Source organism: the organism of the source record quoted next, unplaced genomic scaffold (assembly GCF_019419815.1).
Source record: "Pyrus x bretschneideri cultivar Hongxiangsu unplaced genomic scaffold, Pyrus_bretschneideri_v1 Contig9, whole genome shotgun sequence".
NCBI lineage: Eukaryota > Viridiplantae > Streptophyta > Magnoliopsida > Rosales > Rosaceae > Pyrus > Pyrus x bretschneideri.
In genome coordinates this window covers 4,380,351-4,506,330 of record NW_025999831.1, presented here as the reverse complement: position 1 = coordinate 4,506,330, position 125,980 = coordinate 4,380,351, and the positions used below count along the sequence as shown (strand labels likewise).

At 35.9% G+C, this 125,980-nt stretch overlaps 4 protein-coding genes, 1 long non-coding RNA gene and 2 pseudogenes across 8 annotated transcripts; 3 read left to right on the top strand and 4 right to left on the bottom strand.

Moving 5' to 3' along the window:
- The first annotated feature begins 5,175 nt into the window (after positions 1-5,175).
- Positions 5,176-5,588, top strand: LOC125473552. The gene is made up of 2 exons (XR_007255402.1): positions 5,176-5,292; positions 5,467-5,588. It is a non-coding gene; the product is annotated as an uncharacterized LOC125473552 (long non-coding RNA).
- Positions 5,589-26,354: 20,766 nt separating this feature from the next.
- Positions 26,355-30,223, top strand: LOC125473551. Its single transcript, XM_048576520.1, has 3 exons — positions 26,355-26,669; positions 26,738-27,014; positions 28,406-30,223. The coding sequence occupies exon 3, from the start codon at positions 28,469-28,471 to the stop codon at positions 30,203-30,205; it is 1,737 nt and encodes a 578-aa protein (XP_048432477.1). The 5' UTR covers positions 26,355-26,669; positions 26,738-27,014; positions 28,406-28,468; the 3' UTR covers positions 30,206-30,223.
- A 2,154-nt stretch (positions 30,224-32,377) lies between these two features.
- Positions 32,378-34,292, bottom strand: LOC103940739. 3 transcript variants are annotated; one of them, XR_007255401.1, is made up of 3 exons: positions 34,182-34,292; positions 33,924-34,089; positions 32,378-33,176 (listed from the first exon to the last, which is right to left on the bottom strand). XR_007255401.1 is itself a non-coding variant. In XM_009350907.2 (2 exons), exon 2 carries the CDS (start codon positions 33,069-33,071, stop codon positions 32,658-32,660), a length of 414 nt encoding a protein of 137 aa, XP_009349182.1. In that variant the 5' UTR covers positions 33,072-33,183; positions 33,924-34,241; the 3' UTR covers positions 32,378-32,657. The 3 variants fall into 3 exon arrangements, 2 of the variants coding, with proteins under 2 accessions (XP_009349182.1, XP_009349181.1); XM_009350907.2 differs by having other exon boundaries at positions 32,378-33,183; positions 33,924-34,241; XM_009350906.2 differs by having other exon boundaries at positions 33,924-34,240.
- A 1,886-nt stretch (positions 34,293-36,178) lies between these two features.
- Positions 36,179-39,270, bottom strand: LOC103940743 (transcription termination factor MTEF18, mitochondrial-like). Of its 2 annotated transcripts, XR_007255382.1 has the most exons (3): positions 39,127-39,270; positions 37,040-39,006; positions 36,179-36,611 (listed from the first exon to the last, which is right to left on the bottom strand). XR_007255382.1 is itself a non-coding variant. In XM_009350912.3 (1 exon), exon 1 carries the CDS (start codon positions 39,019-39,021, stop codon positions 37,219-37,221), a length of 1,803 nt encoding a protein of 600 aa, XP_009349187.2. In that variant the 5' UTR covers positions 39,022-39,262; the 3' UTR covers positions 36,179-37,218. The 2 variants fall into 2 exon arrangements, 1 of the variants encoding a protein (XP_009349187.2); XM_009350912.3 differs by having other exon boundaries at positions 36,179-39,262.
- Positions 39,271-41,054: 1,784 nt separating this feature from the next.
- On the bottom strand, positions 41,055-43,285 carry LOC103964855 (annotated as a pseudogene).
- Positions 43,286-62,449: 19,164 nt separating this feature from the next.
- On the bottom strand, positions 62,450-65,115 carry LOC103964856 (annotated as a pseudogene).
- Positions 65,116-97,912: 32,797 nt separating this feature from the next.
- LOC103964873 lies at positions 97,913-99,079 on the top strand. Its single transcript, XM_009377862.3, has one exon. The coding sequence runs from the start codon at positions 98,119-98,121 to the stop codon at positions 98,773-98,775; it is 657 nt and encodes a 218-aa protein (XP_009376137.2). The 5' UTR covers positions 97,913-98,118; the 3' UTR covers positions 98,776-99,079.
- The last annotated feature ends 26,901 nt before the right edge of the window (positions 99,080-125,980 follow it).

The following is a 125,980-nucleotide window of genomic DNA, read 5'->3' as shown; positions in this document are numbered from 1 at the left end:
TCGTTTAATCCAATTTACAATTTCAGGGCAATCCCAAACTATCCAGGAATCATATTTAACTTCTATTTCAATGTGTTAGCTTACCCATATCATGCTTAATCTTCCTATTTTAGCCAAAGACTACAAACCATTCAATAAAATTAAAGTATATACCATTTCTTCTTCTTGCCCTGCCCTCTAAACTCCTCCAAAGTTGTTCATCAACCTACCACTTAGCCACTAAGCTCTTAAATCAATGTCACCACCACAACTCCTCAACAAGAACACCAGGAATTCAAGTTAAACATATAAATCTCAAACTTGTTTGAAAATGAAACTTGAAATTCGGAAGATCCACTTACATATCCTGATGAGAGGAATATTTTTCTCTCTTGGGTCGAGACCCATATCCGGCGAGGTTGGCCGAAATCGGCGAAAAGCCCACGAAAACCATCGAAACTTCTAGGCTTCAATATATGAGCACGCTTGGTTCCAGCACATGGTTTTGATATCAAATTGAAGAGGGCTTCGCTATGAATACATAGCCTTCGACCTTGCATGATTTCGTTGCCGAATGAGAAAGTTATCATTTTTAGAGTGAAGAAGAATGAAGGGGTAGAATAACACAGCAGCTCCCTTGCTGCATCTGCCTGCCGGGGAATGGAAAAAAAAAGAGAACCCTTGGCTTCTAGAATACTTCCTCCTGAAATTACTATTTTACCCTCTAACTTTAAAAATTCGTAATTTACTCGTCTTAACTTCAAATCATATTCCGTTTACGCTCACGCGTTCGTATTAAAACGTACTATTCGAATATGTAAATAAATCTGGAAAATCATGAAATGATCAAATACGTTCGTGAGGAAATCCGTTTAATACAATAGGGCAATTTTATCATTTTCCACTTAACGAAAAATTATACGACATAAATAATAATGAAATCCGGAAGCGGGATTTCACATTTTCCCTATTCGAATTTCATAACCATAAATCTATTTATTCTCGATTTACTTCATATATTCATATATTTTAAATTTTCAGGATATTACAATGGGCCTTGAGTCTCTAGGCTCAGGCTCTAATAATTAAAATCAATAATTAATTATTTTTAATTTATTAAATTAATTTCAGATTTAATTAATCTTTTTGTTCTCAAAATACTCATTCTTTCGAATGAAGTCTGAGAACATTGAAAAACACTAAGAAAAATATGAAGTCGTACATCCCCATTGAATGAATAATCACCTCCCAAACTTATACCTTTTGTGAACAGGTTTATGCAAATATAAATGCATGCATGCGCATCTTATTCTATCATCGAAAATCATTCTTTCATCCATACAAGCATATTGAGAGAACCACCAAAAAATTCGCTAGAAACTAAGTTTTTCGATGATGGAATCGTAGTTTAGATTGTTGAATCTTGATGAAGCTGAGACGCTTACAAAACTATAAGCACATAGTAGGGGGAAATTTCTGTTTTAAGAACATTGCTGTATGTAAACCTCAATCTTCAGCTTATCTGCTTAATATTATTTTTGTTTATTCATTCTTTGGTAATTTACTGAGTTGCATTTATTATTTACTAGCATACGCCTACACACTTTGCGTTAACATTTTTTATTTTTATTTTTTAAAGTGGAAAAGAGAGAGGGAGAAAGAGAACGTGGGAGTAGGAAGAAAGAGTTCTATTAATATGTAGTTTAGATTAGCGTATTGGAATTTACATTATTGCCTATCTTTTTTTTTGTAACAGAAGACTAAATAATCTTTTCACATTTTTTAGATGACAAAGAGATTTTTATTAATAGTTAGTTTAGATTAGCGTATTAGAATTCACTTCTATATATAATTATCATTGATTGTTGATTATTATCCAACACCAGTTTTGTAAAATCTGCTATACAAGCAAATGAGCAATAATGATAGATGCCGCGCTGTTTATTCTTGTCGGTGTGGTATGTTGCTGACACTATGCACCTTCGACGAAATAACCGACACCTTTGATGATGACAATGACGACGATCTTATACTTGGTCAAGAGCAGCGGAACATGGAAGATTACCAAACAGAACCGGCAGTGCAGCAGATCAAGCATTTTAGTCATGATCAACATTTCTTCATCCTCAGTGATGCAGCAGTTAGAGATCTTGATGGTACAATTACTTGTGACGGTTGCATGCGACCCATCACCATGACACGGGATAACGGAGATCAAAGAAAAACCACAAGTGAACACTCAACGATGGACAACTCACCACTCTAAGTAATTCATCAAAGAGATAAGAGTTTATGGATAGAAAGAAAAACACTCTTCACTAAACCAAGTTTAAAAGTAAATTTTAATTTCTGAATAATTGTGTTTCCATACACGAGTAATGGTTTTAAATAGCTAGGCATGGAACAACCTTCTATCTTCCATGAAGAGGTTACTAAGCATAAACTTAATGTAGGACTAATCATGAACTTTAATGAAAATATGAACCATCTTTAAATTAAATATGATGAATGCACCATGATAATTAGACGAGTCCAAATTCGGTGTCACACCATGAGCACTGGTGCCATTTATAGTTGTTGCGCCGAACAAAAACAATACGTACCGTTTCAATCTCCACCAAATCTGTGCTCATTTACCTCTAACAATGCTCCCCCCGCTTCACCGACACCACCTCACACTCCTCTCGGCGGCTTCTTCATTTGACAGTGTTTAAGTGTCATATGTGCCGGAGCTTGAGCCAAGGCTTCTCTAACTATTGTAACAAATGTGATTTACCTTGACCTCCAATTCATTTTGGTTTCGAATACGCATGATGCATAGGCATCATTGTAAAATAACTAAGGCCTAAACCCGCATTTTGCATTTAGAAGGCCTGATCTCTCTCTCTCTCTCTCTCTCTCTCTCTCTCTCTCTCTCTCGCACCTCATCTCCCTCAGTGATTTTTTTTTTTTTTTGGAAAAGATGTTTTGTTCAAGCACCAATAGAGAGTAAAACGAAAGGGTAAAAAGTTGTCTCAAACTCAAACATGATTATCAAGAACAAAAGTTGCGTCTTAAAAAGACACGCTGCCAGGATAAGCCATCATGGAGTAAAACAAAACGAACTACATACAAAATTCATCAACCTAACGACATATACAATGCAATCCAAAACGAGACAAATAGACAGACATTGTACTTCTTACAGCTTGGCACAAATACAATACTCATCCTCGTAAGCTCACCTATTATAGTGATAACAACGAGCTAGGTGAATATTATTGTGAAATCTGCGTACGAAAACGTCTTCAGATTCATTGGCTGTACTCCTACTCAGATTGTGATTTCCATTGTCATGCTCATTGCGTTCTAGGGAGATATTCCCAAGTGAATTTAGGGGGTACTTACAAGCATCCTACTCACTCAAAACACCTTGTCACGCTTGTTGAGAAGAGAGCATAATCCCTTTTGAAAAGAGAAATAACTCTCTTGTCAAAACTGCCGTAAACCTTTATACACATGAAGCTCATGTTCACGCCCTCGGCTTCAACGTAATGCAGAGCTCATGTATGTACTTCCATGTATTCAGTTACCTCCCACCATCAGGCACAAATACGACAAGATCCTCTGAAGTTAATGTGCAATAGTGTTTTAAGAACAAGCTAGGTGAATATTAAGGTGAAATGTTGCTATCAGCTATATACCGTTTGGAATGAAACTTTTCAGTCTTCTGGTTGCATAAATATCGATATCTTGTATACACAATCTTGGCACCTTTCCCTGAAGTTTTCATAAACTTCATATTTACTATTTGATTGAGGACTTGGCTATGATACTTGCGTTTACATAATATGTTCACCATCTAACAGTCATATATGACCAGTGAGTATACGAACACTGTAGGAAGAAGAGGGATACAAAATCTTGATTGAAACTTTTAGTGTAGTGGAGAAGGGAGAGGCTTTTAACTCGAAAAAAACTTTCTGATTTCTTCACACACAAAACTGATAACAGTACATGGCTTTTATAGCTCAATACATCATAATTTATTTAGCTAATTAAGAACAACTTTGTCGCTGTAACTCTAGAGAAATCATGATAGACTCCAAGTAATTTCAATCATCACAACTCTGGGAACTTCTATATATTATTAATCCTTACTCGTGACTGTAACTTAGTAACTGAAATTTGATTTACTTCTCCAACAAACACTATCGAAAAGCTTTGGGATCACGGGAATTCTCCTTCTCATCATGCTTCAAGGCAAATGACATCACACGATTACAGAGATTTAATATTGTAAAGTAAAATTAAAATCGCAATCTTTAACTCACATAGGTTTCCTATGCTAAGTATCCTCAATTATCAATCGCAAGAAGCGGGATACAGATATCTGTTTACATGTTCATAAGAAGTAATCAGTGTTTGATGTCGTAGCCACTATAATCTTATAGATCTATGTGATGATAATATCAACAGAACACAGGCATGCAAAGCAATACGGTCATTTTCTAAAATTGCTTTACTAAGTATATGTAATTCAAATTCTGTGTTATCAAAGGTGGGAGCTCGTAGCTCACCACCTCCAGATCCAGCCATTTTGGTCTGAATCGGTTCGAATCCAAGAGATTTCTTGTTGGTTTCTCTCAAACTTTTCACAGAGACCATGCATGTTAGATGATGATGAAAGTAATTCAGTTTCTGGAATCTCAAAGACAACAAGTCATGCTCTCAGGGTGTATTGTATTCACTAACTCACATTAGACAAAAACAGCCGTTAGGCTAGTAAGAGAGAGAAAGAGCGTATGAGCTCATCCAGTCATCCCAACCGTTTAAAACAATGCCCTATGAGACACTGTCACTTGCTCACATCTGAGCCCAAAAACCAAGTATCAAATCTCAACCTTTGATCTTTAACAAAGTGAAAAAATACATAGCAACTAAGCAACATGAAACTTAAATAAATCAGTTTAGACTAGACTTGGCATTTTCAACCCGATCCGTTAATTCGATCTGACCCGATCCGACCTGACCCATTAAAATTAGTATTCGGGTGAGTAATAAACAGGTCGGCTGGTTAACGGATCAACCCATTAATCACTCGTTAAAGAACGGGTCATTTTGGGTGAACCCGTTTCACCCGTTGACCACCCGTTTCACCGTTATTGAGGACTTTTGTGTAATTTCAATAGTCCTAATAGAAAACCCTCAGTCCCTCACGACTCTCTCTCGCTCATGCCATTGCTCTTTGAAAGATTGGTGTGCTCCTTGGCTCCGGTTATCTCCCTCATCTTCTTCCCTAAAAAATTTTACTGAAATCCACCACTCTCTCTGGTAAGCTCCGATTCCCTTCCACCTCTTCTTTCATTTTTTACTTTTGTTGTGCAAATTATGCTTTCTCTGTGTGATTGGATTGGAGATTTTGGGTTTCTAGGGGTTTTTTTTGCTGCTCTCTCAAATCTCAATTTTCGTACTTTATTTCTTGATGATCATTAAATTGCATCTCAGGTTGCTTTTCAAGAAGACCATAAAGTTGGGGGATTCTAAAATCTCTTGCCCTTCTGGCAGCTGCGATTGCCCTCCTCTTTTGTCCCTCCTCAAGATTGCTCCTGGTAATCCTCTCTCTCTCTCTCTCTCTCTCTAAAATATGGGTTTTTTTTTTTTTTTTTTTTTTTTGGTTTTGGATCCAATTTCTTATGTTTTTGTTTCTGAGTTCTTCTCAAAGTATGGATTTTTATTGATTGGAATGAAATTAATCCTTACCATGACATCAATTGGGGTTTTGATATTTGTTTTTGCTAATTTTGGATTTGGAGCTGCTCATGTATTGGATTATATGTGAGAAATGGAACCCAATTCAGATTTAGATTTACATTTGAAATAAATAATATGTTTATAAAGGGGAAGAATGTTGTAAAATTTTTGTACCTCAAGTATTTTGAAATAAATAATATGTTTATAAAGGGGAAGGTTTTATTATTTCTCCTTTGATTTTTGTAGTGTCCTCCATTTGCTTTTGAAAAAAAAAAAAAAAAAAAAAGACTAACAGGTAAAACGGGTGACCCGTTAGCTTAATAGGTTGGGTTTGAATGACCCTTTAAATTAACGAATCTGGTTAAATCCAACCCAAATCCAATAAACCCGATTCGTTTATAGGTCTAGTTTAGACCATAAACATTCAACAGAATCGACTGAACAAGTCGTCCACCTCGATCAGTGGCTTGCTTGGCCATTACCAGGTTATGGATCAGTGGTTCCATTCAATGCTACGCCGTGTCGCTATAATATCCTTGACATCTTTCTTGATCTTTTTCAACTCTCTTCGGATTTTGTTAATGGTGGGTAGCTCCACAGGAGAGTTGAAACCGTGTTTTTTCGATAGCATCTGGCACTCAGTCAAATAATTGTGTTGAGGTAGTAAAGCTCCCTAATGGATGAATCTACAGACGAAGATGACTTGAAAACTTGTTCAAGCAGTCTCTATTTTCAGAAATTGGTTGTGCCTGGGAATCCTGTAGATACTATTCAAAATATATTGAGCCATGGGAATTTAAGAACAGTGTGTGAAACTCATTTGCTTATTCAATAGTGTACCAAGTTCAAATGTCTAATGAGTAATGAGTCTGCCTTCTTGTTGTTGATTGAGTCATGAACACTATGTTGGAGCAATATTAGAAAATATGAAAATATTACAAGAATTTTAATGATAATAATCATAATGAAAATCACAACACAAATTGTATACAAAATTTAATATAAACAATAGAGAAAGTAAGAAATATTGACAAACTTGGAGATCAAGGCTTGCATAAATGAAATGTCCTAAAAACATAATTTCGCCCCTACTTTTCTTTTTGTATTTCGGTAGGCTTCTGTCTCTTAGGATTTAACAAGCTATAATCCGAAGTTGAAGCACTTCAATCTTCTGACTATGGCAACTTTATATATTTCGTATTCTCTAGATACGACTCAAAATTTGTCAAACGAAGAATGAGAGAAACAGAGTGGGAAACCCTATTTCTCAAGAGTAAGAATTTACTCTAATTTTCTACTTCTTTTTATTATTTATTAGACAGGTGAGATGCTTGAGTTTATATAGAATTCGAGCCATCCCTTTTGAAATATTGTGACTATTGCTTAAAGTTCCAACGAACATATGTCATGTGCAACTCATGAATTTGAATTCAACTGTAACACTGGACTCTTATTTTTCATTCATAAAAAAAATTAAATATTATAAATTAATAGTATAATATATAATTTCCACAATCCCCACATGAATGGAAAATTAGAAGAATTTGAGAGTACAGACGGACAAGAGATGCATCGAAAGAGGTGTCTTTTGGACTTGAACCTACCCTAGTGAATACTTATCGGATTTACTTAGTGAGGCAGTGGATGTGGAAGATCATGAACTGTCCTAATATATTACGGTTCATATGGTTGTGTTCATTTTGGTCTTAAAAAAATCTCGGATTCATGAGAGCTTTAGTGAATTTAGCCATCTCATTCTCGTAGAACCAACCCCACTTTAACTCTTACATAGGTGACCACTAATTAAGAATACTCTGCAATTTTCCTCTTATTTATAAGATATCACTGTCATTAAATATAAATACACACCCTAAAACTTCTGTTGACAACACACTTCTTCCTTTGTAAGAATGAGGTATATAGTGTGTAACTTCTTTGAATTATGCCCATCCAGTTTGCCTATTGAACTTAGACCATGGGATCTTCAATCAACTAAGTTACGTTTCCGCCCGGCTAATTTTTTACTTATGTTGACTTTAGCCTCATTCATTTCGATGATCAACTTACTCTGTAGTCTAACCTTTAATAATTGGATCCACTACTAGGTTGACTATCTTTAATGGTGTGCACAATTCATCTTATGAAATTTTATTTCATATGAGAGTAGTTGTTTTCTAATGTTAAGTCCTTGAAACTAGGTCTGACAATTCTTGACACGACCCGATAACCCGACACGACACGACACGAAATTAGCAGGTGTTCGGGTAGACATGATAACGAATCGGGTCGTTATCGGGTTACCCAATAAGCACCTGTTAAGATAACGGGTTGGTTTGGGTATACAAGTGGGTAACACGATACACAATAAGCAAAATATTAATTTAATAATTTTACAACCCTAAAAAAAATACTATAATAGTTATATATATTAATTTAACAATTTTATACCCCTAAAAAACTATAATAATTATATATATTAAATTAAATATTAAAAATTGGTGAACATTGGATTGGCTTAAATATACATGTCATTCAATTTCTTAAGTGACACATCTCGACCAAAATCAAGTCGTGTTGGCTGTCACGTGAGGGTGACGTAGCCATGTGCGCAGTGTGGAAATGATATTGAGAAAAAGAAATGTGAGTAACTAAGAACCAAGCTAGCTAATTTACACTAAACAAATATAAGTGCACATTTCGATATTTAAGTATGATACACCATAATCAGAGCATAGGTAGCCTAAGTGCAGTCATGCAAGACAAGTACTAATTATACAATACCAGAGGTGGTCCTACATTAGTGATAATTTGTCAGAACCGCCGTCAATTCCTCGTAAGCCACCAACAAGCACTCCTACCTAAAACCTAGAGGGGCGCAAAACAGAAAATGTGAGTGGGCAAAAACAAAGCTTTTCAAAACCATTTCAATTATCAAAGGTAGTAACCCTTCATCGTAAAACCTGTATAATTTCCTAGAAATTAGAATACATATCTATATCACAGCTATGCTCAGAATAGCAAAATTCACAGGTATACAATGCCAAAAATCTCAGTATAACAAATTAGGTAAACTAGGTGAAGTAAGTCAATGACAAGTAACATATCAGCCGGAGTCACCTAATATGACCTGTATGGCTGAGTCTATAGCTCATCCATCCAGCCGGAGTCACCTAATGTGACCTGTACGGCTCAACCAATAGCTCAACAAGTATGCTTACACACAAGTTGGAACCACCTAAAGTGGTCTATATGACAAGACTGGGTGTAAATAAATATGCTCAAGTGCTACGATCACATGAAGACTGTGCGAATGATCACAGGTCACCTACGAGTCAAAACCACTTATAGTGGTATGTACGACAGGACTGTGCACCTAACTTGGATCCAAGGTGAGCGTGTGGTGCGAGAGGTGAACATCACGTGAATGACTGTGCCCTGACCACGGGTGGAAGCACTAACACCGGGGTGCATGTTATGAGCTATAGATACATCTCAGCATAATCATGCAACTCACATCCATAATCTATAAACTCACCTGGAACTTACCTAAACGTCCGCAGCGTCAAACATAAATATGTGCAACTACTAAATGCATATTCTAAATATAAAACATTTGGCATGGCATTTTAAAATACAAGTCCATTTAAACACGTTTTCTGGGAAAATACCAAACATAAATATATACACTAAAAACCAAAAGCCCACTCATTGATATGTGGAAGGATCGTAGCCCCTAAGTCTCACTTGACTATGCTCGTCCTCTGGAAAAGTCTCACCTATATGCGAAACAACTATTTTAATGTTATTTTTAAGCACATATACAAAACCAGGTAATAACTTCTCATACGTTGCTCAATGGGGGTGTTTAAATATACCAACATGACCTGCTTAACCCCACGAACATCCCCATATTTTAGAAAAAAAATTTCGATGTCTCACGTGCCAGCCAAGGCACGGCCACAAGTAGGCATATGCCTGGCACGCTGGACGGAATCCCTAACGGCATTAGGGAATATTCCGTTAAATAATGGAATATACCATTAAATATACCTAACGCTGTTAGCATATTCCATCAACTTTGACAGAATATTCTCCTCCTTCTTCCTTGTTTCGCCAGAGTCCGACGCCGGCCACCGCTACTATCGCCGGATTCTGGGACAATTTCAAACCTTAATATCTCATCCATTTATCAACCAAAATTCATGAAATTTGTACCAAAATGAAGCTTAGGACCAAAGGAACACATCTTTACCACTTTTAGGACCTAAAACCAACGAAATCTTATCAGAAAAATTTGTGAAAATCGGCCAAACCCTGCAACTCGATAAACCCAAGTGTTCCTACGTCAAAACTATTCTAAAATTGATCCAAAGTGCTAGAAAAGCAAGAATAAAACCTTCTTAAGTCTCAAAACTACCTGAAACCTTCGCAATCACGTCGAAGAAATTTTCACCCTTCACCGAAGATCGGAGAACTCAAGTTTTACAAGTCTTCATATCCAATCAAAACTATATCTCGACTTCTGAGCTTGTAAGGAGCATGAAAACGACTTCCACAACTTCGATCCGTCAGTGATGAAGTTGGTTGAGAGGTTGTTCATACAATTGTGTGGAAATGGAAGAAAAATCTGAGAGGGGAAGAGAGAAAAAAAAGGTCAACGGGTGTGTGTGTGTGTGGTCCAGGTTGGCAACCAAACAAAACAAACAAAAATCTTAACTTCCAATTGGGTCCAAATATTTAGGAAGGAAAAGATTGGTCCCAAACCCTAAGCTCATTCACACAACACACTCAACGTTCAAAGGCATAAAAGTCATTTCCACGCTATCGAGGACAAAATATATTATAATTCGGGACGGGTTGTCACAGCCTACCCCCCTTAAGAAAATTTCATCCCCGAAATTTCGTACTATAACATGACAATCCACTAATAATCATAAAACAAGTATGGATACAAATCTCTTATACGGCCTTCTGTCTCCCAGGTAGCTTCCTCCACCGAGTGATTTCTCCACAAAACTTTCACTAAGTGCACGGTTTTATTCCTCAAAACCTTGTCTTTCCAATCCAAAATCATCACTGGCTCCTCGTCATAAGTCAAGTCTAGATTAATTTTCAGTGGTTGAGGAGGCATCACATGTGATGCATCTAAGACATAATGACGAAGCATGGAAACATGAAAAACATCGTGTACTTTAGATAACTCTGGAGGCAACCCAAGCCTGTAAACAACTTCACTGACTCGCTCGGTGATCTGATACGGTTTGATGTACCTAGGACATAGCTTACCTTTTTCCTCGAATCGTACTACACCCTTCCATGGTGATAACTTCAAAAATACCCAATCACCAACTTTATACACCCAGTCAATGGCATGCTTATCTGCTAGACTCTTTTGTCGATCCTGGGTCGTATTCTGAGTAGTCTCTTCTACAATCTCAGGGCCCACCAATACTCTTTCACTAACCTCCGACCAGCATAATGGCGTACGACAAGACTTACCATAAAGTGCATCAAAATGTGATATACCAATGCTCGAATGGTAGTTGTTATTGTAGGCAAACTCCATCAAATATAACCGCTGATGCCAGACGTCACCAAACTGTAATATAGAAGATCTTACCATATCCTCCAACATATGAATAGTCTTCTCAGATTGCTTGTCTGTCTGAGGATGATATGCCGTACTGTAAAGTAACCTGAAACCTAAAGCCTCTTGAAATGCCACCCAGAACTTAGAAGTGAACCTAGGATCCCAATCCGAAATGATACTAACTGAAACCCTATGGTATTTAACAATCTTCGATACAAACAATTCAACTAATCGACTTAAAGAATATTTCTCCTTCACTGGAATAAAATGCGTTGATTTAGTAAGCTAATCCATAATCACCCAAATACCACCATAACCATTTCGTGTACGAGGAAGTTTATACACGAAATTCATGGTAATATTTTCCCATTTCCATTGTGGAACGGGAAGTGGCTACATCAATCTAAATGGCTTTTTCCTCTCAGCTTTGACCTGCTGGCAAATTGCACACTTACTCACATATTCAGCAATTTGTCTTTTCATACCAGGCCAGTAATAAAATGGTTGAATGGTATGATACATTTTAGTACCTCCAGGATGCATTGCATATGCCAATATATGCGCTTCATCAAGAATTTCTTTCTTTAATTCAGCATTATTCGACACGTACATTCGTCTCTCTTGCATAAGTATACCATCAGACTCTCGAACTCTAAGATCTTTCTTTTTCCCCTGTGAAATAGCCTAAATTAACTCCTGGGTTTCTTCATCATTCATCTGAACCTTGAGCACACAATCAATTAAAATTGGTCTAACCTGGAAACTAGCAAGCAAAGCTTCCTCCCGATCTTCCACCCCTAACTTTACTTCAGTGGATCTCAAATTTGCAAGAAGAGGGATACGACAAGCGTATAAAGCATTAATTCGGCCTTGTGACTTCCTATTAAGTGCGTTTGCCACCACATTTGCACTACTAGGGTGATACTCAATCGTGCAATCATAATCACTGAGCAACTCTATCTACCTTCGTTGTCGAAGATTAAGATCCCTCTGGGTGAACATATATTGAAGACTTTTATGATACGTAAAAATCTTACATTTTTCTCCATAAAGATAATGTCTCCAAATCTTCAAGGCAAAAATAATGGCTGCTAATTCAAGATCATGAGTAGGATAATTCATCTCATGAGGCTTCAACTATTGTGAAGCATAAACAATCACCTTATCATGCTGCATCAACACACAACCCAGACCATTCAAGGAATCATTACTGTAGATCTCGAAATTACCACTATCATCTAGGAGCACAAAACAGGTGCATGAGTGAGACAATACTTCAACTGTTGGAAACTTTGCCCACAATTATCGTCCCACTCAAATTTAACATCTTTTCTTGTCAACCTTGTTAGTGGTAATGCAATAACTGAAAAATCTTTAACAAACCGTTGATAATAACCTGCTAGACCAAGGAAACTCCGTACCTCTGTGACGGTTCGTGGCTATCCCTAATTCTCAATGGCTGCTACCTTTTGAGGGTCCACCTGAATACCTTGGGCGGATATAACATGTCCCAAAAATACCACTTGATTTAACCAAAATTGGCATTTGCTAAACTTAGCATACAATTGATGTTCCCTCAATTTCTTCAACACCAAAGTAAGATGTCGAACATGCTCTACTTTAGACTTACAGTACACCAGAATATTATCAATAAAGACAATGATAAACCTGCCTAAATATGGTTGGAATACTCGATTCATCAAATCCATAAAAGTTGCAGGTTCATTAGTTAATCCGAATGGCATTACAAGAAACTCATAATGACCATATCGAGTCCTAAAAGCTGTTTTAGGAACATCCTCACTTTTAATCTTCAATTGATAGTAACTAGACCTCAAATCAATCTTCAAAAATACACAGGCGCCCCAAAGCTAATGAAATAAATCATCTATACCTGGCAATGGATAACGGTTTTTAATTGTTACCTTATTCAACTGCCAATAATCAACACATAACCTCAAAGTCCCATCTTTCTTTCGCACAAATAAAACTGGAGCTCCCTACGGTGAAATACTAGTCTAAATAAAACCCTTATCAACTAATTCCTGCAACTAAATTTTTAATTCCCTCAATTTAGCAGGAGTCATTCAATAAGGAGTTAAAGATATATGATCTATACCTAGAAGTAAATCAATAGTGAACTCCACATCTTGATTTGGTGGCAATCCAGGTAAATCATCAGGGAATACATCAGGAAAATGCTTGACTACTTGTACATCCTCTACACTGTTAGGAACATTATCATTCAGCACCACATGAGCCAAATATCCCTAACAACCTTACGTTAACAACCTTTTAGCCCTTATGGTAGAAATAACACCATACCTCACCCTACCACGATCGCCCACAAATGTAACCTTAGGTAACCCAGGATGATGAAACGTGACTGTCTTCCCATAACAATCTATATTGGCACGATTGTAATGTAACCAATATGTGCCCAAAATAACATCAAAATCAACAATATCTAACGGGATAAGGTCAGCCGGCATAACAACATGCTATACTAACACGAGACATCCTGGATATACACAACTAACAAAACATTTTTCCCCTTTAGGCATTGCAAACTCTAAATTATACCCAAGAAGTGTAGGATGAGGTTGCGTCATCTGAGCAAATGTATGAGAAATAATAGAATACCTAGCACCACAATCAATTAATACTCTAGCAAAATGACCAAGAATATTCAACGTACCTATGATCAAATCAGGATTATTCTGAGCATGCTACAATGTAATGTGGTGAATACGTAGCACCACATCCTTACCATTTTTAGGACCTAAAACCAACGGAATCTCGTCGGAAAAATTCGTGAAAACCGGCCAAACCCTGCAACTCGATAAACCCAAGTGTTCCTACGTCAAAACTATTCTAAAATTGATCCAAAGTGCTAGAAAAGCAAGAATAGAACCTTCTTAAGTCTCAAAACTACCTAAAACCTTCGCGATCACGTCGGACAAATTTTCACCCTTCACCGGAGATCGGATAACTCAAGTTCTACAAGTCCTCAAGTCCAATCAAAACTACAGCTCGACTTCTAAGCTTGCGAGGAGCATGAAAACAACTTCCACAACTTCGTTCGATCCATGAGTGATGAAGTTGGTTGAGAGGTTGTTCGTACAGTTGTACGGAAATGGAAGAAAAATCCGAGAGGGGGAAAAAGAGAAAAAGGGTCAATAGGTGTGTGTGTGTGTGTATGTGTGTGTGGTCCAGGTTGGCAACCAAACAAAACAAACAAAAATCTTAACTTCCAATTGGGTCCAAATATTTAGGAAGGAAAACAATTGGTCCCAAACCCTAAGCTCATTCACACAACACACTCAACGTTTAAGAGCATAAAAGTCATTTCCATGCTATCGAGGACAAAATATATTATAATTTGGGATGGGTTGTCACATTAAATATTTTTCTTAATGGGTCATAACGGGTGTGACACGACACGACCCGTTAAGATAACAAGTGTTACACGAAAATGACACGAACAAGACAGACACGACCCGTTTGCCACGCCTTCTTGAAACATATGTTAAGACTTACACAATAATTTGCTAACACTAGGAAGTAGACTTCCCCCACATTTAAGGTATTTATAAGATGGTTTCTAACCTTGACATACCTTAAACAATTACTCATTATGAGAGATGACTTCTTGGTTATCTCATTCAAATAATAATTACTTTTCCATTCTTCTTAAGTAAAACTCATATATCAAAAGATAAATAAGCTATCCCCACATTTTTTCCATAAATGTGGTTGGTTTTAATGTTATCGTTAAGTTGATCATATTATATACTTTAGGAAGTAGGAAACAATAGAGATAGACTTTATCTATCATCTTAGGCCTTCCTGCCTCACTAGCCATTATGGAAAAAAAAAAAAAAAAAAAAAAAAAAAAACTTCTTGGCTTTCATCCTTTACTTACTATGACTAACATGCATGACCCAATGGCCATGTCCATTCATATGCTTATTTAATCAGCACCATCGTGTCTAATTCAACTGTGTATGCCTACTCAATAAGCATCAATTACAATGTCTCGATCCTCATTCCTTTCTATGAAAGACCCCACAATTTTAGTGTATAATTTATCTTAAGGGAATTGGTTTTGGTTTTATCCATGACTAACATGAACAAATAATGCAAGACTTTCACCATGACTAATACAGGTACATGCAAGACAATTCTGAATTTCATACTACTACCTGGCTTCTTTTACTGGTATTTCTAGTCTCAAGATGTAGTCTGCATATTTTATATTAGTGCCACAAGTTCTGGATTGCAAATGTTCCTTCTAATGCCCTGCAACAGCTTTTGGCAAAAGGAGCATAGACATTTAACATTTTGTGCTTTAATTTTAGCGACCGTCATCACCTTATTGTGATAGCTATTAACAAATATACTCGATTACTACAATCATGATATGTCCTGAAAATGTTCAAACACATTCTCATTACCAACTATATATTTGTTAGTGTCTTCACAGTCTGCACATGCTTTGAGACATGACCAAACTCAAAACGATCTTTATGCAGTTATTCAGACCGAATACACCACCACCATAGTATCTTTCCCAATTAAATGGTGCGCATCAGTTAATCTGATAACTAATTGCAATTTTACATCAAAAAGGTGTGTGAAAGAAAAAAATGGCATCTAAGTCGCAGATTCAATGACTATTGCAAATACTAAATGAGATCCAAGTGTAATACACTGTTATCTTAAAAATTGCAAGAGATTCTAGAAAATACATACATCCTAAAAAATCACATAGACACGCACGCGCACACACACATATGTTGTAATATTGTGAACACGAATATTCTGTGTCGAATGAAACAAGAACACATGTACAAAGTAGATTTGTATTGATTTGAATTTATAGATTACAATCTCTATTTACAACTTTTCTTTCGATTCAGTCTTCAAATTTGATGTAGATGGTTGATTGTTGATCTAAGAGTCGTGATGACTTGATCTTGGACGAACGATTGAACGATTGCTTCAAGTTTTGAGCTTAAAAACAATGTGTGGATGGTCTTCACCTCAAGATGTGGCAAAGATGATGTTGAGGGGGGACTTTGTTGATTCAAGGGTCTTGTCGACTTGATCTTGAAATGAATGTCGTTACAAGTTTTGAGCTTGCAACAAAGTCTTGAAGGAATCGACACGAGTGCTTGTTGATTCTTCAAGGGAGTGCTTCGGCTTTGGTCGAAATAAAGCTTCAGTTTTGGTTGAATGTTCTTTGAAGAGAGCTTTGGCATCGTATTAGTCTTTAAGGATTTGGCAGAGGTTGGCCCTTCAATGCATAAATTGTCGACCTTGAATGTAGAAATTGTCTACACTTATGCTTGTTTGAAGACCTTGTATTTATAGACTTCTCAAAGCTTGCATGTGGATGGATTTTGCTTGATTTGTGTCTTGATTGTCCATGGGAGAATTTAGGTATGCTTTGTGTCTTAATTTCAGCCACTTTCCTTTGCTTGGCTGAATTATAGGGCTTTGTTGCCTATTTTGTGAGCAATCTTCAATTCTTGCTTGTTTCATGAAGATACTTTAGTTTTCCTTCCGGTTTTGAGTGTAATTTGGTCTCCTTGCCGATTTTAAGGAGAGATTCCCCCCCTTTTGCCGAAATTTCAGGAAGTTTTATTCTTTATTTGCTTGATTTGTGCCACATGTCATTGATGACTTGTCCATTTGTGATGAGTCATACACCACGTCGAACTTTATGATGCATCATATGTATGCAACAAAATTTACATGACTACAAATTCCCCCACTTTAAGGCGCGTTGTAGACATGTGCTTGCAATAGGTAGGAAACGTGTTTTGAAGTCCTGCAATGTGAATGTTCTAACTCAAGGGTCGTTAAGACTTAATCTTGAATTAGTTTGCTTCTTCAAGGGTCGTGGGGGCGTATTTCTTGAATTGAGATGATGAATTTCGTCAAGGGCCATTGAGGCGTTTTCTTGAATGAAACATTTCTTCAACGGCCGTTAAGGCTTGGTCTTGAATAAATGAAACTTTCTTCAAGGGCCATAGAGGCTTGATCTTGAATGAAAAATTTTGAAAATGGATAAATCGACACATACTTATTGATTTTCCATAATTTTGATAAAATACATTTGGTGTATTTTGAATTTTTGTCCTTGTGTTTGTAGGATTCCTTCTTTAGGTAGAAATCTCATTCAATTTTGGTAATGAGGGTGACTTCCTTCAAAGTGTTAGAAAGCTTTGGTGATTTCCTTCAAGGTTTTGGAAAGATTTAATGCTTGTCCTTGGGTAAGTAGGATGTGCATTTTTATCTTTCCCTTTTCTTTTCCATGGCAATGAGGGTGTGTATTTTCCTTTTCCCTTTAATTTTCCACAGCAAGGAGGAAGTGTATTTTCCTTTCCCTTATTGATTTCCATGTCAATGAGGGGTATTTTTCCCTTCCCCTTTTGATTTCCATGGCAAGGAAGGAACTTTCCCTTTGTTTTGGGAAACTTGAAGACTTTGTCCTTGCCGTAGAGGGGTTTCCTTCTTTGAATTTCGGCAAAAAGGCTATTTCCTCTGATGTTTTGGAAATTTTGAAGCCCTTTCCTTTTTTTTTTTTTTTTTTTTTTGGTTTCCTTTTATTTTCTTTGCTGATTTTTGGTGCAAAAAACAACATGCTTTTCTCCTTGTTGGCTGAAACTTACCTTGCCATTTTTTCTTGGAATTTGCTTCCTTCTTTTGGTTGGAATATGCTTCCTTGTTTTGATTTTCCTTTTATTATTTGGGTATGTATTTCACTTATAACATTCGTAAGCAATTAATCCTTATTTATAGGACAATTGGGTGTGTTTTTTTTTCACAATTCACATCCTTGCCGTGCACAGCCATTGTGCTGGCTACCGTGCCCTTTTTGCTGCTGCTGCCATGTGTGCTGCTTGCTTGGAGCTTGTTGCAGTGCGTCACCTTTTACCATGTGGTGCTATGCAAAAGACTATAGCAGGGTTTCACTGTGTAGTGCCTTTTGGTCACCGTTTTCCTTTGGTGGTGACGTTGTCGTGTAGTGCAAGAAACTACTTGCGTAATGCGATTGCATAGCATTTTGGTTTTCTTTGCTACTGTAGTGTGCTTTGAAGGACCATCTTGTAGCTGCCTTCTTTGCCGTGCTGCTCAAGCTTTTTGTGGCTGATTTCTTTTCGTCGTTGTGACTTTGTCATCGTCATCCTTCAACGCTCATGAGGCTTATCTCGCATGTCTTTTGTTTTATTGAAGCAAGCTTTTTTTTTTTTCTTGCCGCCCCACTCTTATGCTTATGTTGTCTTTTCTTTTTTCTTTTTTTTTTTCATTGCGGCCATGGTATTTTTCAAGTGCTTTAAGAGCAATACCATCATTATTCTTGCAAGGGAAGGCGATTCGCAAGATAGGGGAACAACGTTGAAACCATAGTAATCATAATGAAAATCACAACATAAATTGTATACCAGATTAAAGTAAAAACTACTCACAAACTTATTGTTTGTTAGAAATTATATATTATAATATTAATTTGTAATATTTAATTTTATAAAATCAAGTTGACAAACTTATTGTTTTTCAAATTCCGAGTCGTGTCTTGAAAATACGAATATATAAAATTCATCAGAATTTGAAGTGTGAGGGCATGGGCCGGGCTGGCCCAAAAATGAAGAATCGGACCTTACCTGTTTAGAAACACAATGGGGCGAGGCGGGCCGTGGCATTACAAAATACAAATAGAAACCCAACCTAATCCGACCCATTTGAAACGGGCCTGTTCTTATAGGCCCCTGCTCATTTCCTTGAGCAAATTGCACCTGAATAATCTAGGCTGATCTAAAGGCAGGATGAGCAATGCTTCTGTTGCCTAGCGTGAGAACAAGCAAAGTACCTAACCAACCTCGAAGAGTTCAAAATCCAGTCAAACACAAAACTAAAGAGTGAAAGCAGAAAAGATATATTGGCAAATTTGATCAAGATCCACGTTTGGCGCATAGGGTTGGGATTAAAGACTCCCAATCCTAATCAAAGTCAATAAATTTAAATGGAATTTGAAAAACCACAAAACAAGGACAACACTAACAAAGACCCAGATTGCTTGAACGAACGACGAAGTTCGATGATCGATCGACGACGAACGTATCGGAGCTCGGCTGCACTGTGAATTTGGATCTGAGTGAGAGACCAAGAGTCGAAGTCGGTTGAGGCTTTGAGTTCGAGAGACTGGGTGAAAGAGAAACAGACAGAGAATTAGAGTGTTCAGACTTTAGATTAGAACCAAGGGTGGAGATTTAATCTCATATATTGGGCTGGTGGAAACGGTACGGCTCGGGCACCCATTTTCTCATATATTTGGACCCGCCCTGTACCTACCTAAACTGCATGTACCCGCCCCTCGACCTGCGGATCCATGGCCCATTTGCCCATCCTTAGAGTAAGGTCCTCAATTTCTAAGTTTGTTAGTTTTTCTTACTTTCTTTTTTGTTTACATTAATCTTGTATACAATTTATGTTGTAATTTTCACTATGATTATTATCATTAAAATTCTTGTATTATTTTTATATTTTTTAATATTGCTCAAATACTATATAGTATGATCTTTGTAAAATAATCTTATAAATGAAGTTAAATATTTGTCACATGAAAAAGAAAATTCAATGACCAAAACCAGAATTATTAAAGGTTAACAAATTATTAGAATCTTTATTTTTCATGCAATGCAAGCTATCAAATTTAATGCACAACGATAAAGGAATAAACATGACCTAGTCATCAAGTATTCTTAAATTCTTAACGTAAAGGTCATGACACACAAGATCTACCCCAATCAAACAAACAGTTGTTCATGCCAAGCATCGAAACCTTTTTGTATGAATGTTTTGATTCCAAATTTCAACCAAAATTTTAATAACAACACCACCGCGCACGCCAGTAAAAATCTCATCTCAATGTAATAAAACCTTAATAGTTATTAAGTTCCAAACCATTGGACATCAATCACTCGTATTAGAGAAACGCCCTTTTCTTCCAAATGATGGCTAGATTTTTCATCTTATGAAGTGAATTTTTCTACTTTATCAGATTTTTTTCACATCCATATTTTTTAATTGTCCCATACAAAATTTGTCTTTAGATTGTTAGAGCAATATTAGAAAATATGAAAATAATACAAGAATTTCAATGATAATAATCATAATTAAAATCACAATAGAAATTGTATATAAGATTAACATAAACAACAAAGATATATACACTTACTTTCTCTGTTGTTTATGTTAATCTTGTAACAATTTATGTTGTAATTTTCATTATGATTATTATCATTAAAATTCTTTTATTATTTTCATATTTTTCAATATTGCTTCAACACTTGTAGTATAATCTTCGTAAATAATCTTATAAATGAAGTTAAATATTTTGTCACAGGAAAAGGAAAATTTAATAATCTAAACCAGAATTATTAATGGTTAACAAATTATTAGAATCTTTTATTTTTCGTGCAATGCAAGCTATCAAATTTAATATACAACGATACAGAAATAAAGATGGCCTAGTCATCAAGGATTCTTAAATTGTTAACGTAAAGGTCATGACTATAAACTAAAGCTGATTGTTGCTAACTTGTTGTTGACACACCTCGATCCGGAATGTTTACTAGAATTTCAAATCGAGTTGTGCTAACGGACACCTGGAGGGTGACGAAGCCATAAAGTATAGTAATGTGAAAAATGGGAATAAATTTAAACCTAAAAGTACCTAAAGATAAGAGTGCGCTGCGAGTTAGGATGAACCCATTTCACATGTGACGTTAGAGCATAAGTAAAGTACAGTAGTATAGGTAAGGATCATACCCTCAGAGGTAGCCACATATACTGCGATTTGCCAATAATCCTCGTCGATACGAACTTTCAGCAGCTAAAACCTGGAGCGGCGAAAAATAAGGGTGAGTGGGCCTGAAGATAAAATTTTAATAAAAACCTTTTGAAAACGTTATAACCCCTCACCGTAAAACCCGTATAATTTTCCAAAAAATAATAATACATACATATATAAAAATCATGCTCGCAAGTAGTGAAAATCGAGTATATGCCATGTCAAGTATCTCAACAATGAAATAAGTAAGCCAAGTAAAATAAATCAATGTAAAATGATATGCCAGTTGGAGTCACCTAATGTGACCTGTACAGCTAAACCTATAGCTCATTAACCAATTCCTGCACACAAGTCGAAACCACCTAATGTGGTTTGTACGACAGGGCTGGGTGTAAATAAGTACGCTCAAGTTCTACGATCACGTGAAGGCTGTGCGAATAATCGTGAGTCACCTACAAATCAGAACCACCAAATGTGGTCTGTACGACAGGGCTATCCACCAAACTTGGATCGAAGGTGAGCGTGTGATGCGGGAGGTGAACATCACGTGAAGGACTGTGCCCTGACCACGGGCGAGAGCACCAACATCGGGGTGTAGGATAATGAGCTCTATATGTCTCTACGTATAACTATAACCAATGCAACCACTAACATCAATATGTACTCACTTGAAGTTTGCCTGGGCGTCCGCAGTATTATGCAATAATATGCATATCTATACTAATGCATATACTAAAATGTAATGCAATTGACATGGTATTATCCTTTTAAAACAATTTCTGGGAAAATAGAAAACATATATACGTATCCAAAAGCCCACTCACTTGGAGTCCGCGCTACAACTCCTTAACACAAACCTTAAGGCGTCATGAACGATCGGCGCTTAGAACAATTATCAACTTATGTCTTAGAATTCTTATCATTAGAACATATAACTTACATATCCTATTTGGGAAGATTCGTAAGTCGGATTCCCGATCTGTAGTTTCTAATATCCTCAAATATTACGTATTATAACACATCAAGGTTTGGTGACAATCCAACGGTCAGATTGTCGATTGCTATAATAATCAAGCAGCGGACCTTAATGGAACTACGCTCAAATGACGGAAATTCGTCAATCGAACTTCACCAATGAGGGTATTCAAATTTAGCCTAGGAAGGTCAGGGGACTTCTAGGCCCACGCTTCGCCGCACGCGCCGTTGCAAGTGGCGGTCGGCAGCCTCGACTCGCTAGAAAATTCAACTATTTCTCAAACTTCACAGAAATGAAGATCTCAGTGAATAGAGCAACTTTCATACCTATGACTAAAGCCAATTTGACTGGGAAATGTCCTAATTTCACGAAAACCCGTCAGAAACCCTATAAAGGGTGATTCTTGATTCGACCTCCAAACTCACTCCAACGCCTCAACAAACCCCTGGGCTTCGTTCCTAAACTCAAGAGGAGTCTAATGGTGGTGGTGGTTGACAGGATTTACTTCAGAAATGGCGGATCATCGTCACGTAACCCTTGGCGCACTTAACGCCGTTATTCACCAAATTGGATGAAAACACATCAAATATTGAGTTTAAAAGGAAGAATAAGGGTCATGGAATTGATTATAAGAAGAGTGTCTGTGTAATTCGTCGAATTTTGGCTGAAATCTCGATGGAAAATGGTCAAGAAGACCGGGTCTAGCATCGGGTCAGGAACCGGTTCGTGTGGGCTCCGGTTTGGCTGCATCCTCCATCTCTCCTTTCCCCTTCTTTCCTCATTCTATCATTGGCTAGCCTCTTCTCTTTTTTCTTTCTGATTGGGTGTCCCGGCCCTCATTTCTCTCCTTTATATTTCATCTCCATTGTCGAACTTTTCTTTCTTTAAATCTGGGCCACACACGTGGTTGTCCAGATTAAGCTTCAAAAATCTAGAGTTTTCTAGAAAATAACCAATTTACTAAAATACCCCTAACTTTAAACATTAATATCTCCTTCGTTATAACTCCAAATCACATTCCGTTTGCACCCACGCATTCGTAGCGACGAGTACTGCGAGGATATGCGCCAAGAAAATGAATTTTACGTAATTCGACAAGGCAATCAACAAAAGTCAACGTGTTTCCCTTGAAGGGCATTTTCGTAAATTCAATTTATAATTTTTTTTATGCATTTAAAATATTATAATATTTTACCCTATTTAAAAATAAAAAAGGTAAATTTCATTTTACCCTCTCAGGTTTAGGTGTAATTATAACCTCATACAACATCTTTAAAACATTTCAATCTCATACATTTAGTATTATTTTGTTTTCAATTTCATACAATCGTTAAAAAATATGTTAAATTAACCGTTAAGTGATGACGTGACAAATATAAGGTCCGCATTTGTGATAACATGGCTGCCACATTTGTGCCACATGGCTAAACACTTAATAAAAATTTTAAAATATTAAAATAATTAACTAAAGAAAAGTTATTAAAAAAAAAAAAAAAACCCCAAAAATCCCCTTCGTCTTCCCCACCCATCACCCACCCCTTTCTCCCATCCATTATCACCCACCTCAAAAAATCCCACCCGAGCCCACCCCCTCTGTCCAAGCTCCTGCGTTTTCTGTGGGAGCAGAAACTGCCGGCCAGCGTTTCTACGAATTGATCGGCGATAGGAAGAGGAAGAAGAGATAGGAGTGCATGAGATTAGGGTTAGGGTTTGAGGCTTCGCGGACAACTCATCTCATAGAGAAAAAGAGAGAAAGGAGATAGAGAATAAGAAGAGCAGAGGAAGAAGCTATCAGAAATGGTGAGTGAGGAGGGGACTGAGAAGGGGATTTTGAGGAGGGTGATGGGGGATGGGGGATGGGAGAAGGGGGTGGACTCGGGTGGGATTTTTTGGGGTGGGTGATGATGGATGGGAGAGGGGGGTGATGGGTGGGGAAGACGATTTCTGAGTTTTTATTTATTTATTGTTTTTTTTTACTTTTCTTTAGTTAATTATTTTAATATTTTAAAATTTTTATTCAGTGTTTAGCCACATGGCACAAATGTGGCAGCCACGTCATCACAAATGGGGACCCCATATTTACCACGTCATTACTTAACAGTTAATTTAACAGATTTTTTAACGGATGTATGAAATTGAAAACAAAATAATACTAAATGTATGAGATTGAAATGTTTTAAGGATGTTGTATGAGGTTGTAATTGCATCGAAACCTGAGGGGGTAAAATGTAATTTACCTTTTCTTTTAAATAGGGTAATATATTATAATATTTTAAATACACAAAAAAATTATTTTTTTGCCACATGGCACAAATGTGTTCGCCGCGTCTGCACAAATGTGGCAGCCACCTCAACTTTTAACGGACCAATGGATGGAAAATGTAACGAATGTATTATATTGAAATAAAATAGTACTTGAGGTATGAAGTGAAATTTTTTGAAGATATTGTATAAGATTGCAATAGACCTCAAACCTGAGGTGGTAAAGTGTAATTTACCCCAAAAAAAAAAAAAAAAGGCTTCAATGTTAAAATGGTCCTTGTGTTTTAGTCATCGTGTCAATTTAGTCCACATGTTTTCAATTTGGCCAATTTGGTCCCTCTGTATATCTTCATTAGCCAATTAAGGACATTTCCATCTAATTTATGTAAAAAAAATTATAAACTTATTTATAAAATTATTTATTTGATTTAAAATATTTGAAAATGAAATAAAATTAAAAATTAAAAGAAAATTATTCTCTTCTCAACTCCCCAACCTCCTGCCTAACATTTACCCCCTCCCCTCTCTTTTCTATGCCACAACCTTAATCATTTTTTAGATTGGAAGTTTTATCTCTTATATGTGTTATTTATTATTGATTTGCATTTTTTTTGTAAAGAGAAAGGGTAATTATATCTCATATAATTTTTATTATGAATTTTTTAAAAGAGATTGAATGAAATGTCCTTAATTTTCTAAAAGAGACAAACATGAGAACTAAATTACCAAATTAAAAACATGGAGACTAAATTGGCAAGATTGCCATTTTGACATTTAAAAAAAAAAAATTTAAGCACCTTTTCCTTTTGCTGCTTCCATTTTTTTTTTAATTCACACCTTTGCCTTTTGTTTGCCTTGCCTTGTACTTTAAGCACATTTGGCTAATTACTTACTGATCATGCTAGGAATATTAAATTTGGAGATTAAATTTGCAAATAAAATAACGCATCACCAATATGAATGAACATTTTTATCAACACTTAAATAATAGAGAATTGTTATTGACACTCCAAAAATCTCATTCTACATTCCAAACTTTCTATATTTGGAAAGAAATATACACTTGTGAGGAGTATAAAATGAGACTTTTGGAGTGCCAATAACACTTCCCAAATAATAAACCAATCATTAACTTTTATGTCATTTAGTTATGCAAATTTTATCTCCAAATTTAATTTCTCTAGCATTACTCTTTACTTGTTAACATGCTTCTTTGAGTAAATCAAGGGCCCCAATGATGCGCGTACAATAATGTCACATCTTTCATTATTCATATGTGGTGAGTGCTTCTCAAAAACTATCTATGAAAAATTAGATGAATTTAGTAGATGTACAGGAAGAAGAAAGTCTTATACCCTGTCCCCTAAATTAATGGAAGTTCTTGTTTCTCAGTATTTTATTTGAAAATTGCTCCTCAATACCAACATGTGAGCGCAAACTAGATCCAAATTGGACATGTAACGAAAAAACTATACTCGTTTAAAGTTTGATAAGAACTGATAAATTTTAACAGGCTTGTGTGAAACTGTACAAGTGAAAATTATCGGTGGGTTACTATTTAGAAACAAAAAATATCTGACTTTGGTGTTGTCTTTTGTGGGTTTTACCTCTACTAATTAATAAAATTCTCTTTTTCAATTAAAAGATGGTGAAATGACAAATTAATCTTTTACCATATAAAAAATGATGGGCAATAATGTAATTTCACAGGTCCAAATTTTACTTTTTTTTATTAAAACCTCACATACAGATAATGTTAAAATATCTCTAATATTAAAAATAAATAAATAAAATCCATAAACAAAAACCTCTCACTACCCCCACCCCCACATTCTCTCTCTCTCCTTCTCATTTTCTAAAAAAATGTGTTCATACGTACACACAAAGCCAAATGCTAGTTTTCTTTAAATTAAGGTTTTCCCTTTGAGGAAAGCACTCACCCACCAACGAAAACCACCCCTGCTTTCTCTCCCTCAACCCAAAACTTCCTCTCTTTGTCCTCCCTCACGCACTCTCTTCCGCCCTCACTGTGCACATACTGTGCACGCACGGTGCACAACTTTTCCCGCCACCATCGCCCAAACCAAGGGCACCAACAGTTTCGTTTCTCCTCACAAGACCAGAACACGTAGCCTCCTCGTCTCGAACTTCCTTCCAGATCGCCGGGATCGAAGCTTGGTATGTCCGTGACTTTCCGGCCATTTTTCGAGAAAACTGCGGCATTTTAGCCTTCGAGAAGGATACCATTCTTTACGTCTTGTTCCGAGGTATAATTTTTGTTTTTGAACCACTCATTGAGTATTGAGGAAGTTATGAAGATTTGATAATTGTGCAGAAAACCGGCCAAAAGCAATTTCAGCCAGTTTTTGGAACTCCGGCGAAACTTTCCGGCGCAGACAACCGAGCTCGAGACCACCAACATTGGACTCACCTTGAGTTTGGGGGAGTTTGGGAGCAAAGCCCAGATTCCAATAGGACGTCAAAGCACGCACGGCGGCGAGCGACGAAGAATTCCGGCGAAATCTGCAGAAACTGGTGAGTTTTATGCAACTGGGCTCGGCTCGGCGACTCGGTTGACCGGCTTGACGAGGCGTACGACTCCGGCGGTCGAGGTCTGTGTACGAACTTTTTCTTTGTAAATGAACTTTTAAATAATATTTCTTCCTCTTGTATTCTTGATTAGTATGATTCTTATTTATGATTAATTTATCTGAAAATTTGATATTACCCCTTGAAACTATATTTTCTTCTACTAAAACCCATCTGCTTTTGTTTTCTTGAATAAAGCCCATTGACTAGCCTCCAATTAAACAAATTCTTTAATTAAGTTTGACTTTTCAAATTGTGTATTTTTCGAATGCCTAAACTACCCCTATTAATACTTGGATAGGGTTTTTGGATCAGTTACTTGTTATATCCATTTAATTAATTTTATATATTTTACAAAATAATTCATGCCATTCATTGTATATTCAATGTATTAACTTTCAAATTGTTATAACGTGCCAATTGAAAAATAATAATACTAATTTCATAATTTTGTGCATTACATATATAAGTTAATTTACCTACCAACACAACAATAAACGTAAAACAGCTTCGGCTAATATTCCAATCCCTAATACACAAAACAAAAGCTATATGTTCCGCACAATTCTTACCTACAAAATAGTCTAATTTACCTATTACATCAAACCAAAATTTAAAGGGTCTAGTATACTTTCAAAATGGTCTAATTTACCTACATGATTTATGTGCATTAGATTAAAAGTTTATTTAATTGCCTACAAGCACAAACCCACAACATTCGAACATTATCTAATATCACTAATTTTTTTTTTTTTTTGGAATAGGTAAATTAATTTAAATGTAGGTAAATTAGTATAATATTAATAAGTAGGTAAATTAATTTAAATGTAGGTAAATTAGTATAATATTTTATAAGTAGGTAAATTAATTTAAATGTTGGTAAATTAGTATAATATTTGTATGTAGGTAATTACATGATTCAAAATGCAGGTTTATTAGTATACTATTTTATAAGTAGGTAAATTAATTTGTATGTAGGTAATTACATAATTCAAACAATATTATTTTTTCCATACAAGATTGTCTTTCTCTTTCAAATTTGGTAAATTAATTTATATATGTTGCTAATATTTATGATACAAGAAAGGTAAAATATCCATATGGATTTAATTGCTCATCATAATTAGGATGAGTAACAACATTTATTGACCAAATTAGGATTCTATGGCATAAGTTGTAATTGTATTGTAATAGTTGGTCATATATTTGTCTACATGGTAGGCTATTTGAAATTTGGGTTTTATTTGAATGTTTAAATTTAGATGGGTTTTTATTTGGAAAATAGGAGTTTCAAGGGTCTATATCTAAAGAACTCTTAATTTATTGGTGGAAATTTGCATCCATGTTTACAAGTTTTTAGTTGTTATCATATTAGTTGGTAATATACTGAATTAAGTAGTAGTGCCTGCATCAGATAGAGAGATGGATCCGAGAATTCACAAGTAGTAGTGCCTGCATCAGATAGAGAGATAGAGAGATGGATCCGAGAATTAACAAAGTAGTAGTGCCTGCATCAGATAGAGAGATGGATCCTGGAATTCACAAGCATCCATTGACTTTAAAGGAAGAGAAGGAGAGTCATGGTCCACTGCGGTTCTGTAAGGGGTGCCTAGAACCAGTGCTTGGGCCTCACTACACTTGCGACATGTGTGACGTCAATATACACAAGTCATGTGCGGAGTTACCCAGTGAGATCCACCACCCGCTTCACCCAAAACACCCTCTTATTCTCAGAAACCTAGCACAAGAGCACCGCGGCTCCGAATGTGGCGTGTGTAGCCACTTATATCCAAAAGAAGGGTTTCTAGCTTACTATTGTTCCGGATGCAACTTCTGGATAGACATCAAATGTGCTTTCATGTGGCAAAACGACGGTCATGAGCACAAGTTCACCATTATTAGGAGGCCCATTGAATTCACTTGCGATGTCTGTGGCCAAGAGGATGACAATCTTCAATACAACTTCTGCATCTGTAAAATCTGCCAGCTCATTGTCCATCGCACATGCTCTTGGTTACCGCTCCAAGTCAAAATAGCACGGCACCAACACCGCCTCAAGCTTACCTGGTGGTTCCAAGACATGTACCCCGAATACCAAGATTTCTGTGACATTTGCGAAGAAAGCATGGAGAAAAACCGTGCTATGTATTGTTGTCATGCTCTTGAATGTCTTGGTTATGCTGCCCACTGTAAATGCTTAAGAAACGAGGGAAAAATCATGAACATCCTTGTCGATGATAATGATGATGATGAACCATCCACATCCAGATGTCCCCCAGCCAATGAGACCACTGCTGATGATCATGAAGCCCTGCAGGTCGAGCACTTCAGTCATCAACACAAGTTAACCCTCATTGATGGCCTAGAGGTGGCAAGACAAGACGACCAAGATGAAGGAATTACTTGCAACGGTTGCACGCTACCCATCATGAGGGGTGAGTCTTATAGGTCATGCACAGAACAAGCAATAGAAAAGCCATGTAATTTCTCTCTCCACATAAATTGTGCTAAATTACCCCAAAAGAGGCTTCTCCCACTTCACGAACACGAGCTCAAACTCCTTCCAGAGGCATCTTTTGTTGGTGGCGTGTTTAAGTGTGACATGTGCGAGTCCTTGAGCCAAGGTTTCTCATACAGTTGTGGAGATTGCGACTTCTACCTGGACCTTTATTGCAGTAGTCTTGAGCGTAAGACGCTCCTTTGTGATGCTCATGTTCACATCCTCCAGTTCAGCAGAAAGCTCTTGCACTGCAGCAGTTGTGGTACTAGTTATAAGAATTTCTGCTTCAGATGTAGCAGTCAGACATGCAACTTCGGTCTGTGTATTCCTTGTGTTAAATTACCTCTTACAGTCAGGTACAAATACGACGATCATCCTCTCAAACTCACTTATGCTAGTGTTAAAAATGACCTCGATGAGTACTATTGTGACATATGCGAAGGAAAACGAGATCCAAAACATTGGTTCTACTCCTGCCCGGATTGTGACTTTGATTGTCATCCTCATTGCATTCGAGGGAGGTATCCGCAAGTCAAGTTAGGGGGCTCTTACAAGCATGATGAGCACCAGCACCACATCACTCTTGTTGATAAGAGAAAAAGCGTGATTCCTAATGATAAGAGAGAGCGCTTACTTCCGTGTCCTCACTGTTTTCAGATTTGCGAAGGATTGGTTTGTGAATGTTTGGAGTGTGGTATTAATATACACCGGTAGCACGAGTGGGTGGATTGGGTGGATGATGTAGGAATTGGCGGGTCGGTGGGTCGCTGGTTTCGTAAGTTCGTTGCTTCTAATGAGCGGGTGGAGAATAATAGCAGGAGAAAGGTACCAAAGCATGTTTAGCCATTAAGAGTAGCAACTCTTCAACAAAGAGTGTTTCATTCTCAAATACTTTTTGCTCTGTATTACGCATTGGTTCAATTTGTTTGAGTGTTACTATAAATTTGTAAACTTATCCACCAAATTATTTGATGTTAATCTGCAAACAACTCTGTATCCAACAACTTTTCTTGTTTTCGAACCATGGTATCCAACTAGGTACAAGAGAGAGCGATGCGTGCAAGTGCGCCCCTGATGGATGCTGCCAACATATAAACAGAGTGAGGGTTCGTTTGTGCTCGAACGAAATAGAAGAGAGATGAATAATAACTAGTTTTAATGGTTCTATTGATAGAGAGACAGAGCATACAAATCTTTGAAATAGAAAATGAATTACAGGATTCTAACAGAAGCGCTAGTAAATTCAAACAACTAGGCTTAAAATGCGAAGGATATATGGGAGAAGGCAACATTGAGCCATCTCAGGTTCGATAATTTCCAGAGTGCGAGTGAGGTAAACTGGACCTTTTGTCTTTGACCAGCTCTGCGCCAGCACCGGAAATTTGTTCGCGATGACAGTTGTGCGGTCATACAAGGGCACGTCGCACGTAGCCTTGTCGACCGAAATGGACATTGGTGCCCTTCAATGAAGGGCACCAATACGCCTAGGACTTGGGTCTGAGTTCTTGGCCTTACTGTTTATTACCTAAATTTAACCCCAATTCACACGCTTAAAACGGAAATGAAATTGCTTCGGCCCTAAACAGGCCTAATTTTCATTTATGGTCCAAACAGTAAATCCCGACGCCGTGTCAAGGCCAAGGATGAAATAATGAAGAAAAGCATGGTCCATATCAATAGAAATGAGATGCATTTGGTCAAGGAATGAATTGATATGAAAAAAAAAAGAAAAAGAAAAAAAAAGGGAAGTGATGCAACAGCGGCCACAATGTAGAAGTTGGGCAGAAGTCCGTGGGATGTCAAAAGTTGGGAACAAGTAACAGAATGCTTCTAAGTTTTAGATGTGAATCATGTTATCAATCAGAGCCGCAAGTTCAGTTCGCTAACTTGGCTCGTTGACAGATGACTTAAGTTAAACATAACACAGTAAACAAACAATACTGAGTACACTCTACTCGTTGCCTAAGAATCAACAGTCTTCGACATATCATGTATACCTCCTCCTCTGTACACACAGAGTATAACATCATCTCCGTCCCCATTACTTCGAACATAATCTCCTAAAATATCAACCAGAAAGCAAACGCATATAAAATTTCTATTTTGAAAATCTTGCTTTTCGTTGTTTGCCAGCATATCAGAATGTGTATAAGTGTGTGTGTGCAGGCATGTTTGTGAGTAAGAGCACACTTTATCAAGGATCATAAAGCATGGCGGAAGAAAACAAACAATTGTCTAAGCAACCTTCAATTTTTTGCTGAGATAAGTAAAAAGGACCATAACATATATTCACATAGAGATGACAATGACATCCATGACTCCGCACAGGAACATATAATTACATAGACTTCAATAAAATTAAAATAAAATCTGTTAACCCTTAAACTCACCTGATTTTCCTTTGTTAAGTATTTGAGTATCCTCAGCTATCAATTGCGACAAAGTGTCAACATTAAACTTCTGCTAACATGTTCATAAGAAGTCAGAGTACGTCGTTATTCATTTGCTGTTAGAGAGACAGAGAGAGAGTTCAGACGATACCATGGAAAACCATTACAAAGGCCACATTTCTAGTTCACATGTTCAACGAATGTGCAACAAAATCCATTCAAGGCCTATAATACATCATCACAAAGGACATATCTTTATTCAGACATCGGGTCTACAGGTCTATCTCCAGCTACAAGTTTTCAGTTTTCATTCTTTTGAGCATCAAAGCACTAGTTTAAACTGGATTTTGATAACTTGAACACTTACATACTCCTTCTTCCCTAGCCTATTATTTCGTTAACTAGTAGTCAAATCCAAGCATACGTTCACATTCATCACATGTGTATGCCCATAGTTATTTTCCTTTTCGGGCAAAAAGGAATAGACGCAAAAAAATGAAGGCATTTCGTCTAATATCAAAAAATGAAGTTGGTCAGAGATATTCTTTTTACAGCTAACAGAAAGCATGTCTCTGGCTAGCAACAGAAGCAAAGAGTACGGAACAAGTAAACATTGTTATCGGAACCTCACAGTCAAAATCATCCGCTAGCTAAGAAGGAACTCAGAAATTATAGAAATGCAAAACACATAACAAGGACAGTATAAGGAATGATAGGTGAACCAACAAGGAGGTGAGCAAAGAAGGTGTGTAACCATCACAACAGCAGAACTGAACTCATTTGCACTCAACACCAGCTTCAGCAGCTCGATGAGGCTTATTTTTCCGCCTACTCCCATTTTGTCGGAATCCAACAGCCTTTTTCGGGTCATCAAGACTTGATTTTGTTTCAATCATTTTATCCTCTTTGACTGATTTTATAGTTTCTTTAACCTGAGCCGACCTCTTCCTTTTCCTTCCATTCTCTATGGCAGATTGGTCTTTCATGTCTTTACTCAAAACACGACCTTTTGCATCATCACCGTCTTCTGTCTTTAAAGCCACTTCTCCTTCTTCAATATCATCCTTCAATGTCTTTAGTGGCCTTCCTCTTCTCCTGCTTGGTAGAATCCTTTCCTCTTCACCACTTCCAGTATCCTCACGAGCAGCAATAACATTTTGTTTCTTTGCTTTTCCTCTACCTCTACCCATAGTACAAAAGACGTCGTGAAGAAATTTCCCAACTAATTTTCGCACACGCAAACCAATGATTTCCAAAAACTACACTGTATAGCTGAATGAACTCCAGCTATCAACCTGCAAACTTTGTATGACAGAAAACAAATAAGCTATCCACAAGCAGAAGACGACTGAATCAAATCCATATCAGCCGCCAATATAAAGTTAATTCCTATCACTCTCTTTTGTTTCTCTTGAATTCAATTAAGAAGAAAGAAATTTCAGGTCCAAACCCTTGATCTCAATAATTCAAATATCCAAAACCAAAAGCGCATCTTAATACTGCCGAGATATTCAAATATCAAACGATTGTACCGACTCAGTTTAATCACGTTAGTATAGAGAAGTCGAAGGGGAAATAAACGGAAACACTTGGAAACGGTAACTAAGTATCACGAAACAGCTACAGTGGTTCCGTTTATTTCCCTTTCGACTTCTCTATTACTTATTGTACTAGTAACTGCAGATCAACAAGAAAGACCGATCCTTTTTGGATCAAAAACCAATGGCAAGGCAAACCAATCTGGCTTCACTTTTATATATCCAAATCCTAATCCCAACTTTGGCTGCAGAAAAAAAATATGCAAGATAGAATTCATAGATTTGAACCTGAAGACTTACGCTTTCAGTTTCAGATTATGATGAACAAACTCCACCGACTTTCAAAATTCTCAGGTTCCAAACAATTAGAAATCCACGATGACACAAGCAAATTATTTTCTTTTCTCTTCCATTTATTTTCACATAACAAAACAAAAGCATTCATATGAAAAAATCAATATACACACACACACACATGGAGAAGAGAGAAGAAGAAGGGCTGACCTGAAAGCAAATATCCACTTTCTGCATCTTATTCACAAAACCCATTTCTCAGATTATGAATAGACCAATCAAGAAACCAACAAAAACCCATCAACCAGAATAGCCTTGTTTTTTCTATCACCGGTGAGGAAGTTAGCAGAATCCAAATGAAATTGAAAACTATGATCTGAAATAAACAAGCAATGAAGACCGAGATCAGAAAATGATGTGACTAGAGAGAAAGGTTAGCAGAAATAATGGAGGGGTCAAGAGATTAACCAAAAGCAATAAGATTTTGAGAGCTTGGAAGAAGGCAAAGGGAAGAGGAGAAACTGGTGAGAAAGTAATGAGAGATTGGTTTTGTCGTGCTCTTCCTAGTTCCTAGTCCAAGTGTCTTTACATAATGAACAGTGTGCTTAGGTCACAATCGAATCCAGTTGGGTATCACTTTGCACTTTTTTCCCTTTTTTTTATTGTAAATATATATATTTTTTTTCCCATCTTTGTTTAGGACCCACACAAACGAAGATGGGGTCGAATGACCCAAATCAATTCGCACATCCATGCGCCCACCTGTGATGCAACAAAGTCCGCCACATTGTTTGCCGATCTTGGGATTCAAGACCAGACATATGCGTGGAAGGCATCGTCCAGCAAGGATCGGCTCTGAGAATTTGGAAGCCCTAGGTGAGCCTTCGAAGTGGATTCCAAAAATTATCTAATCTCCGATTTTTTGTATATTGATTTGTATAAAAAAGAATTCGCTAAATACATAAAAAGTTCTATTTTCACATCAAATATCATTAAAAATTAATATCAAAAGAAGATAAATATTCAAACATTATTTAAACATTACACGATTCACATTTTTAAACACAAATGTACTAAATGTTTGCAGTCAAGAGTCTAAGATTAAAAATGAAGAACAATAAAACTTGATGATCAAGAGATTAAATAACAATAAAACTTGATTAACGAGTATAATAAATTTAACACCAATTGTTTCTTTTGTGTTTTTTTTTCTAAAATCAACATCACACTAACGAATTGTATATTAAAATAATCCATTGAATAAAAAGTTATTGAAAAGAAAAATATAAATTCAAAGTTTTGATTACCTTAAGTACAATCTTTAAAACCATATGATAGTTGGTTTAAACATTCAATAGAAATGGAGAGAATGAGAAGTTGGTTTAAACATTCGATAGAATTTGAGAGAGAGAAGTTGAAAGAAAAAAAGATTGCAAAGAGACTTGAGTTTTATAACTTTATATACATTTGGACAGATGGATTGGGAGTTAGAGAGATGGATTGGAAGTGAATTTGAAAAACAAGAAAATTCTAGTAACTGAAGGGCAGCTTTGTGTTTCAAACTCAACACCCCAAAGAAAAATGAAGCCAACATTTCCACTGAACTAACAAATGAATTATGATATTTCTTTTTTTTTTTTTTTTTTTTTTTTTTTTGTATTTATATATAAATTATAAGATATAAAATTATTTTGAGAGCCTTTTCGAAGTGGGGCCCTAACCGGGCGCCTGCTCTCAGGGTCGGCCCTGCCTCCAGCCACTGTATCTTGTACACCGTAGGGAACGCCTCCCAGCTACATTTCTCAAAACATCCATTTTACAAGATATAAATTTTTTATCGGATGCCCACCAGCTTGCATCCACATTAACCATAACGGAATCACACGGAGGAGGGGACCAAGAAGCATTAGGAGAAAAGCCAACCTACCCCCAGCCGATTCCCCCGATCTCACAACACGAGCATTGAAGAAAGATGTGGTAGCAGCAGAAATTGTGAGCAAAGTTTGGTGGGGAGATGGCAATTTGTGCTTAAAAATAGCATTGCACCGGGACTTCCAAATGTTCCAGCAAGTGAACGCAATCAAAGCCATGGAGTGCATCCGGTCCTCCCTACTCTCGGAGACCATTTCGTACATGTGTACCAACCAAACATGGAAGGAGCTTACAGAATCCCGACTGACACAATAACCCAAAGGGCCCCGAAACCAGACCCGTTCAACCCACGAACATAATAATAAGGCATGTTCAATCGATTCCTCATGGAGATTACAAAAAGGGCAAAGAGGAGATGCGCCACATCGCCTGCGAAAGACCTCAATCTTTGTGGCAGTTGCCCTATTTAGAACCCGCCAAAGGAAGTGTTTTATCTTTGGGGGGACATCAACATCCCAGATAGCTTTCCACACCAAGGGATTGATAAGCATAGATGATGACGGTTGATAAGCATAGCTAATGTATTTACTTAGTACTGCATTAATTGACACTAGCACCATTTAACTTTTCAAAGGCATATACTCAAAATTCCAAAATTCAGGATCAAGGCAACGTTCAATTTGCAACAATTTCATAGAGCTTCAAGGTGTGTAAAGCTTGGGATCTAAATCAGAGTTAGCCGCCCACCCAACGCTGGCGTTAATTGCTCTTAATCGTTGAACAAGATATCTCTGATTTTTCGAACGGATACAGTGGATATGTTTATGAATGCTTTAAAATGTTTTAAGGCATGAACAAAATCTGTTGAGCAGTAACCGAACCACCAGCACGTCAGTTCTGAAATCCTGTACACCATCAAGAGTGCGATATATACTTCCAAACTTCAACAAAATTCGAAGAAACAGGTGAATGCATAACTCTTCATATGCTTTCACCAGAGACTCCCACCAATCCAATAATTATGCCCTGGTAAGTTTCAGCAAGCATAAGCCACATATGCAGGTTATCATTTACCCTTCATCCGTTTTCAGAAACACATACCCAAGAATTTCAAATTTGATTAGAACAGTAAAACCTCGGTTAAAGAAGATACAGCTTAAAGTTTGATAACGAAGTCAAACTGGGAAGTTTTCAGGATCACGACGATAAGCCATTTTAAACTGAACTACTATGAACTTGGAAGTGCCAATTGGTTGTGTATGGTGGAGATGCACTCATGAACTCATAATCAACAAGATAAAGATAAACTTTTCACATTAAAAGAGAGAGGGAATAAACAGAAAATGCATTACATTATATAGAAAATTATTATATCACTTCGATATAAAAATAAACTGATCTAGCATCTACGCAGAACATGAACAATTAATACGTCCAGAAGTACCCACACTTACACTAATCCGGTAGCTAAAAACTTTTTGCTGTATTTAACTCGTATGTGCCTTCTTGTTTTGTAACGCTAAGAAAATCTCCGCAAGTGAAAGAAACAGGAAGAAGTATGTTAGTATCAACTATCAACTTAAGAATAATGAACAATGCAGAAAGAACCATAACAGAAAAGGCAATGAATAGCTTAATTCTTGGAATGAATTTCATTCTTCAAATCCTCCAACACTTGAGGACCACTAGGATGACGATTTACATAAGAAGTCATAAAACTTTTATCTGAGCAAGAAACAATAGTGCTCAAGCAAAGCCGAGGATCAACTGTTCCATGATCTTTGAGCCAATTGTACATCAGTATTCTAAGCTGGACACTTTCGATCTTATGGGAAAGATATCTTGGGAAGGTCACCAAAGTCGATATGGGGTAACCCAATCGATTTACAAGAAAATCAATCTTCTCTTTGATGATATCCTTTGTCTGGTTAAGAATTTGAGGGCTTATTTTAATCATTGTACAGACATCCTCTGGACTCAAACCAGCTTTAACAATACAATCAAATCTTTCCTGAAGCTCCTCTCCCTTGCCTCGAAATGCTTTCAGTGCTTCTTTGATATTGTCTGAGTTGTCTACAAATCCTACATCAAACAAAAACTTAATCTTTTGTGTCTTTGATCTAAGGTCATCTCCCGAGTCTGGAAATGGCTGAACTCTTTTACCCAAAACCCAATTCTTCAGTTCTTGTGGGTTCTCCTGGATGTATATACACAATCTTTTCTTCCCGGTGTTCAAGTTAGTGAGTAAGCTGACGGTTTTTTTCAAAGAACAAGAACCAAGAAGCAGGGTGTGGGTAAGGACAAACTTCCCAATATCTGCAACCTTCATGTCAATTTCATTCAGGAACAAAATGCATTGTCTCAAATTTGAAACAAATTTCACAACTGGAATCTGTGGAAATTGCAGAAATATTAAGCATAGGTGGCTTTTTGTGGATCCAAATTTCAGAAAGAACCCAATTAGTGAAAGCGTCCTTTCACCTGAACCGTCAAACAAAATATCTGGGTGCTGGCCAATCAATTGACCCAACTGTTCGTTGCTGCAACCCATCTCACTAAACAAACTTAGAACTTCAAGCATCCGGTGAAAATTATGAGAATTATCAGTAGACAGATTCCCCTCAATCCAATTGGTTTCAAATCCAAAACTCTGTAATTTTTCCAATACCTTAACAAATTCAACATTTACATCCCCAATTACAAGACAAGGAGTAGCAACTATAAACTTAACAAAACTAGATTGGCTAAGACCTAGTTCTTCATAAGCTTTAAGTTTCGATGTCAAAACCTCAAAATCATATCGAAAGACTTCTGTCGATTCCTTGTAAATCTTTCCTATCTTACTGCGCGCAATCCCATAATGACATAGTACAGTATAATTGTGCACCAATAACTTATCATCGGTCAAAAACGTCAAACTGCGTGGAAGAAGCGGAGAATACTCAGAAGGCTTCAAACCCAAGCTCTCAAAGAAAGGCTCAAATTCGTTAATAGGGTGGTAACGCAAGAACCGCGCAATTGCTCGCCCAATTTCTTTCTGATTATTCTTTGTGGCAGGAATTTCTTTTTCAATGTCAACCTGTTTCAGAAGCTTGTCCAGAAACAGAGGCGAGTTCTTACTCATATTCTCTGCATCCGTGAACTGCAACCCTCTAGTACCGTGCAAATAATCCAACAATGCATCTTCAGCTTCTTTGCGAATGGAACAAGAAATTCGTCCAGCATTTTTTCCCTTACCACTCGAAGCTTTATACGAATTTTCAGAATCCTCAATTTCAGAAGCTCCATTGGTTCGGTACATTCTAAAGATTGGGGCATTGCAGACATACCCAATCGGATGAAATGGGATTGGTGATGATCCAACACGGTTTTTGAACAAATTCGAAGAAACCCAGTTGAGAAGAGATGCTAATCTGAGTTTCTGCAAATGGGTCATGGCAAATTTGAAGAGATTCCAACCCTAGTGATTGCTAGAGAGCATAAAACGCCCAGATTTCCAGGTAAACACAAATAAATATGGAGTCTTTGGATGAAGTATTACCTTAGGATTTGACGAACAGTCAGGCATGTGCTCAATACTCTGCAAGATTTTGCAGGAGCTTCGGTAGCGATGCCGATGAGCTGTTATCTGACCCGAAGGGTTTTAGCACTTTTTGGTTGCAGGGTTAGGGATCAGAGTAGGGTTTTAGGCAAGTTGAGTCCAATAGTGGGGGCACTCTTGTCTTTAAAGCTAGGAGCTCAATTACTAATTAAGCCTATTCAAAGAATTGTTATTAGTGCTTCAAAATTTTTATTCTACACTCTAAACTTTCTATATTTAGAAAGAAAAATACAGTTATGAGGAGTGTAAAATGAGATTTTTGAAGTGCTAATAACACTTCCCCATTCAAAAGGTGGGTCAATTTCTTTTGAGTAGGGTCACCATTTTAAGCATAAACGAGGGAGGGGCAATGGACATTGAGTGGGTTGGTCAGGTTGGAGTTCAACAGCCAATCTAATAGGCTTCGATTGATATTATTGAAACTCATTTTCACGCAAGAATATGGGCAAACTCACCCACCCAAACAAACCAACCCAATGAATTTCGATTGGTTGATCAAACTGGTCAGTAAACCCAATAAAGTGCTCACCCCTAGCCGAAACTTTATATTTTTTCAGTTTGCTTTTACACTCGTATTTCTTTATAAAGTTGGTGTTAGCGAAACCACATTGTGTAGATCAATCGAAACCATCTCTTTAATCGAAATGGGGTTTCCAATATAAATAGGTCTCGTTTAGATGTGACATTCAAAATGTGATCTTCATAACATCTTCATTACAATAAAAACCGTAATATTATCATCATTCTAAGAGTGCGTCACCCGTTAGTAACTTAATGATGATTGGCGGAGGCCAGGAGGCTGGGATTACCGTAATTTGAAAAATCCTTCTGCAACCAGCCCTAATGAGCGGACTGCTACTATTGATTCTGAGTAGCACAACAATTTTCATATTCCAGAACTACAAGTTTACAACCACCATCCTGCGTATGATCCACATCTTCCAAACCAATGCAACAAGTTTAAAAACAAATTTTATGGTCAAACTTTTTTTCTCGAGTAAAAATCTCGAATGGTTTTATTCTTTCTAATTCCTCGAACGCTCCTGATATGTATTTTCTGTCACAAAACCAGAGACGATGACAGGCAACATACCATCAATTGATCTTTCTTTTTTTTTTTTTTTTTTTTCTGGAGATTTTGCTTTGTTACAAACTTACACGAACGTTGTCACGTTGTACAAGGGCTTCGAGCTATGGCAGCAATAAAAACAACTCCATCAACTTCACACAGAACTACTAGGGTGTCAATCCATCGATTCAAACCATGAAAGCCTGCACCTGTATTCATATGAACTTCACTAGCCTACGAAGCTAATATCCGTAAACTTAATAAACAATAATCAATCCCAAACACAACACTAGTGTATCGGTTTCTTGGTTTTATGCAGACACCATCACAAATCAAACCATTCTATCCTGGCAAGTTATATCAAGCATGACACAAGCCGCTTGTGCAAGTTCTTGTTTCACCTTGTCATCAGTTTGATGAGGGCAGTTGAAGGCCACGAGTTTTGATGATAAAATAATAGCTGTTATAGTATTCTGATAACGGCTGAAAGTCATTCAAACTTACATGTTACTTCTAAAGTTAACCTCATGCAGGAAAACCTAACTAAGATGACTCTGGTAATATAACTGCGAAATAAGGAGATACGTTTTCAGGGTTATGAGGACAGTTTCCCTTCCACAATGAATGTAAAAGTAAAAATTTACTATGCTGAAGTGGAGATGCAATCATGACTAACTAATTTCATAGTATCTGTTCGTATTTGTCATCTCACCGCAAACTGTAATCCTACTGAAACCTCAGCATGTTAATGAAAAACTAACATAGCATCAACATGGTGATAATCAACAGTGGAGAACCATTTTTAAGAGAGCAGTGAAAATTTTATTGATCCAAATGAATTTTATTCTTCAAATCCTCCCACACTTGAGGACCATTAGGATGGCGATTTACATACTTCCTTATAAAACATGCATCTGAACAAGAAACAACAGTGCTCAAAGCATACCTAGGATCTGCCGTTCCTTGATCTTTGAGCCAATTGTACATAAACACCCTATGCTTGACCCTTTTAATTCCATATGTAAGAAATCTTGGGAAGGTCAGCACAGTTGATAACGGATAACGCAAATGATTTACAAGAAAATCAATCTTCATTTCAATAACAGCCTTGACTGGCTAAGAATTAGAGGGTATGCTTTAATCATTTTGCAGACAGCCTTGCGATCCAAACCAGCTTCCACAATACAATCAAATCTTTCCTGAAACTCCCATGCATTGCCTTGAAATGCCTTTTGAGCTACTTTCATTTTGTTTGAGTTCTCTACAAATCCTATGTCTAACAAGAACATAGTCTTCTCTGTCATTGATCTACGGTTCTCTAATGGCCTAAGTCTTTTACCTAAAACCCAATTCTTCAATTCTTGAGGGTTCTCCTGTATGTATCTACACAGGCTCTTCTTTCCAACTTTCAAGTGAAGAAGTAAGGTGTTAGTTTTCTTCAAAGCACATGAACCCAGTAGCAAGGGGTGGGAACGAATCAACTTTCCAATCTCTACAATCTTCATGTCAATCTCATTCAGGAACAAAATGCATTGTCTCAAATTTGAAACAAATTTCACAACTGGAATCTGTGGAAATTGCAGAAATATTGAGCATAGCTGGCTTTTTGTGGATCCAAATTTCAGTAAGAACCCAATAACTGAAAACATCTTTTCCCCAGAGCCCTCAAATAAAATACTGTGGGTGTTGGCCAATTAATTCACCCAACTGTTTGTCGCTGCAAACCATCTTACTCAGAAAACTTAGAGCTTCAAGCAACCGGCTCCAATTATAAGAATTTTCTTCGGATAAGTTCCCTATAATCCAACTGGTTTCGAATCCAACAGACTTCAGTTTTTCCAACACCTTAAACAACGTAGTATTGACGACCCCACTTAAAAGATTAGGACTAGCAACAGCAAGCTTAATCAAATCAGACTGGCTGAGACCTAGTTCTTCATAAGCTTGAAGCTTTGATCGTAACACCCCAACATGGTATTGAAAGATTTCAGTAGCTTCCTTATAAATCTTTCCTATCTTATTACGACCAACCCCATAATTACACAAAACAGCATAATTATGAAGCAACAAGCCATCGTCGATCAAGAACATCAAATTGCGAGGAAGAAGAGGACCATACTCGGAAGGTTTCAACCCCAAGCTCTCAAAGAAAGGTTCGAATTCATTAATAGGGTGGTAACGCAAGAAACGAGCAATTGAACCCCCAAATCCCTTTTCATTACCAGCACATTTTACAAGCTTCCTGAGAAAATGTGGGGAGTTTTTACTCATATTCTCTGCATCCGCAAACTGTAAGAATCTAGTAAAATACAAATAATCGAATAATGCAGTTTCCGCTTCTTTTCTAATGGCACGAGAAATTTGAGCATCACTTTTGCCATTAGCAATGGCAGTCGAAGTTGTATCCCATTTTTCACAACTTTGAGTCACAGAATCCCTTCTAGTTGTGTAAAACCTAGGGTTTTGGACAGTGGGGAAATACCCAATTGGGTGAATTGGGGTTCTTGTCGATCTAAGGTGGTTCTTATCAAAATTTGAAGAAACCAATTTGAGAATAGATGCCGTTCTGAGTTTGTGCAAATGGGTCATGACCAATTTGATGAGATTCCTAGCCTAGTAATTTCTACAGAAGCTCAAATACCAAGATTCTGCTGAATAAAATGGAAACATCAAGTCTTTCGGGACGAAAGGGTTACCTTGGAAGGGGGGGATTTAAGCTCGCTAATCGGCGAGATTTAGCGCTCCGGCTGCAGAGTTTGTCAAACTGCTGCTGCTGATTGAGTGGCACATCGCCGCCAGAAATGGTTATTTTAGTGCCATCCAAATGCAGAAACGGTCCGACAAGGTGGGGTGAGCTTGAGAGACTGTCTGAGTGAATATGTGACACTCAGACACTCAGTTTAAGAATCGTTGATCTACTGATATTCACCATACGAGACAGTTTAAGAATCGTGAGCTTGAAGCTTGAAGCTTGAGAGGCTGTTTACTTATTAAAGACTTGTTTGAAAATGCTTTTAAGATAGGAAATTATTAAATGAAACTACAAGGATAAAAAATGAATCAACTTGGTCGACAAATTAGGCTAAAGTAAAAGAATAATGAAACTACAGGGACACGAAAATATAATAAGAAAACGACTAGGACGGAAGTGAAAATTGAACTACAAGGATGCTATAAGTGTAATATGGCTTAATCCATTTCCCAAAGTACACGTGTCACCTTAGAATTGCCAGTTATGACGATGGAAAAAAGAGGACTTCACTAGAAAACATTACAAATTGTTGTAATTTTGTTTCTTGGAATTGCTATGCGAAAAGGAAAAGTATGGATTGTAAATTTATTGAGGGCTCGTTTACTAATCCGTAATTAAAATGAAATGAATTAAATTGATGATGAATTAGATTGATGAGGAATTGAAATAAGGTGGAATCAGAATCAGATTCCTATTAAAACTGTTTACTAAAATTTCTTGGAATCGAAGTAGGAATCATATTTATTTATATAGTTGTTTACTTAAATGCATGAATTGGAATGAAAACTATGTAATTACTAAATTGCCCATATCCAAGTCTATAGTTTTTATATTTTTGATAATTTTTTTTTTTCAAAAAACTGAAAAAGCTTAAAAAAATTTGTACGGTTTATCAAATTTTTTCCCCAGATCCTTATCCCTAAATTATTTTCTTTCTCCTGAAGCCCAAACTACACCCCATCGCCTAATTCTTTTCAGCCATCCCCCAACTCTTTTCAGCCTCCCCATCTTTTGATTCTTCCCTTCTTCTTCTTGCTCCCTTCTGATTCTTCTTCTTGTTTTCTTCATATTCTTCTTCCTCATCCACCAATTGTTTTTTTCTTTCTCGTGAAGACCGCACCGCACCCCATTCCCCAATTCTTTTCAGCTTCCCCATCTCTTTTCTCCATCTTCTTCTTCTTCTTCCCTTCTGATTTTTTCTTCTTCTTTGGTATTGGTCACTGCGCGCAGAGACACAGAGAAGCAGATAGAGGTGGAAGGGAGACGAGATAAGGGTATTTTGGGTAGAAGAAAGGGACTCCGGATAGAGGCTTTTTCCCGGAATTCAAATCCTATCTATTGTTTGGGAGACTGGTTCCGGGTATATTAGGAGTCTGATTCCCAATATTAGATGGGTCCCACGTACATTTCATTCCCTCAAGTGTTGGTAAACACTTGAATAACCAGGGAGGAGTGCAATTCTCATTCCTCTTGTCCCACTCCCCTCACGTAAACGCATGAAAGTAATGGAAGCAAGATTAATAAAATAGCCTACAAGATTTATTTATTTTTTTTAAATTTGTTATTACTAAGAGGAGGTAAAGAATAACGAAACTTAAATAAAAAAATAAAAAATATATTCTTATTGAGTCTTTTATCGCACCAAAAAGTTTGACGTTGTGTTCAACTATAGTCCTAATCGATTCCGCACAGGAAAAATATTCACAGTACAAAATTTCTATGATTACATGGAAGCATGAGAACTTGATGGTAACCATAAGCCATCGCAACAAACTTTATGAAACAAGAAACAAGAGTCATTTTATAGGAACATATCCTTTAAATGGAATATGATCAATGTATGAGTGCCGGTTAATTGATTGTAGTCTTCTTGATTCTGCCAAGGGACTCTACCTTTTTAGGACTTAGAAACCGTATGAGTTCCGTTGTTGTGTGGAAGAATGACAGACTAATTATCTTTTCAGTGCTAATTTATCTTGGAGGGAAAACTGGTATTCCCAGAACCTTCAGCAGTTGAAACCTGATCAGTATCGTCCATACTATTTGATGGGGCAGCTTCTTGGCACGTGACATCGCCGTTCTGAGTCTTCAACAGGTTACTACTTGTCTGTTGTTGCAGATCAAACATCTTCTTGAGCTTCTCCCCTTGTTCTTCAATTCGTAACTGTAACTTTTGTTGAATCAGCATATAGGAATAGTTGAATGAATTTGTTATGAAATTGGAGGATTAAGAATGATTTACTAATGCTACTAAAATTATTTCGAAGTAATATAATTGGATCTCATGAATGTATACCTCTAACTGTACGCGAAGACGGGGCTGAACATCTAATTGCAGTTGGAGTGCCTCTTTGAGTTGCAAGCCACTGCCAGAAAAGTTCACATCATAGGGTAATACAACAGGTTACGTTTTCAGATCGAGCTGGGGCTTAAGATTCAAAGTAGTTCTTTTCTCAGATTTTCCTTGCAACACAAGAAAAGTACTCAGATCAAAACTAATGATAAAACAAGCCACGCCAATGGATCATTAAACTTTATAGAAGTAAAAGTCTTATTCACTAGGAACGGATGTATGATTTAAACAATTTGATATTTACCTTCTGCAGGGTCTAGTAGATATTTTGCAATTCGATATTTCTACAAGAAGAGTAAAAAGATGAGAGGAAAATAAATCACACTTTAGAAAAGGAAAAAAGAAAGAATTTTTTTAATGGATTCCTTTAAACCTGCAGATGACTTTTAACATGAAACATGGTTAATCCATCATCTTAGTATTGCCTTCGGTGTTGCTTCTACAATGAATCAACAGATAAAGAAACATATCATTATTTGATCATAGTGAACTGCACCAATTTTTACCAAGTTAGTTACTTTCAGCACCCCCAAGACGATTTATACACTCCACAAACTTCTCGTGAAGATCCTGAGTCGTGTTAGTGTGAATTGAAAAATAGCTCAGTAAATTGATATTTTTGGAAGAAAAGAATGTTAGTTATACCCTTAAGCTATATATTAGGACTAACTCAATATCAACCTAACCACTAACCTGTGGAAGACATCATCTCAGGAACTAGGGCAAGGAACTTAAGTTCTTCAACAACTCTGCACTAACCGAAAGCAAGCTCACTCAATGGGGCTAGAGTATTTTTGTAAACTTGCGTGTTTAATGAGACTGTAGGGACTTCAGTTATATAGCGTATGCGATGGTCTTTGATTAGGAGTCCTCCCATCAAGAAAACCTTATCAAAGATAAACCATATCACCGAAAATCACTTATGCATAAATCAGCTAGAAGAGTTCTAGTTTATCTAAGAACATTTCTGACTTGAATACCAAAGTAATACAACTCCTGGAAAGTCTACCACATGTGCTAATCCTAATCTCCTTGTCATCCCAAAAGACTTTGTACAAGTCACAAAGTGTTTGCTCTCAAATAGAACTTACATTCTCCCACTAGAACAAATACTTTGTAATGTTGTATAATCATACTTGAGTTGGGAAGAATCTGTATTGGCCATGAGACTAGCATTCGACACTCCTTAGTTTTCCAGTCTTTGTCATTGTTAAGCTTTTATGTGAACCATAGGGCAACACACTCATTTCACTAAAGAGTAATGTCCCCATAATTACTTACAGTAAAGCTTATCAACACATAAGACTCCAACAAGATATATGACATGTAAGACACTGCTGAATATGTATTAAATATGTCAAACATTTGGTCCGTTTCAGAATTGAAAACAATTCATGTGCTTCTATATGAAGCCCTCGGGTTGTCTAACACTGTATAATGAGTAAAAGCATAAAACATCATGCAAAACATACTCATGCATTATCATAGCTAGCAGCTGAACACTTTAAGGGAACTTAAACAACCTTTCAACATTGTTCTTTATTAGCTAAGAAAACTTCATCCTTAATACTCAAAACTTATGCTCCATAAAGTAACTGAAACTGAAAATAACATAAAAATTAAACCTGTTGCATGTCTTCCACTAATTCGCTGCATCAAAATCAGCCAAGACTCCCATTCTTGTGACATGCTTCTTGAAAACAATGGTGGGAATTGCTTTATTTAACGGATCATCAATCATGGATCTAGTCTCCAACTAATCAATTTTAACCAAACCAGCCATCACCTTATCTCGAGCAATGAGATACTTTATATCCAAGTTCTTTGTTGCATTAGACCTCTTATTATTCTTAGTAAAGGATATAGACAAAATATCTGTATAGGTCTCGATATAGAATCCATGACATGAAGTCCAAGTATAGAGTTCTTCAACCAAATAGCTTGATTCATTGTTTCACAAACTGATAAATACTCTACAACCATTGTTGATGCTGCCACGGTTCCTTGTTTCACACTTTTTCAGGAAACCACACCACATGCCATTAAGAAAACATAACCTATAGTTGATTTCATATCATCTGGACATCTTGCAAAATCTGAATCACTATATCCTTCCAAAACCAAACTCTCAGTTCTTCTATACACCAACATATGATCCTTGGTTCTCTGGAGGTATCTCAAAACCCTTTTGGCATCATTTTAGTGAGCTTCTCCAGCATTGGATTGAAACCTCCCAAGTACATAAATGGTGAAGGCCAAGTCAGGCCTTGTGCACACATGTGCATACATTAAACTTCCCACCAAGGATGCATATGGTTTGTCCTCCATAACCTTCCTCTCTAAGTCTATTTATGGGCACCACCATTTACTCAATTTATCACTCTTCGATATAGGCATTTCAATAGTTCCACACGATGACATGTTAAACCTTTTTTTAACACTTTCTCTATATATGCTCTCTCTGACAATCTCAGTAAGCCTCTCCTTCTATCCCTTTTGATCTCAATGCCCAAAACATAAGTCGCGTTTCCCAGGTCCTTCATTTCAAAATGCTTCTGCAAAAATATTTTTGTGTCATCCAACAAACTGTGACTATTCGTGGCAAGCAATATATCATCCACATAGAGAACTAGGATGATAAAGTTGCTCCCACTGAACCTTAGATAGATGCAATTGTCTGATGGGTTCTTGGTGAAGCCATGGCTCTCGATGAAGCCATGTTCTTTCATGATTCTATGAAATTACAAGTACCATTGTCGTGATGCTTGCTTCAAACCATAGATGGACTTGTTGAGTTTGCACACTAGGTTTCTTCCTTCTCCCTCCTTGAAACCTTGTGGTTGTCGCATGTAAATACACTCTTCCAAGTCCCTATTCAAGAACGCCGTTTTTACATCCATTTGATGTAAAACTAAATCAAAATGAGCCACCATAGACATGATAACCCTAAAGGCATCATTTGTTGATACATGACTGAATGTTTCTTTGTAGTCTACACCCTCCTTCTACGTGAAACCTTTTGCAACGAGCCTGGCTTTGTGCCTCTCTATGTTTCCATTTGAATCCCTTTTCGTTTTAAAGACCCATTTGCATTATATGGGTTTTGTGCCTTCTGTGTGTTCCACTAATTCCCATACTTGGTTATTCGCCATTGAACTTAGGGGTGGGCAAAAAAACCGTCAAACTGGAAAACCGAATTGAACTATGACAAAAAAAAAACTGTAAAAAACTGCGTTGACCAAAAAAGTCAAAACCGGAACAAAAACCGAACCAAACCATTTCAAACGGTTCCGGTTCTGGTTTGGAAATATTAGCAACCGAAAGAACTGGACCGAACCACTTTTAATATAAATTATTGTTTTATTATTATTTTTATATAAATTTGACATTTTTCCAAGAACACCATGTGCATAAGCCCAATATTTTTCTTCACTTCTCTCCCACTCCTTTGTTGTTTTGTCACTTCTCTCCCCTTACATTATTTTTCTCTATTCTTTTCTAGTATATTATGCATTATGTACATTTTAGTTTTAGTTTAAGATCTATACCTTTCTATCTTTTTATTTATATTTATATGCACACTTTCTATCTTCCGATCACAAATCTTGTAGATCTAGTAGTGGGAACTCAAATTTACTTGAATTTTTAGTTGAAATATGTGTTTGGTATTAGAAGTAGAAAATTAGAAAAAACATATATATAATTTTGGTTAGAATTGTAAACTGCCATGAACCGAACCGAAGCCGTCATGAACCAAACCGTACGATTGTAGTAATAAATTTAATTGAAATCGCACTGAACTAAATTGTTGAAAATTTTCGGTTCCAGTTCCTTTTTGAGGGTGGAACTAGGCCGAACCGGACCATGCCCACCCCTAATCGAACTCAATTCACTCTTTATCGCCTTTATCCATTTGTCAGCATTTGGTCTTGCAACTGCTTCTTTGTAACTCAATGGATCATCACACTCTGAAAGTTTAGTGTTAGCCTTTGTCAAATATATGAAATCACTTAGGGTTGTAGGTTTTCAAACCCTAGATGACCTTCTTCTGCACTTGCAACCATAGAACTGTCTTCTTGTGCATGTTATGGTAGATGATTTTTTTTCTCAGTATCCTTAATAACATCTTGTACAACTACATTATTAGGTAGTTTAGTGTCCTATGCAGCCTCAGGTTCATTGCATGGTTCAACAGAATTGTTGCTTCCCAAATTCTTGGTTACTATAGTTATCGGTGCCATCATCTATGTGTTACGATCAACTTCCCCAACTGCAGCTTCTTTGCCATTAGTTTCTGCTTCAAAAACAAAATCATCAACCCTTGTCCCAGAATCAATGCTTGCATCAGACTCCATGAAAACTGCTTTTCCAGTTTCGACGATCTTAGCAGTTTGATTAAGACAATAGAATCTGCAACCCTTCGATCTTTTAGCACATCCAATAAAATAACAACTGACAGTCTTGGGATCGAGTTTCTTGTAGCCTGGATTATAGATCTTTGCCTTTGCCTTACAACCCCAATACATTTAGGTGTTTCAAACTCGATTTTCTACTTGTCCACAGTTCGAAAAGTGTCCCTTCGACAGATTTTGAAGGTACCATATATAATATATAATTTGCAATCTTCACTGCTTCACCCCATAAACAACTAGGCAAGTTAGTTCTACAAATCATGCTCCTCACCATGTCCATAAGAGTTCTATTCCTCCTCTCGGCCAATCCGTTTTGCTTTGGAGTATTTGGTGTGGTATATAGGGCTGCTATTCCACATTCTTGTAGGAATAATGCAAATGGTCCAAGATTTCTACCAATTTCAGCATATCTACCATAGTACTCCCCTTTCATATCATACCTTACAACCTTAATACTTCTTTCCAATTGATTTTTGACTTCACTTTTATAAATTTTAAAGGTTTCAAGTACTTTATATTTTTCTGAAATCAAATAAATGAAGCAAAATCTCAAGAAATCATCAATATAAGTTATGAAGTATTTGTTTCCTTCCAAGGTTTGTGTGAGAAAATGACCACAAATGTCCGTGTGAATGATCTCTAGAGGCTGCTTACTCCTAGTTGAGCCTTCTTTTCTCTTGTTTGTCAATTTTCCTTTAATGCAATCCACACAAAAATCAAGCTCATTGAAGTTAATGGAGGCAAATTTTCGTTTTTAATAAGCAGCTCCATTCTTTGTTTGGAAATATGACCGAGTCTCTTGTGCTATAATATTGAAGATTGTTGAGTTTTGGCTTTATCATTTTGTACATTGAAAATACATTCAGTTTGATTCAATTTAAGTTGAAACATGCCATCACTCATGAAAGCATTGCCTACTTGAGAAGACTCATAAAAAACATTGAAGCCCTTTTTATTGATAGTAAAATAAAAACCCAACAACACTAGCTTTGAAATAGAAATAAACTTCATTTTCATGGAAGGAACATAAACAACGTTGTCTAGCTCTAAATAAAACCAAATTCTAACTTTAGCCTAACACTTCCTAATGCGTTAACTTCAACTCTTCTTCCATTGCCAACTGAAACCTTGACTTCATCCTTATTTGGTGTTCCTTTTGTTATGAAGTCCTGCAATGAATTTGTAACATGTATAGAAGAGCCCAAGTCAAGCCACCATTTAGTGCTAGGTATATTGATTAAATTGGATTCAAAACAAGCAAAAACATTTTTACCTTTCTTTGCTTCTTGTTTGGCAAGCCAAGCCTTACATTTGGGACAGTTTTTCTTCATGCAGCCTGCCTTTTTGCAAAAATAGCACTTGAAAACTAAAGATCTATTAAGTTTGAAGTTTCTTTTAGGAGAGGGAGCATGCTTGGTAGAGTCATTTTTGGCAGCATCGGGGACATGAGGTTTAGCAGCCCTAGTGGCACTTTGGACAAAGTTCACAAACTTATATCTCTCTTTCTCAAACTTTTCTTTCTTCATTATTTCTTCTTCACTCACACAAGTAGCTGTCAATCCATTCATATCCCATTTCTCATGTAGACCGTTATAATAGACTTTGAGTTGTGTATAGTTCTCAAACAAAGAATTCATAATGACATGTACCAGAAAAGTATCAGAAATTAGTAACTCGAGTGCATTGGGTTTTCCAGCCACATCCACCATTTTCAATATGTATTCATGCACACTTTGAACCCTATCATATCTCATGGTAGTGAGAGCATTCATGGGATTACCTGTTCAGTTTTTGGTGACTCCCTATACTTTGCCTCAATGGACTTCAGAAAGTCTTTTGCATTTGTTGCATCAACAGGGCCATTCTGTTGGATTTGCGCCATTTTTCATACTTGGATTTCTGACTAGATGTGCTATCATAAGTAGGTGCTGGAGGCTCCTCAGTTCTCAGTGCCAGATCCCAGTCCATGACTCCCAGAACAATTTTGAGATCTTGTTTCCACTTTTTGTAATTGACACCAGTAAGAGGCTCAATTGTGTTGAGGTTTAGCGATCTGGGATTCACCGTGGAAGACATTTCATAATGTAAAGAGTATTAATCCTTAACCCTAAACTATAAATCTCATTGTCAACATCTTTAGACTAAAGAGCATGTGAAACCTTTCTTTATTCACATCACTTTTATAGTCAATATTCGAATTTCTGCAATTAACTACAAGCCTTTGTGGTTTGATAATAATAATTTGATTCAAATATTTATATAAAATGACATGTTGCTTAAATTCGAAACATGAAAGAAAGATCATCTTTAGATGGTTAGTGATCATATCTTGAATTTTGAGCACCATCACTGGTACATATATCGATTCAAAAATATAAAATCCTTATGATCAAGGACAACTTTAGTCATCCTTGAGCGTGTTTTATACATTTTTTTTCTTGATGATATAGTTCTAATTCCATAACCTACGAGACAAAACAAAATTTCTTGATGCCTTTCACATAGGGTCAGATGATATGTGAGGGCTCTGATACCAAATGTTAGTTATACCCTTAAGCTATATATTAGGACTGACCTAATATCAACCTAACCACTAACCTGTGGAAGACATTGTCTCAGGAACTAGAGCAGGGAACTGAAGTTCTTCTGCAACTCTGCACTAACTAAAAGCAAGGCTCACTTAATGAGGCTAAAGTATTTCTGTAAACTTGCCTATTTAATGAGAGTGCAGGGACCTTAGTTATATACTGTATACGATGGTCTTTGATTAGGAGTCCTTCCATCAAGAAAACCTTATCAAAGATAAACCTTATCACCGACAATCACTTATGCATAAATCAGCTAGAAGAGTTCTAGTTTATCTAAGAACATTTCTGACTTGAATACCAAAGTAATACAACTCTTGAAAAGTCTACCACATGTGCTAATCCTAATCTCCTTGTCGTCCCAAAAAGACTTCGTACAAATCACAAAGTGTTTGCTTTCAAATAGAACTTACAAAGAATTGAAGGATGATGAATGCACAAGGGAGAGGATATTGTTGCTTCTTTCTCTTTCCAAATCACAAAGGAAGTATTCTTCTCTTTCATTGCTTCTCTCACTCTCACACAAGTCATGTAAAACGGAATAAAACTGTTAGGAGCTCTTAGCTGGATTACCATCTCTCTAAAAGTTGATATCTACCACTCATCTAGCTAACAACTAAGATCATTACACATGGCAATCTTAAATAGAAGTGAATACACAATTAAACACAAAACTTAAATAGAAGTGAATACACAATTAAACACAAAACTTATTCACTAATACTAATAAGCTCATAGCTTATAATTCAACATTTCCCTTTAAGCTTTGAGCTTATTTGACTCCAAGCAAATCTCTGAGGTAGTTGAATCGATCCTTGATCAAGGCCTTGGTGAAGATATCTGCCAAATCTTCATTTATGGGACAGTACACCAGATCAATTATGTCATCCTGCAATGCATCCTTGATGAAGCGATATCTTTTATCAATAGGCTTTGTCTTTTGGTGAATCACTGGGTTCTTAGTGATGACAATTGCAGATGTGTTATCACACTATAGTTGTGTTGCTTCAGTTTGAAGTTCTCCAAAATCCTCTAGTACAAATCTTAACCTAATTACCTAAGTTATAGTTTTTGATGCACTGATGTATTCTACCTTTTCAGTTGAAAGTGCAACACAATTTTGTTTGACAAATGCCCGTAAGAACACTCCACTTCCAAAAGAAAAGGCATACCCTGAGGCACTCTTACTGTCTTCAATTGATACTCCCCAATCACTATTACAAAATCCAATTAAGACTGCATTCTTTCCTTTCACATACTCCAAACCATAATCCAGTGTTCCCTTTGTGTACCTAAGTACTCTTTTAGCAATTCTATAATGCTTGTTGGTGGGACAATGCATGAACCTAGCAAGTAGACTATCTGCATACATGATATCAGGTCTAGTAACAATGAGATACAACAAACTTCCCACAATGCTTCTATATTGTTCTTCATTTACAGATCCACTTCCATCATCCTTAATTTTTCAGTTGCTACAAATGTAGTCACTGATTTGCATTCATTAAAACCAAACTTATTCAACAGATAAGAGGCATACTTCTTTCGATGAATAAAAATGCTGGAATTAGTTTGAATGACTCCCATTCTTAGAAAATGGTAAAGAAGACCCAAGTCTGTCATCTCATATTTCATCATCATGTCTTCTTTGAATTCTTTCAACATCTCTATGCTACTACCTGTATAGACAATGTCATCTACATAGATAGAAACAATTATGATATCTTTTTCTCCCCTTGACTTGATATACAATGTTGGTTTACTTAGACTCTTTTCAAAACCATACTGTGAGAAATATGGATCAATTTCTCCATACCAGGCTTTAGGTGCCTGTTTCAGTCCATAAAGAGCTTTATGAAGCCTATAACTTTATCTTCTTTGCCTCTCACTATAAATCCTTCTGGTTGATCCACATACACTTTCTCCTGTAATACTCCATTCAAAAAAGCAGATTTAACACCAAGCTGATACAACTTCCAGTCCTTCTAAGCAGCTAAGGCAATGAGGGTCCTGATAATATCTAATCGAGCAACTGGAGCATAAGTCTCATTGTAGTCCAACCCAAGTTTCTGATCATAGCCTTTGGCAACTAACCTTGCTTTGAACTGAGCCATCAAGGTTTAATTTGGTTTTGTAAACTTACTTAACTTCAATAATAGGCCACATTGTTGGTCTATCAACTAATCCCCATGTGTCATTCTTTTCAATTATTGACAACTCATCCTGCATTGCTTTTAACCATGATTCATCTTGAGTTGCTTCTGTATATTTTTCTAGCTCCATAATGCATAGGTTATATTGAGCAAGGATATCATCAAATTTTCTCCATTTTAGAGGTGTATGATCATAAACTTGGGTGTTCCATTCATCTTTGCTTATACCATTTGAAGAGTCATCTAAAAATGATTAAGTGCTGGTGCAGCCAGAATTAATTGAGCATATGTTTCCTTCATGTGGAGATAGAGACATAGGTATTGATAGAGTAGTCACACTTCCACCAACTTCAATTCTAGGACAGACATTAAACTACTTCTCATCATTAAGCATAGTCACAAATTGTTCAAGGTTTTCTTTCCAATTCCATGACGCCTCTTCATTGAAGACAATGTCCCTTAATAAAATGAGTTTCTTGGAGACTGTATCAAGAACCTTATACCCCTTTTCACAGGTTGCATAGCCAACAAACACACCATTGGTACTTTTTGCATTTAGCTTTTGTCTCAGTTCAGCAGGTACATGTACATAACACAGAACCAAAGATCTTGACATGTGCTATGCCTAGTTTTTTTGCCACTATAAGTTTCAAAAGGAGTTATATCTTCAAGTGCCCTTGTAGGACATCTATTCAAAATATATACAGTTGTGTAAATAGCTTCAGCCCACAAGTAGTACGGCATACTTCTGTCATGAAGCATTGCTTTAGCCATTTCAATCACAGTTCTATTCTTCCTTGCTACTACTCCATTATATTGAGGAGTATAGGCCATTGTGAGTTGCCTTTGAATCCCTTTAGCCTCATAGAACTTAGAAAACTCAGTTGATAAGAATTATCCACCTCTGTCACTTTTTAGACTTCTAATTTTGAAACCATATTGCAATCCCACCATTGACTTGAATTTTCTAAAACAAGTGAATGCATCAGACTTACATCTGTGAAAGTATACCCAAATCATCCTTGTACAATCATCAATAAGCAACATGAAATATTTGTTTCTAGCAATAGATTCATTTTGCATATAACCACATAAGTCTACATGAATAAGTTCCAAGGTATAATTTGCTCTTGAGGCCTGTTCTTTTGGGAACGAGTTTCTGTATTGTTTTCCAAGTTGACACCCTTAGCACACTTCTTTTGTTTATTCTAGATATGGAAGACCATGCATCATATCTTTCTCTCTAAGCTACTTAAGCCTTTTCAAATGTAAATGACCTAGCTTTCTGTGCCAAGTCCAAGTAGAGTAATCTATGCTAGCTTTTAAAACAAGCTGATTGCTCTCCAACAAAGAGGATAACATTTATTTTCTTTCATTTTAACCTTAATGACAAGATTGTCAAGTGAGGGTCCATCAAACACACTACACATTCCTCCTCCAAACAATAGATAATACTCATGTTCATCCATTTGTCCAACAATCAACAAGTTTCCCTTCAAGCCTAGCAAATACATGATTTCTCTAATGTATTTCTTGCCTTTGTTGGTGTCAATTTCCAATGAACCCATTCTAGCAATATTTACCAATACTCCAATAGGAATTTGCACCTTTCCTGCAACATTTGTTCTTATATCAACAAGAGTATCAAAATTCCCTATTATGTGGTTGCTACAACCACTGTCAATTTACCAATTACTATTGACATTTGTCTCAAAAATAGCACAATTTGCATAGAAAAAATTTCCTATCACTTCTACCTGATTTGCAGAGTTTGTTTTACCCACAGTGCATTCTCTGGCCCAATGACCAAATTTATCACAATTGTAGAATTTTGGTTTCCCCTTATGTCTACACTCTCCAAAATGAAACTTAGAGCACACTTTGCATTGAGGTTTTCCACCTGCTTAACCCATAGGTTGTGATGAGTTCAAATTCTGTGTAGGTGTGCCAAATGGTTTTTGTTGAAACCTTGGCTTTGAATCTCATTTTTTACCCTTTGAATTCCAACTCTTCTGTGCCTTGTAATTACCAGACTGAGTATTGCTTTTATTCTGTCCATTGTTACTCACAGATAAAGAGGCAAAAGCTTTCTCAGTTGCATCAAAGGATGTAAATCAAAATGTTGTTCTTGGCTTTTCAAAATTGCAACCACTTCTTGTAGCTCAACAATTTCAAGACATGTAGTATTTTCAATCACAAGACATATATGATCATAAGCTTTACTGAGACTAATCAACATTTTCTATATTAATCTCTCATTCAAAAGTGTCTCTCCAAATGTTTTCATTTGATTAATCATCTCATTTAAACTAGTAAGATAGCTAGATAAATATTCACCATCTCACATTCTAGCATATTCAAACTCACGTATGAGATTTTGAAGTTTTACCGATCGTACCTAATCATCACCATGGTATTCTCCATACAACAGATCCTAAGCCATTTTAGATGAATCTGTGTTGGCGATTCAAGGGAAAATTTGATTGGAAACTGCATTTGAATAATCCTGAGAGCTTTAGCATCCTTCATGAACATCAAAGCAGTTTGTTCATCATCATCATCCACTGCTTCAGCTTCATCAACCTTCTTTTTCTTCTTCAAGTCATCAAGGAGTGTAATCCCTTTCTCTACCAATTTCCACAATCCATGAGACTTGAAAATTGTCATCATCTTGATCTTTTAGAACTCATAGTTCTCACTAGAAAAGATCGGAGTCCTTACTTCTAAACTTCCAGATCCGACCATCATAAGCTCAACTGAAGCTCGATTTCCCAGTTCCGGCAACGTCCCAAATTACACAGTTTACGCCCATCTACAAATGATCCAACCTGGCTCTAAGGCCATGTTAATGTGAATTGAAAAATAGCTCAATAAATTGATATTTTTAGAAGAAAAGAATTGAAGGAAGATGAATGCACAAGGGAGAGGATATGGTTGCTTCTTTCTCTCTGCAAATCACAAAGGAAGTATTCTTTTCATTGATTGCTTCTCTCACACTCACACAAGTCATGTAAAAGGGAATAAAACTGTTAGGAGCTCTTAACTGGATCACTCTCTCTCTAGAAACTGATCTCAACCACTCATCTAGCTAACAACTAGGATCATTACATATGGCACTCATGGCCTTACATATTTGAGCTTTACACTTGGCAATCTTAAGCACAAGTGAATACAAAATTAAACACATCACTTATTCACTAATACTAATCAGCTCACCAGCTTATACATTAATTAACTCATGGCTTTGTTGAATTCTTTCTTGGTAATCAATCTTTTGTTCGTTCATTTTCAAAGGAAATAAGTTGAACTCACAATATTTAGAACACCTTAATCAGAATAAGAAGTAGAAATATAAGTACTTGTAGTTAATGTTCTTTCTCAACGGCAGAAACCCCTATAAATATACATTTTTTAACAGTGTTCTAAAAATCGGCCTAGGCGCTGGGTGGCGGAGTTCCGACCCGATTTAGGCCAAAACGTTCGATTAAGGCTGCCTAGGCGCTCTAGGTGATCTAAGCGGTGCTAGGCGGCACTCTAGGCGTTTTGAATCTCAATGTAGCTCTTCATCGGATCTGCAACTCTTGATCTGATCTACAACTCTCAATTTTTCTCGTATCAGCAGAGCCTTATGCAGAATTTTTGTAGCTTTCCGTTTGTGCGTGGACGAAGGAAGAGAAAGCGTGAAGGGAGAGAAAGTAGCTTTCCATTTATGCATGGACGAGGGAAGAGAAAGCGTGAAGAGAGAGAGAGAGCAACATTAGGCTTCTGGATTTCAAATCTAGTTTGTGTTCAGAACGAAGAAGAAGAAGAAACGAAATAAATTTAAAATGATGGTTTCCACTTTCCAAGGGGTCAAGGGCAGTAAATCCGAACTCTACCTTGGATTATGTGAGAAACATGGGGTGGAGGATTAGAGCAATTACTTTTTTATGAAGCCAAACACCCACCACTAGGGTGTCTATTTTTTATTTACTTATTTACTTAAAATAATGTTTTATGAGGATATATAAACTTGTTGTACATTACTATATTTTCTTATTTTGTTCCTATTTTGCATTTTATGTGGTTTTGAATTATGAACTTGTTGTACATGTGTCACCCCACAATGCTCATCACTATTGTTATATGACATATATGCTTAATGTGTTTTTAAATTTTGGACTTCTTGGATATCCTTTTACATGTTATCATTCTTTTATTATCTTATATATGGATTTCATACAAGTATAATTTTTTTTAAGCGTTAATATGCACTTATTTACAAGATATACAAGAAATTTACCTAAATCCGCCTAGCCGCCTAGGCACTAGGTGCTAGCCCACCGCCAGGCTAGCACCTAGCGTTTTTTAGAACCTTGTTTTTTTTAGGATACAAATACCACCATTTATTCCACAAGACTCCAAGTGTAAGATTTGAATATAAATATACATAGTTGTATTGTAGTCCATTTAATTATTCTATAAAGGATATATAGATACGACGTGTAAGATCCCACATCACCCAGGGAAGTGATCCTTATATGTATATTCTCATCCCTACTTAGCAAGAGGCCTTTTGGGAGCTCACTAGCTTCGGATTCCATCGGAACTTCGAAGTTAGGCGAGTAACGCGCGAGAGCAATCCCATGATGGGTGACCCAATGGGAAGTTCTCATGTAAGTTCCTGGAAACAAAACCGTGAGGGTGTGCTGGGGGTCCAAAGCCGACAATATCATGCTACGGTGGAGTCGGGCCCAAGAAGTGGTCCTGCCCGGGTCGGGATGTGACATGACCAATGGTTATTGATGTAAACAAAGTTGAAAAACATGGAGATAAAACAACTCTTCCCATTGTAAATAAATGTGCAAAAAGAAGAGTTTAGAGAATCATCATGTTTTCAACTTTGGGATAGTACCAATAAGAAGAGTTTAGAATCATTAATGATTTTGATTATTCATTTTTTGGACTATTTTCGAACAATTGAAGAAAAATTAAAATCCTTGAAATTACTAGAAAAGTTCATGTACGTTTATATTAATATGAAAGCAAAATAGTTCATGTATTTGTCTTGTAAAGTGAGTAATAATTTTCTTAATAAAAATTTTATAAAATAAATCTTTATAAAGTAATCAAGTGATTATAAATATATACCATACAATCTGTGTATGTTCGGTACACCCCAAAGCGGGGTGAATAGGTTCGGTACACCCCAACCTAGGCTGGGCGTGACCTTGGTTCTGTGCATCTCTGCAGAAAAAGAACATTCTATTCGGTGGACTCTAGCCAAAGATACGGCCCTAGTTCGGTATGTCTCCAGCCGAAGCTGGGTCTGAACTATTTGTTGGTACCTCCCGGATGAATCATTGGGAGTCTTCTAACCGGAATCACCAAGCCCGCCGTTCCAGGCGGCGTTTGTGGGTTTCTAGGATCGAACTAGAGGCTCTAGACCTCACCTTCAACCTCGATTGATGCAACACTAACTGGGCACGGCCGAGTGAACCCAATGTGGCTATGGGTCACGAGGCACGGCTTTCCACCTGCAAGCATTGTGGAGGCATGGTTTGGATGCCAGCCTCACCAGAATGACGATCCAAGGTGTAGACCTCGAGGAGGGTGTAGAAATCCTTGGGTTTGCCTCTAGTGAGATTCTATAAGAACCCATCAGGCTTTGATTGCCGGAGACGATCACCATCACAGGACAATGACGAGTCGTCATTGTGACTGGTCTTCGCAACCTATGGCTATGGAAGCGTCTTGACTTCCAGTGAAGGAGGTGGGTTGGCGGTGTTGACTAAAGGTCAAAGCTGACATCGGTTTTGGTGACCCAACTCGCGGCTCGGTGGCTCGAACTCAAGCGCGGCTCAAAGCCGCGACTTTTGCGATTTAGGATTTTGGAATCCTTTGTTTTCTTTTTCTTTTTCAATGTACCCTCACGTATTTATGGCATAAATTAAATTAAAACCAAATAAATTAGGGGTTAGGATTACTTGGATGTTGATGAAGATGGTGAAAGTAGTAGTAGCAAGAATAATAAATTAGCGTTTAACATTTACTTTTTTTAAAAAAAATTGGATAAAAAATTATGAAATTTTTTAGGGAAATAGAAAAAAAAGAAGGACCCATTTTGTTAATCTTGGTACATAAATAGAACAAACTGGCCATGCACAAACCATGCACATCATGCACAAAACCAAAATGACTAAAATACCCACATATGTACTAAAACTCTCAGCTCATTGCATCACTTTACATCATTTTTCAGATTTGGAATCGAGGAAGTCAAGAGAGAGTGTGAGCTCTAGGTTTCTGGGTTGAGCTCAGATCTGTGAGCATACCATTTGCATATTATATGCATGTCGTGTACATACAATGTATAAGTGAGCTTAATACGAAGAGAGAGAATGAGTTCGCGAAACGATTTCGTCCATATCATTCTCTCTTCTTTCCGCTCTAATTTATCTTTTTTCCCTCAAATTTCTTTCTTCTCCAAAAGCCAACTGAACTTTAATACGTTTTTTTTAATTGCAACCAAATCCAAACCTTATTTTAGTACTTGTAAATTTGGATCGAGAGAGGAAACAGATGGAGGGAGAAGACAGAAGGAATAAAAATCCACACATAAAATTGAAGTGAAATTAATTTTATCTCAGATTTGTAAGCATATTATGTGCATGTCATGTGTATACAGTATATGTAATTTTTTGGAAAATTGAAGGATCACGGTCTCCTCTAAGAAACACCAAACCAATCACTTCAACTCTAAAAGTCCACCTTTTTCGTCTCAAACACAACTATGTTGAATTCAGTATGAGGGCAAAAAATAAAGAGACCCAAAAACATAAGTTTAGCCTTCAAAATTTCTCACCCCACCCCCCCCCCAAAAAAAAAAAAAAAAAAAAAAAAAAAGAAGAAAAGAAAATGAAAAAGGGAATTCCACATTTCGGCATGAACATAAATTGGAGGAGGTGTGCGGGGGCAGGGTTGCCTCTACCTGATAGGATGATTTGAATAAGGAAAAATTAGTACACGATTTCTAGTTATTAATATTCATTGGCTGAAATGTTATTAGTATTGAGATTTTGATCTAAGTTCCTAGCATTAATATAATAATGAATTTACATGTCAGTTACATAATTTTATAAAGTAAAAATTAATAATTGATTTATAATTTTAATACTCACACCTTTATTAAACTCCTAACTAATTTTCAATTCAAAATATTTCCAAAATTAATAAAAAATTAGAATAAGTTTGTACCCATTAGCTTTTTTAAAAAATGTTTTTGATTTTTTAATCTTATATGTACCCATACATATAATTTTTTTTTCAAATTTTTAATATTAAAATTTATCATTATTAAATATACCAATTTATTATATGTAAAATGTAACTTTTTTTTTTTTTTTATATAAAATCTATTCAATTTTTTTTTCTAATCTATTTTTAAACTTATTGGGTACATTCTTTTTTCTTTGATTTGAGCATGTATCCATATCAAGTTTAATCGAAGAAATTTACTAATGTTATTAAGCCTAATATTTTATTATTTATTTATTTATTATTATATATATATATTTTGTGATTTTGAAGAATGTACTCATGTTTTGTTATAATAATTTTTTGGTTAATTTTGATGAATGTACCCATGTTTACACACACACACACACACAATAGCATCTTTATATTTTAATATTTTTAATCTCACAAATTATGGGTTTTTATTTAAAATCTCATTAATATATAAACAACTATAAATTTTAATTTTTAATTTAAAAAATATAGTAACATACTTAGAAATAAACGTGTAGGAAATATCCTAGTTCCGCCCTATTATCGTGCATGGTGTGTGCATATTTGAAAAATCCTATTTCTGTCCCAAAATTAAGAAAATATGTCATTTTTGTCTATTTCCCAAAATATTATCACACTGAGTAATCGCGCCAAAATGCTCAACGTTATGTCCAAATATAGTCCTAATCGATTTCGCACAGAAAAAACAAAAATTATTACAAAATTTCAAGTATGATTACATGAAAGCATGAGAACTTCCCGGAAACAGTAAGCCATTGTTACAATATTGCCACACAAACTTTATGAAACAAAAGACAATAGTCATTCTATGGGATCATATCCTTTAAATTGAATATGATCAACGTATGAGTGCCAGTCAATTGATTGTAGTCTTCTTATCATCTTCCAATTCTGCCTTCTTTCTTACTCAACCATTAGTCTGATTTGAAGTTCTTGATTCTGACTAATTCTCTTTTCAGGGCTAACTTATCTTGGAGTGAAAACTAGTATTCGCAGAACCTTCAGAAGTTGAAACCTGATCAGTATCGTCGAGACTATTTGATGGGCCAGCTTCGTGGCATGTGACGTCCACGTTCTGAGTCTTCAACAGGCTACTACTTGCTTGTTGTTGCAGATCAAACATCTCCTTGAGCTGCTTTCCTTGTTCTTCAATTCGTAGCTGCAACTTTCGTTGAATCTGCATTTTGAAATAGTTGAATGAAATTTGTTATGAAGATTGGAGTATTAAGAATGATTTTTTACTGCTACCAAAAATATTTGGAGATCATTTATATATAACTTGAGAAACTAAAGAATTGGATCTCATGAATGCATACCTCCAACTGTTCGTGAAGACGCCGCTGATCATCTAATTGCAGTTGGAGCGCCTCTTTGATTTGCAAGCCACTGCCAAAAAGTTCACACCATAGGTTTGTTAGAAGCTGGAGGATATAAAGGGAAAATATCAAGGTGAATGCCAAAACTAAAACCAAAAGCGTGTTCATTTTGAAATGGTCGACTGAAAAACCAGAATAACGGTCAGGGTAATATAACAGGTTACGTTTTCACAACTAGATGGGGTTCAAAATTCAAAGTAGTTCTTTTCTCAGATTTTCCTGCAACACAAGAAAAGTACTCGGGTCAAAACTATTGTTCAAATAAGCCACGCCAATTGATCATTAAACTTTATAGGCACTTGTAGTTTGTAACAAGAAGTAAATGTCTTATTCATTAGGAACGGATGTATGATTTGACCAATTTTATATTTACCTTCCGCAGGGTATGGTAGATATTTCGCAATTCGATATTTCTACAAGAAGAATAAAAAGGGGAGAGGAAAATAATCATACTTCTAGAAAAGGAAAAAAAACCAAGAATTTTTAAAGGATTCCTTTAAACCTGCAGATGACTTTTAACATGAAAGATGGTTAATCCATTCAAACACATCATCTTCAGTATTGCCTTCGGTGTTGCTTCTACAATGGATCAACCGATAAAGAAACATATCAATTATTCGATCATAGCAAATTGCACAAAATTATGCCAAGTTACTTACTTTCAGCACCCCCAAGACGATTTACACACTCAACGAACTTTTCGTGAAGATCTTGATTCCAACGAATTCGTGTTTACTGGAGAGTACAGGGCTAGTTGAAGGGGAATTACCATATGCAGCGGAAACATTTCCGGAGGAATATCTTGGTGACTGCTTTCCTTGTTGAGAAAAGAAGCTCGGTTGAGTTACCGGGGAAGTATTGAATGAAGTATAACAGCCCTGTGAACAAGAAACTAGCACATATGGATATCTTGAGGTGGAGTATATGAAAAATCAATGCACAAAAACAGCAATAAAAAAAGATGATGATTCAAGAAATATTCATACTACTTGATCCTGATTTTCTTTAGAAGGAAGGGATAAGGACGGTCTTCTAATTGTAGTAGTTTTATGATCTCCATGCAACTTATTTGATTGATGTGCAAAGAGCTTACAGCCTGACAAATCGCTTCCTGGGATTTGGTTAAACTTCTCTGAGGATTTATGGTATTGATAGCTGCGGGGTTGAGTTTTCACAATCGACTGCAAAGTGTTTCTGATGTCGAAATCCAGATCAGTTTGCTCGGATGAATTCATGGAGCTGTAGCATTCATTATAAGATTGACCTGAAGGGAAATGAGGATTATTACCAACTTGAGAGTCATACTGTGGAAACCCTCCCATACAGCGTTCAGTTGCATAAAAAGCAGAAGCCGGGGATTCGAGGCGGCTTGTAATACTGCTGGGAGATTTAGGAGGCCCAAGATTTTGAAGCAGTGACACTCCATGATCCATGGTGGGTTGCTGAACCCAAATTCCCATGTTGTTCCAAGCCTGTTGTTGCCGCTCACCAAAAATTTGACATGACTGATTACCAACTTCAAAATTGCACTCACTGACTAATTCATGGCTTTGTTGATTTCTTTCTTGGCAATCTATCTTCTTCTCATTCATTTACAAAATGCGATTTGAAACACCGTTAACAAGAACAAGGAACTAGCAGTCCCACTTCTGCTCAATATCATTGCCCAACATCCGAAACCCTATCAAAATACAATTTTCAGAAAGAAGAAGAACAGCAATGTTAAATGCAGATTTATGGAATATAATACCAACATTTATTCCACAAGACGTTAAGTGTAAGATTTGAATATAAATATATACGCAGTAATATTATAGTCCTTTTAATTGTTCTAAAAAGGATAGGTACGACCACTTATTGATATAACCAAGGAAGAAAAACATTGATAAAGACGCAACTCTTCCCATTACAAACAAATGTGTCGACAAACTATGTCCTAATAACGAGAGCTTAGAATATCGTGCTTGATGTGTCTCATCACCTAAAGAATAAAACAGAAATCTTCAAAAACAAATGGATAAGGGGTTTCAGAGACAAAGCTAATGATTCCCAACATGTTACTATTTTGTCGTCAAGATTTGGAATTGGAGAATAATTTTAAGACGGCATCTGTGTATATATAATTATATAAGAGATACTGGCATAAATTCACGAACCAGATCTATGGTTATTGTTCCTGCCGTGGATACGGATGAAAGTCACTTTTTGGCTACCCCAGAAAGATGAAATTAAATAAAATGTGCCCATATTTTATCTCAAAAGAAATGTAGTACTAATCCAATGATCTGATCAAGAAAAAAGATAAAAAAAACAAAAAGATCCCAAGAGAAATTGCATCATGCAATGTGGATATCTAAAATTAGGATCCCTGAATTACAACAAAGTATTAAGGATAGTGAAGGACCACCAGATTGTAATGAGCATAAGGCACTAGATTAGTACTTATCTTAGCTATTAAGTCAAGGGTGTTATAGTCAGTTATGTATTGCTGACTCAGCATTGAGTAAGATATTTTATTGATGTATATATCCTTGTGTAATCTGCAATAACAATATGATAAGAATCATTCTTCTTACACTCTGAATCAATCTCTCTCTCTCTCTCTCTCTCTCTCTCTCAATATCAACTGCACAAATACATAACTTCATTATGGTATCCTTGCCGGAGTCTACCGACGTCGATCCTCCGCTTCCCTTCATTTCTTGATTTCTTGAATTTTCTCACCTCCTAAACAGATCTTACCTAATTTTTCTATCTTCTCTCTCGTGTCATTCTTCTGCAACAACTCTGGCGCCTACTCTTAATACTTCTGATTCTTCCTCTCCACCTACATCTTCTGATTCTACCAATGTACCTCCATTGATTGCGACGATTACCGTCCAAAATATTGCTGGAATGGTTCCGACGAAACTAAATCGGCAAAACTACATCACCTGGCGCAGCTTGTTTCTTCTTATTCTGAAGCGATTCAAGCTTTTAGGGCTTATCAATGGCGATGATCCTTGGTCTCCTCAGTTTGTTCGTGATTCGTCTGGATCTCAAATTCCTAATTCTGCGTACGACTTGTGGTGTGAACGTGATCAAATCTTGACAATCTGGATCAATTCCATTCTTACTGAAGATCTTCTTCCTCTAACTATTGGAATGGAAGACTCTCGTTCTCTGTGGCAGTCACTTGAACGATGTTTTGTAGAAGCTTCGCGCACTCATGTTCACAATCTCCGATCTAAAATCCAGACTATTCGGAAAAGGTGAAGCTTCCATGACTGATTATCTTAACAATATTAAGGATATCTCTGATAAACTTGCTGCTGCTGAAGAATCGATTTCCGATTCTGATCTTGTGGCGTATATTCTTACTGGTTTACCGGATGAGTATGAATCCTTTGTTGATTCAATTGAAACAAGGACTGAGTCGGTTAATGGTGATGAACTTCATGGACTTCTACTCAGTAAGGAGATTTCTCTTCAGAAGCACAAAACTCGAGCCTCTTAATCCTCAAGTTTTGTACCTTTTCATGCTTATGCTGCACAACAAGGATCATATGGTTCATCCTCTTTCCGAGGCAACTTCAGGGGCAAATATCAGAACCAAAATCGCAATCAATATTAGAATCGCAATCAATATCAAAGTCGCAATCAATATCAGAATCGCAACTTTGGTGCAAATCGCCAACACAATAACTCTGGAGGTATTCTTGGTCATGCTCCTTCTCACTTATCATTCTCTGGAGCAAATTCAAGTCAAACTTCTGGACCATCCCAATCTAGCTAATCCTTCTTTCTCACTGTTCATTCCATTCCTTGCCAACTTTGTAATCAATATGGTCATTCTGCTCTCTCCTGTGGCTGCATCTCACAGTTTGCTTCTCAAAGTCATCCTCCAATGGGATTAAATGATATGCCAGGATCACATTCTCTAAGCTACTGGATTACTGACAGTGGAGCAACTTATCAGGTCACTCTTGATCCAACTTCTCTCAATTATGCTATACCTTACACGGGCACAAAACAACTTTTTATTGGTGATGGCAAAGGTTTGTGTATTTCTCACACTGGACATGCTTTAATACGTACTCCTAATGCTGTGTTCCAACTTCATGATGTGTTATTAGTTCCTTAAGCCTCTCATAATCTCATGTTCGTATATAAATTTGTGTATAACAATTGGTGCTCGCTGACTTTTGATCCCTTTGGATTCTACATTAAGGATCTAAGAACTGGGAGGACGCTTTTCCAGGGCCCCAGTGAAGGAGGCTTGTACCCTTTTTATTGGAATGCCTCTAATGAAATTTCTAGGTATTGTTATTTAACCTCATGCTCTAATGATTGCCAAAGCTGATATCACTACATGGCACAGATGGCTTGGTCATCCTTCTAGTCTAGTTTTAAATAAAGTAGTGAATAAAGGTCAATTGTCTGTTGTTGGTTCAAATTCTCAAAAGTCTGTTTGCTCAAATTGTCAAATTGGGAAGGCCTCCAGATTGCCATTTTCTATTTTGCCTTGTAATTCCACTCGGCCATTTCATCTTGTTCATGCTGATGTATGGGGTCATTCTCCCATTTCTTTTTGTACTGGATATCGGTATTACCTAATTCTAGTTGATGATTTTACAAAGTATAGCTGCTATATCCACTGCATTATAAATCAGATGTATGTTCTATTCTTCAGACTTTTGTTCTTAAAGTCCAAACACTATTTGACAGTAAAGTTCAATGTTTGAGGTCCGATTCAGGGGGTGAGTTCTTAAGTGCTGATTTGCAACGTTTCTTTAATGCTCAAGGCATAACTCATCAATTAAGTTGTCCTCACACTCCTGAGCAAAATGGATGTGCAGAAAGAAAACATAGACATGCGGTTGAAATGGGTAGAACTTTACTATCTCACAGTGGCTTACCATCTCAGTATTGGGTTGAAGCTTTTCAAACTGCAGTGCACCTCATCAATCTACTACCACCTCAGACTTCTTCTATTAGTCTTTAGGAATTACTCTTCAAAGCCACACCTAAGTATCACACTTTGAAGGCATTTGGGTGTGCGTGCTATCCATGGCTACAACCCTATTCGTCCAGTAAGTTGTCTCCAAAAAGTAAACTTTGTGTGTTCTTGGGATATAGCTTAAATCACAGTGGTTATAGATGCCTTGATCCTGTTACTAACATGTTATATATTTCAAGACATGTGGTGTTTGATGAAACCTTATTCCCTTTCAAACAATTTCCATGTTCATCTCTGCCTACCTCATATTCTAATCCTATTCCTCTCACTCCATTATCTCACCCTATTCTTCCCACTACAACCATTCCTGCAAACATACATAATTCTTCACATGCACCTCTATCAGTCTCTTCACCCGTACTCATCAACAATTCCTCATCTTCATCCCTTGTCCCATCTCCTTTATCTATTCTCGTCAACCAACATCCTATTATTACCCAAGCCAAGTCCGGTATCTCTAAACCAAAAATCTTTACAGCCATTAAGCATAATCTTTTACCTTCTGTTGATCAACTCACCACCATCCCTCCTACTCCTACCACTTATCTTCAAGCTTCTAAAATCCTAATTGGGTGAAAGCAATGACAGATGAATATCAAGCACTCCAAACCACTGGTACTTGGGAATTAGTACCTTCACACCCGAGCTACAATCTCGTAGGGTGCAAATGGGTGTTCAAAATTAAACACAAAGTTGATGGTTCCATAGAGCGATATAAGGCTCGATTGGTGGCAAAAGGGTTTCATCAACAAGAATGACTGGATTTTTCCGAGACTTTTAGCCCAGTAGCCAAACCAACAACAATCCGACTTCTCTTGTCTATTGATATAAGTTATGATTGGTTTGTGCATCAGTTAGATGTGAATAATGCTTTTCTGCGTGGTCATCTTAAAGAAGTTGTGTTTATGATTCAACCTTCTGGTTTTGTGGATTAGTCTAAACCTTACCATGTTTGTAAACTCAAACGGTCTCTCTATGGTCTTAAATAAGCTCCAAGACCTTGGTATGAAGCCTTCTACCGTGTCATTATTTCCTTGGGTTTTTCATCCTCCTCATCGGATACTAGTCTCTTCATCAAGAAAGACTCTTACATCACCTTCATATTAGTCTATGTGGATGACATTGCCATCACTGGGAGTTCCGCTGCACTCTGTCACTCTATCATTTCCAAGCTTCAATCTTTCTTTCCAGTTAAAGACTTAGGAGATATCCATTATTTCCTAGCATTGAAGTTCACCGATCTGCCAAAGGATTGTTTCTCATCAATCCAAATATATTTGGATTTACTTAAGAAGACAGATATGCTTGGGGCTAAACCATGCACAACTCCAGCTAGTTCAATGAAATTGGATCACTCTAGTACTCCTCTCCCAGATCCTGCCTCTTATCGCTCAACAGTTGGAGCTTTTCAATATCTTACGTGGACACGACCAGATTTGGCTTTTGCAGTTACTCAAGTCTGTCAGTTCATGCATAGTCCTAGAACCATTCATTTACAGGCTGTGAAAAGGATTCTCAGGTACTTGAAGGGCACCATTGATTCAGGGTTGTGGTTTACAAAAGGTAAGCAAGTTCTTACGACATTGACTGATGCTGATTGGGCAGGATGCCCTGTGGACAGAAGATCTACTAGTGGATACTGTGTGTTTCTTGGACCAAATCTCATCTCTTGGAGTGCCAAGAAACAAAGTACAGTAACTCGATCTTCTACTGAAGTCGAGTACAGATCCCTTGCTCACACTGCTGCAGAACTTAGTTGGGTTTGTAAAATTTTACATGACATTTCATTTCCTCTTCTGCAAACACCAAGTGTTTTCTGTGATAACAAAAGTGACATTGCTCTTGCTTTCAACCCAGTGTTTCATGCTAGAACAAAACATGTAGAGATAGATTATCACTACATCCGAGAAAAAGTTTTTATGGGTCATATCAGTGTTCATCATGTGGCTTCCTTACTCCAAATAGCTGATATATTTACCAAATCTTTGCCTGCCGACAGATTTGCACAGCTCAGATCCAAGCTTTCAGTTCGATCTCCTTCCTTCAGCTTGAGGGGGTGTACTAAGGATAGTGAAGGACCACCAGATTGTAATGAACATAAGGCACTAGATTAGTACTTAGCTTAGCTATTAAGTCAAGGGTGTTATAGTCGGTTATGTATTGTTGACTCAGCATTGAGTAAGATATTTTATTGATGTATATATCCTTGTGTAATCTGCAATAACAATGAGATAAGAATCATTCTTCTTACACTTTGAATCAATCTCTCTCTCTCTCAATATCAACTGCACAGATACATAACTTCATCACAAAGCTCATCTAAAGGGTATATTACTCTAAAACTAGAAGCACAATAGACTTTTGTAACAATAAAGACTCCCAAAACGTGTTCATAACCTCCTGCATTAATAAAATGTATTTTTTTTTCATTCCAAATGATATTTTACACTAGTCTAAAGGGAGAATATATATGAACCCGAGATGCAGTGGGTAGAAAACTTATTAACATTTTATAAAAAATAATAAAAAAAATTATTAACAATTATGCATACCTTTGTCTCACATTAACCTCTCATCTATAACATTTAAGATTTAACCATGACACGAGGTCTAAGATTCGATTTCTCCCTCCTCAATAAGTTTGTATATAAAAAATTTAATTGAAAATAGAATTTCTCACTTGCAGTCAAATTTTTCAACAAATGCTAGCAAGATAGTTCATCTTAGTAAACATGCATTTTGACAAGGGGATAAAGTTTTTCTATCGATCTATATATACTTAGAATCTCCGACTGGCCTCCTTAACCATCCAGATGAAAATGAACATTTTTTATTCCTATACATGCACATAGGGAGATTCAAATGCGTCTTAGTGACGATTATTGATATTTTTACAAGTCGGGTCGGAAAGCAGGATTCCTCGCTGAGACAATCAAATTCTTGAGATTTTTTTATAGTGCTTCGAAGTATTCGATACTCCAAATCTTTTAACTATAAGATTTTCGTTAAAAATAAAAATAAAAATAAAATTCAATGATAAATTCTCAAAATATTCCATAATCCAGAGCACCATGTAATTTTTTCTTATTCTTTACTTGAAGAGACATAGCACTTAACTTAATTCGAGTGAGTGTGAACCTATATGGATAATACAGGGACGAGCGAACTCCACTTGTTTGGCAAACTAGCTAGAAATAGACCAAAGCCACTTGAGTGTTGAGAACCTAGAACCTTGTTCTATGTCTTAATCAGAAGAGAATTCGAGTTATGGAAAGCAGAAGCACTTTCTCAAGGTGCAGGATCTATCTATCTATAATATATGCCCAACGTTGGGATCGTTGTTTCCTTCCATCCGATTTCGATTTTAATTTAGGACCATTTGATAATCATTTTATTTTTTATTTGTTAGTTTTCACTTGTTGTTCTTATGAGAAAAAGTACATGGAGAAAAGCAAAGATGAAGAAGGGTGATGGAGAGAAAGAAGAAATAATGAGGAAAAATGAAAACAAAATCTTTTCGAAAATAATACTATTACCACATTTTTCATAATATAATTGTACCGCCACTTAGTATTACGGTTTAGTGGTATTCCTCTTCATTGGTAAGTGAGAGGTCTTAGGTTCCATTCTTGCCAAAAGCGAATTTGAACCACACTATTACTAACTCATTGTGAGGCTAAGCCACCCTATCCCCTTAGTATAGATAATATCGATTGTTAAAAAAAAAAAAAAAAATTAACTAAAGAAAAAACATACATGTGTTCGTGGGCCTTACCTCTTAAATGAATCATACCATATTTGCTTTTCAACAAGGTAAGCGTAGCATTGTTCAAACCTTTAACATGAAAACAACTTAAATGTTGTAAACATTCATAGTTTAAGTATGATTGTGTAAATTCTAGATTAGATTTGATTCTAGTTATCATTTCCTATTGTATCTTGTATTCCTTGGGGATAAAGGAATATCTTCTCTCCCTTTACTACTATAAATAAAGGCACAAACAATTCTACAAACACATCTCTCTCTCTTTTCCTTGCCGCCAGCCCTCCCTCTCTTTGTCAGATAAAATAGACCACAACATGTTATTAGCACGCTCCTACCCCTGCGCTTAGGAATTTGACTTTGAAGAATTTTTCTGCATCAAACCAGTTTATCCATATCATCACACAATCAGGTTCCTTCAAAACAATGGTTTTTATCTCGATATTCTTGCAGCCTTGATAGCATGAACATTCACCATGATAATGATCCAACTTTACGTTTTACGTATTTTAGATTCTACATAAATTGTATATGCCTCATAATCATAATTGTTGAATTACGTGAATTTAATATTTGCTATGAATTGAGTCAAATATATTTGTATATGCATCACATTGAAATTAAATTAACGTACTATTGTTTTGAATATGCATATAATTGAATAAAATGGTATTGAATTAAAAAAATATATATATTTCAAGAAACCTAGGGTTTCTTCCTCGTGACCCCGACAACACTGGGCTCACACGAGCCCACTATAGGCTGCGAAGCACGGGAGCCAAACCCTTGCTCCATCTGAAAAGATGCGTTTAGCATCAAACCCTAACCCATGGTGCCGCCTGAAGTCGGACACGGCTTCACGGCCGTTATTCCTGGGCAATCACACCTGCAGTTGTGATTGGGACCTCGCCATCGCCGATGACGATGGTTTTTTTTTTTTTTTCAGAAACCCGATGAACATCGACGGATTCTTTGAATCCCCACCGTTCTCGGACCCCCGACGTCGAAACTGAGGTTTCCGTCTGCCACTCGGGTTCCCAGATTGAACCCACAAGCTTCTCCGTGCCATAGACTCCGAGGACAGTCGCCTGAAACGACGCCGACGTCCCCACCCCGGTTCAAATCCGACACCCAACGCCGCTGGGGTGTCCTGGTTCTCTTCGACCCGAGCCCTAGTGGGCTTCGGTTTCCTCGGATTGACACCCTGCTCCAGCCCGTTTGGGCTTTGGACCTTCACCAGAAAAGAAGAAAAAAAAAAAACTTTTTTTGGGCTCGCCTGAACCGGCCCGCGTGGATTTTTTAAGCTTGTGGGCCTGCCTGCAGCAGCCCATTCCCCTGCCTGGTTCTCCCCGTGGGCCTGCAGCCCCACCCGAGACACCCTAGCCCAAATGTAGGGCCTAGGTCACATGGCACCATGTTATTAAGCCACCCAGTAGGCTTATATTTTCTGTTGGGTCCTGAGTTTTATTCGCCTAATTATTTTAGGCCCAATGGGTTTTATATTTTTTTCACCCAAACTTTAATTTGCCCCAAAGGCCAAATAAATCAATTCAATTATAATTATAAACTAAAAATTCTATTTTTTGCATATTTGTTTGCATATATATTTGTATTTGCCTGCAGAAATATATGAACCTGAAGTTCATAATTATTTTGAAACCTGAAGTTTCTTATAAACATGCCTTATTTGAAAACCTGAAGTTTTCACTTAAAAACATCACCCATGAAAACCCGAAGTTTTTCATGCAAAATTAAACCAATACATGTCTATTAGGACCTGTATGTTGTACTCTTAAGTGAATGGATTTATTTTTTTCTCTATTACACAAACCACATCTTGTCCATCTCTTTTGTGATAGGAACATGTCGAATTTGAACATACTTAACTTCACCCTTTAGAGGTCTCTGGAACGAACTACCTCAAATGGGTCCAAGATATGAAGCTCCACCTCATTGTAAAGAACTTGCATCCTACTATTAAAGAAGCAGCATAAGAGCCTGTTGGCGAAGTTGAAAAAGTCGTTGCTATGATCTTCATCCGAAGACATATCCATAACGCTCTGTAAATTGAGTATCTTGCTGAGGAGGATCCACGTGCATTATGGGTCTCTTTGGCTGATCACTTTGATCACCAAAAGGACATATTCTTGCCTAAAGCAAGACATGACTGGCAGCACTTACGCTTCCAAGACTTTAAGTCTGTGAATGAATATAATTCTGAAGTTTGTCGAATCCGATCACCTCTCAAGTTTTGCAATGAAACTTTGACTGAAGAGGATCTCCGGGAGAAGACCTATTCGACCTTCTCTGCTTCTAATATTGTCCTGCAGCAACAATATAGAGCTCAAAAGTTCACTAAGTTCTCAGATTTGATCTATGTCTTACTTCTTGCTGAAAAGTAGAACCAGCTGTTGATGAAGAATCATCAAGCTCAACCAATTAGGGCGACTGCTGTACCTGAAACACATTATAGCACCAACCAACACCCAAAACACCAAAAGAGGCGTGGTAGAGGTGGCCAGAAGCCATCCCACCAAGGTTAACAGAGTTAAGGCCCATTCAAGGGAAGAAGCAAAGCCCAGAAGCGCCCAAACCTCGCTCATAATGCCCTGAACTTCAAGAATAAGGGCAAAGCACCTGAAACCATGGATGCAAATATGTGTTATCGTTGTGGTCATTGGTCCCAAGTTTGCCGAGCTCCCAAGAAGGTTGTAGATGAATATCATTCTCATCGTAAGAAGTTTGAACCAAACTTCATCCAAGTGGACAAATCGGAGACTACAAAGATGAGGTTTCTGACTTTCAAGAGGATACCACCCTATGGAAGATTAGAATCTTACACATAGACTTATCTTTTAGTTGAAATAAGACAATTGGGGCCGAATTCTACTAAGTAGCCAAACCCCCCCCCCCTTGTTTTTTTGGTTGATTTTTGAACAATTTTCCTTTATGTTTGGATTATTAGTTGCTGATTTGTTTTTGGATATTAAGTTTTAATTACTTACCATCCTTGAATAAATGAAATTATTTTGAATTGATATTTGTTTTTAAAACTTTTATACATGTGACCGATTTAAATTTAATTTTTCATTCTAGGTATGATTAGTGGGAAAGTTAGTTGTCTGGCAAATAGTGCAACCACGCTCACCGTTTTGCGTGAATGCTTCTATTTCACTAACTTCATACATAAGAATGCACCTCTGACAACCCTCTCAAGCTCATCCAACCTGATAGAAGGATACGGTAAGGCACGTATAATGTTGTCCAATGGTACAATCTTGACCATTGATGAGGCACTCTATTATCCACGTTCTAGGAAAACATTGCTAAATTTCAAGGACATTAGAGATAACAATTACCACGTTGAAACCCACGTAGAAAACGAAATTACACTTTGGCAAGATCATTAAGGACATCCTGGACGGATAGCGATGCGTCGAATCCTCAAATCTTCACACAGGCATCCACTAACTCGAAGCTAGGTTCGATCCAAGGAATCACATGTCAAACATGTTCAATGGGAAAACTTATTATTAAGCCTTCTTATGACAAGATTCGTTTGAATCCTTCCATTTTTCTTCAACAGATTCAGGGGGACATTTGTGGACCGATTCACCCTCCCTGCAGACCATTTAGATACCTTATGGTTTTGGTTGACGCTTCCACATGTTGGTCATGTGTTCTTGTTGTCCACATGGAACACTGCATTCTCCAAACTGTTGGCTCAGGTTATCAAGCTCAGGGCTCACCACCCTGATTATCTGTTCAAATTTATTCGATTAGATAATGCTGAGAATTCACATCTAAAACTTTTGATGACTATTGCATGTCGGTTGCGGTTGAAGTTGAACATCATGTACCCTATGTTCACACCCAGAATACCCTGGCAGAGGCTTTCATTAAGCACTTACAAATGATTGCTCGATCATTGGTTATACGTACCAAGCTCCCGATCGCTGCTTGGGGCCATGCAATATTGCACGAAGCAAAGTTGGCGCAACCATTTAGTTAGACCTGACATTCGTGTCATGTTTTCCATGTTTGTGTCGTTTTCGTGTCATACTCGATATCTTAACAGGTCGTGTCGTGTAACACCTGTTAAAATAAACGGGTAAAATGACCTGACCCAAAATCGACCCGATAATATTAACAGGTAATATGACCCAACCCGTTACCCATTAAGGAAAATATATTTTAAACCAATAAATAATCAAATGAAAAACATAATACTAAATACATATATACATACCATATTATCACGTTCAAAACATAAAAACGCATTTGTCATTCAAGTATTACATATTTACATACCCAAAATAAGAGCATAATAAATAAAATAAAAACATTAGAACATTACAAAATATCAAATGTTCAAAAGATTTGCAAAATTAAGGGAGTTATGTTTCAAGGTTTGGAACCTTGCACATTTTCTTAGAATCAAACTCTTCAATTTTCATCAATCACCATGGGAAATGGTATTGGAACTTTGGCTTGAGGGAGTTATGTTTCAAGGTTTGGAACCTTGCACATTTTCTTACAATCAAACTCTTCAATTTTCATCAATCACCATGGGAAACGGTATTGGAACTTTGGCTTGATATATTGTCTTCAAGAGTTATATTGATGATATTTTCAGTGAGGCTTTACATTAGAACTCTCTTCTCATTTATCCTATGGCTATTGTTTAAGTAAAGTCTTTAATAGTTTTTTAATTAATGTAGAAGTGTGAAAAATATAGAAAAAATATATAAATGCTCGTAATGACAAGCTTTACAACTTTCATGGAAGGCTGAACTTTGAAATGTGTCACTATAATCATATAAATCATATATCAAAATTTAACCGTCGATTGTTGTTTACATTTATGCTTCATTTTTCTCACCAAATTTTATTTTTTCAGATTTTGTTTTTTGAATACATGATCTATTAGAGGATACAAGAAGGTGAACATTTTGGATCGTTGATATTATATTCAGAGTTTTACCGGTAGTGAAAATATTGCTGGTGTTTATAAAGTCTCTACAAACTATATAACGTCGACTCATATTTCAATTAATCGTAAATATCGGGACGTGATATCAAAGATCCGAACCATTCATCTTCCTACATCCCCCACCATGTTTTCAAAAAAGAAAATTTTAAAAATGAAATTCAATATAAAGAATAAAGCCTAAATGAAAATTGACAGTTAAATACAAATTTAAGGTTTATGGATTATAGTGTCGGATTTCGAAGTTGACCCCTTCACGAAAGTTGTAAAGCTTGTCACTACAAGTGATTGCATATATATATATATATATATATATTACATTTCTTACACTTGTACAATAATTATTATTAATTTTATTACTCTTACACTCAAATAAAAATCACTATTCATGACGGTTTGGAGGGTTTTAAAAATCTAAACAATAATGTAAGTGTAACCATTGTCTACTCGTGGAGGAATGATGAATCATGAGTGTTTATATATTCTTTCACATTTTTCATACTTGTAAGGATGTCTTATTGCCTATACTAATACTATACTAGTTGATTTTAATTTTGGACAACAACATGTTAAGTAAAATTTATCCTATTAATGAGAATATAAAACTCTCATAATAAAAATAAATAAATGAATAAAACTTAATTTTTTAACTTATATAGAATAATAATTAAAAAATATATATATATATATATTTAATATACAATATATCAATATATAAAATATGACTATTGTATTTTATAATAAATTTTTTAGTAATTAAACTTTAAAATTATAACTTATTTTTCTTAATGGGTCAAAACAGGTTGCCCACGTGTATACCCGTTAAGAACCCATTATTAACGGGTTCTTAACAAGTCACCCGATAATGATCCGATTAGTTATCGTGTTAACCCGAAACCTGTTATTTTAGTGTCGTGTAAGAAACTACCGAGTCTACATTTAGTGTCTTTCAGTTGGTTATCGGATACAAACCTGACGTATCACATCTGCGCGTTTTTTTTTTGTGCAATATATGTGCCGATCTCGCCATCCTTACATACAAAAATGGGGTCTCAGCGAATGATGGGAATCTATGTCGGATATGATTCTTCTTCGATTATTCGTTACTTAGAACCTTTGACAGATGATATGTTTACTGCTCGTTTCACGGATTGTCACTTTTATGAGACAGTCTTCCCATCGTTAGGAGGAGATAAGAACGTCAACGTTCCTGAACAACAACGCGAATTATCATGGACGACTCCCACTTTGTCTCATTTAGATCCCCGCACCGCTCAGTCTGAAACTGAAGTGCAGCGCATATTAGATCTCTAAAGCATAGCTCAGAGCATGCCAGATGCTTTCATCGATCTAGTGCGCATGACAAGATCACATATTCCAGCTGCGAATACGCCTACAAAGATGGATGTATCAAATGTACGATGGACTGCCCTTCTGGAAGCCCTGGACGCTAATCTTGGTGATCCACATACATTAGCGGCTAGCCAATCATCTGCCCCTACACAAAAACGTGGTAGACACCTTGGTTCAAATGATTCACACCCTCGGAAAAGGAAAACCACGACATAAGGTCTCGAAGAGCCTAACGTGAATCCAACTATCGCTTACTCATTCTATCCAACTCATGAGGAAATTCTAGATCATGGAAACGTCCTTGAAGAGACCAATCCTCCTCCCAAGAATTGTGAGATTTCAGTCTATTATGCTAGCTTAGATGATGTGCGGCGTAGAAATAAGATGATTGTCGACGATACATTAGCATTTGTAGTAGCTACTGAGATCATGTTGAGCGATGACATTGAACTATGTTCCGTTGATGAATGTTGATGTAGAACTGATTGGTTAAACTGGAAACAAGCAATCCAAGTCGAACTCGATTCACTTGCGAAACATAAGGTGTTTGGACTTGTAACTCCTACTCCTCCACATGTGAAGCCCGTTGGCTAGAAGTGGGTTTTTGTTCGGAAGCGTAATGAGAAGAATGAAATTGTGCAGTACAAAGCTCGTCTTGTTGCAGAAGGCTTCTCACAACGCCTCGAGATTGACTATGACGAAACTTATTCACCCGTTATGGATGTGATTACTTTTTGAAACCTTATAGGGATCTTGATACGAAAATTTATATGAAAGTTCCCGAAGGATTTACATTAACCGGTTCAAATATTTCCAAACCCTAGAACACGCTTTCAATTCGGCTGAGGCGTTCACTCTACGGTTTGAAACAATCCGGAAGAATGTGGTATAACCGCTGAGTGAGTATTTGACTAGTCAGGAATATGTAAACAATGAACTATGCCCCTTGTGTGTTCATTAAGAAGTCACATTCCAGATTTGCAATTGTTGCAGTATATGTTGATGACATGAATCTTATCGGAACTCTTGAAGAGCTTGTGAGAACTGCCGATGAATCCTCGAATGATGTCGCACCCTTTGCTTCTCGAGTTGATTCTCGCCTTGTTGGTTATGCTGACGCAGGATACTTATCTGATCCGCATAAGGCGCGTTCTCAAATGGGTTATGTTTTTACCGTTGGAGGCACCGCAATATCTTGGAGGTCAATTAAACAAACCTTAGTTGCCAGTTCGTCTAACCATGCTGAAATTCTCGCCTTACATGAAGTAACTCGGGAATGCTTTTGGTTGAGAGCAGTAGTGGGCCATATTCGAAGCTCCTGCAATCTTTATCCCACCGTTGATGACCCGACGACGATTAGGAGCATTTTTCCCACTAGGTTTTTGCTACCTAACTAGGTTTTAATGAGGCACCTACCTTGGGTTGGTCATATTCTTGATGACATCCCGTAGATGTTACTTTTGACTTTGCATTTCTCATACATTTTTCTTAGACTATGGATTTTGTCCCTATAAGGTTTTTTTAGTGAGACTTACTACTTATACAAGTTCCTACCTTATTGAGAATAAGTGTTGTTCCTTAGAATCAATGTTGATGAGTCGTTTTCCTCAACTTCTGTATGATGCTAAATCTACCTTGAGTATTTACACACTCAATGGGGAGTGTTGTAAACATTCCTAGTTTAAGTATAATTGTGTAAATCCTAGATTAGATTTTATTATAGTTATCATTTCCTATTGTATCTTGTATTCCTTGGGGATGAAGGAATATCTTCTCTTCCTTTACTACTATAAATAAAGGCACAATGTAGGAGGGATAACAACACACACATTCCCCTACAATTCTACAAACACATCTCTCTCTCTCTTCTCCTTTCCATCGACCCTCTCTCTCATTGTCAAATAAAATAGACCACAACATTAAATACTTTTTTGCTTTCATTTTGTGTGATTTTTCTTATCTTCTACATCTCTCACATCATTCTTCGTCCACTAATTCTGCTCCTTTTCTTCCTTCATTTTCCCTCTATCACTAATATAAATAAAAAAAAAAAATGAAGGAAGGAAAGTGTTATTGACACTCCAAAAAAGTCGTTTTGAACTTCTCATAAATGAAGTTTTATTTCTAATAGAAAATTTTGAAGTGTAGGATGACTTTTTTTGAGTGACAAACATCTCCCTAAATTATATTACACACACACACACACACACACACACACACACACACACACACTAAAAGAGTAACTTTCAATTTAATTCCCATTGTGTCCTAACAGACTTAGATCACTGTTACTTCTACAGTGTGCTTCCGTTTTTTCCCTTGCTTGATTTGTATAATTTTGATTTTGCCTCTTCTCTACTCTTCTGCTTTATTTTTGTCTCTGTGGGAAGGGAAATATCTATATGTACACGTGTGGGTCATTTAGGAAGGAAAAGAGGTAAAACGTAAACGTGTTGATCATCTGGGATGGGAGGGAGTCCCTCTCATTCCACTCTTTATCTCATTTCTCTATTCTACAACACGCTCATCTAAGGGGGGGTGTAGTCAATTTGGATTTCACAGGATTTTAATAGATTTTGTTAAGGGACATATTTTAAAGGATTTTAATAGATTCTATAATTCTATATGGATTTTGAAAGATTTATATGAATTTCCATTATAGATTTATACAGATTGTATGAACTTCTTTCATGGATTCTTAGGATTTGTGTGGACATTTTTCATGGATTTTTATCAAAGTTACAAATGGCTAATATATTTCTTCCCAATTTTTATCTAATCACATCTCATAACATATCGACCCAAAATCTTAGTAGTATCAAATTCATGTAAAAAATTGCCACAACATTACACACATTACACGAAAAGCAATTAAAACCAACAGAAACTTCATTAAATGAAAGGTGGAGGAAAAAAAACTCAACCAATTCATCAGATACTTCTTTGAGGCATTTAAACAAACAGCTTGTAGGCCAAAATTGCATAACCCTAGTTCACCAAACCAGTAAAGGGAATTCCCAAAAAACAATTTCTTTCCACTTTCTGATTAAACAAAAATAAACTCAATTGCCATATTCACCTATTGAATCCAGATCAACGAATTTTTCAATTGCATTCATCTAACCCACCAAAAAATTGTTCCAGTTTTGATAATTTAAATTCTTTTCAACACCCCCAAAAAAATTGCAACTGAGTAGTGGAAAGAGCACGAATTATAAAGCAAAACAAAATAAATAAATAAATAAATAAAGGGATAAAATCCCAATTCAGAAAAATCATGTTCCAATTGTTACTCATCTTCCTAAAGGAACAAACCAAATGCAGAAAAAAATATAGCAAAAATGCGACATGCGAGTTTAGTGGGGAATGCTTGGAACTCATGCTAGGACAATTCATCTTTTATGGTTTGGCGTGAAATACCACCCACCTTCAAATCCATTAAAATCTTTATCCAATCCTAGCAAATCTTTAGCATTCCCACTACACTTAGATTTGTATGGACTTTTTAAAATTTTAATTGACTACCCATAGATTTGGATGTATTTTTTAAATCTTCTCAAATCTTGATTTAACTACACCTTGATTTTAAAATCTTTTAAAACCCACCATCAAACTTCTAATTGACATTTTAAAATCTATTAAAATACCATCAAATCCAAATTTGACAACACCCCTAATTTTAAAAGCTGGGGGTAAAATTGGGCTCTTCCAGAGACTTCATCCCATCACTCACCACCGAACCCACCTTTCCCTTCTTTTCTCTTTCAAATCAAACTCTCTGAAATCTTCAAAATTTCGACAACAGCCTCCGTTGTGTCTTCTACGACTTCGACTAGAACCCATCTCGACTTCTCTCTCAGAACCCAGCTCAAGTCCTGGTTTTTTCTTCTCAGAATCTTACAATACCATTCGTTTCTTTGTATTCTCTGTATGTTTGGCTGAAATTCTGAGTTGCCGACTCCAGCTGTTTTCCTTCTCGACTCATCTGCCAAAATCTCTTCAGTTTCAACAACAGCAGTCATCACTCTTCTCAAAGGTAAATTTATCTTCTCTTTCTTGAATTCAGAATCTTCCAAATCCTCATCTACATCGTTTGATTTCTGCAATTTTGATTCCATAGAAACATGGACTTGCTTTGTTCTCTATGCAACGCTGCCCATTTTCCACCAAAATCACATCTCAAACTTTTCCAATTTCGAACACGACATGCCCGGCGAAGGTCAGTACCCTCACTCATACTCAATTTTCCCAAAAGATAATTTTAATATCAGTGATGGATTTTTAACAAGGGCTTCAATTGAGTTAGGGTTTTGTTCTGTTATATCCCATTTTCCACCAAAATCACATCTCAAACTCTAAAGAAAAGGAGCAAGATGATCAAAAGCAACAATCTGCATCACCTTTCTTTGTTAAAAATTTTGAACTGATCCTAGGTGAGAAGAAGCGTTGATACTCAATAAATTTAATTCTTGAGAAAGTAGTGTTGCGCAAGGTTTTGGAGCCAAATTTCTCTCTACCTGCGTTTTTTCTCACCCTTTGCACGACGAACAGTTAGTGTTGTTGTGCAATACCTTTTGTGCGACTAATATGTTTGTCGCGTAAGGTGTTTACTTTCTTCTTTTGTCAACACGTTTTGCACGACAAAATGTCTTCCATCGCATAAAGTCTTGTCACTCAAATAATTTTTTCTACTATTGTCCTCTATGAAACTATACATGCTGAAATTTTTTTTGTATTTGACGATCCTAAAAGTATTTTATGGAACTATCTCATTTATATATCATTGAAAGATTTTAGAAAAGTTTAAAAATTAAAAGGTATTCAATTCGAATTTTAAACGAATTTATGAAATGTCCAAAGGTATTAAATCAGAAATTTAAAGGAGTTCTTTAAGTTTAGGTATATTCAATCAGGGTTTGATCTTAAAGAATTTTAAAAAGTAAAGATTTTGATTGATTTGGAGGAATTTCATAGTGTATTATGGGCTTTAAATCATGCCTTTCCCCTAGGGGTGAAATTTTTTGCCAAATTACCATACCAACCGAATTACCAACAGTACCATACCAAAGTTGTGCCAAAAACTTTGTACCATTGGTAATGGTACAATATTTGTACCATATCATACATTTTTGGTATGGTAATGGTATTCAAAACTATTACCAGTGGTATACCATACCGTACCACAACTATTAATATTATATAACTATTCATTTTTATATAATTAGGTATTATTATCATTATATATTCACTTTATATTTTTTTTTCCTAGCCATTATTCCAATCATCTCACCCTCTAACCTCTACTTTCCCAATAAAAAAACCTAAGCCTTCTTGCGATGCAACTCTTCATCTTTTCACTCATCTAGCCATCAACTTCATCTGTGTTGCTCCAATTCCGATGACTCTCTTTCTCTCCGGAGTCCATCTCATCTTCTCCTTCATCAAATTGGGATGTCTTCCTCCTTGGTTTCGTCTATCAAGTTAATTTTTGTACAATTTTAAAGAATGCAAAGATAAAATTTAGGAATCTTTATACTATTTTTTTTAGGGATTTAGGTTCTTTTAGCAATTCTTCCACTTATTTACTTCTCGTTTCTTAAATGAATCTCTATAAAATCTCATAATTAAATTAAAAAAAAGTTTTAGAAACCCAAAGGGAGTGGCCAAAATCAGTTTGGGCCTTGAATTGGGTTGGAAAAAGAAATCAAATTTTGGCCCAAAAAAGGGCCTAAAACAAAGTGATAATTACTATTACCATACCATGCCAACCAAATTATTTGACATGCCGAAATTCGGTATACTGAAAATTTGACACGGTAATAGTAATAAATTTTGTCATACCAAAAATTTAGTATGGTAATTGGTACATAAATTTTGATATGGTAATCGTACCAATACCACCCTTACTTTCTCCCTAACAATCAAAGAACGGTAGGAAATGCGTGTGGATTATGATGTTTTTTTAGAGAATTCATTTGATTGTTACGTGACATTATTTTTGCAATGGGAGCCAAACACAAGATGCTTAATCCAAAATTTTGATTGCTTAGTCCCAAAAATTTTGAATCTGAAGCAATTGTTTTGACAATTAATATAATTGATGTGCAAATTAATTAGCATGGTTTGGGAAGAAAACTATTGTCTAAAATTTGATTTTGGGGTACCACTTAGTATTATGGTCTAGTGGTATTCCTCTTCACTTGTAAGTAAAAGATCTTAAGTTCGGTTCTCGCCAAAGGCAAATTTGAATTACATTATTACTGACCCATTGTGAGGCTAAGCCCCTCCTTAGCGTAGATAATATCGTTTGTTAAAATAAAAAAATTAAAAATAAATAAATAAATAAATAAAACAATGTTGATTCTGGGGTTACAAAATTTGAGCTTTTAGTATTTTTGGGTTGGGATATATTAGTCTGCTTGTGGTAAATAAACCCTATATTGAATATTCCTGCTTCGGTTTAATTTCTTAGAGCTGAAGATAAGCATAGCAAGGCATGAAGACGCGCGTTTGCTTGTTATAAGAGCCACAGCTGGATTTGATTCAACAAACTTCAATAATGCATGATTTGTTCATTGTATCCCAGATTGGAATTGGTGAGGGCATGGTTGAAGTTCAGAGTAGAAACTTGTCATCATCTTTTGGTTTTCGAAATTACATATATACCTTCAAGCTTCAGTAATGACCAACTGAATACAAAGTCGCAAACTCTCTGACGATTAATCAATTATTGCATGAAATTTGAAGTGTTTTAGCTGCTTCTCCAAGGCAAAATATACAATGTGCTGAGTTGCTGATGCACATACCTGACCACATTATAGCAAATTCATGTGAGCATGAACCTATCAAATCAATGGCTGAAAATGATGTGGGATTTTGATTATATCATGCAAGCTTTGCCTTCAACTTTCCCATGTGCAAATCATTGTTGAAGGTGAAGTCATTGGCACATTGATTTGAAAACTTACCGTCAGCGGTTACATTTCCTAATGCATTGCATGGAAGACTAGTATAAGAGCCTTTTGATATCATACAGCTCATTGCGTGTGTGCGCCGAATTCCGAATGTCGCGGGACAGTTGTTTGAGGATCCAGCCTCTTTAGCCCAATATCTTCTCTTGGTATGCAAGTTATTGCTGTGGCTGACCTTAGAACAAACTCCGTTGATTTGTTCTATTATTGTGTGCTTACGACTGTGATTTGTCTGTCTGAAGTCAAAAAACGTAAAGATAACAAATTTACACGTTTGGCCAAGTATAATTCCTTTGAATCTGTCCTTGGGGAACTGGATTTGAAGAATGAGCGTGAATTTATTTCAACTAATGGGGAGACTTAATTTGTATCCAACTTATCAGGTGATCAAGATTCAAGAATTTAAGGGATATAGGAGGAGAAAAAAACAATGCAGATCTAGGATTAGCTACGTTGGTTAGAATATTGTACTCCCCTCTTTGCACTCAAATTCGAATAATCACTCTCAATGTGAATATTTAAGAAGAATTTAGTGTAGAATGAAGCATAAAAGAAGTGTAAATATACTGTATCATTTGAAACAAGGAGGTAACTCTTCAAAAAGCAATTAGGAATACCAAAACATTTAAAAGCTCAAATTGTCACCACGCTCAATGGTTGGACCACCTTACCTCCCGCAAATAAAAAATAAAAAATAAAAAATAAAAAAAAAAAAAAGCCATCCATGTTAGGGAAGCATTTCTCCAAATTACAAGCACTTTAATTTATCAAACGACTTGGCTGAAGGTGAAACGGATTGACAGGTTTTGTTTTTAAATGCAAGTGACTAATAATTTACTTTTCAATTTTTTTTGCTTTTGAACTTTCGTACATCATCTCTATCTAGAAGTTTGGAGGAATAGACTTAATTCATTAGCAGTGAAAATTGAAATAAATTGTTCGTTTATCAAGTTTTATGTCCAACCCTAGATCTAGCTAGATGTTGATTATGGGACATTTGTAAATTGCACAAGTGAAGTAGAGTCTGAAAGAGTTTTGTTATAACAGATAAGATAAACCAAATGAAAGGAAAATGATCTTCGTCGGATTATTTTTATGGGGATTTTAGGAATTTCGTGATTATGATCATTTATTGTACATCGTACGGTCAGAAATCGTTAGGTACTATTTATTTTAAATTTTAAATTTTAAAATTATTTATAATAATACGATGTACGATGTACGGTTACCATCACGAAATCCGTAAGATCATTAGAAAAATGATCCGGCCCAAATGAAAGAGAAACTCTGAAATTGCTCAGAACATATAAAGTTGAAATGTTGAATTGCATGGGACTTTCCTTGATGGGACAAGTGATTCTGAGGGAATATATTAAAGGAAAGGTGATGCATACCAATCCTCAATGTGTGTGAATGTACCTTTTGGTACAGACTAAAGTCGTTTGGGGCCAAACATTGCCCATACTGTAATGCATTCTTTCCCCCCCCCTTTGCTTTTTCTCTTCTCTTTAGTTGATGTTCCTCAGATTCTCAATGCACCTGCTATTGTCAGGAGAAACACACAGCAATCTTATCATGTACTTCTTTGTGAGATTCCTTGGAAAGATTTGATTTATAACCAACAATTGATAGAAGAGTGTTATTTGAATTATTAATCCTGCTTTATAGCATAGTATTAACCATTTGACATGATCCGGTTGGTATTCATATGCCTTTCATCTAAGGAAAAGATTTAATGTCCAACTCCCACATACAAATCTTATAACATCTGAAAAGTTTCATACTTTGTTCCTTAAATTTGTAGTTTATTAGCATCTGCTTTATACGTGTGTGCAAAATATGTTTGTGTTTATTTAGGTGATTTCTGTTTGATGGTCATTTCGTTTTTTTGTTTTAATTTTTTTCAAGACAAAGTGAAAGAAGATACATAGGAAAAAAAGAGATGAAAATGCTGGATGTACGTCGGCTGGGGGATAGATATGAAGAAAATGTCTAATGATAGACAAAAAAATGAAACAAAACACGAAAAGGTTTATTGACAAAAGAAAAGCTTATCAAGCGGACCCTTATATGTTTTCGTCTATAATATAATCATATTTGAGACAACTCTGTCGGTTTTGGTAAACCATGTATAATTCTTATTAATTTATTTTGTATCAATCTACCACATTGATCCACGTGTTACCTGCACTAAGTAATTAAAGGGTAATGACAATGGCAAACTTGGAAGTCGATGGCTTCTCAAGTCAAAAGTGTAACTTGTCATGCAAAATCAGAATTATTAAATATTAATTCCTACATTAAAAAGGGGGACAATAGCTAAAGCTGGAACTAACTGATAATGTTTGGCATGGACTTTTTACCTGCCCAGGAAATAATAGAATACAGACATTACGGGGATCAATCAAACCAAAGAAGATAACAAACCTACTATTAACGGATGCAAATCCAAGGACTAATTGTAATTTGGAAAGTTGTTCCAATTGGTTAATTAGTAAACTTCCCTCAATAGTTAAATACCGTGGTTAGATTCCACATCATACCTTAAGATTAACGCAAAATAAATTATGTTGAAATGTAACTCGTTTTACAGCCTTGAAGTTTCGAAGACAAGACCAAGAGGCTGGAGCCTCTGCAATGGCTACGTCGGCTAGTTTATTTAAGAAAGTAACGGCTAGTTTTTTATAAGATCACTAGATAGAATTAAATCTAGTCATTTACTAGGATTAGAACATGTGGACGACTGAGATTTACACATCCAACTATTGCTTTGAATGACGTATTACCTACAAATTCTTGTAGATAAGAGGATGTTTTGTTTTTGATGATGGATGTTGAATGAAATGCTCAGTGTTGTTGCTATGTTTTGCAAACTGAACTTACAATGAAATTCTTCTTGTTTTTTTATTAACCATTTGTTCGGGCAAAGATTTCTCTAGAGAAGATCTCTGGACCTCTGCCTTAGGTGTAGGCCTTGAAGCTCGCAATTAAAACTAACTAAATGCTTAGACGTGCCATTGCTATCTCAGTATAGCAAATGTAGAGCAAATGTGTTTTAAGTTAAATACTTGTGCCCCAAGTTACTCAAACCTTTTGTTATCAAAGGATTGTCACAAATGGGTTAAGTCTGCATTGAGTTCTTCTCCTTGCCTTGTGACCAAGAACTTTAATTCATGATCTTGTATGTTCAAATGGAGGGAATCCAGAGCCCTTTAAGTCATTTGTTTGGTTCCAAGTTACTCTTAATGAAAGCAGATGTATTAAGTTAACTAGATCCAGATGCAAATGGGACTTTTAAAATAGAAAAACAGGTAACAATGACTTGAATACATGCTGAAGAGTGCATTAAGTAATAGATCTACTAATTCATAGAAAACAAGAGACTCGGGCAAAATTTCACCTTGTATGGCAAGGTTGAACCTCTTGCAGCCACTTCTCTTTTAGTTTACAGGGTTTGTATGTTAAAAATGTATGGATAGTAAACATACTACAACACTATGAGGTAGTAGAGTTTTTATACTAGACAAAAGATAGCTTTTATAAGGAAACTAATCTGAGTTGATTTCAACTTTTTGGATGCAAATCTAGCCTGAAAGCAGAGTTTGTAAGTTTGTTTGTTTGATTGGTTGAGTGTCTTAGTCTCTGTTGTCTCTTCTATCTTTTATAGGCGATTTGGCCTAAGGGTCAGGGCTTTGCTCTTGCTCGAAAGCTCTTCGAGGGTAGTGAGTCATCAGTCTTGTAGTGCCACTGAAAAGTATTTTTCGGTTGATAGTAGGTTAGTCTCCGTCACTTGTCATCTCAGTTATAGGCACGTGGCTTGTGTCTTGGCTAAGAAGGTTTTAGTTTGTCTCTGGGCTCGATGCTGGGTTACGGGCAAATCTTCATTTAATTTGGCATCCTTGGACTTTTCTTCATTCAAACCCAATATTCAAATAATAACCCAAACACCATTATAGTAAAATTCCTTTTTATTTTTTTTTTATTAATCATTCCTGCATCATTTCTCCCTTATAATCCAAATTCTAACATGGCATCAGAGCGTATTTTTTATCGCTAAGATGTGCGTTATCGTGTTTAAGGGGAGACTTCAAATCCTTGATACCCCAGAAAACTTTGAAAACCAAGAAACTCAAGCTCAAAACACCGAAACCTTCCCAAAAATTGTTCATCTCTAGTTTAACTGTCTATACACAACAGTGGAGAAGTTAAAGATCAGTCATTACTAGAGAAAACTATGAATTTTGGAGTATTAAGATGGAAACCATCTTCAAATCCAATGACCATTAAGATTTGGTACAGAAAGGCTACGAGACTTCCAAGGGAGATGATGAAGAAATCCATCTGGGCAAGGAAATCGTACAGAAGAAGAAATGACCAATGATGCAAAATCATTGGGAATCATCCAAAACTCAGTCGCGGATCAAATCTTTCCCATAATAGCTTATGAAGAAACCTCAAAGGGAGCTTGGGAGACAAACTCCAGGATGAGTTCAAAGGTGACACGAAGGTTAGAAAAAGTTAAAACTTTAAACTCTTAGAAGATATTTTGAGTATACTAGAATGAAAGAAGGTGAACCCTTGAATGATTATTTCAGGAGGCTATTAGAACTTGTGAGTCAGTTGAAAACCTATAGAGAAAAACTTAATGATACTATAATAGTGCAGAGAATACACATTAGTCTTACTAGGATAGACGATAACATTGTTAATGTTATTGAGGAAACAAAAGACCCTAATACTATAGGGATTCAAAAGGAAATAGCCTCTCTCAAGGCCTATGATCAAAAGTTTGACAATCATGCTGAGAACTCTACTGAAAATGCTTTCCAGGGCTTGAATATTGGAAACAAAAGTAACTACTCTAGTGGACAGTTATCTGGAAGTCAAATTTTAAAAGGCAAGAAAGAATGGAAAGGTAAAGGCAAGAAATGGGATGGAAAGCTCAACATGGTACAAAAGAAAAGTGTTGGAAATGGAGGAAGTGAAACTTCAAAGATTGCCTGAAAAATCTGTGACAAGCTACATTTTTGGGCTTGTTGGTCTAAAGGAAAACCCAATTGCTCTAAGTGTAATAGATTTGGAGACCCTGAAAAAGACTACAATACAAAAGGAAATCAACATATCAATTTTACGAACCAAGTCGAATAGGCAAATGTGTTCTTTGCTTGATGTAGGATGGAAACTATAGAGAATGCCAACACTACTTCATACACTAATAGTAGATGCAGTAATCACATGATTGCACTTGAGTCACTTCTAATTGATATGGATACATCCTTCAAGGGTAGAGTAAAAATGAGAAATGGGAATCTTGTTGTTGCAGTTGGTAAATGCATTCTAGTTAATGAAACCAAGAAAGGAAAGAGGAACATTCGAGAAGTAGTGCTTGTGCCTGGACTTGATGAGAACCTTGTCAGTGTAGACAAAATGATTGAGAATGTGTACTTACTTTTATCTGGTGATTCCATGGTTGAAATTTATGATGATAAATCACCGTCCAATTTGGTGGCTAGTGTACTAATGAGAGAGAACAAAAGCTTTTCTCTATTCCTAAGGCCCTTAGATTCAATTTCCATGATAGGAAATGTTGTTGAAAATGCTTAGTTATCGTCATAGAAGGGTTGGTAATCTTAACTATCAAAGTCTCAAGAACTTAAAGAATCAAGAGTTGGTTTATGGACTGCCTGAGATTGAAGAAATGAAAGAATCATGAGAAGGCTGTGCAATGGAAAAGCAACAAAGGGAACCACTCCCTACATCACAAGCTTTGAAAGCAACTGAACCACTAAAATTGATTCACATTGATGTGTGGTCCAATGAGAACTGCAACACTTGGAGAGAATAGGTACTTCTTGACCTTTATTGGTGTTAAAAGTAGAATGTGATGGTTTACTTGCTGAGACACAAGTCTGATGTTTTTGTTGTGTTTAAGAAGTTCAAGCAAATGGTTGAGAAACAAAGTAGTTTTGAAATAAATAAATATAAAAAAAGTTGAGAAGAGACAAAGGTGGAGAATACACCTTATTGAAATGTTAAGTTATCTAATGATGCAGGCTTAGAAAGGCAATTAACAGTGGCCTATACCCTTAAAAAAATGAAGTGGTTGAAAGGAAAATAAAACCATAGTTAAAATGGTAAGATCAATGCTACATGAAAAGAAAATGTCTTACCATTTTTAGGGAAAAAACTGTCAATACTACAGTTTATCTATTGAATAGGTATCCAACTAAAGCAGTGGACAAATTGACACCATTTGAAACATTAAGTAGAAGAAAAACCTCTATGAAACACCTTAAAGTATTTGGATCAGTGTGTTATGTTCATGTTCCTAATCAACTCAAGCATAAGTTAGAAGAAACCATCAGGAAATGTGTGTTTGTTAGGTATAGAAATTGTTAAAAATGATCTAGGTTGTTCAATGTCATACACAAAAGATCATAATCTCAAAGGATGTAGTATTTGATGAAAAAGGCAAAGTGGAGTTGGGAAAATAACACTGAAGTACATCTGTCAATACCTTTTAGTGACAATTCTGTCAACAATGAAAAGTTTGGAACTTAGGAAGAATTTGAGATGATCACTGCTTCTCAGACACCAGTTCAATCCCCTCAATCCTTCCAAACGTTAACATCTCAGATTTTAAGTAGAAACTTTAAATGACAGGTTCACGTGAATTCACTCCAAGCTCAACTTCTATCAGAATGAAGAGTTTGAATGCGATATATGTTTCCTGCAACTTCTATGTTGTGGAACTAGAAAACCTTGGGGAAGCTAATGATGATTTAGCATGGCAGAAGGCAATGAAAGATGAGATTACAATAACTTGGAAGAACTTAACTTGGGAATTGGTCAATAAGCCAAGTGACAAACCTATTATTCGTGTCAAGTGGTGTACAAAACCAAACTCAACTTGGATGGGTCTATGTAGAAGATAAAAGCAAGGTTGGTTGCCAAAGGGTCCTCACAACAACTTAGAGTTGATTTAATGAAACATTTGCCCCATGGCAAGGTTAGACACAATTAGAACACTTATTGCACTAACAGCTCAAAATGATTGGAAATTATTCTAATTAGATGTCCAATCAGCATTTCTTAATAAAGTACTAGAAAAAAGGTATATGTTGAGCAACCAGAGGGTTTCCAAGTTGAAAACGCAGAAGATAAGGTGTATAGGCTAAAAAGGGGCCTTATATGGCCTAAAGCAAGCACCATGGACATGGTATGGTGAAATTGACTCCTACTTCACCAAAAATGGGTTTCATAGAAGCGCAAGTGAAACACCTTATATACCAAGATGCAAAGCAACTCATATAAGATCATTGTGTCTATCTATCTGAATGATGTGGTCTTCATTGACAACAATGAAGGAATGCTCAATGAGTTCAAGAATGACATGATGAAGCAGTATGAGATGATGAATTTGGGCCTACTGCATCCATTTTTCTTGCTAGATGGATTTGGGTTAGATAACTGCAAATCAATTTGCACTCCACTAGTATCAAATAAAAAACTAAGCCTAATGGAATTGAAGCTGTGGATCAAAGTTTATACAAAAGCATCATTGGTAGCCTCCTTTATTTGATCGCAACAAGGCTATGAATCATGTATAATGCAAGCCAACTATCTAGGTTTATGCATTGTGTAACAAAGAGTCATATGAGGACTACATAAAGGGTCTTGAGATATGTCCAAGGTACAATTGATTATGGAATTCACTATGAGAAAGGTTAATCCTCAATTCTGATTGGCTTCTGTGGTAGTGATTGGGGAGTCAGTGAGGATGATTCAAAAAGCACCTTACGTTATGCTTTCACCTTTGGATCATAAGCATTTTCATGGGCTTTTATCAAGTAATAAACAGTTTCATTATCAACTGCAGAAGTTTAGTATGTGGCTACTGCAGAAGCAACATCTCAAGCCATTTGGCATGGATTTGTGCAAGAGAATTTTGGTGAAGTTCAATTGAAAGCCACACCATCAATATGTGACAACATGTCAACAATTGCAATGACTAAGAATTATATGTTCCATCACAGGACAAGGCGCGTAAAAAAGAAGTACCATTTCATCAGGGACATATTGCAACAAATTGATTCAACTACTCTACTGCAAAACTGAGGATCAGGTGGTTGATATCTTTACCAAGCCATTACCTAAAAAGAGATTCGCATATCTTAGATGATTGTTTGGAATCAAGTCTGGAAACAGCTTAAAGGGAAGTGTTATGCAGTTTTACAGCCTTAACATTTCGAAGAAAGAGGCTTGAGCCTCCATAGTGGCTAGTTTATTTAAAAAGTAACGACTAGTTTTTTATAAGATTAGTAGGTAGAAATCTAGTTTCTTAAAACAGATGTAGGGCTAGGATTAGAACATGTGGATCGGTGAGATTTACACATCCAACTATTACTTTGAAGGACATGTACTACTAGCAATTCTTGCAGATAAGAGAATGTTTTGTTTTCGATGACGAATGTTGAATGAAATGCTCAATGATGCTGCTATGTTTTTGCAGACTAAACTTATAGTGAAATTCCTTTTGTTTTTTATTAATCATTCATGTACCATTTTTCCCTTATAATCCAAGTTCTGATAAATGAATTATTATTTCTTGCAAAAATACTATTGATTGGTCACTACCAAACAAAAGGACCATAATCAAAACCCAAACTGCTGAAATTTGTCTCTCCCATCACCCGAAAAGCGAGTTTTCATTTGAATTCCTTTTAAGAAGTGCAAGTAACTTAAGATGTATCATTTCACTGCAACTTACTGAAAATTGAGCATTATTAAGATAGTTGACACTAGAGCTGACCAAGCGATTATTAGAAACTTGTTAAATATGCTCTCGACAGAAATGACAAATGTCAAGTCCAAGGCTCTTCAGTTGAATATGTTAGAAATTTCTCAAATTTTTTTGCCATGCATCATCTTTTTTGTATCTTACTCGCAAGGTCAATGTTTTTTAACAAGCAGCCAAAATACACAAGAAATCCTCTATTATTGTTGGAGTTTTGTTTTTCTAGACCTCAGGTGGATGAAAATCACGGTCACTCCTCAATCTTAATACAACAGTAGAAGAGAAAGTACAATAAAAAAATAAATAACCACCTATATATATTAAACTAAAACTAAACAGTGGGTGACCAAAATTTTCTTAAACTTTAGGATTAATTAGGAGACCATTTCCGATTATTATTGTTATCAAATATTTGTAGATAAGGTAAACATAGAAAGTTTCATCCCCTATTGACTGATATTTTCTTCTGTGCAGTAAGTCAATGCTTCTTTCTAAACCCTATTAACAAACACTATATTAAGATTGGTTTATATTTAGCAACTGGAGGGCAGAGTTTTTTTTTTTTTCCCAAAACAAATGATATTATATACATTAAGAAAGAAATGATGGGTTAAGCCTCACAATGCGCAGAGTTAATTTTGATATTAAGAATAAATATATCTTGGTCACAAAGAGAAAAGGGACTCATGGTCACTAGTGTTACATTTGATATCAATAAAAAAAATGGATGTGCATTTAATATATTATCCTCAATCTTTAATGTTAAATTTAATTGTGAGTGACTATGTATTCTTGATCATGAGGCGACCAAAAGAATGAAACTATGTTTCTATATAACGCAATAACTGAAATAAATAATCAAAGGGAAATTTTCTTTTTATACAATCTAAAGTGTACCCATCTTAACATAAATTCTTAGTTCCACCACTAGATTAAATAAATTATGTAAATCATGATAAAATCGATTATTCTAGAGGCTGTGCTGTACAAAATTTAGTAGTCTAGCATATCAACCACCATATAGGATACACTGAAAATATGCTTAATTAACCGAAAATTGCAAAATCTGCTCTAATATATGCTAAACATCTTCAACAAGAGATCTTATATTTCATGGTGATTAGATTTCTTCATAGAGATTATGTTACTTGCATCATATTTACCTACCATTGTTTTAAGTCAAAATGGTTAGTTACCACATGCTAATCACATCTCTCACAAGTCATCACAAAGGTAAGATCTTCTTGCATAAGTAGATTTCACATCTCCCACACGCGATAAGCAATATAATCGTTTGACCAAAAAAAGATAAGCAATATAATCAGCAATAATGTAACAATATAAGCAAGAATACATAATTTAACAAGATTCTATGTGAGCTGCATATGTATGGATTAATCCATTGGTCAAACAAAAAGAATTGTCATTTTTCTATTATAGTGAAGAGTGGGATTTAAAATTAATTAGGTAGTGTGTTCATTACTATATTTGGATGGGTGACTTTTAAAGTCACAGGCATTATTCTAAAAATTCCAGCCTAACGCCACCTAGGCCTCGCTTAAGTGGTTGGTCACCATCCCGATTAATGCTTATGCATTTGAAAATTAAGAAACGACGCCTAGACTTGCTGAGACGCCTGCCTAGACCACCTAGGCACCCGCCTAGACACCTGCCTAAGTTGCAACTTACTTAGATAGAAAATATATAGCTTTCTTTTTTTCATTTTATTGTTTCCAATAAATTGTAAGAGACTTATTGAACACTTAAATAAACGCACATTATATGTTTGCTCCCCATGTTTTCATTATGTTCCAATACTTCATAATATATATGTCATTTTATTTTCTAATTTATGATGAAATTATATATATTTTAAGTATAAATAGACACTTATTTACACGAAATACAATAGATTTACTTAAATTCGTCTAGTCAGCCTAGGCGTCAAGCCCCAGCCAGCCGCCTGATTAGCGCCTAGCGTGTTTTAGAACCTTGATCACAAGAGACCTTAAATACTCTTGTTTGGTGGGATTAACCTCCTGCTTTTATTTTGCCATATTATCATCAAGATTATGTGGGTCTTCCCATCTACTGCTTTCGATATGTTTTATTTTATTGTCGTCGTTATTTTGTCTCTTTTTTTCTTCATGGTCTTCTTTTGTTGTCATGGTTAGGCTTCATGTTCCCCTTGACATATTGTATTTTTCTTTTCTATTAATGAAATTATCAATTAATCATTTCTTATGATAGCAATATTGGAGTGGGATTGACTTTGTGACCTTAATTTAACAAAAAAAGTGCACCACTCAAACAAAGCTATTACAGGAACATTACAGATGCACTACAAGACACTAAACAAGGGGCTTCAACGTTATCTCAAATATATAACACCAAGTCATTTTCAAAAGGGTAATGATAAGGAGAGAAAATTTCTAAACTAAATTTTGTAAACTAAATGACGTGGTTTTTAGTGATTGGATTGTTACTAAAGTATAGATCGATGCGCTTATTTTTTATTGATGACACATCATTTAGTTTAAAAAATTAGTCTCCCTAACATATTACCCTTTTCAAAATCCCTTTCATCTAATTTTTATTGTGTATCATATCTAATTGGGCATAAATACCATTGAACTTAAAGTCTCGTCCGAACGCACCCTAAAAATTAAGGATGCTCTAAAAAGTTGTAATTCTTTGCCAAGTGCATACTGGTTGTGGCTGTGCACATCTACATTCCTAATATTTTCTTTTGTGCACACTAGCATTATAGTAATTTTAACATGAAAAAAGCCTAAGTTAGGGATGTTCTAAGAGAAAATGATCTTTTATCTCTTAAACTCGATATTTTTGGTCAAGCTATTTAACTTTTGATTATTGAATTTCAATTCTCAATATTAAGAATCTCTCTATTCATATTATTTGCTCAATATTGAAGTGTTTCACACACGGAGCTAGAAACACTTTTTGGTCGGGGCAACTTTGAATGATGAAATTGAATTGAAAATTCGATACAATGTTATCAATTTATTGTCCAACTATATGATTTTGTTTAGTATTTAAAACGTTAAAAATTGGTGTTTACGAAGGGTGAGAGAGTAGGAAAAATATATAATGTGAGGGTAATTTATACTTTACATCACAAAAGAAGTTGATTGGGGGCATATGCCCCCATATGGTTTCATAGGGTACACAAGTTGAAGTATTAACTGATTGCATCAGTAGGTCGGAAATTACAGTACTGCCAAGTGTCAATGAAGAAAATTGAGATTCTATCATAAAATTAATTAGCAATATGGAGAGTAGTCCAACCTCTTATAAGCCATTGTGTGGATTGTTCCCTTACCGATGTGGACTTTATCTTTATTACATTCTCACAAGCCCTCTCACGTGTTGTGAATTTTCAAACATAACACGCAGACAACATAAACGGGGTAATGTGGAGCACATGTCGCCATTGACAATATTGCTCTATATGATGAAGAAAATTAAGGTTTCACCATAAAATCAATTGACAATATTGAAAGTTGTCTAACCTCTTAATTATAAACTTTTCCATAATTTGATCCCTCTCTCGTGTTGAACTTAGTCTTCCACATTCTCGCATCCAAGTGCATTATAATATTTCTTGAGCTCGTAATTTCTGCGAAGCTTGAGCCTCAATTGCCGTTCTCGAGCTCCTGCCTTTTAAAATACACTTTCTTTGGCATCCTGGCGTCACCACACCCTAACTTTACCTGTCCCCATCTTCTTCCCAAGTAACCCCCAATTTAACTTCAAATTGCCAAGGCTACCACCATTTCAAACAATCAAGCCGCGCTTGTCTCAGCAGATCTTGCAAGTTTGGAACCTTTGCCAGCTTTCAAATTTGAAGCCTTATCAAAATTGCAAATCTGTAAAGGTTCAAGGGCCATATCTCCTAGGTCACAAAGTTGAATGGCACATCTTTTAAATAATCAAAAGGTCAAGGGGCAAACATGGAATGAAGATCCTTTATAAAATCCCTTTCCGTTAGGGCCCTTCAGCCAATTACCCCCGCAGCCACTTGGGCACACACTTTGCACACACAAAAATGGTTAGAGTTGGACCCTCCTCCAATCTAAAATCCCTCCACCCTCTTCAAGTTTTCTCCACCTTACCACCACCACCAGCTTCTACCTTGAGCTCCACCATGAAGATCAAAGCCCTAATCCACACCCTCATTTTCTCACATGTGTGCCGCGTAATTCGGTGCCTCAACAAAGCCAGATCCAAGGCCTTATCAATTCTCATCCAGGTTCTCAGAGATAGCCAACCCATGCAGCTCATCTACCCTACAAGAAAAACCAAGAACAAGAACAAGACCAAGAAGATATTCTTCGGCTCGTTTAGACTGCACTACAACTGGTGCTCCTCTACGCATGTGTTGCCCGTGCCTGCGCATGTCTACGATGGATTAACAGCAACACATTTGTACTATGATTCCACATGGAATTCAGTAATTTCAACTGATGGTCAGCAATGTGAGGATAATCATGGTCCTGAGTCGCAGCTCACTGGGTACCTCCAATGGCTTGAGGAGAAGAAGGTCCATGATGATAATAATAATTCCATGGACGATGACCAGACCGATGCTAATGAGATCGATAAGCTAGCTGATTTGTTCATTGCTAGAAGCCATGAGAAGTTTATTTTGGAGAAGCAGGAGTCCTACAGGAGATTCCAAGAAAGGCTTGCCAGAAGCATGTGATATACTGTTAAGTGATTAGTGTGTGTCAATTGCTTTTTTACCTTTCTCATTCTTCTATGTAACATCTTTGGACTGAGGAAAGTGTAGCAGTTGGGATGGTTGAGGTTTTTTTTTTTTTCTCTCTAACTTTTTCTCTTTAAATTAGTTACTTGGTTAGGTTATGTCTTTTGAAAATGGTGGGGATGGAGTTAGAGAATTGTACATGATGGGGTTGTGGGTATTTGTGCAATTCTTATCATATGGTGATGGAGAGCTGAAGATCCTGATTGCGGTTAATTCTTAATTAGTACTTAATTTGCAAGTTTAAAGTGGGTGTGCTTTAAAATCCTTTTTTTCACATTATTTTGTGGCATGTGTGTGTGCGCGCTGTTTTTACACAAATTGCGTGATCTACTTACTAGTCATGGGAAGCCATCTGATAATTCTCACAAATTCATGATGAATGAATATTCTAAGCTTTCTGCCTCTTTTTTCACTAGCTAAGTAGTTAATTAAGGATAATCATATTTTAAGGTTACCAATATCTCATTTGTAGAATTTTATGTGAAAAGGTAGCTGTTTACAGAAACTTCCAAATCCCCATATCTTTTGAATTATCTCCTTGTTTAAAATTTGGGGACAGCTTATCCTAGATCTCGGGGAAAAATGTAATTAGGTGGTTCTCTTTTTGTCAATGACCTAGAATAAACCAAAACTGAAAATACTTGCCCGCCGATATCTTTGTTTTTTTGTTAATTACCCAATTCATTAAAAATTTCACTTTCCATTTCCCAGGCATCTGATTATTTTTCGGAGTGGGATTCTCTCCTCTTGAAAGATTTTTCAATTTGACCAGTACACGGGATCATACATCATATGTCATTATATAAATAGTAGGATATATGTGTCAAAAATTTAATAACTTAAAAAATAAAATTTCTCACCACTTATACCAACCGTGTTTTAGTCACAATGAAACATTTCTCCTCTCCTGTTCTTCTCTCCTTCTCCCTTCTCTTCTCAAATTTTGCTTTTTGTCTTTTGATGTCTATTAAAAAATCAATATAAAATGTTAACGTGATTTAATTGTACCTGTTCACGTAAAGAAAAAAAAAAAGATAAGAGAATCCTTCTTCTTATTTTCCTCTGATAAAGCAAAATTTCCACCCAATTTATAGACACTCAGATATTTGTTATGGAGGTACGGCTTATATTTGCTTAAAAATCTCTCATTTGGTGATTTTTAGTAATGATTTTCTTGATTTTAAGACTCGACTGGGTCAACAGCCTCACTGCCTAACTTACGTACCTGTTGCCTGTCCTTATGTTCTCTCTCCCCTACCGTGTCAGCAGACATAAGCGCGCAGTTGTTGGATCCCAACTTCTTGCTTCATCTGTGAATTCAGTCATGTCATGTCGTGTATCTTTTCATAAAGAATAGTTTTCAAGTAAGAACTTGTGGTTAAGGACGTGGTAGAAAATTACTCTCCCATGATACTACTAAGTGATCTAAAGAATCAATGATCAAGTCTTACATATAAAAATCTAGATAATGAATCTTTATAACTGTAAGATTTTGCATAATTCAAAATTTTAACCAATAAAAGAACTTGTGCAAATAAAATCTCACAATTTTTTCTGTATTTGACGGCCAATTGAAGACTAGAATATGCAAACTTCAATTAGGAACATTTTCTCTTGAATTGGTGTGTAGAGAGTAGAAAAGAAGAGTAAATAAAAGAAACCTCTTTCATGTTGTGATAAAATTTTGATTTCCTACTGTATCAACAAATACGACAATTCTCGTAACAAATTTGCTACAGCTAGCTAGGAGTTGCCAACGTCATTGTGACTAACTCTTAACCTTTGATTATCGTTACTATATGAATCAATTCTTATTCTTGCAAGTGTTTTAAAGTGGAGTTTCACAAAGTTACAGCAAGACACTCCCATAAGCCTCTAGCTAGCTTACCCTATTTCATATAAAAGGGGGTATCTTAATCGATCTCATGCAACCATCGAGCACATGCACATGACGACAAGAGTCATATATAGAGTCAATGAGGTCAGAGGCAGATTGCAACCTTCAGCAAAAAAATAATAATCATATGGGAAATAATTTAGTAATTTAGTGTTTTACAAGTGAAATTAAATAACAAAAAAAAAATTAAATTAAATACTAATGCAGCAGCCATTGGACCAGTATACGATCAAGAACCATCCATGCACTGCACAAGAGCATGTGATTTGTGAGCTCCGCAGGCTCCTGAAACCACGCCTTCGAAAGCAGATGAAATGTGGCTTCTAAGTCATTTCTTAATTTACATGTGTATGCATTGGTAAAAGTGATTCTTATGAATATAGTAACTAAACTTTTTAATTATGCAAAGTACGAAATATGGAAGCTTGCTTTGCTTGGATTAAAATAGCTTAAGCCTTTAGAGCATCTTTAATAAGGGATGCCTTTAAAATGGAGCATCTCTAACAAGAGATGCCTTTAAAACGGACATTATATATATATATATATATATATATATTTTTTTTTTTTGTTGATCGGAAATCTCTCCAATTAATAATATTCATCTGCCCATCTTTAGAAAGTAGGCTCTGTGAGTTATAAGTTATAACATCTTCTTTATTATAGAATCCACATTCACATCTCTTAGAGATGCAAAATGAGATGTACACGTAATTTTTACATCTTAAATTTACATTTCTCCTCTAGAGATGCTCTTATAAACTTATTAGAATTAGGTGCTCCAGATGATGATAAAATTAAGTGTTTTTACTATCAAGTATCAATCTACAACACATGATACATTGCAATATATTTGGTCACTATTTTGTTGCTATTATGTCACTTCTATCTATTAATATCAATAATCAGGAATATACCAATGCCTACTTATTGATACCAGATACCAGCCAATCACTATCATTATATCAAGTTAATTACTACAACCATTTCATTAGGTTTTTGGTAAATTAGTTTGATAGTTCAATACAATCGACTATGTTAGCTGCAATCACTACCAAGTTAATTACATACGCTGTTCTCAGATTCTTTCTTTGTCCAAAGCTACCAAAGAGTGAATTAGCCACCAAACACAAAAATGTTGTAAAACTTAGGCCCTAGGGGCCTTTTTTTTGTTCAATTTTTTTGAAAGTTTCGTAAATGTTTTCAATTTTCGTTAAAATGAGAGCTACTTTGTTGAGTTTTTAAAATTGGCTAGATTTTGGTTTCAGTTTTCGAAAATATGAAAATTGAAAACGAAAAATTGAAATTGTTACCAAACGTGCCATACCTCCTCCCTTTTTTTTTTTTGTCAAGTCCTTGAATTAGACTACGAAAAATTAGTTAGGTCAATAAATTTTCAGTGGGCGCACATATCATTGAAAATCTAATGACGAATGAATCTGGGTGATATATCAGGTTCTACATTTTGTGGCACATAGATTGAGTGTAACATCATTTAGGTTTGTCTTGTTTGATTAGTTATATAATATACCTAATCAATAGTTACATGACCTTATCAGATTGAATCTTATCTTATGTACTCTGAGAGAGAGAGAGAGAGAGAGAGAGAGAGAGAGAGAGAGAGAGATGCACAGTATCCTGGAGAATCACGAATTAATGTGAATTAGTTGACATGCATTACTGTTAACTACGTACTAACGGAGTAGTAGACGTAGATATGAGCCAAAGAGAGACTAGACAGTCAAGCTTGGATGCTTTTGTTTTGGAATAGACATTTGTGTTTATAAGGCATCAATATTGATGCCTCTTTAGTCTATATATTCGTTGTTTCTTTATTCCAAAGCCCGCTTTGCTGTTACTTTTATTTGAAGAGAGATGGAGAGAGAATAAAACTTTGGGAAAGCCATTGCATTTTGATTCTTTTTGGTCTCCTAAAAAAACCTTATATATGTACTAGCCTTTACATAAAAGTGAATGCCTGGAACTTCCTGGGGATTTTATTCCCTTCTATAGGATAAGATGTGGGTACTTGTAAGTAGTGTGTTTCCTTTCTTATGGCCCACGTGCATACATGCATGCCTTACCCCCTGAAGAGTTAAGTGCTCTTGCTATATATGTGTATAATTAGGAGTGTGAGTGTGTAGAAAATGTACAAATACAAAGTTGATGCACATGAAATATTGTAGCTAATATGTTACCTAGTACCCGAGAGTTTGCGGACGATTGCGCGCATTTGAGAGTCTTTGATGTAGAAGAAATGGCAAAATGAATCGAAGCGGAAATGGACCGTAGGAAGACAAAAGAACGCAGCGAAAATTTGTAGATTTGGCATCCGAGCTCCGATTTGGACGCGTGATACCTTTTCGAAAAAAGGAACGACATCACGAGTCCAACACACCACTTTGTTGTGATATACGTTGAATTTTGGCCATTTGGGGTCATTTCAACCTCCAAAATAATGCTTAAAGTTTCATAATAAAAATCGAACTCTTTGTTTGTCGTCTGATTAATGTTGTTTTGATTATTGGAAGTCCTTTGAGTTTTGTCACCAAAAAATAAAAAATAAAAAGTCATTTGAGTTGCTCCAAATGTTTGTAATCTTTATTTAAGTGATCTGGATTTCTCTCAATTTTCTAGTGAATTCGAGACTTTTTTCTATAAAGGATTATGTTGATAATGTTTTGATCGCTTTGTGCTGCGTCAGTCTTTGTCTTTGGGGTTTAGGGTTTTACACAAAAGAATGAAGTCAACACCCAAAGAATCAAAAGAGAGCCCGGAATCAAGTTTGGGGAGTCTTCCTCATCATCTAACAAGTACCTTGTAGTATGATATACTCCTGCTGTAAGAAAATAAAATTAAAAAGAATTAGTTTACTTGAGTTATGCTATTTGTGTGAAAATTATGTGAACTTCGTGAATTCGGAAAATATATCGACTAGACTTTATTTTTTCTAACAACGATCAATATAGATTAGATTTATGAGAACAAGGGAATTATTTTCCTTCTTTCTGATCAAGGCTATGATGAATAATGAAATTTTTTAAAATATATAATAAGAGAATGAAGAAATGGGAGGACACACCATAAATAATGTTTACGGCACACCAAAGGCACATCATTCATTCACCCAAATTGACTCAGAAGCAAATCTCTACCAGAAAGAGGAAGCCAACCCTTTGTATAGTACAACCCATCCGTTGTGAGTAAAAAGAACATCCATCAATCCATCCTAGTTGTTGGAATAAACCAGCAGCAGCAGATGTAATGGAATCAATGTATCGACATACAACATAATAAGTAACCTGCAGCAATTAATAAACAGAAAGTTGAAGTGGATTTCACAATTGGTATACAGAAATTACAAGAAAAATAATTTATATATGGCATTTGTTGCAAATTGAGTTCGATGAACTTACAGAATTTGTAGAGCATATGGCTCAAGTGGAGCCTTTTCAACAAGCTATCCTTTTCTTTTGACCAACAATTAGTTTATTTTCCTGCTTTCAAGCATTAAGACAATCTACAGAGTCGTTCGAGAAGTCAATACATACTCCAGCTAATGGTAAGGAATGTTGACTCAAGAACAAGAATAAAATTGATCAATTGCTAAATGATGAATCTTTAAACATTGCACTATTGAAGACAATATCAAAACCAAGAGCTAGTGTGCGGACTCAAAGAAACTAAATATAACTGCATTGTGATACCGATTGTTAAATGGAAGAAATGGGAAGTTAGAGGGACACTACAGCACCAGACCGGACACCAGCACAATTTGCATGCACCGGAACAATATACCAATACAATATAGTATTATACAAGAAAGGCTGAGAAAAGATCTTATCAAGCTTCGTCCAACCAGAATTATTGAAACACTGGGTGCATAATGCTGCAGTTCAACAATCCACATAAAAGGAAAACAAAATATCAAAATTATCCCCACACACCAAGGAAGACATTGTATATTAAAGTAGTTCAGTGTATAAATGATTATAAAGAAGGTTTGGAACCTTTTTTGCAATGTTTTTGTAGTTGCTTTTTCTTGCGATATAGATAGCTCAAGGGTGTTAATCTCTTGTAATCTTTCCCCGGTTAATAAAACTCTCAAAGCGCAGGAAAAACAAAACCAATCAAATTTGCATGTAACAGAAGGGAGTAGTAAAATCACCAGTTGTATCTCATAGTGCTAGCAGGTTGACAGTGCTTCATGTTTTTCGATTACAGCACACACTTAGTCAATTATATATGCAAACCACACCCAGTTACAGCACCACATGCAGTGGGTGTGGTTATTAATAATTTCCATAATATAGTTGTTGAGTTTGATATTTTGTTATGGTCGATTGATTGTGTGACCTAGCATGACCGTTGTATCAAAAGGGCAAAAAAAAAAAAATTTATTTTTTTTATGAAAGTAATCTTTATTGAAATCAACTAGCAATCAATCAGAATTAATAAACTTAGAGAGCCAGTTAGGCACCTCCTCAATCCAAGAACTAAACTCAGAAGAGATGTGAAAGCATAGCGGGGAAGTTCATGTGCTACAACCTTAGCTTCCCAATGATGCTGAAAAAAAAAATTTGTATTCATGAAAAAAAAAAATCGAAACTCTAGTTATACATATTTCATATTTCTAGCTAGTAGTCAATAAGATTTATTAAATTTTTATTTTTAGTAAAGACAATAAGTATTTTAGCAAGGTGATGGATGATTTACCATACATGCCATGTATACAGATAAAACCTTTTGGGTTGTAAAGACAAGCATGTAGCTAAAAGCCTAGAAGGACCGTAGCACAAACTCACAAAAACAATGCAACGTGCACTACTCTTCACAACAAATGATTTTTTTTTTCTTCAGAAAACCTCGAGGTGAAGAAGAATTTTATTGAATAAAAAAAAAGTTACACCTAATTATGGGGGACATAAAACTTTAACCCTTATTAAACAAAGCAATGGAAAAAATAAAAGGAAAATTATAAGAAAAGAAGGGGCATCAACCTTACACTCCTCTCCAAAGAAAAAGTAAAAATACAGGAAAAAGAGGTGACATAAAACCTAACAACTCTAAAGCAAAGTCTAAAATGCATAAACCTACAAAACAAGCTTGAAAACACAAAAAAAAAAACAAAATGTTACCAACAAAAAGAAAATCATTAGAAAAGTGGGACTGACTTGAAAGTTGTGATGCACACTAATCTGACAAACAAAAACCCGGCAAGCAAAAGAAATTCAAATGCAAAGAAGTAAGAACTGCCAACGGAAGGGAGTTATCTGAGACCAAGTTTGAGGAAGATAATACCTTGTTAGCAAACTATTAGCAACAATATTCCCTTCCCGATAAATGTGAGAGAAACATAATTCATTTCTCGGATACAAGCCAAATAAGTAAATCATTGTGTAAGAAAAGGCCAAGAAGAAACAAAATCATTTGAATGGAGACAAGCAAGAACACTAGACCAATCACTTCCTAACCAAACCATATGCCAATCCGATGATAAGCAAATTCAACACCAATAATAATTGCTCATAACTCCACACATAAAAAGAATTTTAATGATCAATAATTTGACAAATTCCTCCAAAAAAATAACCAGCCAATCCCTAAAAATTCCCTCACAAGCAATAGGACTAGGATTTCCATTAGACAAGTCATCAATGTTAAGCTTATGCAAGGGGAACCAAGGTGGAGACCCAAGCGTATGACATATATTAGGTGCCTTGCGAGGGATAGGTTGAACACCTATAGAATAAATTATACAAGTATCTAAATTTGGAGAGCCTCAACTAATAAACTTTCCAGTATGAACAATTATGTAACGACGGGAAAAAGGCTTATTGTGTGCCTTCCATATGATAGAAATGGTGAAAAGGCCCGCAAAATCAAAAGATAATGTAACTGATGAGAAAAAGGCTTGCGCACAAATGTGTGTCAAAACATTGTTATTGAATAAAAATAAAAATAAAAAAAGCACAGAAGTATCAAACTAGCAAGCCAACCATGTCTAAAATTGCTTCAATAATGAACAGCGAAAGAAAAGATAAGTAGCAGATGTAAGAATAATTTTGAACAACTTATCAATCTAAAGAACAAGGATACAACCAATCAAATCACAACTTCACTCAACCAAGAAAAGAACTTAAAAATGAGAAAAGATCGAGCACGTACCTGCAGAATTTGAACCAGATGAAGAAGCCAATGCGACTTCTCAAGCTTGTAGCCTTCTCCTCTTTAGCAAAACACAATGGTTCTTCCAAACAATAGGACCTGGAATACTATGAACCGTATATTGCAAGAGCAATCACATAAGCCTTATATAGTACTCATTTTACCATTCCCTATCAGAATAAATTTAGGATTCAAACTCCATAATTGATACACAATCATACGAATCCTAAACGAGTTCCAATACCAAGTGTTAATTCCATAAGGATTACTCAGAATCTTACATTACTTATTCCACAAGGGAACCAAATAAGATATAGCTTTTGACTAAGACTTTTCCATATCAATCTTAAACACAACAATTGATTCCTTTCGTAATTCATACTCATAAACTTACATTCTCTCACTTGAGTATGAACATGAAAAACCAATCTTTTAAGATTGATAGAGTGATCACTAAGTCTAAAAATCAACAAGCTCACAAGCACACCAGTATACATTTCAAAATATGGAATTCAAGAATCTAATTTGCACAGCATATATGATCTATACTTTAAACTTATGTGAATTAACATCGAAGTAATACCAAAACATTACTCCCACTGATATTAGCCAACTTCATATCAGAATACTAATAATCAGAATGCAGCCATCAAACTTAATAGTATAATAATAGCTTTTAAAGAATGCATCAACAAAATCCAAAATGATTTTCTAGCAATCTCGACTATTATTAAATAAACTTGTCTTCTGGAACAATTAATCACATAACTGGAAAAATTGAACACTAGTTGAAAACCAAAGCAAATAAACTAGCACAAAAAAAAAAAAGGGCGAGATGGGCATAACTAAGCCAACTAAACTACCTAGTTTTGAAGATCTTCAAGCTCAACAATGTTGATTACTGAATAAACAATAGCAACGATCTTCAGGCTTTCAAATAGTTCACTCCCACTAATCAAAGGACTTCAAAACTCTCATCTTAGTAACATGCCTTTTAAACACATTATTTGGCAAGGCCTTGGTAAGAGGATCTGCAATCATTTCACAAGTAAACAAATATTAAATATCAATTTCCTCCTTTTTAACCATCTCTCTAACTTTGAGAAATTTCATATCCATTAACCTTGAGGCTAAAGTTCTCTTATTGTTCTTTGAGAAAAACACAGCAGCATTGTTATCACATAGCATTCTAATTGGTTTTTCAACTGAATCTACTAGCTTCATATCAGTTATCAAGTTCCTTAACCAAACTGCTTGCTTCATACCCTCAAAACATGCCACAAATTCAGCTTTCATTGTTGAAGTAGACATTATGATATGTTTAGCAATTTTCCATGAAACAGCCCCTCCACTCAACTTGAAAATATATCTTCCAGTCGATTTTCTTTCATCTATATCCCCTGCAAGATTTGAATCGGTGAAGCCAACTAACTCCAAAGTAGTTTCTTGTCCATAAACCAACATGAAGGCTTTAGTCCTCTACAAATACCTCAATACTTTCTTTGCATCCACCCAATGAGACCCTCCTGGATTTGATTGAAATCTTCCCAAAAGTCCAATAGTAAAGGCTAACTCTGGTCTAGTACAAATATTGGCATACATGAGATTACCAGCCAATGAAGCATATGGTTTTAACTTCACGAGCTTGGTTTCATGTTCATTCTTAGGACATAGATCTCTAGAGAATTTATCACCTTTGTTAACTGGAACATTAGCCTTGTTGCAGTTTTCCATATTGAACTGATTGAGTACTCTCTCAGTGTAACCCTTCTGAGATAAACCAAGAAGCCTTTTGTTTATGTCCCTGATAATCTCAATACCCAAAACATAATGAGCTTCACCAAGATCCTTCATTTCAAAGTTCTTACCGAGCATGCTCTTTCTCTTTCAACATTTGCATATCTGAACTTGCCAACAAGATATCATCAACATATAAGACAAGAACCCTTTAATTTTAAGATAAATGCAATCAGCCATCTTGTTTTCAATGAAACCTTGTGAAGTCACCACCTGATCAAACTTTAATAACCATTGTCTTGAAGCTTACTTTAATCCATATTGTTTAGTTTGCAGATTATATTCTTTTTTTCCCCTTTCAACAAATCCAGGAGGTTGAGTCATGAAAATTTCATTATCAAGCTCACCATTCAAGAAAGGAATCTTGACATCCATCTAGTGTAATTCCAGATCAAAATTAGCAGTCAATGTCATTATTACTCTCATGGAATCCTTTGAAGATACTAGTGAAAAAGTGTCATTATAATCGACACCCTTTCTTTATGTAAACCCTGTAAACCCTTTTGCAACCAATTTAGCCTTGTGTCTTTCAATCATTCCTTCAGCATCCCTTTTGGTCTTGTATACCCATTTACAGCCAATCGGTTGAACATTAGCTGGTGAGTGCACCAAGAACCAAACTTTGTTTTTGTACATTGAAACAATTTCTTATTTCATTGCCTTTTGTCATAAAACAATCTAAGGACTCTTCATTGCTTGCTGAAAGGTCACAAGATCATCGATATCACCATAGTCAAACTCTGCCTCTTAAAGAAATACAGTCTTTTGAGATTGCAGATTTTCTTATTCTGCTAGATTTCCTTGGTTGTGGTTATTCCAACAAGATATCAGTATGCTGCTCACTAACAGTATGATCTAAATTTCTTGCGTCTCTGAACTTGGATTGTCATTTTGAATAGGATTTTCATGCACATATATCATGTCTTCTTCAATATCAGGATTAGTAATGTTGGATTTCTGAAGCAAAGGTACTGGAATATAATTCAGCTGTGATGTATTAATATTCAACTGCGCTATTTCATCAAATCCAAAACTGTCTGGAACTATATTAGATACATCTTCATCTTCTAGAAATATGGCATTATGAGTTTCTTGTATTCTTGTGTGTGTTTGATTGCAATAGAATTTGAAACCCTTTGATTTTTCTAAGTAACCAATGAAAAAACATGTGGTAATTCTCGAATCTAATTTCTTCTCACTTGGATTGTAGAATCTTGCTTCTGCTTTGCATCCCCAGACATGAAAGTGATTAAAGCTTGGCAATTTGTTATTCCATAGTTCGAATGGTGTTTTTGGCACAGACTTATATGGCACCTGATTTAAGATGTAATTTGTAGCCTTCAATGCCTCACCCTAAGGAAAATCTGGAAGTTTTGACCTTAAAATCATGCTTCTCACCATCTCTATTAGTGTCATATTTCTCCTTTCTGCCACTCTATTCTATTGTGGTGGTCTAGAGTGGTATATTATGCCACAATCCCCTAACTTTCAAGATAACGAGCAAGTGGACCCTTGTGCTGTCCAACTTTTGTATACCTGCCAAAATATTCCTCTCTTTTATTCGATCTAACAACTTTAATAACAAGGTTTAACTGTTCTTCAACTTCACTCTTAAAGATTTTGAAACAATCAAGGACTGTTGATTTCTCACTAATAAGAAAAATATAACTGAATCTTGAGAAGTCATCAATAAAGTTCACCAAATAAGTATTTCCCCATATGGTTTTGATAGGAAAAAGTCCATGATGCGAATTTTATACGCACACAAATTAAACCCTCTTTTTGACAATTGTAGTATAAGTATAAGTAGGGATCGTTCAGGACCGGGGATTAGGAGGGATTGTTAATCACTTGGATTTCACTCAAAAACGTAAAAACACAATATAAAACACTATACTAGACTCAAAGAATGCAAAACTAAACTTTAAAACACTAAAACAAATCAAAAGACTCAAAATAGCACAAACACACTCAAATCTACCTAAAGACCACTTTCTGGGCAGTTTTGAGCACAAACCCAAATTTGGACGAAATTAAGTTGTAACTTGACTCAAGACTCTTAAAACACAAACTAAATTGATTTCTAACTAATTTGACAATAAAGTAAAGGGGGATTTAGGGTTTGACGAAATTAAACTAAATGAACAAATTGCAATTAAAACATAATGTAAATATGAAATTGATGAAATGGAATGAATGGATGCTAGCCAAGGGGTTCATCTCCACACATGTTACACTTGCATAATAAAAAGATTTCCAATTGTATTTCAATAAACCATGAATTCTCAACACCCCAAGTTAACCGTGATGCACTAATTAACCTTCAAATCTTCCTAACGTTATTGAATTGGATGATTGCATACGACAACCCAAAACATTCCCCACAAGTTCCCTACATGATTGCATAATAGAGATACAAGCAAGAATCATTACGCTCTATGAAAATTATAAGTGTTGACGAGACATTCGTTACTATGATTGCATGAAACTTATGCCAAGAATTCGTTTAACGCGATTGTTTATAAGCAACCTCCACTACTTGTGAATATAAGTTCGTAACTATTAGGTGAAACTCACTTATATTCTAGCGTCATATTCATGCATGAAAATTAAGCGTGTACTCTCAATAAACATGCATAAATAAATTATCAATCAAACAGTTAAACAAATTGAATCCACAACTTATGAAACGCAATTAGAAGTAATCAAATCAAAATGCAAGCATAAACATATATTTCGAATCTGATAGGAGCATATTCATTCGACTTAATTAGCTTGTTCTCGTGCATTTATGTTGTGTTTACTTATCTATTTCAGTGTTTAAGGCCACTTTTGTGTATTTTCAGATTATAAGGCCAAAGTGTGCAAGAAGATGCAAAGTGGAGCTTTTTGAAAGGAAAGAGGAATGAATAAGTTGAAGCCGCACCCTAATTCAAATTGATGCACTTTAATTCATATTTTTTTTATGCGAACATATATCCCATATTCATTCAAACCGTGGCATCCATTCACCCTAAAATAATCCACCATAACCTAATTTAAATCCTAAAACCGTGCAGCACTTCTATAATCAATCCCCCCATCAACCATTCACCCTTTTTCCCATTCATCCATCCATATGTAGCCACCATTTTACTTTTTCTCCCATTATCTCCCATATTCTAATCCATAGCCAACATAACCTTTCCATTTTCCCCATCCAGTCCGCAGCCACCATTTACATTATATCCCATCACTTCCCATTATAAAACCCTTCAAACCATGCACTAACCTATAACAAATCAGCCACTTTCACATTATAATTTATCCATCATTCCACTAACCCCATTAATTCCACCATTCCATTTCAATCCGTGCATCAATCCCACCAATTCATTCATGCAATTTTCTTTATTCGGCCACCATGCCATTTTTCTAACCTAATATTCCATCCACTATCCCATTTACATCCACCATTCCACCTAACCATCACTTCCCATTTTTAATCATCTACTATCCCATTTTACATCCACAAAACCATCACATAACCCTTCCATTCTCTATATAAGCCGTAGCAACCATATTCCATAATTCGGATCTTCCACATATTTTCACAAATTCCAGCCACCATACAGCCTTTCCTCCATCATTCCACCACCTTGCCGCACCACCAAACCTCCCTAAATCCGTCCCCAACCCAAAACAACATCCAAATCATCCATTTAACCAATCTGCCGCAGAAGGAGAAGAGGAAAGAGGAGCTTCGACGCGCACCAATTCACGTGGATTCGTTGGGCGTTCTAGGTGTAATCAATCCTTTGTGCTTTATGTTTAAATTCATTTGTAATTCTCTTTTTGTGAACATGAAAGGCTAAATCCCCCTAGTTAGCTAGGGGGTGATTCGAAACCATGGTTATACTTGCAATATGAATTGATTACTTTTGGTTGGGATTTCATGAATGTTGGATTCAATTCATTTAACTGTTTAATTGATAACTTGTTTGTGTATGTTTATTGAGAGTGCACGCTTAATGTTCATGCATAAATTTGACGCTAGAATATAAGTGAGTTTCACCTAATAGTTATGAACTTATATTCACAAGTAGTGGAGGTTGCTTATAAACAATCACGTTAATTGAATTCCTGGCAAGAGTATCATGCTTTTCATAGTTACAAATGCCTTGTCAATGCTTATAATTTCCAAAGAACGTAATGATTCTAACTTGTATCTTTATCATGCTGTTCATATAGAGAACTTGTTAGGAATAATTTGTTTGCGATGCATATTCATCCAATTCAATGATTCTAGGGAAATTTGAAGGTTAATTTAAGTGGACCTAAATAACTTGGAGTGTCGAGTTCCATAATTCATCGAAAGACCAACTGAAAATCAAAATGTATGCAAGTGTAACATGTGTGGAGAAGAACCTTATAGCTAGCATTCATTCCATATTTCATCACATTCATATTTAAATTCTGCCTATAAATTACAATTTGTGCATTTAATTTATTTTCGTCAAAATCTCAAACCCCCTTTTACTTTAGTGTCCAATTTAGTTAGAAAGTGTCTTAGTTTGTGTTTATAAGTGTTTTGTAGTCTTTGAGTCTTTTGATTTGTTTTAGTGTTTTTATTGTTAGTTTTGCATTCTTTAAGTCTAGCTTAGTGTTTCAAACTTCATTTTACATTTTTGAGTCAGTATCCAAGTGATTTTGCAATCCCTCCTAATCCCCGGTTAAGAACGATCCCTACTTATTTATATACTACAATTGTTAAACGAGGGTTTAATTTGAGTGTCAAGTAATTGTCGCATCAGAATCCCCCCTAGCCAAGGGGGGTTTAGTTCCTCATACGTACAAAACAAAGAGAATTGAAATTAAACATTGAAAGCAAAGGAAAAGAAACACCTAAACATTCCAACAACTCGAACTTGAATTGTATGAACGTTTAGGCCCGCTTCTCTTCCTCTTTGTTGTAGCACAAGGTCTAAGGTTAGTTTGATGGTGTGAATGGTTTGGGGAGTGGTGAAAATGGAAGTGGGAGGCCACGGCACAAGGGATGATTTCTGGTGGTGTTTGGATTAATAGGGAGGTTGATGGAATGGTGCCTTAAGGCACGGCACCAAGGGATGGTTTTCTGAAATGGAAGAGTGTATGAATTGTGTGAAGTGTGTATGGTTTTTATAAGGAGATGAATGGATGGGAGAGGGAACATGACATCTAGGTTAAGTGAGTGCATGTGCAATGAAGTGGAATGACAGCTAGGTTATGATGATGAGTGCATGTAAGTTGAAATGCATGTGGAATGGCTGCAAGGATGAAGTGGACAACCTAGAATTGGTTGTGAAAAGCTGGAAAAGGGTATGAAAGTGCACGGCATGGGGTTATTCTAGGTGATGGGTGCATGTGAGTGAATTAAAGGATGGAATGCATGTGAATTAGGTTGGAAAGGGTATGAAAGTGCACGGCACAAAGGTGTGGATGGTTTATGGGAGAATAAATGTATGATGGTGGCTGATTTGTGAAGGGAATGCATGTGGATTAAAGTGGAATGACAGCTAGGTTATGATGATGAATGCATGTGCAAAGTTGGTTGAATGATTATGGGTGCATGTGGCTGATTTATATGAAGGGAATGCATGTGAAGTGGTTGGAACAAAAGGGGGAATGCACGGCATGGGTAGGAGTGGGTGCATGTGTTAAATTTGCATGTGGAATGAATGATTGTTTACATGTGAATTAAAGCTATATGTGGCTGCAATGATGAAATGGATGAGAGTGCATGTGGCTTGGGTGGAATAAGGGATGTGTGATTGAATGATTAAAGTGCATGTGGGTTAATATGTGGCTGATTATAATCTAGGGTGAATGGTGTGTATTGGATGCACGGCAAAGGATAATTTCTAGGTGCATGTGGGTTGGAAATGATGAAGGAAATGCATGTGAGTGACAGCTAGATATGTTGATGAATGCACGTGGAATGAATGATTTCTTGGTGAGAGGCACAACACAAGGGATAGAAAAGGGGTGAATGGCTGCATGTGTTGAATTGGTGGTGAATGTGAACTCTTTGTTCTTCATTTTCATTTCTTCATCTCTTTATTTATTCCTAGCCTCCTTTGGTCTTCAATTTCGTCCATCTACTTGGCTGTAAGCATATGATATTCATTCCAATCTCTAATTTGCTCTAAAAGGCTCCAAAATGCATCCTTTTGCATACTTTGCCCATAGAACCTGAAAACACACAAAAGAAGCATAAAGGACTAAAATAACTAAAGAAACATAACGTAAATGCACGAGAACAAGTCATTTAAGTCGCATGAATATACTCCTATCAGTCCACAAATTTCTGTGTATGATCTCCAAACTATGAATTCTTTGAGCATCTAACTTCCTAACATTAGTTATTTTTCCTTTCATACAATCAATACACTCAACTACAGTTTTAAAATCAATGGTAAGGGATTAACTGTAATCTAGAGAATTGATGGATTCTGTCCTGGAAATGTGACCTAGTCTCTTATGCCAAAGCATAAATGTTTGATCAACACCATGCATTCTTTTAGTTGCAGGGTTCAAAACATGCAAATTTTCAATTTCAACAGTGCATTGCAACTTCCAAAGATGATCAAGTAAAAACACTTGTCCCTGCAATGAGCCCTTTTTGAAAAAAATTTGTACTTTCATCACTTCCCATAAAAGAATACCCTTGTCTTACTAGTTTTGATGCTGAGACTAAATTTCTCCTCATTTTAGGTACATATACACATCATTCAACTGCATTATCATTCCAGTGACTAATTTCAATTAGACATTGCCTATAGCTTCAATCGACACTTTGGTTCCTTCCTTAACAAAAACATTAAAACAGTTTATTTTCTTTTGCTCTTTAAAACCATGCAGAGAATTTGTGATATGCACATATGCATCGGTATCAAACCACCAAGAATCAGTAGGAATATTAATGAGATTTGACTCTTCACAAACATAAACATCAGTTCTTCCTTTAGATCTCAGCCAATCCTTGAAAATTTCACAATCTTTTATATAGTGACTTTTGGTTTTGCAATGATCACATTTGACCTTTTCAATATTCTTGTTTTTCACCTTAAATTTGTTAGATTTAGAGGAATTGGAATTTTTAGCAGGCATCACAGATTTATCAAAAGTCTGAGGTTTAGAAGTTTTACCAAAATTTACCTCTTTCTTTCCTTTGGTAGATTGCACAAAATTGACAGACTCGGGTTCTTTGCCCTTTTCTTGCTTTTGCCGATTCTACTCTTGTACACATTGAGCAATCAACTCATCCATGGTCCAAGTTTTGTCTTAAGTGTCGTATGATACCTTGGGTTGGCTATACTTTTGTGGCAAGGCTTGCAATATCATGAAAACTAGTTGCTTCTCACAAATGTTGACATCCATGGAAGTAAAGCTTCTCAGCCGCATCAGTCATCCTCATGATATGATCTCTGATTGAGCCTCCCCCTTCAAATTTGTAAGAAGTCAAGAGGGACATGTGTTGAGCAATCTCAACTGTCTCAGATCCCCTGAATTTTTTCTCAATGGCATGGAGATAATCCTTAGCAAGAGCAAATTTCTTGATTCCTCCACGCATAATGTCTATCATTCCACTTTCTAATATGGACAACCATCTTGTTTACTCTAGCCCATCTTTCAAACTCAATCTTCTTAGCTTTGGTACTTTTATCGATCAAAGCTTCAGGTTGTGGATTGTCAAGGGCAATGTTATACTCATTCAGTGTCAAGCGCAATTCAATCTCTCTTCTCCACTTCTTATAATTTCTTCTACTAGTGAGTATAGGCACTACTGCCAAATTTAGTGTCTTAAGTGAAACTACAGAATTGATTAATGAAATCAGAACTATGAACCCTTTTAAAGATTCCTGATTTCCATCTTTTCACCACTAAATTTAGCCCATTGAATCAATTTAGTCATATACATATTAGATTTAAGAATATACATTGAGTAAACAATTGCAATGATATCCACAAACAACACTAATTGTTCTAACTACAATATTACTTGTCATATTTCTGCATAATTTCGTTAGCACTGATTGTACAATATAGACCAATAAGACAAAACTTATTTGACTGATTTCATATTAGTCATACCAGCAGAAGTAATTTGTAACAATCTATGCAACTATTTAACTCAAATCTATGTCAATATCCAGGGTAATCAAAAATGCAGAATAGATTCAAGTTTTCTTTTAGCATGACTATATGCAAAATAAAATTTAATATTGAAAACTCAAGTGTGAAGTAAATCAGAAGTCGTACCTTTATTTATGCAGTTTGAAAGACTTATTGCTCGACATCAAGATCATAATCGCAGTATGGAACAAGAAAAGAGAAAGCCAAAAGGAAAACCCATTTCAAAGAACACAAGCGGAACAACTTTCCTAGATTTGTAATGGTCGAAAATTTTAAATATCAACCTTTATAAAAACGACACTGTTTTCCCCCTTAAAATTATAACGGCCATATTTATTAAACCACACCATTTTACTTACATTCGAATTCTTATAACCCTAGTATATAGCTTGTTTCCCAGATTCAATGGTTTCATGAAGGATTGAACTTAATGGTTAGAATCCTAGGCTCTAATACCACATGTAAGAATAATTTTGAACAACTTATCAATCTAAAGAACATGGATACAACCAATCAAATCATAACTTCACTAGTGGCAAAGCTAGGAATTGCCGAGGTGAGGGGCAAACTTAAAAAGTGCAAAGTTAAAAAAAAAAAAAAAAAAAAAAAAAAAAGGGCAACAACCAAATTACAATTGTTGTTGACGAGGTTTCATGTCATGAAAACATGCATAATAGATTATTTTCAATAAAAGCAAATACACGTATCTCAATGTAAACAATCATGCTATCATTTAACCATTGATCCCGACCATAATAAAACATCGATTGTTGCTAGCTTTTCTTGGCAATAATTCATCCAACTCAATAGCCTCACTTTGTTGTGAACTACCCAGAATATTTGAAGGAGGATTTTAGGCACTGTTTTTTTTTATAGTATCGTTGCATTACTTAATTGTATCATGGAAGAAAATAAAAGAAAAATAAAAAAATAAAAAAATAAAAATAAAAACTCTAACTCTTAGACTATAGTGATATGACTAATACCTAATCAATCCAATAATTCAATTAATCAATACTAATAATCATACAAATTATTTAATAAACAAAAATTATATTCAACTAATCAGTATGAATAATCGTATACATTATTCAATAATTCAATTAATCAATCAATAACAAGAATTCATTTTTAACCCTAAACAATAATTTCATTGCCATCAATAATCATAGCATTCATATCAATAATCAATAACCATATTAATGTATTATCATATGATTCTATACTAATTAAAGAAAAAATTGTATTGAATAATTAATTAGGGTTTGAAATAATATATAAATTTAGAAAATAAAAAATTTACATAAAATTGGGAAAGATGGCGTGATGGGTGGTGAGCAATGGAAGCTAAGAATTGGGGGATTTGTTGTGTTTGGTAAAGTGTGAGTGAGAGATGGGAAATTGAAAGGGATGATGGCTAATGGTGACCAATGGCCCACACAATATTTTATTATTGTTTTCTAATGAAGATGTAAAACTGTGTCGTTTTAGTTAATAATTATTTTTTTATATTTTTTTTATAAAAGCAAATCCTGCAGCACGCAGAGGCATTGCATAGCAACAAACGCCAGAAAGGCACCATACTTTCCAGTTTCCAACCAAACCAAAGAGGCGGTCCTGGGCTTGTTTTCCGGCGAGCGGAGGGGCAACAGCCACCCCTCGCCCCTATGTAGCTTCGCCACTGAACTTCACTCAACCAAGAGAAGAACTTAAATATGAGAAAAGATCGAGCACTTACCTGCATAATTTGAACCATATGAAGAAGCCATTGCGACTTCTCAAGCTTGTAGCCTTCTCCTGTTTAGCAAAACACAAGGGTTCTTCCAAACAATAGGACTTGGAATACTATGAATTGTATATCGCAAGAACAGTGACTTAAGCCTTATATTGTACTCCTTTTACCATTTCCTATTAGAATAGACTCACGATTCAAACTCCACAATTGATACACAATCATATCAATCCTAAACAAGTTCCAATACTGAGTGTTAATCCCATAAGGATTACTTAGAATCTTACATTACTTATTCCACAAGGGAACCAACTAAGATATAGCTTTTGACTAAGACTTTTCCATATCAATCTTAAACACAATATCTGAGTCCTTTCATAATTCATACTCATAAACTTACAGCATATTCTCTACATTAATGGCAAATAGAAGCCAAACAAACACCTCAACACTGAAGTGCATCATGTGTATAAAGCTTAACATGAAAAAGCCTTCAAACCAAAATAGAAAGCAGATGGGGGATGAAACATCTTCATATAACCTAAGCTCAAGAACAGTCGTCATGTTTACTACGAAGAACCTCATAACTCGATGAGATTAAAAAAATCTCAGAAGAAAAGGGTTACCAAATCAACTCGTCATCTTGCACAGTTAACAGTAGAGAAAGAGGTAAAACTTGTTGCACCACAGAAGGAAAAGGATCCAAAAAGTAGGTAAGGAAATACCAACTTTGAGCTTGAATAACATTAGAAACCCGAAGAAGAACAGTAGAAGAAATCACTATAGATAAAGAATGACTAATAATCAACTCCTCCAACCATTTGTGAAACAAAAAAAGAAATTGACATTCCATTACTAATTGTCCAACGTCTATGCTTATGCAAAAGCACGCTTAAAGCATGCCACATTGAACATCGCAAGTACAAATCTTACTTTTTATAAAATGCATGCCACACTGAACATCGCAATTACAAATCTTACTTTTTATAAAATGCAACAGAAAAGCGGTGACAAGTAAAAGAACCCACAAAGAAAAAGATTGCAAAAGTCTCCCAACCAAAACCAAGTAACGTTGTGAAGTTCAAAGTAGCTAAATCACACAAACTAAGCCCACCATCACTCTTAGGCTCATACATCATATGACAAGCCCCAGACCAAATAAAACTACATGCATAAGAAGAAAGATGCATCAAAAGACTAGCTGGCCACTGACGAATAAAAAACTACGTAGAAACAAGTTTTGATAAACAAATTGCACTAACTGAACACACTCTGCAATTGATAGAAGTTTACCTTTCCATGCACCATGAAAGAAGAGCCATGGCCTTATCTAGCAAAGCTTGAAAGTGAACCCTTTTCGGTTTACTACAAAAAATAAGAACACCAAGATAAGTGAAATGAGCCATATCCAAAATCAAGATATCTCTCTACCTGAGCCCTAAGATGAGAAGAAGTGGACGATAAAATGTGTTTTTATTGGCATTAACAAGCAGCCCAAAAGCACGACCATACTCATCTATGGCATCTCGAAGAGAACGAAAAGATCTAACATTTTCACAGCAAAAAATAAAAAGATCGTCTGAGTATAACACATAAGTTAGATAACAACAACCCCTTGGTACCGAATTGAAGAAATTTGCCTAGTACAGTACAAGAAAGTTAAACCCATGTGAACAAGAAAAAACTCATGTGGAGTGTCATTTACCAAAACTGAAAGAGACGTTGACTGTAGTTATTCACTCACACCACAAAAATATGAGAGAAACCAAAACTAGACAACACACAAAGAAGAAATTTCCAATTCAAAGTATCAAAGTTTTAGCAATATCAACTTTGATGCCCACATATAAATATAAAATAAAAAAGTAAAAAAAGATCTGTTATTATTCACTGAGACAAATATCAAAAACGATGAGAAGGGAGGATCAAGGGCGGTTGTGGTTTTGGTTTTCTATGGTGTTTTCGAGGTGTCTTCGCTTTTGCAAAATTTAAGAAGCAACATAATTCAAGAAATTGGTAAAAATTCTATTGTTTTGCTTGTTGCTATTTATGGGTCAATATTAGGGTTTCATCTATAATATTACGTCTCATTTAGTAATACGAATTTTATGTAATATTTCATTGTTGCAAAGATCCATTAAATTCTTAATGCAAGATTTAACAATTGATTTTCCGAACCACTCAGTGATACGTACTATGGAAGAAAAATTGCAATATTAGCTAGAGTAGGAAATGAAACTTTATAACTTTCCAGTGAAAAGTAATAAGTGAACACATAATAAAAGTTCATCAAGGATATAATCAATGAAGCAGGGAAAAAAAATTGAATTCTAGGCTTTAATTAATTTATCTACCTCAAGATAGTTCTAAAGACAAACTTAATTCAGGTGTTTATGTACATATATATGGCCGAAAACTGGAATATATATGGCCTGTGTGCATATATATGGCCGAAAACTGGAATGACTAAGTAAACAATCTAGCTCACCATGATAGAAAAAGCTACAATAAGATTATACCACTTCTTTAAGCCAGTTGGACAACTTATTTTCTGCCCAGAAAAAAAAAAGATTTTACGAATTTTCAAAGCTTAGATGTCCAACAAAAAGAAAGAAGCTTAAACAGGTAGAAAATTAAGTGTTTTTTGAGTTGATTTACTTATATTAATTTGTTCTTAAATAGGTAGAAGTATGTTTTGGATTGGTATTCAGTTCTTATAATGTAAATAGGTGGAAGTGTCTTTTGGTTAATTCTTTGTAGATGGAACTTCGGCTGGAGGCAGATTAAATTAAAGATAGGCAAATGGAACTACGTACATCTCACATGGTCGTATGACCCCAAAGTTGAAGGTGATAGACATATATAGCCGAATATTTTAGACCTTGAATTTCTAGTCAAGATTCCTGTAAATATATTAATTTCAGTTAGTATGGGACTTGTGTCCAGTGTGACCCTCCACCATTTTTCAGTTTAAGGGAGTTTTTATCAATCGAGAGAGAATTCGAACATGAGGTATCTTCTATATAATATTTTGAGAAGTATAACTCTATACGAAGAGTTAGTTGGTAATTACGCAACAATACTTTCAGCTGGGAATATGCCGGATCTGTAAATGGACTAGTAGTTACAGGTTACTCCAAACATACATTAAATTAGTAATTAAGAACTTCACCATTTTTGTTCACTAGCTAGGGTTGGAACTTGGAAGCCGCTAATTAAGCATGTGATAGTGAATTAACTATTACTGTTTTCTGACTTTGTTGCAGAGCAAGAAAGGTTAAACTATAAGACTCCCATGTGACTCAACACAGAGATTCCAAATCAATCATTAATCGGTTACATAATCAGTAGTTTCTGGTTTCTTTCATGATCTTTTTGTTCATGTTAACTACTTAACATTATAGTTGGGAATTAATTAAGCCATATTGCTTATTTCTCTCATCTAAACCAACTCCCACTAGTGAGAACCTGAAGAAATCCTAGATTTGGCTAAGATCATCTAACTAGTGCCACCCTATAAGCGTAATTATAAAATTGCATGGTACTATTATTTTTAACTAACTAGCTTGGCATAGCTGGATTGTGAGGAAGATTTGAAATTCCTTTGATTCCATATGATTCTTCATAGATTTATTATCGACCGACCCGACCAATTAACTTGTTCTTCTCTAAATAGATTGAATACTATGAGGTACTTTGGAGACGCACGAAACACCAAAGAGCAGAGAAATCAAGCTTACTTCGTTCATGGGAATAAGCATGCACATGTACATGACGTGCCAAATACTTAAGGAGGTAGCTAGTTTGGGGACGACAACAGTTGAGACATGATATATCTTCGTAAACTTCGAAGGGAGTGCGAAAGCCGAGAGAGTGATTGATCAAATAACAGGCAACCAAAATAGCATGGCTCAAAGATAATTGGAAACCAACTTCTTTACATATCCAAGAGCAAAGACCAAGCCACTTCAAGTAAATGACGACGATTCTTCGTTCAGACATGTCATTTTGTTGGGACGAGAACGGAATAATCCTCTCATGAATAATACCTTGTTGACAAAAGAAACAACTCAAGATATTATTCCCATATTTTCCAACGTCAGCTGATCGGTGCACTTTAACTTGGGTCTGAAATTGAGTAAACATCATTGCACATAATTCTGGAAAAGTCATTTTTGATCTTCTTCGAAAACATCCAAGTAAATCTAGTACTGTTATCTATAAACGTAACAAACTAATGAAATCCATTATCATAACCTTCGTGGGACCCCACACTTCAAAATGTACCAAATCAAATGGCAAAAGCAACTATAATCACTTAAGTAGCATGATGATTCTTAGTCAGGATATAAATTTTTAAACCTGAGCTCCAAATCACTACAACTACGAAACAAGAACAGGAACAAGTGCTTCAAATAACTAAAAGATGGACGTCTCTAATGACTATGCCAGAACCAAGTTTGCTGTTTGTTTTCCACTTTGGTATTGTAAACCTTAGAATTACTTGATTCTAATCTAAGATGTACAAACCCCTAACTTTCTTACCACGACCAATTGAGTTTTGAGCTAAATGAGCAAAACAATGTACACATTTTTAAGTTGACCTAGGTATAAAAGTTGCTTTCATCAATCTCCTCTACATGCTATGTAATTTGTTTGAGCATTCTTGACAAGCATAATTTTGATTTAATTCTAATACTCTCTTATGCTATTTGGAGCGCTAGGAATACTATGCTTTGGTCAGGTAAATGTGACCCCCTTGACATCGTGGTATCTCACAACATCTCCTGGTGGCAAAACTTCCAACTTGCCTCCACTCCTACTTCCACTGCTAGCCACTCTTCAAACTCATCGACCGTGAAGTGGGTGAAGTCGAGGCCTGGTTTTTTGAAACTTAATGTGGACGGAGCTTGGAATGCGAACCGTCTCATTGGTGGTGTAGGTGATGTTCTCCAAGACATTGCAGGCAATTTTGTAGCAGTCTTAGCTAAGTCTTTCCCTCACATTCCTTATCCTCTCTTTGCTGAGGCTTTGGCAGTCAAGGAAGGTCTTGCCTTGGCGTCTTCCTGGGGTCTTCACAGTATAGATATTGAGAGCGATTCGCTCCAGATCCCCAATCTTTCTGATCTTCTTCGTCAAACCTTTCTCCTATTGGTCTCATCGTCGAGTACTCTAGAGAGCTTTCCTTGGGGATCACTACAGTTTGTTTTAACCATATAATACTACTACAAAAGTACCCAGTAGTGTCATTTTAAAAAGCAACAAGAAAAATCCATTCCTATCGGATATTAAGGAAAAATTCAACAGAAACTCATGTAATGGCGGATAGAAGAACCGACAGCATTGCTAGCATCACAAAAAGGCTTTTGTTGTCGGTTAGTTCCCTTAATCCATCAAGAAAAAAGAAAGAATTTACAAATAAAAAAAGGACAGTAGTGTCGGATAAAAGTGGCATTGAAACTCCCGTCGGATGATAAAAAAGCAGATTTGTGTCGCTCATAATCGACACCACTAACCATTAATAATTAAAAAAATATAAAAAGCCTATTCCAGTTTTTGATTAAATAAAATAAATAATTAACGGAAGCTAAAAACACAAACCAATTTAACAAAGTTCAAAATTTCAGTAAATCATAGAATATAAACTAAAACCCAACTAACAAAGTCCAGCTTCGCAATAAATTATAGATTCTAATACAAAAACCAACTAAGAAAATTCAAGAGCAGTTAATCGAATTTGCAAAAAACTATGGATTTTCAAATAAAAAAATTTCACTTTTGTAGTAATTTTCAAATCAAAACAAAACACAATAGAAAAAAAAAATCACTTAATGCATCAACTCTAAATCAAAATCTAATCTAAAAGAAAAAACAAAGAAAAACAAAAACTCAACTCTCAAATTTACCTGATAGAGGCAAAGATTAAACCCAAGTATCTATTTGTGAAGAAATCTAAAACAACCAAATTACCAGTCATTCAATCGAAATTAATCAAACCCAAGTATCGATTTCCATCCATAAAGAGACAGAAAGGATGTTAGAGTTGTAAGGATTCTTGTTGAGCAACTGCTCCACTGTGACGCCACCTATTGCTGCTGTAGAACCAATCTCCACATCCTTTGAAAGCCAAAACCTTTTAAATTCGTGACTTGAGGACCAAACCCAAAAAGAAAATTTCAGGGATGGGCAAGAATACCAGAGAAAATTCTAAATATTTTCTGTAAAAATGGTTCATTTTTTCTTTTGGAAAATAAATAGAGAAAAAAAGAGATTAAAAGTTTTGAGGAGTGGAAAGAGAGTCACAGGGATGCTTCGAATGTAGGGTGAAGAAAGATGAAGGGAGAGCGGTGCTGTTTCGAAGGTTGGTGAAGGAGAAAGAAACAAGGAGGGAGAAGCGGCGCATGAAGGAAATGGGGGAAGAGAAGGCTTTATTTAGGGTGGAAAACTAGCGTCGGACAAAACTGACAGCATATATTATTTCCATCGGTTAAAACCAACACCACCCTGCGCCCACTGACATCACTTTGCCTAATTTCACGTGCAAAACTAGCGGGAAAATTCCCCGTCCAAATATTTGATGTCAATTACGTCGGATAAAACCAACATTATGCTATGTGGCGCAACTTTGAAAATATTTTAAAAAAACAAAAAACAAAAAGCAAGTCATGTCAGTTATAAGCTATAGTACTGCCAAGTTTGAAAATATTTAAGAAACGAAAAGCAAGTCTTGTCGGTTATAAGCAACAATATTGCTTTGTTATCCGACATCATCTAAACAGCTTGTCAAAAATGTCTTATCCGATAGTACATTGTATAAAACCACCACCAGTCTCCGACACAATAAGCCACTTTTGTAGTAGTGTAAGATGTCAAGCAAATGAAGTTGCTCATCGACTTGCCTGTTTCAATCTTTCGTCCGGCAACCCTTCTATGTGGTTTGAGGAACCACTAGACTTCATTTTAGATGTTTTATTTGTAGATTGTAATTCTGAGCATTGACTGTTCCCCCTTTTGTAATCTTCTTTCCCTTATCAATATATCTCTATATCGCCTTTGGTTCAAAAAATAAAAATAAAAATTGTTTGGTTATTGGTAAAATTTAAAAATTTAGTTTTCAAGACCCAAACTAAAGAATGTGGCAACTTCTGTGTCCAACTATGGTAGAATTTCGCATATGGATAATTTTCCCTATTTTTATGGTAAATTGTGGATTTTAGTAGAACTCAACTTAAAACGATGTCTCGAATCAAGGGTTAAAGGTAATTCAAGCTAATGAGATAGACATCAGATGGAAAAGTGTTGAACTCATCGAGTTCCTGAGAGGAACTTAGCTCTAATTCTAATGGTGCAAGTTGTGATGATTAAAGTAACATGATAGTTTATGATCTAGTGATATT

What these genes read in the sequence shown, in the direction of transcription:
- LOC103940739 (XM_009350907.2), bottom strand. Translation starts at nt 33,071, where the DNA reads ATGGGTAGAGGTAGAGGAAAAGCAAAGAAACAAAATGTTATTGCTGCT.
- LOC103964873 (XM_009377862.3), top strand. Translation starts at nt 98,119, where the DNA reads ATGGTTAGAGTTGGACCCTCCTCCAATCTAAAATCCCTCCACCCTCTT.
- LOC103940743 (XM_009350912.3), bottom strand. Translation starts at nt 39,021, where the DNA reads ATGACCCATTTGCAGAAACTCAGATTAGCATCTCTTCTCAACTGGGTT.
- LOC125473551 (XM_048576520.1), top strand. Translation starts at nt 28,469, where the DNA reads ATGGATCCGAGAATTAACAAAGTAGTAGTGCCTGCATCAGATAGAGAG.